The sequence below is a fragment of the Delphinapterus leucas genome, chromosome 1, assembly GCF_059928025.1.
Source record: "Delphinapterus leucas isolate spDelLeu-1000000601 "Yukka" chromosome 1, BTC_Dleu_Yukka2, whole genome shotgun sequence".
Classification (NCBI taxonomy): Eukaryota; Metazoa; Chordata; class Mammalia; order Artiodactyla; family Monodontidae; genus Delphinapterus; species Delphinapterus leucas.
In genome coordinates this window covers 69,470,928-69,595,779 of record NC_143129.1, presented here as the reverse complement: position 1 = coordinate 69,595,779, position 124,852 = coordinate 69,470,928, and the positions used below count along the sequence as shown (strand labels likewise).

Sequence of the window (124,852 nt, the reverse complement as noted above, 5' to 3'; positions counted from 1 at the left end):
ATTATTCAGAATCCTTTTCCTGCCCATATTTACAGGGACTTTCTCTTATAATAGTTTACAGATTGAATTCCATTTTAAGCCTTGAGAATGCACACATTCTTCACATATAGAATATAATTGTCTTGGGACTTCCCTGGTGGCACAGTGGTTAAGAATCCACCTGCCAATGCAGGAGACACGGGTTCGAGCCCTGGTCCGGGAAGATCCCACATGCCACGGAGCAACTAAGCCCGTGCGCCACAACTACTGAGCCTGTGCTCTAGAGCCCGTGAGCCACAACTACTGAGCCCGCGTGCCACAACTACTGAAGCCCGCGCTCCTAGAGCCGGTGCTCCGCAACAAGAGAAGCCACCACAATGATAAGATCATGCATTGCAACGAAGACCCAACGCAGCCAAAAATAAAATAAAGAAATTAAAAGAAATTAAAGACTCAAAGGTTAAAAAAAAAGTCATCTCTGTGATAAGCCATAATGGAAAATATGAAAAAGAACATATATTTGTATAACTGAATCACTTTGCTGTACAGCAGAAATTAACACATTTTAAATCAACTATACTTCAGTAAAGTAAGTTTGAAAAATAAAAATTAAAAAAAGCAATTTTGAAATTAAAAAACATCATCTTAGTAGACTTATGTTTATCCTCTTCCATATTCATTTGTGACAGGTGGACAATTTCCTGATTTAATAATTTAAAATTTTCTTCTAAGATTCACAAAGTCACGTTAATATGTACCATTCAGATGGTGAAACAGGAATGTGGGGAAGTTTTTTAAAAAGAGAGGGAAAAGAGACAGTGATAGTCACTTAAATGATACTCCCTGGGAACCCCAGCTTGCCTTACATGAAGACATTTTGCATAAAGAGTAACAAGTCCAGACAGGATTCCAGCTCAGCAGTCTTATATTGTAGACCCAATGGAGTCAGCCTACCGGATGCTCTAGTGGAAAGAGCATGGACCCTGGGGCCTAAGGCTCTTCCTGGTTCTGCCACTTGCTGTGATCTTGGACACATCACAACATTTCAGAACCTGATCTGTCACATAGAAAATCAGGACAATAAAAAGATATCCTATCTACCTTATAGGACTGCTGTGTTTGAAGATCAAATGCTTTCAATATACCAGGCATAATGTCAATTGCTTTATATAATCCATCCAAAACACTATGAGGGAAAAATCCATGTCGCTGATGTGACTAGAACCACTAATTTGTAGGTTAACCTAAAAAGTTAATTACAGAATCATGAAAAAATTTTTGTATGTACTTCAGACACTTCTAACTTATAACAAATATATACCTATTCACTTCTGATGTAGGGTCAAGGCTTTTTCCCTGAATATGAGCCTATATTTTTGAGTCTCGTTTTTCTTTTAATAAATTTATTTATTTTTGGCTGCTTTGGGTCTTCGTTGCTGCGCGCGGGCTTTCTCTAGTTGCGGCGAGCGGGGTCTACTCTTCGTTGTGGTGCGTGGGCTTCTCATTGCGGTGGCTTCTCTTGTTGCAGAGCATGGGCCCCAGGCATGCGGGCTTCAGTAGTTGTGGCTTGTGGACTCTAGAGCGCAGGCTCAGTAGTTGTGGCGCACGGACTTAGTTGCTCCGCGGCACATGGGGTCTTCCCAGACCAGGGCTCAAACCCGTGTCCCCTACGTTGGCAGGCGGATTCTTAACCACTGCGCCACCAGCGAAGTCCCTTTTTTCTTTTTTTGTATACACTAAACCCATAATGTATCACCTCTCGTTTGTTTGATTCATCATGACTGCCTCATTCATTGCAAAGAACTCTGTTTTCCATGCATAGTTTATAGCAATAAAACAACAGAATCAAACATTTGCAACTCAAAGATTTCAAAGACTGCAAGAATTTAAACAGTTTTAAAAATTTATTTATTTAATCTTATTTTTTGGCCATGCCGCGCAGCATGCGGGATCACAGTTCCACAACCAGGGATTGAACCCGCGTGCCCTGCAGTGCAAGCATGGAGTCTTAACCACTGGACCGCCAGGGAAGTCCCTAAACAGAACTTGTGATGATGAAAATTCCATGTTTTGTGGCAATGCTTTCCTAAAATAAAATGTTGTGGGTTTTTTTTGTGGTATGCGGCCTCTCACTGTTGTGGCCTCTCCCGTTGCGGAGCACAGGCTCCGGACGCACAGGCTCAGCGGCCATGGCTCACGGGCCCAGCCGCTCCGCGGTATGTGGGATCCTCCCGGACCAGGGCACTAACCCGCGTCCCCTGCATCAACAGGCGGACTCTCAACCACTGCGCCACCAGGGAAGCCCTAAAATAAAATGTTTTTAAGACGAAAATGTATCACCTCTGATTTCCAGTTTTGGTTTCTTTAAAGTGAAGTATGAACTAAAACACTAAGAATGAATATGAGTACTGAATCTTTCTAAACTTTTATTACTTTTTTCAGTCTCTGTTATTTTACCCATATGTAAGTCAAAGCAATTATTTTTAGCAATTTGCTTTTATTGAGTCATTCCAAACCATTCAAATTAGTTTTCATGGACACAATTCTCTTTTTTGCATTCATATTTCATTAATTTACACAGTACTTAGTGTACATAATTAACAAGTAAAGTTATACAATTCCCTGGTAAGAGCTAAAGTGCATACGTGCGGCTGAGAGTGTCCAGTGTGCTGTGGGCAGCAGGCAGCAGGCTTTTCAGAGGGAACTAAGAGAATCTAGCTGAAGACTCAGATGAGTGATGTTGGATATGACAGTTTTAACTGGAGTGTTCATCCCATTTTCCAGACGAGGCCATTGGGGCTTAGAAAGTTAAGAGATTTGCCCATTTTTAATAAATGACTCATATGAAAAGCTCAAACAGATACAGGGAAAAGAAACCTAACACGTAAAGGTCAGAGAAAACCTTTAGGAGGAGGAGATGCTTGAGTTGAGCTGGAAGGAAACATGAGAAAATCAGGCAAATAAGAGGAAGAATATTTCAGGCAGAGAAAACAAAGGTAATAAAATCTAAAAATGTGAAAAATGCAGAATTTAAAAAATAAATTTGCTTGACTAGAGCCTAGGATGTATGCGAGACAGGGATGGGAGAAGGGTAGATCCTAGGGGTGGGAGAGGCTGGAGATGCAGACTAGGATGATTTTCTATGCTAAATAGTTTACATTTACTTACAGGTTACTGGGAGCCGGTGGACAACTTTCCTTGGAGGAGCAACACAAGTAGATTTATATTTTAGAAAGATTATTGACTTTACAGGATGGATGATGAGCCAGGAGAGACCAGAGTAAAGGAGACTAACTGGGAGGCTACTTCAGGGAAATTAAGGGGACAGAGATGAGGACATGAATGAGAAACTCAAAAAAGAAACTATTCCAGATAATCTGAAATTTCTGTAATCTGACTGTATACCTGGAGTGGGATGTATTTTAAAGAACCTCCCCCGACTCTCCCCCCCAAAAAACTTCAATTATTTTTAGTAATTATATTGTTGGTAGTAATGTTGGTATTGATATTCTGGAACTTTTGGGTGGATATTGTGGGATTATGCTAAAGACTAAGTATATGATATTCCATCATTTCTGGCAATGAAAACTGGAATTCTTAGCATGAGAATTAAAAGAGACACAGGTTAAAGAAATTAAGGAAAAACTCTGTAGCTCGGAATTTAAGAGGGGCATAGAGTACTGGTATAAACACATGATGCATTTTACCTTACAACAACAACAAAACGTATTACCTATCTTAGTCCACAAAAAGGGCCTAGAAACCTACTAACCCAGTCTCAACGAGCATCTTTATGCTCTGACTGCAGTCTCCAAATACCATTCCCCAGTAAAAATAATCAGGCCTCCTTGAAGAAAGTGTTGCCTTCTGGTCAGGCAGGAAATATGAGGTGGCCCTGGAACATCTTGTCACATCACTTAGCAAGGATGCCACCAATGAAAACTAGGGTCATGTCAAACAGTCCCAGGAGCCAGCTTAAAGAGCCTCTCACTGGCCAAAAATAAGACAATTTGAGCATCCGCAAGAAAAATAACTTCAGTGAACTGAAATGAATCAAGTATGTTTAAACCTATGAACTGCTAATCACACACATTGTTCACCCCTGGAGCATTAGAGTGAACAGCTCATTATTTTGAAAACCAGATAATCACGCATTTAGTCTGCCTTTCCTATAAAATTTAACACTGGGTAACCAAACGGTATATGAAGGGATGCTTCTACCTATAGAGGTATTTTTACCTAATAAATGAAGAGATAGTAGAGTATCATAATTTTTCAATCCCTAATTATTAGTAATTAGTGATTAGTGATTAGCAAAAGCTAACATTACAAAAAGAGACAACCAACAGTGTGTAAAACAGGCATGCAATCAGCAAATTTCAAACTGAGGGAAACCCTACAGGGGAAACAATGCAGTTTCTTCAACAAATAAATTACAAGGGGGGAAATGAAAGAGAGATGGTGGGGAACTAAAATGTGAGTGGACTGCAAACCAGCCAACATCAGCGTCACCCTGGAATTTGTTAGAAGTGCAAGTTCTCAAGCTACACTGCAGTCTTATCAGAAACTCTGCAGTAGGGCCCAGCAGTCTGTGTTTTAAGGCTTCTAGGTGATTCTGATGTATTCTAGTTTGAGAACCACGATAATAGATTAGAAGAGATTTACAACGCTTGTCAACCAACTGATTCAAAAAAAACTGTAAAAAATTCTGACATCTATAGACAATTATCCTATCAAGGAATTGTCAATTTTTTAAAGTGTGAAAATGGTATTGAGACATATATAGAGATATAGATATTCTTTAAAGCCCTGAAACGTTTATGAGTAAAAGATACAATGCCTAGGATTTGCTTTAGAATAATATAAGAGGAATAGAAGCAAGAAGGGGTAGACGTAAGATTGGCCATTAATTAATTGCTGAAGATGAATAATCAGTATCTGGGTGTTCTTTATACATCTTTTTAACTTTCATTTATTTTTGAGGTTTTTCCCCATTCTAAAAAGCTTTAAAACTCAAAGCAAGAAGTAAATTCAAAGAAAATAAAAGACTGTAACTTAAGCAGAATTAATCCAAAAAAGGAGAAGGTATATGGTGCTTTTACTTGTATTGAAGGGCAGGACTGAAATACACAATGTAAGTTTAAGTTATGTTGAAAAAACCCTACTACACACTAGCCTGTGACAAAATGGTTTTGATTTGGATGTAAGGGAAAATTCTGGATGCTCATCAACACATTGATGTCATTTTAAATTACTAAACAAACTGAAGAGAAGAATTTACAAATGAGAGAAGAGGAACCACAATCTGGTCAAAGGCATATGAGTACACTCGTTTGCTTTCCAGGTTTCAAACTGGCTTAGATTTTGAAGTCTTATCTGTTAATAAATTTAGGTTTACCTGCATTTTAAAAAAGTTTACTACTAAGTATATTATGAGCACAACCTGAGTAGCCTAATGTAAATATTAATAATGCTTGATTTTTTTTTTTAACTAGGACGGGGACAATCTATCCTTTACATAAGCTAAGTAGCCAAATCACGTGTTTTGAGAGCTGTTCAGAGGCTTCTCTGGCTTGAAATGTCATCTCCACTAATTCAGTGATGGTCTGGATTTAGAGTCATCCAAATGACTAGTCTTGAAAATTTTTCAGGGCAAGTAAATTAAAAAGCTAACTGTGAGGCTATAGTAGCCCTTAGTATCTCCTTGCATTTACATTCTTGTGATGTGATAGCTCTGTTTCCTCTGCATACATCCTTGCTATTGTGTCCTTTTAGGAATAGGGTGAATAGATGTTCTCTCTCCTCCTTCCTTCTCCTTTTTCACTTCTCCCTCTTATTTACCCTCTTCCACTGAAATATACTTTATGAAAACCTCAACATCCATTAGAAATCTGATTAGAAAGCACCAACTTCAAAACCTAAGAGGGCTGATGGGAGGATGAACTATATATTTTCACTTTACAAGGTAACGGCAGAATTTTGAGTGTGGTTTCTTCTCTCTTTATGCTTTATTTTAGATATTCCATCATTTTCTCATCATTGTTATCGTGATCATCATTTCCTTCTTTATCACCCTTTTAATTTTTATTTTGCCTGGAACAGTTAATGACATGGAGAAAAGACCATTAGAAGTTATCACTATCCATTATCAGGCATCTTTTCTGATAAAGGTAACCTTGCAATAGAGATTTCTGTTCCATTTCATCTGCTTTCAATGAGCTCCTGCTGTGCTCCCTCCCACCCATGTGATGGCTTTGAGGAAACAAGAACAACAACCAAAAAAGACAAAGCCTCAACTTTAGAGCTCATATATTCTAGCTGAGGAGATAAGGGAAAGAGATGGGAAGAGACTCACCACATGCTATACTGGGATGTTATAATACAACATAGCATTTGAGAGCCTGGACTACATGGCTTTAAACTGCTTGGGTTCGAATCCTAACTCTGCCACTCACTAGCTAAGGGATGCTGAGCAAGTTAGTTAACCTCTCTTGCCTCAGTTTCTTCATCTGTTAAATGAGGGCAAGAACAGTAATTAATTTGTGGGGTTGTCTTGAGATAATCCTTAAACTAGATAATCCATAAAATATTTAAATTTATCCATATATTTTATCAATTTCTGTGTTGACCATCGTTTCTTAGATCCCACAACTTCCCCCTGGTATTCTTTCCCGTCCCTGAAATGTATCCTTTAATAATTCAACTATCTTGGATTTTGTAGCTCTGAAAATATTTTCCCCAGTTTTGCTCCCAAACTTCTGGTTTAGTTGTACATAAAATTCTAGGTTGATAATTATTTTCTCCAGCTTTCAAAATATTATCCCACTGTCTTCTGGACTTGATGCCATTGAAAAGTTTGCTGTTGGTTTAACAGTTGTTACTTTGCAAATAATGTACCTTTCTCACTGGTAGAATACATGCATCTAAGGACACTACTGATAAAAGTAAACATTTAGTACTAGAGTTACCACTCCACATAAGATTTCTAATTCCATGGATTCGGGGGGAAAGATCATGGTATAAACATCCCCTCATCCTTTACAAAGGAGCAGGGCAGGAACCAAAGGCCACTGTGACTACAAGGAAGCTCTGCAAGATTAACCACAAATAACTATAACCTTGCCTCGAGGGGAGGACTGAGTGCCTTCCCAAGAATCCAACAGATTGTACTAGAGTATGAAGGAAACTGCTGAGGACCCTCATTTTTATACTCCTGTGAGTTATTACCTTCCTTTCCTCTCATGTTTTAGAATTCCTATAACAGGGCAACTCTGTATTTTGAGCATATGAAGCAAGTATGATAAAATATTACATTTAAACATTGCTCCAGGGTAGGGCGGACGGGCGAGAAAAAACAAAAACAGCATTGCCCCTTCCTCGCCAATGTTTACCCTTATGTTCAGATTACTAAAAATATGTATCTAGAAATATGGCAAAACAAAACACGTCTCTCCTTGTAGATGAAATAGCTAAAATTTTGGCCTCTTTTATTGATCTCAGGTCATATATTTGGGTTGAAAAAAACACACAACAAATTGTTCCAAATAAGAGTTACATAAACTAAATTTTTCTTCCAGATCTCTAAATGCTCATAGAGAGCCAACTTCCATGGTACATGGCACACAGCACATACTTGAAAGTTGATCCCACAGAAATATTTGTGTAAGCAAAATAAGAATTTGTTTCTCATCACATAAACATCACCTGTGCTTATCTAATCAAAACACTTGTTTAAAAAAAATTAATCTGTGACCAAAAGCACTATCATGTTTGTTGAGTGCCATTCTCATTCGAATCACATCCAAAAAAACCTAGAAATAACTCAAAATTAGAAAGTGGCCCAAGTGCTAAGGCTGCCTATGGCTCTTGCTACAAAATAGTTGCCGGTCTTATTTGAGTGTCTAAAAAGAATGACAGGAATTATAGGGTTCTTCTTAAATTCAAGAGAACTTCCCAGAAGGAGGTGGAGGGCCAAGAAATCCACCTGCCTGCTTGGTGGCGGCTCGTGAAGGGGCAAGGCCAAGGATCTTCTGGATGTTCTGTGAAGGAAACAGAATAAAAATTGGGTTTTAATGAGATATAGAGAAAAGTATTTAACATAGATCTCATATAAAGAGAAACCTTACAAATAAAAAGTACTAATATGACCTAAAACAGGATGATTACTACTTATTTTTTAAAAGGCCTACAATGTTATAGAGATCACAGAACAGTAAAAGGCCTCTTCCCTCATAGGATCTTGGTCTACTAACCAAAGAAGCTGATTTTTTCAAGTGGAGAATCATAAAAAGAGGTAATCTTTTATTTCAACACAAGTACATTGTGTACAATGTACACAAAGTACATTCATTAGCTATTTCGTGTAGGAAGGCTTTTTCTCTGAGTATGGGGCTTATAGCTGGATTTAGTCATTATTGCACCGTCTGAAGCTGAAACTGAAATGTTCAGTATCAGCTGAAACTGAAATATTCGGTATCAATGTCTTCAAAGAAGTGAGAGAATTCAGAATTTTGCAAAGTAATCTAAGTTCAGAATCCTCCTAGGTTTCTACACAACCCCTCATCTTTTCAGCTGTCTCACTTAAATCTAATTCAGTAGTTTTTTTTTTTAGAAACTCAACTTTATGAAACTAGTTCTCATAGAAAAGACTATTTTATACTCAGATTTCATCGGTTAATATAACATTAAATTAAATAACATAAATGCAACAATGAGTAAAACTAGCATAAACAGTTTAGGGATAAACACAATTGGCTCTTGGAAGGCAATGACTCAACTGGTGGGAGCAGACAGGTGGAGGAGTTCTAAAGAGCACAGGAGTGGCCATTGTGATGTGGGGATAAGGTGGTTTGCTTTAAAGAGGGAGGGAAGGGGTTCATGAATGTGGACAGGGTAAATAAGGTCAGTTAAGATATTGTACAGTACCTGTAAGTGGGAAAACCTTAAAGATCGTCTAATTATTTTTGCTCAAGTCTTTCATTTTATATTTGAGAAATTCCAATTAAAACTTGGAAGAGTAGGATGGCCTGTCCAAAATTACAAAGTTAAATGAAGAACAGAGTTAGAATTAAAACCCATGTTTTTGGATTCTTAATCTAATGGGTTCTCTTACATAGTACCTCCTCTATTAAAGTTCTGTTCTTCAGAACAAACTCTAACCCAGGGTAGGCAGGTTAGCTTGTATGCATTCATTCATTCAACAGTTACTGAGTACCTAATGTGCATAAGGCACTATGAGAATATCTATATCTAGGCTCCTCTGAAGTATACACTCCCCAATACTTTATCATTAAGAATAATTGCTACTGAGAGGGCAGACAGCAGAAGCAAGAAGAACTACAGTTCTGCAGCCTGTGGAAGGAAAACCACATTCACAAAAAGATAGACAAAATGAAAAGGCAGAGGACTTTGTACCAGATGAAGGAACAAGATAAAACCCCAGAAAAACAACTAAATGAAGTGGAGATAGGCAACCTTCCAGAAAAAGAATTCAGAATAATGATAGTGAAGATGATCCAGGACCTCGGAAAAAGAATGGAGGCAACGATCGAGAAGATGCAAGAAATGTTTAACAAAGACCTAGAAGAATTAAAGACAAAAAAACAGAGATGAACAATAAATAACTGAAATGAAAAATACACTAGAAGGAATCAATAGCAGAATAACTGAGGCAGAAGAATGGATAAGTGACCTGGAAGACAGAATGGTGGAATTCACTGCCACAGAACAGAATAAAGAAAAAAGAATGGAAAGAAATGAAGACAGCCTAAGAGACCTCTGGGACAACATTAAATGCAACAACATTCGCATTATAGGGGTCCCAGAAGAAGAAGAGAGAGAGAAAGGACCCGAGAAAATATCTGAAGAGATATAGTTGAAAACTTCCCTAACATGGGAAAGGAAATAGCCACCCAAGTCCAGGAAGCGCAAAGAGCCCCAGGCAGGATAAACCCAAGGAGAAACACGCTGAGACACATAGTAATAATACTGACAAAAATTAAAGACAAAGAAAAATTACTGAAAGCAACAAGGGAAAAACAACAAATAACATACAAGGGAACTCCCATAAGGTTAACAGTTGATTTCTCAGCAGAAACTCTACAAGCCAGAAGGGAGTGGCATGATGTATTTAAAGTGATGAAAGGGAAGAACCTACAACCAAGATTACTCTACCCAGCAAGGATCTCATTCAGATTCTACGGAGAAATCAAAAGCTTTACAGGCAAGAAAAAGCTAAGAGAATTCAGCAACATGAAACAAGCCCTACAACAAATGTTAAAGGAACTTCTTTAGGTGGGAAACACAAGAGAGGAAAAGGACCTACAAAAACAAACCCATAACAATTAAGAAAATGGTAATAGGAACATACATATCAATAATTACCTTAAACGTGAATGGATTAAATGCTCCAACCAAAAGACACAGGCTCGCTGAATGGATACCAAAACAAGACCCATATATATGCTGTCTACAACAGACCCACTTCAGACCTAGGGACACATACAGACTGAAAGTGACGGAATGGAAAAAGATATTCCATGCAAATGGAAATCAAAATAAAGCTGGAGTAGCAATACTCATATCAGATAAAACAGACTTTAAAATAAAGAATGCTACAAGAGACAAGGAAGGACACAACATAATGATCAAGGGATCAATCCAAGAAGATATAACAATTATAAATATATATGCACCCAACATAGGAGCACCTCAATACATAAGGCAACTGCTAACAGCTCTAAAAGAGGAAATCGACAGTAACACAGTAATAGTGGGGGACTTTAACACCTCACTTCCACCAATGGACAGATCATCCAGACAGAAAATTAATAAGGAAACACAAGCTTTAAATGACACAATAGACCAGATAGATTTAATTAATATTTATAAGACATCCCATCCAGAAACAGCAGATTACACTTTCTTCTCAAGGGCACATGGAACAGTTCTTCTCCAGAAGAGATCACAAGTTGGGTCACAAATCAAGCCTCAGTAAATTTAAGAAAACTGAAATCACATGAAGCATCTTTTCTGACCACAGTACTATGAGACTAGAAATCAATTACAGGGAAAAAAACATAAAAAACACAAACACAGGGAGGCTAAACAATATGTTACTAAATAGCCAAGAGATCACTGAGGAAATCAAACAGGAAATCAAAAAACACCTAGAGACAAATGACAATGAAAACACAACGATCCAAAACCTATGGGATGCAGCAAAAGCAGTTCTAAGAGGGAAGTTTATAGCAATACAAGCCTTCCTCAAGAAACAAGAAAAATCTCAAACAATCTAACCTTACACCTAAAGGAACTAGAGAAAGAAGAACAAACAAAACCCAATGTTAGTAGAAGAAAAGAATTCATAAAGATGAGAGCAGAAATAAATGAAATAGAAACAAAGAAAACAATAGCAAAGATCAATAAAACTAAAAGATGGTTCTTTGAGAAGATAAACAAAATTGATAAACCTTTAGCCAGACTCATCAAGAAAAAGAGGGAGAGGACTCAAATCAATAAAATTAGAAATGAAAAAGGAGAAGTTACAACGGACACCGCAGAAATACAAAGCATCATGAGAGACTACTACAAGCAACTCTATGCCAATAAAATGGACAACCTGGAAGAAATGGAGAAATTCTTAGAAAGCTATAACCTTCCAAGACTGAACCAGGAAGAAATAGAAAATATGAACAGACCAATCACAAGTAATGAAACTGAAACTGTGATTAAAAATATTCCAACAAAGTCCAGGACCAGATGGCTTCACAGATGAATTCTATCAAACATTTAGAGAAGAGCTAACACCTATCCTTCTCAAACTCTTCCACAATATTGCAGAGGAAGGAACACTCCCAAACTCATTCTATGAGGCCACCATCACCCTGATACCAAAACCAGACAAAGATACTACAAAAAAAGAAAATTACAGACCAATATCACTGATGATAAATCCAATATCACTGATGATAATCCATGATGAAAAATCCTCAACAAAATACTAGCAAACAGAATCCAACAACACATTAAAAGGATCATACACCATGATGAAGTGGGATTTATCCCAGGGATGCAAGGATTCTTCAATATATGCAAATCAATCAGTGTGATACACATTAACAAACTGAAGAATAAAAACCATGTGATCATCTCAATAGATGCAGAAAAAGCTTTTGACAAAATTCAACACCCATTTATGATAAAAATTCTCCAGAAAGTGGGCATAGAGGGAAACTACCTCAACATAATAAAGGCCATATAGGACAAACCGAAGGATATACAATGGAGAAAGACAGTCTCTTCAATAAGTGGTGCTGGGAAACCTGGACAGCTACATGGAAAAGAATGAAATTAGAACACTCCCTAACACCATGCACAAAAATAAACTCAAAATTGATTAGAGACCTAAATGTAAGACTGGACACTATAAAACTCTCAGAGGAAAATATAGGAAGAACACTCTTTGACATAAATCACAGCAAGATCTTTTTTGATCCACCTCCTAGAGTAATGGAAATAAAAACAAAAATAAACAAATAGGACCTAATGAAACTTCAAAGCTTTTGCACAGCAAAGGAAACTACAAACAAGATGGAAAGACAACCCTCAGGATGGGAGAAAATATTTTCAAACAAAGCAACAGACAAAGAATTAATCTCCAAAATATATAAACAGCTCATGCAGCTCAATATTAAAAAAACAAAGAACCCAATCAAAAAATGGGCAAAAGACCTAAATAGACATTTCTCCAAAGAAGACATGCAGATGGCCAAGAAGCACATGAAAAGCTGCTCAACATCACTAATTATTAGAGCAATGCAAATCAAAACTACAATGAGGTATCACCTCACACCAGTTAGAACGGGCATCATCAGAAAATCTACAAACAACAAATGCTGGAGAGGGTGTGGAGAAAAGGGAACCCTCTTGCACTGTTGGTGGGAATGTAAATCGATATAGTCACTATGGCAAACAGTATGGAGGTTCCTTAAAAAACTGAAAGTAGAACTACCATAGGACCCAGCAATCCCACTACTGGGCATATACCCAGAGGAAACCATAATTCAAAAAGACACATGCACCCCAGAGTTCACTGCAGCACTATTTCCAATAGCCAGGTCATGGAAGCAACCTAAATGCCCATTGACAGACAAATGGATAAAGAAGATGTGGTGCATATACACAATGGAATATTACTCAGCCATAAAAAGGAATTAAATTGGGTCATTTGTAGAGACGTGGATGGATCTAGAGATTGTCATATAGAGTGAAGTAAGTCAGAAAGAGAAAAACAAATACCATATATTAACGCATATATGTGGAACCTAGAAAAATGGTACAGATGAACCAGTCTGCAGGGCAGAAATAGAGACAGAGATGTAGGGGACAAACGTATGGACACCAAGCGGGGAAAGCGGCAGGGGGTGGTGGTGGTGTGATGAATTGGGAGATTGGTATTGACATATATACACTAATATGTATAAAATAGATAATAAGAACCTGCTGTATTAAAAAATAAAATAAAATTCAAATATTCAAAAAAAAGAATAATTGTTACTGATATGTTTATATTTCTGAGATAACACTGTCAGAATATCACATAATATTTAAATATGAAGACACAACTTCAAGAACTCATTTAAATTATATTTGCCATAAAATACTTCATTCATTCATTCAATCACTCACAATATTATAGACCATGCTGTACTTTAAAAAGAAATCTAAAAACAGGTTATGAAGAAAAATCAATCATTAGTAGGTTACTTCCCCTTAGTAAAGCTGGAGAATGTCTGTATTTCTTTCATAATAAAAATAGCTCCTTCATGCCCCCCTCTAAAAATCCACTACACAAAGCAATAAGAAGACCAAATGATAGAATGTCACTAAATTTCCAACTTGTTTGATTTATTTATTTAAAAAAATTATTTATTTATTTATTGGCTGCATTGGGTCTTTGTTGCTGTGTGGGGCTTCCTTTAGTTGCGAAGAGCAGGGGTTAGTCTTCATTGCAGTGCGCGGGCTTCTCCGAGCGCAGGCTCAGTATTTGTGGCACACAGGTTTAGTTGCTCCGCAGCATGTGGGATTTCCCCAGACCAGGGCTTGAACCCGTGTCCCCTGCATCGGCAGGTGGATTCTTAACCACTGCGCCACCAGGGAAGTGCCTCCTTGAAAACTCTTAAGTCAGTGGTGAATCATATAATCACTAACATACCAGAACATGAAAAAAATAATAGATAAAAACCAGACTCACAAATACTTACGTGAATTAGTAATGTCATTAAATTGCCTTAGTTTAGGTTTAAAATTAAATCTTTGTTTAATCTGCCTCCACTCTGAATGATTAGTATAACAGAAATAATTTTAAATGTACTTCTATACCCTCATATTTGATAATGATTTCTTTAGAAGTGAAGTTGCAGGTGGGGAAAATTAACCTTTTTATTTCAAAAGAAACATAAGTTCCATGAGGGCAAGGACCATAATTATACATCAGTTTTTTTTTTTAATAACTGTATACTAAGCATCCAGCACAGAGCCTGATACACATATGTGTTCAATTTTGTTGAATGAATAAATGAACAGAGGACACTATCAATTATTAATGTGATAGTAAGTTCTCTTATAGATAGGGGAAAAAATATTGAAGCAGATAGATACCCTTAATTCAACCTAATATTATACCTCCATCATAATAAGGGGTCATGATATAGAAAGTTAGCAGTTTTCTTTTTTGTTTTTAGCAGTTGTTCTTAAGGTGACACTTTTTTTTAAACCAGTTAGCACACTCCTACCCTTGGGGTATTGTCACGAAGGGACTGGAGCTAGCTGATTTAATCACACTACCACTCTCAGTAAAGGAAGTGGATTCTGGTTAATACCGTAGAGATGTTATTAACTGATATATGTAAATATCATAATCTTTCACAAATATAAGGTGTTTAAAACAAATTCCAGAAACCTGGTGATAGAACTATCTACTCACTTCAGCAATTAAAACTGTTGACACTTTAAGGACATGAATAACAGAAATGTTTCTCATTCCCATAGATGCTATATTCTAATTTACTACAAGAAGACTTCCCCATTAAAACAAGCAAGGTCACCCCACCATTGCTGGAGGTAACGAATAAAATACATTTTGTTTTTACACATTCAGCATAAACATTAACCCTGAGTGAATGAAATTATGGTTTTCACTCACTGAAACAAAAGCATGAGAAATTACTTGTATTCTTTTAAAAATGGTCTCAAACTGGTGGCAAACTGAAGCCTTAAGATAACAGTACTGGGTAAAATGATGAGTAGCTGTGGAAAACAGTATGTTGATTCCTCAAAAAATTAAACATAGAATTGCAGTATGACCAGCAATTCTACTTCTGGGTATATATGCAAAAAGAAGGGAAAACAGGAATTCAGACATTTATACACCTGTGTCCACAGCAGCATTACTCACAACAGCCAAAAGGTAGAAGCAATCCAATTGTCCTTTGACAGATGAATAAACAAAATGTGGTATATACATACAACTGAATGTCTATTCACCCTTAAAAAGGAAAGAAATTCTGACACATGCTACAACATGGATGAACCTTTAAAACATGCCAGTTACAAAAGAACATAAGTATGATTCTACTTATATGAGGTCAAATTCACAAATATGAACAATCAAATTCACAGAGACAGAAAGTAGAATGGTTGTTGCCAGGGACTGAGGGGAGAGGGTAATGGAGATTTAGTGTTTAATGGGCAGAGATTTTCGGTTTGGGAATATGAAAAAGTTCTAGAGATGGATAGTGGTGATGGTCATATGACAACGTACAATGTACTTAATGTCACAGAACTGTACAGTTAAAAATGGTTAAAGCAGCATATTTTATGTTATGTCTATTTTACCACAATAAACAAGAAAGATTAAAAGCACTGGTATTACTGAATATAGGAAACCAGAAAGTAGCTTCTGGACATAAGAGAGCATTGCCTTGAGGATTCCTCTGGAAAATTGCTACCAGGGGCAGTCACACTGACAAGTTTAAACCTTGAGACTCTACAGGTATGACACATATATTTTGACCCACTCCTCCATATTCTTTTACTCTAGGGGTTCAGATCACAATGCTTAGCCCACTCTATGACACCTGTGCATTCCAGAACCCTAATTATCTACACAAGGTGTGAAGAAAGGAGGAGTGTCCCCAGCCAAACACTTGCACTGGGATCTGAACAGACTTTCAAATTTCAAAGAGGAATTTAGACAGGCACTCCAGAGAAAATATTAATAGTAGGCTGCTGACAGGGCTTCGTCCTATTCAAATACACACTAGATTCAAGAATGATCATTAACCTTACTGCATTCTTTTGACCCTCCGGCTCCTCAGTCTTTGAAAACAACGGATAGGCAACCTTTGATCTCAAATGAATCCATGTTTTCCCTAATAAAAATCACATAATAGTTGGCAAAGTACAAGAGCAAAGAATAAATAAGGTACACCAGTGTCAACTCCAAATGCATCGAACCATGACTTAATGAAGTCAAAATGTACTAGAAGAAAACAAGGATGAATTTCTTTATAACTTTAGTTAAAGACTAGTAAACCAAAAAAGGAAAAGAAAAACAAACAAAAAAACAACTAAAAACCTCCAGCAAACAAAATTTTGCATGGCAAAAACCATACTAAGTAAAACAAACACGAATGACAATTTGTAAAAATTATTAGTAACTTAGATCACAGAGAGGGCTAATCTCTCTAAGAGCTAAAAATTAAGAAAAAGACCAACAACCCAATAGCGAAATAGGCAAAAAGCATACACAGTGTCTCGCCTACCAAAGAAAGAAAAAAATACATGAATAGCTCTTAGACAAACAGAGATGCTCAATCCAAATAAGCAAATTAAAACTACAATGAGAGAGCAATTCTTATCTGTTAGATTGGTAAAAATCCCAAAGTTGACAATTCCTACTGGAGGTTGGGGGCAACATGAATTTTCCTACATTGTTTTAGGGAGTAAAAAGTGGTATAACCCCAATTTTCCAAGTTTATATTTGGGTGTAGTATCTACTGTTTGTTTCACACCTGCCTTTTAGGTGCACACTACACTTTAAGATATATATAGGAAATTCAGAAATCACTAGAAGCCTGCGCACCATAACGAACAGTAGCCCCCGCTCGGTGCAACTAGAGAAAGCCCATGCGCAGCAACAAAGACCCAACACAGCCAAAAAAAAATTTTTTTAATATATATATTTATTAATTAAAAAAAAAGAACGGCTTCATTGAGGGAATCATAATACAGTCTCTAATCTGAAAGCCTCATATTTTATGACGGATCATTTCACATGCATCTACAGAGTTAACTATTATGCAATGTAAGATCTTAAAAAACAAATAAAACAACAAAACAAAACATAGAAAGAGAAAGGGAATAAGAGAAAGGAATTTTAATTCAAAGAAAGAAGCATATATTCCATAGTAACACTTCAAATGCTAAAGTATTTCAGACTGGATATAAGTTCATAATCCTCCTGTTAGTATACATACTAACAACCAATGGGGAACAGAATAAGAAACTATTGGCAGCTAATAAAAATGATAAAAGTAGGTCATTTTAGTGATTTTTCAAAGATTTTTAATATCTCAGAATACCTATACTAGAGCTCTATATACTTTTCTCTTATTAATATCAGTGCATATACTCGGACAAGCGGAAATTAAAAGTATGAATATATATCTTCCTTGGCTGAAAACAAACACACTGAATTTTTGTGTTTTTTTTGCCGCTCCTTCTCTCCCCACCCATCACCTTTCACCTTTTCTTTGTATTCTCAGGAGTTAGCATGGCTGGTCTACTGTCCGTTTTTTAAAAATTAATTAATTAATTAATTAATGGCTGCATTAGGTCCTCATTGCTGCGCACGGGCTTTCTCTAGTTGCGGCTAGCGGGGGCTACTCTTCATTGTGGCACGCGGGCTTCTCACTGTGGTGGCTTCTCTTGTTGCGGAGCACGGGCTCTAGGTGCATGGGCTTCAGTAGTTGTGGCACGTGGGCTTCAGTAGTTGTGGCTTGCAGGCTGTAGAGCGCAGGCTCAGTAGTTGTGGCACATGGGCTTAGTTGCTCCGTGGCATGTGGGATCTTCCTGGACAAGGGCTCGAACCCATGTCCCCTGCATTGGCAGGCAGATTCCTAACCACTGCACCACCAGGGAAGCCCCTGACTGTTTTTATAAATAAAGTTTTGATGGAACACAGCCACATTCATTCATTTACATATTGTCTAGGATTGTTTTCATACTATAATGGCAGAGTTAAGTTGTTGTGACAGAGACTGTATGGTCTGAAAAGTAAATACAAAAACATTTATCATCTAGACCAGCAGTCCCCAACCTTTTTGGCACCAAGGACTGGTTTCATGGAATACAATTTTTTCCATGGACGGGCAGCGGGGAGATGGTTCAAGCACTAATGTGAGCGATGGGGAGCAGCAGATGAAGCTTCGCTCGCTTGCCCGCAGCTCACTTCCTGCTGCGCGGCCCAGTTCCTAACATGCCGTACCAGTCCGCAGCCCGGGGGCTGGGGACCCCTGATCTAGACCCTTACATGGTGGTCAGCAAACAGAAGAAGTTTGCTGACCACCATGGTAAATGACCATGGCATTCCTGATAAAATTAATTGCTACACATACACCTCACCAGACTTTCTGAAATAACTGAAAGGAGTTTAAAGACCAGCTTGAGCTGAACTTTCTCAATGATCATTCTTAACATTTATTTCACTAAAAAAAAACGTCTACAGTTCAGATGGTGATTTCTAGGTAACAATGTCCAGGTAGCAGTGCAAATGGTGCATCTAAAATAACTATTGTGAGGGAGTTCCCTGGTGGCTTAGTGGTTAGGATTCCGGGTTTTCACTGCCATGACCTGGGTTCAATCCTTGGTCAGAGAACTGAGATCCTGCAAAGCCGCGAGGCTGGCCCCAAAAAAACAAACCCCCAAACACAAAAAAACCACAAAACTGTCGTGAGCCATCAAAAATAAAGTAGTAACATCTGCATGTAATTAAAATAGAATTGTTCTTCGTTGCTTAAAGTAGCATGTATACATCATTTTTTTATTAATATTTTGACCCTAGCTATAATTTTAATATTTCATACTTAAATAATCAAATTTAAGAGCAATATTCTAGTTATCAATTACCTCTGTTAAACCAACAAAGAGATCCATGTTGTCGCTGTCTTGGCTTTCACCTCAGATAAGCCAAAATGCTAAAGCATGTCAAAAGATGTAGTATACACCTCGGCTACACAAGAATACAACTTCCTGGTGGACATACCCACTTAAGTCCCTCACAAACACCTCAAACAGCATGTTTTCTAACCAACCTACTTCTCTTTCTTCTATTCCCATCCTCCATTTGGTCACCAAAGCCATAATGTTGAAGTTACCTTAGTTTCTCCTTTCTCACATTAAATCAATCACTAAGTTCTGCTAGTTTACCTCTATATATTTTTCAACTTTGTCCTCTCCTTTTCAACCCTCCCATCACTGTAAGTTTAGAACACAGTGATTTTTTGCTAGACTACTGTGATAATCTTCTGAGATTTCTGCATCTGGTCATATATCTACCCTTCAGAATGCAGCAAGTGTCAGAAAATGATTACAGGAAGCCTGGAAACTTGGTTGCATTTAATATGCAACAGAAAAAGGTGGGAGACATCCAGATAGAAGGAAGAGCATTCACAAAAAGTGAGTCTGGGTAAGTGGAACATGGAAACTGTCAGGCAAGTCAGAATGGCCGGAGTGTTGGATGAGGTGAGAGATGAGGTAAGGAAAGTATTAAGTGGTAAGATCATGAAGATCTTTGTGAGCTTCAAACTATTATTCCATTTCCTATTGATTCCCACATGCCAGACAAATCAAAAAACCTGCTGCCACAGACAATATTCAGAGGAAGAAGAAGAAGAAAAATAACTCTGAATCATTTATGTAACAATCATTGAAAGAATCATGCTCATACTTATTGCATGTGCCAACCTCCCCACTACAATGCCTGCTGAGTGGCAGTATGTTCAAAAACTGAATAATGCCTTGAAATATGAAGAGTTCTGGAGCCAGAGACTTTAATTAACCTGTCTTACTTTTTAAAGTCCCATCTCAAAAGCCACTTCATTCTTTCAACCTTTCTGCCTGAATCGTCTGCCACTAATTGAATGTTATGTCTCTCTTCCAGGCTCTCACAACCTTATATGTAACTCTTAGCTCTCACTCTTTTTCACTATGAATGTCTGACCATCATGTTGCTTGAATGTAAATTCTACAAGCCAGACTTTATCTCAACTGTGACTAACTTCAAGTCACCAAATTATTTGTTTATTTGTGTTTCTGAAGTGCCAAAAGGCACTGGTGTATCATAAAGAAGAAATGATAGTGGGAAGACAAAAGCCACTCTTTACTTTTCTACCTTTAGATAGTTGCAATAAAGAAGAAACTTGAGAGCTCTAAAAATGGGATGTGGAAACCATGTTTGATTTTATGGCTACTTCCCATCCCTAAGGATCAGTAATCTAGACCTACATACATTTAAAACAGCTTTAGATGATACTCGAATTCTAAAACAAGCAACTGAAAGATCTCAGTAGCAACAGGTAGACACTTCCAGTATTACAGAAGTAGACACTAATTTAGGGTGTGACAGCAAGGAAGGATATACATATTAAAGAGTGGATGTTGTCACTTACCTGTCGAATTGACATGGTACAGAGAATATACAGGAAGATGAAGGAACAGTCTGTGGTATCGTCCCCCAGCAGATTTCGATGAGACAGTCCTTGGATGTAGGAAAGGGGGGTGAAAGGGAGCTTTGCAACCACTCTACCATCAAATCTAAAAAGGAAAAAACAAAGAACTGTTATTTTTGGAAGACTGACAAGCTTCTTAGTTCCAGAGAAGAATCTGGGACAGAAATAGAACTCTAAGTCCCTTGATCTCTAAAAAACAAAGAAAGGATGATATTCTAAAAAGAGACTTGAAGTATAAGGATGTAAGGAAGGGCGCCTAGATTTTTCCCATCAATCTTTTTCTAAACTAGTGATTCTTAATTTTTTCAGTATCAGGATCCTTTAACACTCTGAAAAATTATTGAGGACCCTAAAGAGGTTTTATTTAGAGGTTATATCTATCAATATTACTGTTTTATAAATTAAAACAGAAAATTTAAACCATTTATCAAATCATTTAAAAGGTAGCAATATTCAGTATGTTAACACAAGTATTTTTATGGAAAATATATGTTCCATACAGGAAAAGAATTTAGTGAGAAGAAAGGCTTTTTTCCCTCCAATCTCTTTAATGTTTTATTTAATAGAAAAATGTTGGATTCTCATAGCTGCTTCATTACTCAGGCTGTTGCAATATTACACACCCTATGAAGCCTCTGGAAAATTCCACTGTACCTTCATGAGAGAAAGAGAGTGAAGAAGGCAAATAACATCTTAGAATTACTACAACAATACTTTTTACCTCAAGGACCTCCTAAAAGTCTCAGAGACCTCCAGGGATCCCCAGACCACACTTTGAGAACCACTGTTCTAAACCATGACACCAATAAGATTTTAAGAACCCTCTTTTCCAAGACTCAAAGAGTCCCAGTATATACATATTAAACAGGATAAGCACTTCTGGAGAGAAATTCATGGAATATACATAGTGGTGAATGAAAAATGGCATACATAATACTCTGAGATAACTTTTAACATACTTCTAATGTTTGAAAGTAATTCCTTTTACTTTTTCTAAAATAGAAAAGAAATGTTTTGAAAAGAGAAAATCTTAGAAAAAAACTAGAAGAAAATAGGTATCAGTGTTTATTTTGAGATGCTGGGGATATAAACTTCTTTTATGCTTTTCTATGAATAAGCTGTACAGTCAGACAATATTGACAATTATAAATTAATGTGATTAAGGACTTCATACTTCATAATATTAGAAAAATATATGACAGCATCAGTTAATTTATCCAAATAAAGTCTTTAACTCCAGTTAAAATATCTAGAACATTCCCTCTTAGAAAAACATTTGGTATTTAGAAATTTCTATAGAGGGAGAGGGAAAAGAGAGGTAGCATTACCATCTTTTTCGCTGGGGAAAAAAATACCTAAATATCCATATTAACTATTGTGGTTATAAAGAGCTTCTTATACAGCTGAACTCCAAAGAATATAAATAGAATGAATTTGACATATTCTGTACATATGTATGATTGTCCACTTACTATTTCCAACTGCTTTCCTAGTATATAGTTTGCACAGGGTAAGGGCTCAATCATGAACTGTTGTTACTTGGATATGACGAAAATATTTAAAGATCTGCTTGAAGTAGTTATTCTTATCTACTAACCTCACAAAAGCAAAACAAAGTATTGTAATAACTTTTCCAGGAGGAGGTATTCCCATTCACTCACAGGAAGTATTATACACAGTTGTTCCAATATTTCCTGGTTATATGCTATATGCAGTATACTGTTCTACATACGCCACTCTACTCTCCATCTGTAGAGTTAAACTGTGAGGAGTAGGGCTGGAATAAATATAGCCCAAACTGTTTACCCCTCTTGTTGCTAACATACACACCCAACAAATTCATCTTATACAGTCATTTTATTCCTTGACATTTTTGACTTGAAATTGTAACCAAAAAGAAAATCTTTTACAACTAATAAATGAATTCAGCAAAGTTTCAGGATAGAAATCAACATACAAAAATCAGTTGCATTTCTATACACCAACAATGAACTATATGAAAAAAAGAATAAAACAATCCCATCTACATCAAAAACAATAAAATACTTAGGAATAAATTTAATCAAGGAGGTGAAAGATATATACACTGAAAACTATAAGACATTGATAAAGAAACTGAAGAAGACACAAATATATGGAAAGATATCCATGTTCATAGACTGGAAGAGTTAATATTGTTAAAATGTCCATACTATCCAAAGTCATCTACAGGGCTTCCCTGGTGGCACAATGGTTAAGAATCCACCTGCCAATGCAGGGGACACAGGTACAAGCCCTGGTCCGGGAAGATCCCACATGCCATGGAGCAACTAAGCCCGTGTGCCACAACTACTGAGCCTGCGCTCTAGAGCCAACAAGCCACAACTACTGAGCCTGCATGCCACAACTACTGAGGCCCGCATGCCTAGAGCCTGTGCTCCGCAACAAGAGAAGCCACCACAATGAGAAGCCTGTGCATCGCAATGAAGAGTAGCCCCCGCTCCTTGCAACTGGAGGAAGCCCGTGCGCAGGAACGAAGACCCAATGCAGCCAAAAATAAATAAATAAAATAAATAGATTTATTAAAAACAACAAAGTCATCTATAGACCCAACACAATCTCTAATCAAAACTCTACTTTTCACAAAAATAGAAACATCCATACTAAAACTCATATGGAACCACAAAAGATCTTGAATAGGCAAAGCAATCTTGAGAAAGCTGGAGGCATCAAACTTCCTGATTTCAAACTATGTTACAAAGCTATAGTAATCAAACTAATATATTACTGGCACAAAAATAGACATGCAGACCAACAGAATAGAATAGAGAGCCCAGAAATAAACCCAGTCAACTAATATCTGACAAGAGCCAGAAATGCTCATTGGGGAAAAGGATAGTCTCTCCAATAAATGGTGCTGGGTAAACTGGATATTCACATGCAGAAGAATTACACTGGACTCCTATCACAAAAATTAACTCAAAATGGATTAAGGACTTAAACATGATACCTGAAACTGTAAAACTTCTAGAAGAAAACATAGGGAAAAAAGCTCCTTGACATTGGTCTTGGCAATGATTTTTTTGGATATGACACCAAAAGCACAAGCAACAAAAATCAACAAATGGGACTACATCAAACTAAAAAGCTTCTGCACAGCAAAAGAAACAAAATGAAAAGGCAAACTATGAAATGGGAGAAAATATTTGCAGACTATATATCTGATACGGAGTTAATATCCAAAATATATAAAGAATTTGTACAACTCAATAGCAAAACAAAAAATGCCAAATAATCCAATTAAAAAGTGGGCAGAGGATCTGAACAGATATTTTTTCCAAACAAGGCATACAAATGGCCAAGAAGTACATGAAAAGGTGGTCAACATTATTAACCATCAGGGAAATACAAATCAAAACCACAATGAGATTTCACCTCATGCCTGTTAGAATGACTATTATCAAAAGGACAAGAGATAACAAATGCTGGCAAGGATGTGGAGAAAAGGGAACCCCTGGGCACTATTGCTGGGAATGTAAATTGGTACAGCTACTATGAAAAACAATATGGATGTTCTTCAAAAGATTAAAAGTAGAACTACCATATGATCCAGAAATCCCATTTCTAGCTATTTAGCCAAAGGAACTGAAATAAACTACTGTCTCAAAGAGATCTGTACTCCCATGTCATTGCAGTATTATTCATAATAACCAAGATACGGAAACAACCTAAGTGTCCACCAACAGATGAATGGATAAAGAAAATGTGATATATATACTGTATACAAGTCTGACAGAGAAAGACTGTATGACATCACTTATATGTGGAATCTAAAAAAGCTGAACTCATGGAAACAGAATTAGATTGGTGGTTGCCAGAGGATGGGGGTTGAGGGAAATGGGGAGATGCTGGTCAAAGGGTACAAACTTCCAGTTTTAAGATGAATAAGCTCTGGGCTTCTATTGTACAGCATAGTAATTACACTTAATACTGTATTATATGCTTGAAAGCTAAGAGAGTAAGTCTTAATTGTTCTCACTGCCACCACAACAGAATGATATTTATGTGAGATGAAGGATTTGCTAACTGACCTTACTGTGGTAATCATTTTGCAATATGTATGTGTATCAAATTATCACTCTGTACACCTTAAACGTGCACAATGTTCTATATTATATGTCATTATATATCTCAATAAAGCTGGAAAAAAGCTTTAAAAGAAAAAGGAGAGAGAAAACCTTTCATGTCCTATAAATGAGTTATTCATTTATGTGAAAATGAACATTTAGTACGAATGAGACCTTAAACCAGCCACAAATATGAAGGAAAAAACCCCTTCAAATTAATTTTTCCAGGAGATTAGAGGTTTTCCATAGGAATAGCTAAGAATAGACACCATTACTAGTGTGTAGCCTAATAATGAAAAGAGTTAGGGAGGGAAAGAAAAAGGTGCAAAGAGAGAGAGAGCTTATAATAGGTAGATTATTTCTTTAAGTGAACTTACTCTCTGCAGTTCCAGAGGGCAGCACCACTGCTCATGAACAGAACAAGCAGGCATATTTTGGTCCAGTAAAAGGAACCACTTTCAAACCCTAAATACTACTCAGTAAAACTATATTGTCTCAGAAAACATCAAGCTTCTCATCGTTGAAAATGATTACAAATAATGGAAAATTATCTGCTAGAGGTATTATTGGAGGGATTTCCGTATTGACACAGAAGTAATGTGTTAAAATGACTTTTAAGATCACTTCTAAGATTTAACGTTTCAGCTTTATGGAAATGATCCAGAAGAGAAGCCAAAGACAAATAAATAGCTGAATTTGGTGCCTCCTGTTGCTACTCTGGCAATCTGGAGCTCAAGTCCTTCCCATCTTAGTCTAACTTGAGCCTTTTTTCTTATCAACAATTGTAAGACTAAAATGGGTATTAGAGATAATGTATTCCATTCTATAATAAACAGATGATCAAGGTGAAACTAAGAGAAATTATGCAAAAAATGAATAGTGATTGTTCAATACAATCAAAATATGTACTAGACTCTGTAATAACTGACACCCACATTACTTTTGTTTAGAACTACTGAGGGATGGTGGGCTTTTTTTTCTATACTTTTTTTTCCCATTTAAATTTAAAATTCATACATAGAAAATATGATTAAATTTTGATTAAATTATTATTTGCTAATATTTTTAATGAAAAGAAAAAGAAAGGGGTGCATTCGGTTTCAATCCCAGCTATTGTCTGGACTGTCATGTCACATGAACAATGACGTTTTATCTGAGGATATGAAGATAGCATTGAATCTTATAGATTGGATATTCTGAACATCAGATCTGAAATGTCTGCTTTTCAATATATGTGAAATAAAATTTGGAATTTGCTCACCAAAAAAAAAAAAAAGTACTAGACTTTTAATCTCACATACCAGCTTATAAAAATAGAGATACATTCTTTAACTTCTAGGTGCTCACAGTCCTAGACATAAGAAATATATATATATATATATATATATTTAAATTTCTGGTCTGAGCACAAAGACCAGAAAAAAAACATGAATACCATTCGGCAACCATGCTCCTTGGTATCTATCCAAAGGTGTTAAAAACATGTTCACAAAAAAACCTGCACACAGATGTTTATGGAAGCATTATTCATAATTGCCAACTGATGAACCTGCAATGGCACCTCATTATCACCCAAAGTCCACAGTTTACATTAGGGTTCACTCTTGGGTTTTAATAAATGTTTAGCAACATGTATCACCATTAAGTATCACACAGAGTAGTTTTACACTAAAAAATCCTCTGTGCTCTGCTTATTCATCCCTCCCTCACACCTAATCCCTGGCAACCACTGACCTTTTTACTGTCTACAGAGCTTTGCCCTTTCTAGAATGTCATATAGTTGTAATCATATAGTACGCAGCCTTTTCAGGTTGATTTCTTTCACTTAGTAATATGCATTTAAGGTTTCTCCATGTCTTTGCATGGCCAATAGCCCATTTCTTTTTAGCAATGAGTAACACTCCACTGTCTGGATGTTCCGCAGTTTATCCGTTTACCAACTGAAGAACATCTTGGTTGCTTCCAAGTTTTGGCAATTATCAAGCTGCAATAAACATCTGTGTGCAGGTTTCTGTGTGGACATAAGTTTTCAACTCATTTGGTTTCACTTTCACCTTTTATTCTACATTATACTGTTTGAATTTTTTAGAAGTACTTGTGTATTACTAGTATAAGAAAACCTTTTTCTTTTTAAACTTTGGTTCTGATGCGCACTCCTGGTTAAGATCTACTACATAGGGCTTCCCTGGTGACGCAGTGGTTGAGAGTCCACCTGCCGATGCAGGGGACACGGGTTCGTGCCCCGGTCCGGGAAGATCCCACATGCCGCGGAGCGGCTGGGCCCGTGAGTCATGGCCGCTGAGCCTGCACATCCGGAGCCTGTGCTCCGCAACGGGAGAGGACACAACAGTGAGAGGCCTGCGTACAGCAAAAAAAAAAAAAAAAAAATATCTACTACATAAGCTTTGGGAAGCTACCTGATATATCATAAACTAGTCATTTCAAGTCATCAGGGAAAATATATTATTTGTTCCCTACCTGGTATTAACAATAGCTAAGTACTTGGTAAAGTTGGAAACTAACCACCAAAAAAAATTACAGATGAAACAAAATTTAAATATAAAAAATAAAAAGTAGAAAAAAATTTATATAATCTGGTATGAGAAAGGAACTATTTATATAACATAAAAGAGTAACAGATTTGACATAAAAATTAACATTGCCCATATATCTCAAAAAGAGAGCTTAATAGTCTCAATAAATAAAAAATTCTTATAAAAAGAAAATAAGGGAAAGAACATGAACTAGAAATTTAGAAATAAACATAAGTATATGAAAAGATGCTACATCTCACAAGAAATGCAAATTTTAAAAGAAATATTATTTTTTAGCTATTAGATTTGCAAATATTAAACAGATACATAATTCCCAGTGATGACAAATATATGAAGAAAGAACCACTCACAAGTACTGAGGGCAATAATCGAAAAATATAAATTAATAAAAACCTTTCTAGGGGAATTCCCTGGCAGTCCAGTGGTTAAGACTCCGCACTTCCACCGCACGGGGTCGCGGGTTCGATCCCTGGTCGGGGAAACTAAGATCCCGCATGCTGTGCGGCAAGGCCAAAAAAAAAAATTTCACCTAAGCAATACTTCTAGGATATGCCTGAGGAAAAAATAAGCATACACTGGTGTACATACTACCTGTGAAAATTCTGTGTGAAGATTAATAGAAGATTATATAAGTTAGGGTACATCCATTCAATAGAATACTGACAGACATTAAAAATGATTATGCAAGATGGGACTTCCCTGGTGGCACAGTGGTTAAGACTCTGCTCTCCCAATGCAGGGGGTCCGGGTTTGATCCCTGGTCAGGGAACTAGATCCCATATGCATGCTGCAACTAAGAGTTCACATGCCACAACCAAGGAGCCCACGAGCCACAACTAAGGAGCCCACGAGCCACAACTAAGACCTGGTGCCACCAAATAAATAAATAAATAATTTAAAAAATCCTAGCCTGCATGCAGCAATGAAGACCCAACGCAGCCAAAAAAATAAAAATAAAAATAAATTTTTTAAAAAAATTAAAAAAAAATCCTCTAAAAATGATTATGCAAGAGTTACACATACTGTATTTAAAAAACCATCACAGGTAACTACAGCAGGTTACAAAACAACCATTTTGGAGTATAAAAATTAATACATACAAATATCTAAATGTTTGTATACAGAGAGAAGTACAAATCTTGAAAGGACACGTACTCATTTGAGGAAGGCAGAGTGATCTTTACTTTATATTTTATACATTTATATATTATTGGAATTTTTCCAGTAAGAATTTATTACTTCAATGATTACAGAAAAAAATGTAATAAAAGGTTACACCTGAGGGGAAAAATATGGCATTGGGAGAAAAATATATTTGAATCAGATGCCCTTCCCATAGAGCAGCCGTTCATACCACAATATGTTCACAAATAACATTAAGAAAGGGAACCACATGAATATAAGGCAGCATTACCACTGGTAGAAATGGCCACCATTCTTTCTTCCTTTTCTTTTTTTTAAAATTCAGGTATACATAAGTTTTACAATATTAAATAAGTTCCCGGTGTACAACATAGTGGTTCGCGGTTTTTAAAGATTATACTCCATTTAGAGTTATTATAAAATATTGGCTATATTCCCCACAGTTCTTTCTTAATCAGCCTATTTCGTTAGAACCCACCTGTACATAAGACTAAGGAATAAAATCAAATGCTGAACTTCAAGCAAAGCAGTGATTCAAATTTATTGTAGGTATCACACAATAAAGCCAAGACCAGTAAGAATAGCTCTACATACACACACCACTAACCTATAAAAATATTATTTTAAAAATCAGAAGTATGAGAAAAATAAGATGTTAAGCATCAAATTTTTTAAATATAGATGAGTACTTAGCTAGCTCTATACTGTCCAGAATGTGACAAATTAAAGAATATTTGAGTATTTGAGTTGTATCAATGAAGTTTACTAGTTACCTACAAAATCTTTCAGTGTTTGGTTTGCCTGGTAATCCACGGTGATATATACCCAAGAAATGAGAGAAAGCATAGCAGTGAAAAAAGGATACTGAGTTTAGAGTTATAAGTTAGAAATTATGAGACTTCTAGAGACCTTGGGCAAGTTATTTAATCTTCCAAAGGTCCTTTTCAGCAATAAAGGTCTATGATTTTAGTAATCACTAGTTAAGTGGAAATTTTGTATTAAAATCATTTTGGACATTCCCTTTGGTGCCTCACCTAAGTAAAAATAACCACTCCCCTTTTCCCCCCCTACTATATTTCACACACATACACATCTATTGTAACATCCATCAATGTATTGATTTGTTTGTCTTTTCTTTCTATAAAATTTTGATATTACTGAGGGCAGGGAACACATCTTATTTGTTATATTCTGATACCTAGCTCAATGCCTGGCACAAAGTAGGCTCTTGACAGGTGAGAAGAGAAGAACAGACTGGAGGTGGGGCGGGGTGTGGGTACAAGGAGAGAGAGACAGACAGGTAGAAATGAAGCAGGGGAGGAAGAGTAGGAGAAAGGGAAGGAAAAGAGTGAGTGCGGAAAATGCGTGGGATAGTTCAGGAGAGCTCTGAAAGGTAAGAAATGACAGCTTGTCATCTCTGGATATTTTCCCAGGTTCTGTCAAAAGCAGTCCCACAATTACTCAGGCCTGCTATATGCTAGTTTAGACAACAGTAACCTACCTTATTATTAAACAAGATTATAGTTGTTAAGACTCTATTTTAAGAGTCAAAACATCTCTGTATGACTACCTTCATTTTGAAGAAGTTTGTTAGTAAGGAACTTAAAAACCCAGGAAACATATTGAATTCTTTTTAGAGGACCCATAAAACCTTAGTCTTTGCCTTACATATATCTTCAATATTAAGAGGGTGAAAAAGTTATCATATAATTGTATTCCATCAAAATTAAATTTCCCTTGATTTTGATAACTGGATTGAGGTTAAGTAAGAGAATGTCCATGTTCTTAGGAAATACGCACTTTAGTAGTTATGGGTAAAGGGGCATGAAGCCTACAACAAACTCTTGAATGATTCAGAAAAATATACAAATAATGTATGAATGAGTACATATATGATATGGAGAAACAGAGAAAAAAGGAAAGCAAATGAGGCAAAATGTTAACAACTGTGAATGTGGTTAATCAATGTACTATTCTTGTAACTTCTGTAAATTTGAAATATCAAAATATTACCAAAAAAGCTAATTGTTCACATACACACACATAGAGCAATATTTAGATAAAACCATATAAAAGGCTACTCACATAGAATTAAACATTCCCATTAGGGCAGTAAAACAAAAGCCAATTGCAAACATGGATTTCATTCGAACCTGGAAGGAAACCAACGAATTGTTATTTTACACTAGAGAAAAACCAACACTACAGCACACCCCAAAAGTTTTGGTTTACATCATTTTTAAAAGATGCTCCTTGGCAAAAAGCTGTTTATTGGCTAACCCACCCTCCACCTCCAAGGCCTCTTCTCCTTGCCAGCTTCTGATGAATATTATTGGGGTGGTCATATGACCCAACTCTGGCCAATGAGATGTAAGTACCAACCAGAACTTTTAAAAGGGACAAACTTGGCTAGCATCCCTTTAGGCCTTTTGCCCATACTTCTTGCCTGGAATGAAGAACATAATGCCTGACAGTAAAGCACCATCAAACAACCAAACAACCATAAGCTAAGGAAGGTTAATCTGAGTCCTTAGTGACATTACTGTGCTGCCACAGCAGCCCAGGACTACCAACCTCTGTACCTCTTGAGCAAGTGAAAAAAATTTTATATGTTTAAGCCATTATTAAGCATTTTGTTTCTTGCAGCTAACTTCTTTCTTAATTACATGTGCCATAAAAGTATAAACAAATAAAAGATCATAAAGATATAAGATTAACAGTTTATCAGCATTTTTTATCTATTCTTTCTGCAGTTTCCAAATTTGGTCTCATGAACATGTAATAATTGCAACAACAGAAAAGCTATTTTCAAAAAAAATGCACTTCTAAATTACGATCTTTCTTAATAAGAATTTCAAGAAACAGAAGATAAAATAATACAGCAAAGGTCTCTTGGTAAGCAAAAGACAACTGTTGCACAGTTTAGATGTCCTGTGTTGAATATACAGAAATTAAGTAGAAAAATAAGTCAAGCCATATAATTAGCCTACCTACACCTCAGAAAGACATGCTTGAACTCTACTCTTTATAAAAAATGAGTAAATGGCTAATAAAATCACTTTTCCTTACACTTTATGATATGCCTGACCCTCAGATCAAAAGGCCTCTTCAAGAATAAAGGCCACAATAAAGGCCATCTATGATGCTCCAACTCCTATTTGGGATTACCAGGTCACCATAAAGCCAAAGATTCAGCAATAACATGAGGAAGAAAAAGAAAATAAGCTACTTCATTTGAAAACGTAAGGCGGAAGCTAATAAAAACTGTGTGAAAGGGAAAAATTATGACTTCGAGAGAGCCTAAAAAAAAAGCTATTCATATTACTAACACGAAGCTTCAGTCCAGTAGCATACTTTCACTTCTATTTGGTCCAGAAAAAACCATGATATTATTTATAGCCTGCATTAACTATAAATTTCTGAAAAGGTAAGTGCTGTGTACTTGATGAAAATCAGGGTCTTTTGCTGAAAAACATGTGGTTTATCATGAAGTTACATTTAGGACTCTTACCATTGATAGATCCCTGTTATTATTCTTCAGTTTCTCTTCTTGCCGCTCTGCAAAGAATTAATGAACTGGTTAATATACAAAGCGCTGAGCGCAAAGCAGATGTTAAACTGTCACTGCCTGATGACTATAATAGCACTTCTGTCTCAGTATCACTTAATAAGATAAGCTGAATACATGGAATACTGTATACTTTGTACTAACAGAAAATTCAAATGCAGCAGGGCACCAAAATAGTTCAAATTAAATAAATAAAAATATTTAAAGTTTAATTTAAACTTTAAGTGTCTGGACTCTGTACATTAAGATATACGCTTACATTACATCAAAAGGAAGTATAACCATAATGACTGTACTTAGGTTTCAAGTATTAATTACCCATCTGTTATGATTTCCCCCCTCTTTCAGTTTCTCTAAGAGAGCATGGAGTCTAAAAATTAAGAGCCAATTAAAATGAATTTAAGATTCAGGTTCTTTCATATTACAGTCAAATCAATCTAAAAATAAGCATAGTTTCACAGTTAAGTCACTTGGAAAGCTAGGAAATTTGACATATATTTCAAGAAAACTGTTATATACACAGAACCTAAACTGCTAAAGAAGTCTCAGTTGTACATTAATGACCTTATTTACTGTATTCCATCAACGTAAGGGACTTTATTGTACTTATGAAGAAACTGAGGCCCAGCAAAGGAGAAGTGACTTCTCAGAGACCACAGAGGTATTTTATGCCAAAGCCAGGACGAGAATCCAAGTTTCCCAACTCCCAACCCAATGATCTCTATATATACTATGCTACTGCTTTCTTTGATTATGCATTTTTATCACCAGGATCAATTCATTCAACAAATACTTATTGATTACCTACTAAATGCCGAGCACTTTTCTGAGCACTAGGGATAAATGAATGAACAAAACACACACAAATCCTCACCCTCACAGGAAGATTATGAAATTAAAATATAATACCCTCTAAAATAAAAAATACAAAATTGGAATATATGAAACTGGTGTGAGGGCTGCAAGTTCAGGCAGTTAAAGGAAAGGAAGGAAGAACAGGCCTATAGGAACCGCAGACTGGAGCATAGTTTCCAAACAATGTACGGTGAGACGAATATATGCTTCCTTGTCCTAAATCGTTCCTATCCAGTTTGTTTTCCCTGGGAGGAAAGGATACAGGCAGGAGAAAGTGGGGATTATGAAGATATATGGAACAAAATGAACAAAATGGGGTGGAAATAAGTGTATCTCAGGGGCTAGAGCTCTTTTTCTACCTGAGCAGCCCTCTTAAAATGTAATAAGACTTTTTAAAATTGGGTGTTTGAAGATTGGGATGACTAGAAGGTAAACAGGCGTAAAACCAAGTAGAGGGGGTAAAGGACTACCACTGAAACATGAAAAGAAAGGTATAGAAAAGCATCTATACTAGAAACCTTGGCACATCCTTGACTCCCTACTCTATCTTCAATCAAACACCAAGTCCTATTAATTATACCTCATAAATACTTATGAAATCTACCTCTTCCCTTCCTCCTTACTATCACTTCCTTAGTTAGGATTTCTAACATCTCTTACCTATATTACTTTCAAGTCTCCTAACAGATCTGCCTCCAAACTTGTTCCCTTAAATCCATCTTCCACATAAATGCAGTCAGATCTACTTAAAAGGCAAAACTGAACAAAATCTTGATACTCCCCAGCTTAAAATCCTTCCATGGCTTTTCATCCCTACAAGGTCATGTTTCTTTTTTTTTGGCCACGCCACGCAGCATGTGGGATCTTAGTTCCCCCATGAGGGATCGGACGCACCCCCTGCAGTGGAAGCGTGGAGTCTTAACTACTGAACTGCCAGGGAAGTCCCAAGATCATGTTTCACTATCACCTGCAAGTCCTGCATCTGGTCCCTGCTTACTTCTGCAGCCACATTCCCAACCACTCCCATAAATTTTTATGTTCTTACAATACCAAACAACTTTAAGTTCCTGTATATATGATGTATATACTTGATTCAGTGTGTTTGTTCATAAAGTCTCTTCTACCTTGGGTGACCAAGTGTCCCAGTTTTCCCTGGACTGTTCCAGTTTTAGCTCTGAAAATCTCACATCTCAATAAACTCCTCGGACTAGACAAATTGGGATGGTTGGCTACCCTACTTCCACCTAGACTGTTTTATCCTACCCCATCAAACCCTTTCCTAGCTAGCCTGTACTCAGCTTTTAAGCCTCAGCTCTTGTGTCACCTCCTTCAACAATCTTGATTCCTTAAACAATACTATTCTAAAAAGCTTTCTACAATTATGAAAATATCCTACATCTGTGCTGTCAATACAGTAGTCACTAGCTACATGTAGCTACTGAGCAATGAAATGTGACCAGTATGATTGAGGAACTAAAATTTCAACTTCATTTATTAATAATTTTAATTAATTTAAAATCTGAACAGTCAAATGTAGCTACAGGCTGCTGTATTGGACAATGCAGTCTTAGACACCGGATTAGAAGTCCTTTCTTTATGCTTCCAGAATATTCCAAGCACATCTCTATCATTATACTCACCGAGTTTATACATTTTGTTATAATGATCTGTTTATGTACTTAACAATGCAACTAGATGGCAGGCTCCTGGAGGACGAGGACTTCTTCATCTTTGTATCCTCAGTAATTGGCAAGTGGTTAGTTGCTCAGTATTGTAGGATATGCTCTATATTGCTTAATGAATCAGCAATATAATAAAAGCTGATCTGAAGATACCCTACACCAAAAATCCCTTTTCTGGGACAGGAGTCTTTGATAAAGCTGGTAGGCTGAAGAGGCACTTAAAGCCTGAAAGGCTGAGAGGACACTAAAGTGACACAGTTTTTATGAAGTTCTATTACACTTTTTTCAATTATGTCCAAACAGAAGCTCTAACCATATGTAGTGTCAAGGTAGACTACGTATACATGGCTTAAGAAGAATACAGCAGTACAGGTTTATGATATCTCCCAACACTACTGTGCTTGGTTCCTGAAGATTTTTCAACTCAAATTGTTTTTAGGTGCCCACCATATACAAATAAAGTAGGTTTTGTTGGTTTCAAATAATTCAGAAATAAGTTAACATTCGTCTGGTTTTGGAGGGGATAAAAGAAACAGAGTCAAGTTTCTTATGACCTTGATGTGCTTAGTTGGTAGGAAATGCTAAGATGCCTCAAGAGGCGTAAACACTACAAGCACTATAACATTTTAAGTCCTAGACAATGAAAGAGTTTTCAGAAATCCAGAAATGCCCATGTGGGAAACAGCAAACCTGATCTAATAGAAATGTTACCAATAGGGAAGCAATTTCAGGTACTCCCCAAGTTACGAACGATAAACTTGTAAATATCTCCATAAAGCCACAGTTAGGTTTATATACCTCCCCTCTCCCCAGTATCCCCAATGCCTAATCTAAAGTTTTTCCATTTTCAGTTTTCTCCATTTCCAGCTCATTAATTGTATCTCAGATCCTCCTAATCTCTCTCTCTCTCTCTCAATACCCACGTTCTCTTTTACCCTCTTTATTTTCTTTCCGGTCTTAGAAAATTATTAAACTCCTTCTCTATCTCTCTTCCATTATGACTACCAAACCCTGACTCTAATAAAACTGCTAGGCAAAGATTTATTCTATTCATTCTCATTATTTTAAAATGTAAGATTCAAGTTTTACAAGGATATTCTGTTAGACACAATGAGAAATGAAACATTTAAGTCCTTAAAAGTACTTAAAACATCCTTTTAGAGTTTCTATCTCTCATACTGTAATCAAATATACTTTTCTTTAAGCCTCAATGATTTAAGTAAATTTTAAATGTTATTTCCTAACCAATTTTACTTTTAATTACCAGCAATACAAAAGAGGAACAAAAACAAAACCAACTATTGTCCCTAAAAATAAAGTTTTTACATTACATTATGGGTTAAATAAGCTTATGAAGACAGGTTTGTCAATATAACCACCATGTAATACATGGTTTTATAAGAATAATCCAACTGTATTGAAAATAATAAACTGTATTGAAAAAAGTATCTTTTTTTAAATAACCTGCTTTTCCCTTATCAAGAAACTTTGTTTCCTCAAGTGAATAATTTCTGGGAAAGTCACATTAGTAAGTAAAAATAAGTGCAAACAATTTATTTTGAAATGATGATTTATATTGTTTATTAGCAGCAATCAAATATTTGAGCATAATGCTTCATGTAATTATGAGAACAGTTTTGGCTGAGGTGATGCAATAAAAGCTAGCTAATTAACTCTTAACTTCTAGTACCCCAAGTAGTTAAGAGTATACTGAAATAAGTAAAAGTGTTTGACTGGTTCTCTATTGCTCTGTGTGTAACTTAGCCCTTAACTGTTGTCAGTTAACTAGCATAACTTCTCTCAAAAAGTTGTTTCTTGGCCCCAATAAGGTAGGGAAGTCACTGTCTCAGTCTAATGTTATTTTCATCTTGGTGGTGTGTTACTTAAAAGAAGTATAGCTAGGGCTTCCCTGGTGGCGCAGTGGTTGAGAGTCCGCCTGCCAATGCAGGGGACACGGGTTCGTGCCCCGGTCCGGGAAGATCCCACATGCCGAGGAGTGGCTGGGCCCGTGAGCCATGGCCGCTGAGCCTGCGCTCCGCAACGGGAGAGGCCACGACAGTGAGAGGCCCGCGTACCGCAAAAAAAAAAAAAAAAAAGTATAGCTAGTGAACCTCCTCCTAAGATTCACTCACCCTTAGTTTTCTCCTTTGAGAAAACTCAACATCTAGAAGCCCAAGGCTTCCAAGATGGTTGTACTTCCCAGCCCACCTTTCAACTGCTATGTGGACATAAGAAGGGAGAAAACTATGTCTAAAACCTTCTACACCTCCCCTGAAGATCTAGAATTTAAAGGTTCCAAGCCGAGTGCTGGAAATAAATATTCTATGTCATTCAGTGTTCACTTGTCCTGTGTGAACTATTCTTTATGGCATTCAGAACCTCAGGATTTAATACAGAGGAGAATCATACCTCAATTCCTCCATTTGAAAGGAATTCTAGACACCCTTTTACTACTGAACTTTTGGAATACACCCTCTATGAAATTTGAGGAAATTTCATGGAGAGAAAAAACCGGAAACATAAAGGAGATATATTTATATTCTAGGATGATTTATTATCCAAGATGACAGACAAAAGGAAACATTAAAATTCTAAAAGGGAATACTCCAATTAAAAAGAAGCTACATTTCTTGTAGCTATTGGAATCCACTAGTAGCAACGATGACATCCATTCTGACCAAAGAATGAACAAACCTCAAGCCAATCTATCACACATTTTTTTTGACAGCATTAGGCTTTGTACAATAAGTTAATATAATTTAACTAAGAAAGGAACACGTCACCATTTACCTTAGTCAATAACCAGGGACTTCCCTGGTGGCGCAGTGGTTAAGAATCGGGCGCCACAACTACTGAGCCTGCGCTCTAAAGCCCGCAAGCCACAACTACTGAGCCGATGTGCCACAACTACTGAAGCCTGCGTGCCTAGAGCCCGTGCTCCACAACAGGAGAAGCCACCGCAATGAGAAGCCCACGCACTGCAACAAAGAGTAGCCCCCGCTCACCACAACTAGAGAAAGCCCAGGCACAGCAACAAAGATCCAATGAGCCAAAAAAATTTTAAAAATAAAAAATAAATAACCAGTGACTTTTCTGTCAAAGAATATAAATCAATTAAAGTACTCACGGGGCAACTGGGTAGTCTGATGAAACCGACAGTTTGGGAGATGGGGAACATTTTCAAATAAGGAAGAGATGATCAAAATAGCAGATGCTTCTCTATAGATTAAAAGAGTTAGGTATGCCATGACATTTCTATATTCTGAGTTGTTTTGAATGGAAGACCAATTAATAACATGCCTTTAAAATTTCATGTAGATTGGGAGAAGCAAAATTTAAATGAAATGCCTGATACAGCCTTCTTTTATAGAAAATCCAAATAGCATAGATAAACATCTAGAATAAATATATTAATTCAGGGCCCCAAATAAATTTCAAAAATGTCCTCCCATATTTCCAAGTCACCAAGAAAGGAGATACACACCCCATTCAGCAAAGCTTCAGAATGCCTGCTCTCCCTTCTCTGGCCACCTTCTGGGGAATATCTCCCTCTCATCATAGTCTCTGTTGAGGTTCAACCTTATGAAGATTCCTAACATCCCCTGCCCTGCCACTACTGACCAAAAAGGAGGCCAATCCATAGGCTTACCCATGACCTACAGCATAAAAAGATGAGCTGAGCTAGCTGGATTCCTTCTTGCAGGAATTTAAACTAGAAAATATTGGGAAAGTAAATCATTTAACTGTGGGAGCAGAAACAGCAAAATAGTAATGTAGAACTGGCTCTTGAACTTTAGTTCGTCTAAAAATTATCTGGGCAGCTTGTTAAAAAAGCAGGCTCCTGTGTCCCATGTCGAGAAATGCTGATTCAGTAAAGCCTGGGAGTAAGACTCAGAACCCTTCATTTGTAACAAGTATCTCAAGCAATACTGATAGAGGTGGTCTAGAGAGCACATTATGAGTAATGCCGATATAGAAAGAACCAGAGGAGACAAGCCAAAGTTAGGCACAGGCAAAAATTAAATGCTACGGAAGCACTGCAGAGAAAGTGGGGAAGCTGAACAACAGAAGAGAGAGAAGTACTAAAAATTAATAGTGGAGCCCAATGTCTGGCTTTATCCCAGGGCTTGCTCTGCCTGCAGGAATTGCTTTAACACAGTTCCTGCCTTCCTGTAACCAATTAGTTCAGCTTTTCCTGAGTTCTGGATCACATATATCCTTAAATTCCTCATTACTTGAGGTAACTTGACTGCAGCCAAAAGATCTAAATAAAATTCATACATCAAAAGTAGTTTCTCTTTTATGAGAAGGAAACGTAAAATAACCAAGACATCTGCTCCTGACATTAAGAATGGGAAACATAAAATCTTCAGACACCTCAGTTTCAAATTAATGTCTCTATCCAAGACCATTATCTCTAAGAGCTTCACCTAGTGATATCAATGACATTTTGCTTCTCTAAAACACTGAATATTGCTGACCACACCCCTCTTACTAAAAACTCCCTTCTTTCAATGCAGCAATATCATTCTTTATAGTCTCCCCATTACTGTATATATATGTTTGCTTTTTTAAAAATAAATTTATTTATTTATTTTTGGCTGCATTGGGTTTTCGTTGCTGCTCACAGGCTTTCTCTAGTTGCGGCGAGCGGGGGCTACTCTTTGTTGCGGTGCACGGGCTTCTCATTGCGGTGGCTTCTCTTGTGGAGCAGGGGCTCTAGGCACGTGGGCTTCAGTAGTTGTGGCTCGCGGGCTCTAGAGCGCAGGCTCAGTAGTTGTGGCACATGGGCTTAGCTGCTCTGCAGCATGTGGGATCTTCCTGGATCAGGGCTTGTACCCGTGTCCCCTGCATTGGCAGGTGGATTCTTAACCTCTGTGCCACCAGGGAAGTCATGCATATATATTTTTTATTTTAAAGAAACCCAAGTGGGGAATCTGAGCAAAGGGAAAGTAAGGGTTGCATAATAACAAAACTGTAGATAGGGTCAGTATACAAAAATACATTTAACTGGTCTTATAAAGATTTATAAGATTATAAAAATTCATCTTGCTGGAGATGAATAGCAAATCTGACTCTATGCTTATTAGCAGCCAGTCTCAAAGTGGAGGGAAAAACCATCAGTTCAAGCACAGGGTCAATAAGATAAAAAATAAATCAATTATTTATGAGAATCACTGCTTGTCTTGACACTGAAAACTACTAGAAAGTTTCCATAATTTCTCGTCAAAGGGGTATCATGCAATGTTGTAGATAATGTTCTCAAAAATAGTCCATAGCAACTACAGTAAATTTTATCTGGCTGAGTTTTTCATGACATGTCTAATAGTGCAAATGTCAAGGAGAAATAGAGTAGAAGCAATTTTATAAAGTCCAAAACTATATACAAGTTTAGGTTTACAGATTTCTGATAGTCTGGTTTAATTTAGGAGTAAAATTTATAAATCTACAGAATGGATAGGATGTTGGTCCTTCAAGCAACTCCTAACAAATATTATGTCTTGTAACTCCTATTAGATTTTGACAAGCAACTCTTCATAAATATTATTTCTTTTACCTTCTGATGACATTTTGGTGAGCAAACAATTTAAGGTAGCATTCCATGGTAAAATAATTTTGAGTATAGATAGTTTGTGCTGTCAATTTTAAGGGTAGTGGGTAATGTGCCTTCCATTTTTATATCTTGCCTATCCTTTATAGCAAAGCTACTCCAAAGAATTACCCATGTTCAATGTCTTTACTTCCTCACCATGCATTATCTCCCTAATCTATACAATCTGGCTTCTATCCCTTATCATGCCACGGAAATTATTCTTGCTAAATCACTAATTATCTCTGTTTTGCCTCTTAGATATTTAATACCCAGCCTCTAACCCTTCCTGTCCTCTGAAACTCTCTCCTCAACTTCCGTGACACAACTCCTTTCCAACTTCTCTGGCAATACCTTTTCAAGCTCCACTTCTTCTACCCCTTAAATTTCTATGTCTCAAAACTCTCCATCCTTAGCTCTTTGCTTTTCTTACTTTATATGGTCTCCCTGTGTGATTTCATTTACCTTGTGGACTCAATTATAATTTATAATCATATGATTCTAAATTCTATTTGTAGCCTTTATCTCTCTGCCAGCTCCAAACCATACATCCAACAGTGTACCAAGTATTTCCGCCCTATTGTCACACAGACACTGCAAATCTAACATGTTCAAACCTGAAATCATCCTCTCCTCTTCCTCATCCCAATCTGCAATTTCTCTGATATTTCCTCTCCTAATCAGAAATCTGGGCTTTTCCCCAGACTCACTCATCTCTACATACCTTACATCTAAAAAGTCTGCAAGTCCTGGGACTTCCCTGGTGGCACAGTGGTTAAGAATCCGCCTGCCAATGCAGGGGACTTGGGTTCAATCCCTGGTCCGGGATGATCCCACATGCTATGGAGCAACTAGGCCCATGTGCCACAACTACTGAGCCTGTGCTCTAGAGCCCACGAGCCACAACTACTGAGCCTGCGTGCCACAACTACTGAAGCCCGTGCACCTAGAGCCTGTGCTCCGCAACGAAGAGAAGCCACCGCAATGAGAAGGCCACGCACCGCGATGAAGAGTAGCCCCTGCTCGCCGCAGCTAGAGAAAGCCTGTGTGCAGCAACGAAGACCCAATGCAGCCAAATAAATAAATAAAATTAAGAAAAAAAAAAAAGGCCTTCAAGTCCTGTTACATCTACTTCCTCTATATCCACTGAATCTGCACCATTCCCATTGTCAACGCCTAGGTTCAGGTTCTTGCCATTTGCATGCCTAGGATACTGAAAAAGCCTCATTAACTTCCCTGCCTCCAGAATGATCCCCTCTCTGATTTATCCTCCAAACTACTGCCAGAGTTGTCTTCCTTAAAATCTGATTTCAAATCTGTTTAAGTCCCTTAATGGTTACAGGAAGACTTCTGCATACATTAACCTCCTTACCTTAGTTTAGGCCCTACTTATTTCTCTAGCCTTGTCTGCTTGTACTTTACACATACCTTCTTTTTTAGTTGTTATACTAAACTATTTATAGTTCCAGGTATATACCTTGCTATTTGATCCCTCTATGCTTTTGTATATGCCTATCCTTCTACCGAGAATATACAAGGCTTAAAAATGCAGATTCTTGGGACTTCCCTGGTGGCGCAGTGGTTAAGAATCTGCCTGCCAATGCAGGGGACACGGGTTCGAGCCCTGGTCTGGGAAGATCCCAGATGCCGTGGAGCAACTAAGCCCATGTGCCACAACTACTGAGCCTGTGCTCCAGAGCCTGCAAGCCACTGAGCCCGCGTGCCTAGAGCCGTGCTCCACACAACAAGAGAAGCCACCACAGTGAGAAGCCCACACACTGCAAAGAAGGGTAGCCCCCGCTTGCTGCAACTACAGAAAGCCCACGCGCAGCAACGAAGACCCACAGCAGCCAAACATAAATAAATAAATAAATTTATTTTAAAAAACTGCAGACTCTTAAAGTTATGAATGACTAGGTTCAAACCCCTTCTCTACCATGACTTAATCCATCATACCACTGAATGACCAAGAGCAAGTTACTTAAACCTCAATTTTCTCATCTCTAAAATTGAGGTAACACTGTTCACTACCACATACCATTGTTAAGAGAATTAAAAAAATGTCAAGTGCTTACTTCAGGGTGTTGCAGATGGTAAGAACTCAACTGACCAGTATTTTATTTATTTATATTTTTACTTAGTTAACGCACACTAAAGCTTCAAGATTCAGCTTAAGCATTATCTCTTAAAGAAAACCTGATCCTCTAGATTGGTTTGGATATCCTTTCTTCTTTACTTTTATGACACTCAGAATATCTCTCTAAAAAGTAAGTATTACACTGCATTGATCTGTTTTTCCTCTTTAGACCTCTTAAAACAGCATTCCCAACCTTTCTGGCACCAGGGACCGGTCTCGTGGAAGACAATTTTTCCACAGACGAGGAGGGCGGGTGTGTGTGTGTGGGGATGGTTCAGGTGGTAGTGCATATGATGAAGAGTTATGGGGAGCGGCAGATGAACCTTCGCTCCCTCACCCACCCACCACTCACCTCTTGCTGTGTGGCCCCATAATGGTCCGTGGTCCAGGCGTTGGGGACCCCTGTCTTAAAAGACAGAATTTTTTCCTACTTTGTTTCTCCAATGCCCACCAGAGTGACTGACACATACAGAGCAGATGTACAGTAGCATCTTGCCATGGAACTAAATGAATAAGTCATTTAGAACATATCTGATACCCCTACACTAAACTGAAAAGCTTTAACCAGAACAGAACAATTGTATAGTCTAGCCTGGTAGAGTAATCTCCCAGGATTTAACAGCAGTGACCTAGGCATAGAGACATAGTTTCTGAGCCAAATACACAATTTCACAACCATTTTGTTCTGATTGTAGAATCAGGAAGCATCATAAAGTATAAATACAAATCACAGGCAGTCACTTATAAATTGTCTTTTTGGAATTGAACTACATTCTGTATTAAATTCTAAATTACACTGGAAAACCAAAAACATATAATTATTGTGCAGACTAGGTAAAATTACTCAGCAGAAAATTTCCTACATCTTGGTAGATCTCCATCACCAGTCAATTCTCAGTAAGGAAGTTATGGCAACAATAAATACAAGTAACTCAGACTTAACTGGAAATAATCATCTCAGATAAGAAAAACAATACCCTTTTACAAACTATGCCAAGAACCTTCAGCCAAGTTCAAAAGCCATGACTGTCAACACCATTTCACTAAACTGAAATTTCAAACCTAAGAGCAAAAACAAGAGAGAGAATCAAGTAAGATAACATATGCAAGTGCTTTGTAGACCATAAAACTATACAAACATAAGTTACCACTACTAAATACTTTATTACATTTTCATTATCTAAGAATTTATTTCTTCCAAGAAACTTCAATATTTTGTATACCAATAACTCATCTTACCTATTTTCTTTTTTTGTTGTCGACCAGCTGACTCCGTTATTGTTTCCTTCTTCTTTTCCACTGTAAACAACATAGTAACATAGTAAAAATTAATTATGCATTACACAAAAGAAACAAAGGATGTTTTATCACAGCTGAACCAATGAAAGAAGCTTACAAGAAAGTTACATGCTGCCTTTGATTATGGTCATGGTTAACTGGTATGCTCCCACACCTGCTGACAGTAAAAGGTAGACACAATATTCTAAAAATAAAACAGCAATATTGTAAGCATCATTAATTAAATACCCATAAAGGACTTTATAAACACAAAGTCATAATCAAAACTGAGATGATTTTCAGACCATTAGCTGTGGGTGATTGCCTTAGGTAGAGTCTAAGCACAATTTAAAAATTCTGCTCTCAGGTGATTAATTGTAGTACCATTCTCATATTCACCACAGAAGGTGGGCATTCATTCATTCAGTTATTGGCTGCCTAAGTTAACAGGCACCATTCTAGGTAAATAAAAAGATAAACATGATCCTTGCCCTCTAAAAAGCAATTTAGTGAGGGCACATAATCAAGTAACAATTATAGTACAGAAAAATGGCAACACATACACAGGGTAGGAAGATCAGGAGAGCCAAAAAAGCTGCGACTAATTTTTTTTTGAGGCTTTTCAATTAATATGACGATAGAGTAACAGTAAGCTTTTGAAGAAGAATAGTGTTAACGTATTTATATTTAATATTTACTATCTTTAATCACCTATGAATGGACTAGCAATAGATACACCAAAAATTACCTTTTCTCTATTTACATTATCTGTTTCTTATATTATCTTAGTATACTTCCTTTACTAGCAAATAGTACAGTACATGCATTATTTCTGAAAGCTGCATTAAAGAGAATTAGCAGGTAGGAATCTTTCCCTTAGTATATTAAGTATGCTGAATTCTAAAAGCAAAATTGGTGTTACTCCTTTATCAAAGAGATATAAAATTCAATTTAACTCCACTATTACAAATAAAATGGTAAAGTTCTGACTAAAATAAAATGGTAAAGTTCTGACTATAATAAAATGTGTGTGTGAGAACTGGGTGTCTAAGTGACAGGTACTGTTCTAGGTAGATAAAAAGATAAAACATGACATATATAGGGGGAAAAAAGAGGTTTTTTTTGTTTGTTTGTTTGGCCGCACCAGGCGGCATGTAGGATCATAGTTCCCTGACCAGGGATCTAACCCATGTGCCCTGCAGTGGAAGTTTGGAGTCTTAACCACTGGACCACCAGGGAAGTCCCAAGACAGAGATTTAGAATGAACTACTAGTATAAGATCATAAAAGGAAATTAAGTCAAATTCTACAAGATGTTACAGAAATAACATTTTAAAAGACAAAATGGACAGAAACATTGATGCTTTGTTCTTTATCATTATTATTAACCAAAGAAACAAGAAATATTTCTTTCCCACCTCAGAAGGACTATAACACAGCTACTTGGCATTTAGCCATGACTGCATAAAAAACAAGGGGAAAAAAAAAGTCAGAAGGCTAGAGAACAGAAACATAAGATAATACAATGAACATTAACCAGATCTTCTAGCACACTGGATTAAGACTAGATAAATCTTTTCTAGGGATAATATAAATTAACCTAATGGTTTTTTAACCTCATGAATTTGCGAAGAAACTCTTTTTGCTGATATTTATTCACCAGAACCTCACCCTATAACAACAAATGGAGATACTGGACTTCCCTGGTGGCGCAGTGGTTAAGAATCTGCCTGCCAATGCAGGGGACACGGGTTCGAGCCCTGGTCCGGGAAGATCCCACATGCCACAGGGCAACTAAGTCCGTGCGCCACAACTACCGAGACTGCGCTCTAGAGCCCGCGAGCCACAACTACTAAGCCCGCGTGCCACAACTACTGAAGCCCGCACGCCTAGAGCCCGTGCTCTGCAACAAGAGAAGCCACTGCAATGAGAAGCACGCGCATCGCAACTAAGAGTAGCCCCTGCTCGCAGCAACTAGAGAAAGCCCGCACACAGCAATGAAGACCCAAGGCAGCCAAAAATAAATAAATTAATTAATTTTAAAAAATAAAGGGAGATCCTCCTCTAAAAAAGAAAAAGAAAGAAAAGAAATGGAGATATCAGAGTTGACAAAAATAAAAGACGTCTACTATGAAACACATTTTTTGCCCATGACCTGGTATTGCTGCATTCTGAATTAGAGTTGTCAAACAGTTTATAAATTACTCTAAAAGCTTTATCCTGTTGCACTGTAAACTAAAGAAATACTTCATACTTTACAATAATTCGTACTTAATAAATGTTCTCAAATAATTTTGTTACAAGAATCCAATTACATATAGTACTTTAATCTTTCTCATTTACTGAAGTGTTCTTTCATTGGTCTACATTATTAAAGTGACACAACGAGAAAAGACTTACTGACGTTTAGAGCACACTCGTAAGTCTAGTGACCACCTAAATCAAACAGCTTGGTACCTTTATGAAAGCATCTTTTGTCAAAGGCCCCACCACAATAGGACAGCTTTGTAGGTAACACCAGTATTCTCCAAATAATGCCTCGGATCAGATCTGCTCAAGATACGAAATCTACACCTAAGTCTGATTCAAATATATTTATATTTCTTTGTATTCCTCAAAAACCCTACAAATTTTTTTTGAGGTTTTAATTATTTTTTTCATTTCATTTTATTCTTTTACATTTTGAGCCTGTGCTTCCCATCGCTTTATTACAGAACAAACAGTAGATGAAATAGCAAGGCTTCCTTTCAGTTTGGTTTATTACTATTGATTGGTTTGTTCACTGAAATGTGTGAAAATACACTTTAGTCACCTTAAATTCATTATTAGCTATCATATTACAGAACAAACAGTAGATGAAATAGCAAGGCTTCCTTTCAGTTTGGTTTATTACTATTGATTGGTTTGTTCACTGAAATGTGTGAAAATACACTTTAGTCACCTTAAATTCATTATTAGCTATCAAAGTCCAAAATGTACTGATTGATTCAAAATTGTTTCAATAGACAGAAAATTTCTACTTTTTCAACTGTGGCTGCCTACTTATTTATACTCATAAAGAATTTTTGTTTGCCTGAAGTTGTGAATAGATTAGATTTTTACATAAGTTTAAAATATCAGGTAGTAACTATTTTAATAGTCTACAAGTTGGTGATCATCCAATGAGAGTTGTCACTGGAAAACATTTTAAAGAACAGATACATGTGTATGTATAACTGAAACACTTTGCTGTACACCTGAAAGTAACATAATGTTGTTAATCAACTATACTCCAATACAAAATAGTTAAAAAAAATAAATAACCAAAGTAAAACACTCATTTATTTTAAAGAGTCAGTTTTAAAGATAAGCAATGGTCTTATGCTTGCCCCCACTCCCTATTTCCTTCATTTCAAAGAGCAACCACTTTTACCTCTTTTAGCTGATTATTTTGATATTTACCCCTATATCCTTTTTTCTTTTTTGGTAGCACCGGTGGCTTGTGGGATCTCAGTTCCCCGACCAGGGACTGAACCCAGGCCATGGCAGTGAAAGCACCAAATCCTAACCACTAGACCACCAAGGAACTCCCATAAAGTTTTTTTTTTCTTTTAACCCCTATATCTTGAAATAAGCTAGTTACATCATAAAATCCATTGTTATAGTTGTAATTTTGGTTAAATGTGAGTTCAACATTTACAAAATTATGATCATGAAAATACTGTTCACAGGTAATTTATGTAGCAAACTATTTAACTTCCTGCAAGTTTTTCCTAGATTTATGGCATTTTAAAATTTGTTTGGTTGTCTCCGTACTTATCACTAATTCAGCCCCAAATTCTTAGTTAGCTGTCTAAATCTTTCCCGTACAAAGTGAGATCATTAGGCATTATAAATTTTCCTGAAGAAGTTTCTCCTAGCACCCTCTTACAAGCTCAGCCTGGTGCACAGCTGACATTCCTAAGAATGTCAGATCTAAATCTGCCTTCATCATCGTCCAGGCAATTCCCTTCACCTGAGTCCTGTGTTGGCGCTCTTGTTTCCTAGAGTTCATATCTTCCTTTTTTTTTGGTTTACTCATTTCTCTTGGTATAGTGTATTTTCCAATAGTTGGCTGAGATAAAATTTTTTAAGGCCTTGCATATCGGATAATTTCCTCAAAGGATCCTTTATGTCTGATATGTTTTTATTTCTGTCATTTCCATGTGACACTTTTTTATAGTTTCCATCTCCTGAAAATCCCCATCTGTTCATGCATATTGTCTACATTTTCCACTAGATCCTTTAACATGTTAATCATAGTTATGTACAAGTTCTATGCCTGGGCCATCTCTCTCTTTTTTTCTTTGGTCACACTGCACAGCTTGTGGGATCTTAGCTCCCCAACCAGGGATTGAACCCGTGCCCCCTGCAGTGGAAGCGTGGAGTCCTAACCACTGGACCACCAGGGAATTCCCATGGGCCATCTATAAATTTGGTCCCTACAAACTTTTCTTGCCTGGATCCATACGAAATTTTGAACACAGAATGTCAGAAGGGATTATGTTTGCAATTAAGACGTTTGTTCAAAGAGGGAATTTACCTTATTTCTTCCTATTAAATATCCCATGCTAAATAATAGTTATCCATTTGATTACAAATATCTAGAAGATAGTATCTATGCCCGTTCATTGCGTACTGCACTCATCATGGTGACCTCTATAGCGAGCAAGCAATCATATGTGTCAACTGATCATATAAATGAAAATAATACATGCTTACTGAGTTCTTGTGTTTTTTTTTTTAATTGAAGTATAGTTGATTTACAATGTTGTGTGAATTTCTGGTGTACAGCAAAGTGATTCAGTTATACATATATACATAAGTTCGTTTGCAGATTCTTCTCCATTATAGTTTACTACAAGCTATTGAATATAGTTCCCTGTGCTATATAGTAGTACCTCGCTGTTTATGTATTTTATGTATAGTAGTTTGTATTTTCTAATCCCAAACTCCTAATTTATCCCTCCCCCGACCCTTCCCTTTTGATAATCATTAAATCTGTTTTCTATGTCTGTGCATGTTCACTGAGTTTTGATAGATTACCTGAAATAGAGGACTTAAGACCATAAGAAATGCCATGAGACATTCCAATCATCACCAACCTACCTCATACTTATCTTCAAAGCAAGCACATTAGTCAATTATATTAAAAAATACAACCAGGGAAGCTTTGCCTGGCAACTATTACTTTGAATTTAGGTGTCAGGTGAAGGAGGCTTAACTTCTATAATACAGATAACTAGAAACAAGGCAATTAGTTGTGGATACTAAGGAAGCCCAAAATCTACAGAGCAAATTCATATAAGTATTTAAGGTATGAGAATATTAATCCAAACAAATTCGAAACTAAAGGAGTTTTGTATTTCATAAGACTACTCCATGATACGTGTGATATGAAGAAATTTGTCTTTGGATGCCACTGCATGCTGGCTAACTAGTTTATGATCATAGCAGAACAATTCCTCACAAAGAATACATGTGATGTTATGTTATAGAGATCATTTATTCCTTAAGCTATTCAACATGCTTTTATCAAGTAGTGAATCTGTGCCAGGACCTGTGTTAAGTGCTAGAGACACAAGGGCCTTTGCCCTCATAGAAATTACAGTTCAGTTGGGGAGAGGACATTATTTGAATAATAATAATCATACATAGAAAAAATTGTAATTATGATAAGTTCTCTAAGGAGAAGTATCTGGATAAATTAAGGTCCATGATCCGAAGATTTGATCCTGCTGGGGAGACTAAATAAGGCTTTGAGATCTGAAGAATGACTAGGAGTTTATTAGACAAATGAGAAGGGAAAATTATTCCAGACAGTGGAAAAAGTAGACACAAAAGCCCAGCTCCATAGTAGGAAAAAGCAAGATTAGTTCAGAGGATGGCTAGAGAATAGAAAGGAGGGAAAAACATGATGCAGATGTGGTCGGAGAGGGAGAGAGGGAGGTACCGACCACGCTAGGCCTTGTAGGACACACCTTTGTCCTCAAAGCAATGGGAAGAAATTGAGTGTTTTAAGAAGGGCAAATAACACAATCAGATTTGTGTTTTGAAAAACTACTCCAGGTGTTACTGAACAGAATAAATTTGAGTGGCTGCAGGTGGAGCAATGAGGAGTCTATCACAGTAAATCAAATGAAATGTGATAGAAGTTTAGGCTAAGTGATGGTGGTGGAAATGAAGAGATGTGGAAAGACTGAAAACTCTTCAGGAGAACAACAGGATCAGGGGTTGAGAGTGGACTGCACATACAGGGTGATAGAAGGAAGTATTTGAATCAACAAATATTTATTAGACATTTCCCATGTGCCAGCCACTTTTCTAGGTGCATGGAATACATCAGTAAACAACAATGATAAAAAAAAAAAAAAGAACCCTGCCCTAGTGAAGCGTTCATTGTAGCAGATGAATGAAAACAAAACAAAACAGCAGGATAAGGAAGATGAGGAGTGGCAGTGGTACAGGAAGTAGGCTGACTGCAGTTTTAAATAGGGTGGTCAAGTTAAGACTCACTGAGGTGAGCTGTGAACAAAGATTTGAAGAAGATACAAGGGTTAGGTAAACAGATATCACAGAGAAGAACATTCTAGGTAGAGGGAACAGCCATTAAATAGGTCCCAGCACAAGAGTGAGGCTGATGTGTAATGAGGAACAGCAAACAGGTCAGTGAGGGTGGAGCAGAGTGAATGAGAGGGAAAGAAGATCAGAGCCGTAACAGGGGACCTCTGTAGGCCACTGTAAAAGCTTTGGCTTTTCCTCCGAATCAAAATGGGACACCATCACAGAGTTATGAGCAGAGAAGGGACATGATCTGATATACTTTTTTTTTTTTTTTTTTGCGGTATACAGGCCTCTCACTGTTGTGGCCTCTCCCCTTGCGGAGCACAGGCTCTGGACGCGCAGGCTCAGTGGCCATGGCTCACGGGCCCAGCCGCTCCGCGGCATGTGGGATCTTCCCAGACCGGGGCACGAACCCGTGTCCCCTGCATCGTCAGGCGGACTCTCAACCACTGCGCCACCAGGGAAGCCCCTGATATACTTTTAAAAAGATTATTCTGGCTGCTATCTTGGGAACAGATTACAGAGAAACAAGACCACTTGCTGGAGGCTATCACAATAACTCATGCAAAGGATGATGGTAGTTTGGACTATGGTAGTTAGCAGTGGAGGTGATGTAAAGTGGGCAGATTCTAGATATATCTGAAGGCAGCCCAACAGTACTGGATGTGGGCTGTGAGAGAAGAGTCAAAGATAACTACACAAGGATTATGTCCTTATATCCTACACAAGGACAGGATTACCACTGACCAAGACACTGTGACGGCTACTAATGTAGCAGGCTTGGAAGTGAGGAACAGTGTTCAATTTGGACAGGTTGGGTTTGAGATATACATTAGACATTCCAGTGGAATTAACAAGTTGATAGTTGGATATTTGAATCTTGCATTAGTAGAGAGGGCTAAGGATATAAATTTGGGGGTCACTGGCAAATAGAGCACATAAATGAGTTCATTAAGGGAGTATAGAGGAAAAAAAATTAATTTTGAGTCACTCCCAACAACAGGAGGTCAAGAAGAGGAACCAAAAAGGAAACTGCAAAAGAACGACCAATTGACAAGGTAAGTGCAAACCCAAGAGAGTGTGGTGTCCTGAAAGCCAAATGAAGAAAGTATAGTAAGGTTTCTGGCTTGCACCATTGGAAGCAAGGAAGTACCATTCACCGAATAGGGAAATACTGGAAAAGGATCACATGTGTGAAGGTAAAGATAATGAGTTTGGTTTTAAATATGTTGAGGTGCACTAACAACATTGAATAAATGAAGGAACAGTAAACCGTAACTTAAAAGGCCTGAATTTGGTTTTTAATTCTTTGTTTGCTCTGAGACATTAATACATCATTTAACCTTTCTGAGTCTCAATCTCCTTTTCTAGAAAAGGAGAATAATTTTACACAACTGACCACAAATTGTTACTATGTGGATATTAGAAATGGGATGTTGTAAAAAAGAAAACTTCAAACTCTTATGAAGACATACAGAAAAGTCATAGAATACAGAAAGTCACAAGAATTTTAAGATGTGAAAGTCAGAGTTAATCTTTATAAGGCAGAAAAGGAGACTGAAAACCAAATCAAGCTTGTAAGGAACCATTCACATTATACCTATAGCAGCCCCCTCAGCTGTATCCTGTGGAATTCCTGTTTTATTTCAAAAACAACAAACTCAACTTGTTCTTAAACTTTTCCTCAAATACTCCTTCAACCATCAGACCCAAATGAAAGTTGGCTTATCCCTGAAGACACCACTTACCTTGATACCAATCATTATGACCTGTTGTTCTCCAAACACACCTTACTAGCTAAAATTTCCCTTTTTGCACGTATGCTATTTCCTTTGTCTGGAACTCCTTCCTCATCTCATCCTCTGTCCAAATTCTAACTACGCATGAAGGACTGCAAGGCTATCTGCATCGCAAAGGCTTCCATGGCCCCTCACAACTGAATGGGGTCTCTTCTTTAGAACCACCACAGCACATAATAAGTACCTCTCTTGTCAGTCACTCCACTGAGGTTTGTATTACGTATTCTGCATAAAAGTCTTATATTTCGGGACTTCCCTGGTGGCACAGTGGTTAAGACTCCACCTGCCAATGCAGGGGACACAGGTTCAAGCCCTGGTCCGGGCAGATCCCACATGCCGCAGAGCAACTAAGCCCGTGTGCCACAACTACTGAGCCTGCGCTCTAGAGCCTGCAAGCCACAACTACTGAGCCTGCGTGCCACAGCTACTGAAGCCTGTGTGCCTAGAGCCCGTGCTCCACAACGAGAAGCCACCACAGTGAGAAGCCTACACACCGCAATGAAGAATAGTCCCCGCTCGCCGGAACTAGAGAAAGCCTGCACGCAGCAATGAAGACCCAATGCAGCCAAAAATAAAATAAATAAATTTATTAAAAAAAGTTTTCTTTAAAAAAAACAAAATCTTACATTTCTAAACAGACTTCAATTCTAGTCAGATTCACCTTTGTATTCCTATGAAGTTTTTACATCAGCTGATGCTCCTAAAATATGTACTGTGAACATGCACTCAGTGAGCCTGATGTATTGAAACTGTTTTTAAAGGATGTTGCCATACTCACTTTTTTTTTTTTTTTGCGGTACGCAGGTCTCACTGTCGTGGCCTCTCCCGTTGCGGAGCGCAGGCTCCGGAAGCGCAGGCTCCGGAAGCGCAGGACCAGCGGCCATGGATCACGGGCCCAGCCGCTCCGCGGCATGTGGGATCTTCCCAGACCGGGGCACGAACCCGTGTCCCCTGCATCGGCAGGCGGACTCCCAACCACTGCGCCACCAGGGAAGCCCCATACTCACATTTTTTACTCTGTTTTTCCACTTCTGCCTTCAGTCTCTTGTACTTGTCTGTCCTGTAAACCAGGACCCAGGTTATACCTGAAACATTAAAAGCAGCATGCTAATAGAGAAATGTTTGCAACGGTCAACGGCCTTTATTAGTGGTTACCGTTGGATAAGAATGGATTTCAATTTTTTGCTTTGTATTCACCAATAGTTAACTTTTTTCAAACGTTAAGACAACTGAATCTTCAACCAAAACTGTGACACGATACGAAGGTGTCTTCACAAACACGCAAGTGAAACCTCCCCTAGACCGAAGAAACCTCGGCAATCGATTCCACACTACCCCTCCCGCTCCTGGAGGTAAGATTCCCTGGAATGGAGATGAACCCCACTCCCACCCCCGCCAAGGCTCGCGACCTCTCCCTAGGCTCGAGGGACCCAGGGCCTAGGATCCTTCCCTCGGGGACTGATCAAACGTCAGAGAAGCAGCCGCTCTCACCCTCGGCGAGCAGAGCCGTACACACGGAGATAAACACGATGAGCAGCGTGTCTGCGAACATGGTGCTCATCTTGCGCTTCAGTCTCTGCACTCCCACCCGCCAGGGGGGAAGCGCTCGAAAGCCAGGGAAAGTGAAACGAAAACGATTTTTTTTTTCCTAGATTTCAGGACAGCCAAGTAACACACCGACAGTCTCAGCCTGGAAGCCTCACTTCCGCTTCCTGGGCGCAGCGCCGGAAGTGCTCCTCCTGGCGTGTCGCGCTACCGCGAGAATCCCGCGGAAACCGAGCTGCGTGTCTTTGGGGCTTATGGGCTGGTGCTCAGGCCGAATCTCGCGAGAGTTGGAACTGGAGCCGCTGAAACGGAATTACTGCGGCGGAACCTCGTCTGGTAGCGTTTTCTCGCGGTGGTGGTGGGGTGTGCTTTCTTCTCGCCCAAAATCCACTTGTTTTGACTCGTCTGCGTTTCTGTCTCAGTCCCACATCTAAGGTCGAGTAGGTAGTTTAGCCTAGGTTTGCGTAAAGTGGGGAGATTGACTTCCGCACACACGTACCGAATGCCTGTGTTTAGATGCCGGGCCACGGATTTGGGGCGCGAACGTCAATGAATCGTGGGCCGCTGGCTTCCAGGCACTCACATCCTAGTAAAAGAGAAAAACTTGTACATACGGTGTGATTGGGGTTTTAGTAGAGGTATGACCAGAATGCTGCGGTGACCCGGTTGAGGGGATGACCAGAGAAAGCTAGTAGAAGGAATTGAAGCAGTCGCTTAGAGAAGTCTGAGTGCTTTTGTAGAAAGCAAAGTCTTTCCAGGCAGAGACACGGTGCTTGAAAATACCCGGTGTGTAATAGAGCAGTGAGCGGTTTGTCTTGAGAAGGGGTCCTAAACCCAAATACCCATCATGGTCAGGTATAAAGTATTTTACACTGGGTGGGCGTAAGAAAATGGTGGGAGGTACTACGATGAGCAAGGGAGCACTAACTTTATCTGAAGGGAACAATTGCTACATCCAACCAATTTCCCTTGGAGAATGAGCACCCAGTTTCCAATACCTTCCCATTTTTCAAGAAAATCCAAAAATCCTGATTTTATATGAAATTTTACAAGTTCAGTCTATAAATGCTGGTAACTCATTAAATTTTAAAATGGGTAGAGAAATTGTCTCATTAGCTTGGTTTCAGCCTTTTCAGCTTTTCCAGACTGTGTCTGTGTGAGTGTGTAGGAAAATCTGGAAGCTGGCTGTACTGTTTCCCCTTGACCTGTACTCTCTATCGTTTTTTTCTCTTCTCGTAAACTCCAATGCATTTTATTTATAATTTTCCTATAACACTATATTTGGCCTTTATTAGTTATATGTGCCTTTCTTGTCTCCTCTTTACACTTAGTGGCAGAGACCCTGTTTCCTTTTAACAGATATTGAGCTTCTCTTCATGTGTCAGGCTCAGTGGTAGGCACTGTTAAGGTTGGAAAGAGTGATTAAGATACTACTACTGACTTCCCTGTAAGTTATACATTATAACAACATATACTAGAGGTGTCAACTGAAAAAAATTGCACAACCTGAAAGTTGGGAGTTATATTTTATTCCAAGTGGACTTTCTGAGGCCTTAAGCCCGGGAGGCAGCCTTTCAGCTCTGAGACACTGCTCCAAAGAGGTAAGGGAGGAGCAAGGATATATAGGAGTTTTTGCAACAAAAACCAGGTAGTTGGCAATCAAAAGATTACTGCTAATTGAAGAAAAACCAGACATCTCAAGTTAATGAATTTAGCTGTGTATGGGAAGATGCAAGAGTTTGGGCTTATTGATATCCTTCCTTTGATATGCACCTTAACTGTCTAGGGCCAGTATCCTGTTTTTTACTCCATCCTGAATCCCCTCAGGTTGCACCATTGGGGACAGCTGCAGTGGCTGACAGCTTGGTGACCAGCAGCCTGTTTGTTTTTCTCTATCCTGAGTTGCCTCAGGGCTGATGTAGTGGCTGATGTCTTGATGGCCACAATATCCTATGTTTGCTGATATGGCAGGTGACATTTTACATCCACAGAGGTACTCATAAAATGTTATGGGAGCACAGATGAGGGCAAGATTGGTTCTTTCTGGAGGAGTTGGAAAAACTTCATCCCACCTGAACTATTCAACTTCGATGGTTTTTAGTCAGCTTTGTATCACCCATGGTAAATGTTGAGGTGCAACAGAGCATGACCTTTGAAGTAAGGCTTGGTTTTCTTTTTCTGTTTTTTTTCTTTTTGGCCATGCCACGAGGTTTCTGGATTGAGCCCAGGGCCCCGACAGTGAGAACACTGAGTCCTAACCACTGGACCACCAGGGAATTCCCCAGACCTGGTTTTCAATTCTGGCTTTGCCACTTAGTTGACAGCAGTCCTTGAGCATATTGTTTAACATCTTTTTTTAAAAATAAATAAATAAATTTATTTATTTATTTATTTTGGGGTGTGTTGGGTCTTCGTTTCTGTGCGAGGGCTTTCTCTAGTTGCGGCGAGCGGGGGCTACTCTTCATCGCGATGTGCGGGCCTCTCACTGTCGCGGCCTCTCTTGTTGGGGAGCACAGGCTCCAGACGCACAGGCTCAGTAGTTGTGGCTCACGGGCCTAGTTGCTCTGCGGCATGTGGGATATTCCCAGACCGTGGCTCAAACTCGTGTCCCCTGCATTGGCAGGCAGATTCTCAACCACTGCGCCACCAGGGAAGCCTTGTTTAACATCTTTGAGCCTCAGTTTCCTTGTCTATAAAATAGTAATAGCATCAGCTACGTGAAACTGTTAGGAAGATTAAATTTGAAAGAGTAATATTATAAAGCATATAAAACTGTTTGTGGCACACATAGTTGATCAAATCCAACATGCTATTGATTAGAAGATGCACTATTATTTTATGTACTATTAAGAAAGAAAATAATTAAACCATGACACACCATTGATTGTAAGATGCATCCCATCCAGAGGTTTAAAATATGGGGGGAAAAGTCTTACAATCAGTGAAATACAGTAATAAAAAGCATTTCAATTATTCCTATGTTAATATTTACTACAGAACTGTCTGCTAGGATAACATTTCCTTCTCTAGGGCAACAATATCATGACCCTAATGCCCTTTGTTCAAGAACAGTGCTAGAGGCAATTCAGTGACGTCTTTACTACATGCTACCAGATTCCTTTATCATATCTCTAAAGTCTCATTGTACTAATTTTTAGATTTCAAAGTTTTCTCAATGAAGACCACTGTCCAAAAATTCACTGTCCTGCTCCAATTTCTATGACTACTATAAGGCTTTTGTACTGGGACTTCCTTTCACTATTCTCTAGGGTACGAGTCACTATTTCCTGGACCCACATCTTCCGCCTTAGTTTATACCTTTTTTATGTTGTGGTACAACCTCAAGTAACTTCCTGTGAAAGGTAAATTGGAGCTAAACGTCAGTGTTCTTACATTATTAGTAGTAATAATTAAGGATAATAATACCATTTTTTAAACAAATATTTAGTACTAGGCGAGGCATTGTAAAACATTATGAGAGAAATTAAATCTCTTCTCATAACTGACGTATTAAAGGATATGGTCTTTACGTTTGAATCGTAATCCTACTTCATGCAAGCTGTATTACTCTAGCAAGTTAATTTAATTTCTCTGAGCCTCATTTTTTTTTTTTAATCTATGAAGTAGAGGTAAAAATACCTACCTTCCAGAATTACTGTGAGGTTTGTATAGGGTTGAGAACAAAATTCTGGCGTCAGGCTACCTGTCTTCAAATCTTGGCTTCACCACTCAATTTAATGTGCAATTTCAGGCAAATTATTTCACTGCATTGTGCCTTGGTTTCCTTAAATGTAAAATGGCATAATAATAAGTCCAAAGTTGTTTTTTTTTAAATTATTTGAGCAAAATATTTAGAATGGTACCCGGCTCATAGAAAGGTCACAATAAGTGTTAACTGTTATTGTTACTGGTTCTTATTAAACCACCTAGCACATAATCCTTGAACTAGTTTTTTCTCATTCTATTCACTTTCCCTGTCATCTTGCTTTCTTCAGTAGCTTCAGTTACCATTTACCCACTGATAATTCATGAAATAATATCTGTAACTCAAGTTTCTTTTCTGATTCTCAGACCTAGTAACTTAACTGCCAACTGGGCATTTCCGTTTGGATATCCCAGACTGAACCTATCCAGTTCTTTCACTCAAACTCCAATTTTCCCTTCTTCCCTTATACTTAGCAATCCAAGTGTTCATAGATGGATGAATGGATAACCAAAATGTGCCCATATATATATATATATATATATATATATATATATATATAAAATTCAGTCTTAAAAGAAGGAAATTCTAACACATTCTGCAACATAGATGAGCCTTGAAGACATTACACTAAGTGAAATAAGCCAGTCACAAAAGTATGAATACTGTATGATTCCACTACGAGGTACTTAGAGTAGTGAAATCCATAGACACAGAAAGTAGAATGGTGGATGCTAAGGACTGGGGAGAGGAGAGAGGAGAGTTATTGTTTAATGGGCACAGAGTTTCAGTTTGGGAAGATGAAAAAGTTCAGGAGATGGATGTGGTGGGTGATTATTGCACAACAATATGAATGTACTTAATATCACTGAACTGTACCCTTAGACATAGTTAAAATGGTAGGCTTGATATTGTGCCTATGTTGCCATAACTTAAAAAAACTTTTTTAAGTTGGACCATATCTAGAGGATGTGGATCAGCAGAATCTTTTAGTCATTTCTAGTGGGAGTATAAATTGGTACAGCCTCCTTTGAAAGTTTGTCATTACCCTGTAAAGATAAACATTTGGAAACCCCTTGACCTACCATTTTGCTCCAGGTATATACCCAAAAGAAACTTGAACAAGTACCAGGACATACACAAGATTGTTCATATGAGCATTCTCTTTAATATCAAAATCTGAAGACAACCCAAATGCCCATCTACAAGTAGAAGAATAGATAAATAAATTAGAATATATTTATACAGTACTCCAAATGAATTTATTGCAGTTATATGCCATAATGTGCATTAATCCTAGCAATATAATATTGAGTGAAAAGAGTAAGTCTAAGAATTACATACAGCATGTGATAGACTTCTTATAAAGTTAATAACTTCTAAGCTGCCCCCCCAGAACTGTTTAGGAATATATATATATATATATATATATATATATACACCTGTGATATTAAAAAGAAAAGCAAGAGAATGATGATTTAGATAGTGTTACCTTGAGTGGGAAGAGGCTGGGTGATGCAATGGAGGGTCAAAGAGGTAAATGTCAATGTAAATTCATGTCCTAGTTTTCATGTTGGTGGTGACTTCATGGATATTTGTTTGTTTGTTTATTTATTGGCTGTGCGGCTTCTGGGATCTTAGTTCCCCAACCAGGGATTGAACATGGGCCCTCAACAGTGAAAGCTCGGAGTCCTAACCACTGGAACGCCAGGGAATTCCCCTGTTGTATTATTTTGAATGAAAGAATGAATGAATGCTTGAGAGCCTTGAATGAACCAGTGGTGAGAATGTGTCATGAGCCAAGAATAATAGTGAATCTAATTTTCTGCATCTGAGCTCAAAAATATTTTATCTTTTTACATTCAATTCGATATCTCTTTGATGCAAGTAAAGAAAAGGGGGGAAATAATCTTTTAAATTACTTGCTATCAAGAAAAAAATGATACTCTAGAAAAATGTGTCACATTTCTCTTGTGGCTTCAAGTATCCTCTTATTGACTGTCACTTTTGCCTGGGCATTTAAGCATCCCAAGTGTAGAAGATCAGTGATAGTGGAAAGACACCAGAAAATCTTGAGTTTGGATGGGAATTTTGCAAAATAAGCAGTGTTTCTTTTTAAGAAAATTAGTCTGCCATCTTTACATAGAATAGATTTATTTGGAAGGGAGATTGCAGTCAGGAAAACCAACTATCAGGCTATCATCATGATGCAGTTTTCAAGTGAGGAAGCCCTGAACTAAATAGTATCAGCAGAAATTGACAAGAGAAAATCCAATAGAGTTTTGAAGGATGAAATAGTAATTCTTAGAATTAAATAAAATGAGGTGAACAAGAATACTTCAGTAATTATAAGGTTTCTACCGGAGGCATTTCTAGGTGTATTGTGACCTAAAGCTTATACAATTCTTGGGCTCTTTTTACAAAGAACAATATGGAATTACAGGTCAAAATTAGGTACAAAAGTGAATACTTATTTATTTATTTAAAAGGGGCCAGCGCAAGTGAGGATCCCAAAAGCGTAAGTTTCTTTCATTAATTTCATGGTAAATCTGTCTCTGTATTTTGACAAACCTGACATAGAATGTCTGGGAAAAGTAGCCTTTTAAGAGCGGAAAATACAAAAAATATGGTTTTGACAATAAGCTTTATAATATTAAGAGTTAGAAGGGACCCTTGAAAATGCTTAAATACCTAAACAAGTCCACATTCCTTTTCTCACATGTGAGTCTGGGCCATCTTTAATAGAAGCCTAAAACCTGAGGTGACTTTTCCCATTAGAAATACACATTGTCATGCTTACTCAGTATTCCTATGGTAGATTCTTGGCCGATAATTCACTTGTACTCACTACTTAGACTATTACCCACCTTAATAATTCACTTTGCTGCCAAAAAGGCATTGATTTTATTCATGGAGAAACATAAATACCATAAACAATACTACTAAATGTTCATTTCTCTGACTCTGGGCCTTTTCAGGAGCTCCATCTCAAATTGACATATACACCAAGCACAGGGCCTGTTAGTAGATACTTAAAAATATTTGTCAAAGGGATGAAATGCATGTTCTACGTACAAAAGCATTCAACCAAAGCACAGGGAAATTTTAACTTTCCATTATTGTGGTACAGATCACTTATCCTTTCCCAAGCAGAGCGAAATTGTTCTGTGCAGGACAAATTAGACCTTTTTCACTCATTTCAATCTGATTCTTACGCATTTTTCTGTGGTCTGATTTCTGTGTTCTCTCTGAACCTCATGCAAATAATTCATTCCATAATGTTCTGAACATAGATGGCAGTTGGTTATTTCAGGTAAAACTTCCTAAGTGACTGTACCATAGTGATTTTACCTCTATCTGAGGTCTGATCTTCAACTTTGAAAGTTCAGAAACTTCATTATATGGATTTGTATGAAGGTGATCAGATTTCCATGAACCTAGGTTGAAGGAAAGTGACTATCCCTGTCATTTAGACTAATGCCACATTGTAGGTACTCAGTAAGTGTTTTCATTAATGATTAAGAGGCAGTAAAATGAAAGTTTGTTGGAAATAACAGATAATTTAGTACAGCTATATCATAAGACAGAAAACTGGAGAAATAGGTAAGACTTTGAATTGCAGGTGAAACACAGTCCAAACTTTTATTCAGAGGGCAGCGGAGCCTTTGAAGATTTTATAGCAAAAAAAAGTGACATGATCAAAGTGGTGCCTTAGGAAAAAGAATTTGGCAACACAGTTTAGAATGGATGGCAGATTAATTAGAAGACCATATTGACGTCCAGACGAACAGAAAAAAGAGCCAGAACTAGGGTGTCAGTGAAAAGAATGAATACTAGAGAAACCAGGAAAGTAATTCATCGGACTAATTTAGCATGGCTTAGAGAATAGAGAAAGGAGAAATGGCAAAAATTATTCTGGTGTTTCTAGTGTGGCTAATGGGGAAATGGATCCTTAACAGAAACTATGTTATACAAACGCAGCATAGTCTTGTATGCTCTTTGCAATCTTTTTATCTATCTTTTTTCCTAAACCTCTATCCTATTTGCCTTTTAGAATCTTTCCTACCTCTCTCACATCTTCCAGCACATTGGAGCTCATCTCATTTCAATAAGTTCACCTTTTTCTTCTCAGAAATTTAAGGTAATCTGTGGTAAATTTTCTCTCTGTGTTTCATTTGGGATGGTTTCTAGTGCTTTATCTTCAAATTCACTGAACAGTCTTCTGCAATATCTAGTATGCTGTCACTTCAGTGTGGTTTTCATCTAAGACAATATGGTTTTCATTTCTAGGAGTTCTATTTGTGATTTTTTAATATCTTCCATGTCTCTACTTAGCGTGTTCAGTCTTTTCTCTAGCTTCTTGACCATATGGAATGCAGATATAACACTGTTTTATACTGTTTTTAACTACCACCCTAGATCCAAGAATCTCAACTAACCCCAAACAGGGTAAGTGTAAAAAGAAAAGCACATCAAAGCACATTATAATCACATTGCTGAAAAGCGCTGATAAAGAGAAAAATGAAAAGCAATAAGAGGAACTAAAATACACATTATGTACTGAGAAACAAAGATTAAAATGACAACAGCTTTCTCATTAGAACCTAGGCAAGTCAGAAGATAGAACATTTTTAATACTCTGAAAGAAAAAAAAACCTGATTTTTCATGTAACAAAAATATTCATCAAAAATCAAGGTAAGATAAAGATATTTTCAGACAAATCTGAGAGAGGTGGTCTGTAACATATTGTACTACAGTAAAAGAAATGTTGAAGTTCTCCAAGCTGAAGGGAAATGATACAAGATAGAAAGTTGGATTTATACAAAGGAATAAAGATCCCAGAAATAATAAATATGGTAAATATAATGATTCTCATAAATAAACTATAATTTATTTAAAAGATATCTGTTTAAGCAAAAATAGTAATAGTGTATTGTGAGGTTAATAACGTGTAAAAGTGAAATGTATGACAAGAACAGCAACAAAGAATGGATGGGAGAAATGTTAAGTATACTTGTATGATTTTTACATTTTATCATGTATAATAGTATTTGAAGATAGAATATAAGTTAAAGATGCAATTGTAAACTCTAGATCAACCACTAAAAAACCAATACAAAAATACAGCTAATGGGACTTCCCTGGTGGTCCAGTGGGTAAGACTCCACACTCCCAATGCAGGGGGCCAGGGTTCAATCCCTGGTCAGGAAACTAGATCCTGTACGCATGCCGCAGCTAAAGAGTTCGCATGCCACAACTAAGAAGCCCACATGCTGCAACTAAAGATGCCATATGCCACAACAAACCTCCCGCATGCCGCAACTAAGACCCAGCGCAGCCAAAATAAATAAATAAACAACAACAACAACAACAAAATATATATATAGCTAATAAGCCAGAAGTAGAAATAAAATAAAATAAAATAATTCAAAAAAACCAGGAAAATATTAAAAAGGGGACAATGAACAGATCAGAAAAATAGAAAACAAATAGCAAAATGGTAAATTTAAACCTAACCATGTGGAAAATTACACTAAGTGTAAATAGTCTAAACACCAAAATGAAAAGGCAGAGATTTTTCATACTGGCTTTCTTTTTTTTTTCAAAATTACATTTTATTCTGCTCTTGATATGATAAAAATAATACATGCCTAACAAATGAACAAATAGGAAGAGGTCAAGCGATGTTACTTGACATCATTATGCCATTCTTCTGTTGATCATACTGACTTTTAAAAGGAACCAATTAAATGATACACACATATATATAATATATATATAGATAAGCAAGAATATAATATATTCTTAAATATTAAAACTCATAAGTTAAAAGAAATTTGAAAATATTACTCTTAAGAAAGCTGAACTATATTAATATGAGACAAAGTAAACTTTAGGACAAGTATATTACCAGGGGTAAATAGGACATTTCATAATAATAAAAAGATTAGTTCAACATAAAGACATAACAATCTTCAATGTATATGCACCTAATTCAGAGCTTCAAAATACAAGAAATAAAAGACTAACAAACCAGAAAAGAAAAATAGATAAATCCACAGTCATAGTTTGATACAAGTAGATAGAAAATCAGTAAGAATATGAAAGACTTGAAAACATTAGCAAAATAGTTTGAGATCTAAAATTAAAAACATGAAACCATACAAGCCCTAGAAGACACAGGGATAAATTTCTTTAGAACTGGGAGAGGGGAAATCTTTTCTTAACTAGTACCCAAAATCAGAAGAAATGATACTAAAGACTGATACATTTAAGTGTTTAAAGATTATAAATATTTTTTTGCATAGCAAAAAGGGCTACAAACATAGCAAAAGACAAATGAAAAACTGCAACTTGTACCACAGACAAAAGGCTGATTTACATTAAGAAACTGAGATCCATAACATGATAGGACAATGGACAAAATTCACAAATAGGCAGTTCACAAAAACGACAGAAAAATGTCTTTTAAACAAAAAGACAGTTGAGCTTACTCATAATAAGAAAGTCAGTTTAAAACAACACTGGGGGACTTCCCTGGTTGTCCAATAGCTAAGAATCCACCTTCCAGTGCAGGAGACATGGGTTTGATCCCTGGTCAGGGAACTAAGATCCCACATGCTGTGGGGCAACTAAGCCCACAACTACAGAGCCCATGCACTCTGTAGCCCGCATGCCGCAACTAAGGCCCGACTAAGCCAAAAATATAAATAAATAAATAAATGTAAATAAACAACACTGAGACACCATTTCTCAACTCTCAACTCTCTCACCTATCAGATATCCAAAAATTTGACAACACACTCCATTAGCATGGCTATGAATTATCAGACACTCTCATACATTGCTGATGGAAATGCAAAATTGTATAACTGCATGCAAAGGAATTTGGCATTATCTGATAAAATTATATATGCAAATCAATTTTTAGGAAACCATCTTGAAGAAACAATGTTAGAGGGAAAGAAAAAAAGCACAATTAAGTTCTCACCCAGAATATCCATTTTCATGGTATTGGCACTCTCACATATTGACTGTCATTTTTTTCCCCATTCAGGAACTGAATCACTATTTTTTCTCCCCCAGGCTTTTCTTACAGTAATTATGTTAAGTTCTGGAATCTATCAACTTTCTTGCTATTATGGCATCTTTACAGTTGGGTTGGAGGAGCAAGACTTCAGCCCAAGTTTGCTGTGTGTCCCCAAAGGGTCATTTTTGAAAGATGTTTTAATTTTTTAACAAAAATTCAGCTTTATTGAGGTATAATTGACAAATGAAATTGTAAGGTATTTGTAGTGATTTGATACACATATACATTGTGAATGATTCCCTCCATCTACATAGTTAACACATCAATTGCCTCATATATCTTTTGTGTGCATGTGTGTGGTGAGAACATTTAAATTCTGCTCTCATAGCAAATCTCAATTATACAATACAGCCTCATGTTAAAAAAAAAAAAAAAGTAACAGGCCCAAAATGGAGTCATTTGCCCCTCATGGCAGCAAACCAAGACTTCAACAAAAAGAACAAAGAGTGTGGCTTATCATCCCATTTATAAAAGAGTTAAGTTGCAACTCACTGAGATAGCTCACCATCTGTGCGCTCTGAGGGGAATTCAGAATGGGATGGGGGGGGGACTTCTCTGGTGGCACAGTGGTTAAGAATCCACCTGCCAATGCAGGGGACACAGTTTAAGCCCTGATCCAGGACGATCCCCCATGCCGCAGAGCAAGTGGGGCCATGGGCCACAACTACTGAGCCTGCACTCTAGAGCCTGCGAGCCATGACTACTGAGCCCGCACGCCTAGAGCCCATGCTCTGCAACGAGAGAAGCCATCACAATGAGAAGCCCATGCACCACAACTAGAGAAAGCCCGCATGCAGCAGTGAAAACTCAACACAGCCAAAATTAATTAATTAATTAATTTTAAAAAAAAAGAATGGGGTGGGATGGGTGGGGAACAGCATGATACATTCTGTGCTTTGGGCTCCTAGATAGCTATGATGCATATCTAAGGAAAAATTTCAATGACCCCAAATGCTTGAATCTTCCCATACGCAGAAAAGCATTACAATTACTAACTTGAGATATCTGTTCTTTGTGATTAGCAGTCATCTTTTACCAAGATACATGCTCGACTACATGTATTTCCCAGCCCCACAAATCATGTATATCCTGGCTCTTCCCCTACCTCTTCAGAGCAGCCCCTCAGAGCTCCTGAGAGGCTGTCTCCTGTGCTATAGTCCTCTTTAAGGTCCCTGAATAAAACTTAGCTCACAACTTTTACATTGAGTAGGGTTTTTTCGTTTGTTTTTTAAGATAAGGAGTTTTTAAATTTTTTAATTTATTTATATGTTTTTGTCTGTGTTGGGTCTTAGTTGCTGCACGCGGGCTTTCTGTAGTTGCAGCAAGCGGGGGCTACTCTTCGTTGCAGTGTGTGGGTTTCTCATTGAGGTGACTTGTCTTTGTTGCGTAGCATGGGCTCTAGGTGCACAGGCTTCAATAGTTGGTGTGTGCAGGCTTCAGTAGTTGTGGTATGTGGGCTCAGTAGTTGTGGCTCGTGGGCTCTAGATTGCAGGCTCAGTAGTTGTGGCACATGGGCTTAGTTGCTCCATGGCATGTGGGATCTTCCTGGACCAGGCATCGAACCTGTGTCCCCTGCATTGGCAGCGGATTCTTAACCACTGCACCACCAGGGAAGTCCCCTCATTGTGGTTTTGATTTGCATTTCCCTGATGATTAGTGATCCTGGGCACCTTTTCATGTACCTGTTGGCCTTTTGTATGTCTTTGGAAAAATATCTATTCAGTTCCTCTGCCCAGTTTTTAGTTGGAATGTTTGATTTTTTGCTGTTGAATTGTATGTGTTCTTTATATATTTTGTGTATTAATCCCTTATCAAATATATGATTTGCAAATATTTTCTCACATTCCATAGGTGGCCATTTCATTTTACTGCTGGTTTCCTTTGCTGTGCAGAAACTTTTAGTTTGATGTAGTCTCACTTGTTTATTTTTTGCTTTTGTTGCCTCTGCTTTTGATGACAAACCCCAAAACACCATCAACAAGACTGATGTCAAAGAACTTACTCCCTATGCTTTTTTCTGGGAGTTTTATGGTTTCTGGTCTTACATTCAAGTCTTTAATCCATTTTGAATTGATTTTTGTATATGATATCAGATAGAGGTCCAGTTTCATTCTTGTGGCTGTCAGTTTTCCCAACACCATTTATTGAAGAGACTATTTTTTCCCCATTGTATATTCTTGGCTCCTTTGTTAACTGACCAAATATGCATGGGTTTATTTCTGGGCTCTCTATTCTGTCCCATTGATCTATGTGTCTGTTTTTATGCCAATACTATACTGTTTAGATTACTATACCTTTGTAATATAGTTTAAAATCAGGACATGTGATACTACCAACTTTGTTCTTTCTCAAGATTGCTTTCACTATTTGGGGCCTTTGGTAGTTACATATGAATTTTAGAATTGTTTATTCTATTTCTATGAAAAATGCCATTGGAGTTCTGTAGGTATTGCATTGAATTTGAGATTTCTTTAGGTAGTATGAACATTTTAACAATATTAATTCTCCCAATCCATGAGCACAGAATAACTTCCCACTTACCTGTGTCTTCTTCCACTTTTTCATCAATATTTTATAGTTTTCAGTATACAATTTTTTTATTTCTTTGGTTAAATTTTTTCCTAGGTATTTTATTTCTTTTGATGCAGTTGTAAATGGTATTGTTTTCTTGTTTTCTCTTTTGGATAGCTCATTGTCAGTGTTTTTAAATACAACTAATTTTTGTATATTGATTTTGTATCCTGCAACTTTACTGAATTCATTTATTAGTTCTAACAGTTTTTTGAAAGAACCCTTGGGGGTTTCTATGTATAATATTATGTCATCTGCAAAAAAGACAATTTTACATCTTCCTTTTCAATTTGAATGCTTTGTATTTCTTTTTCTTGCCTAATTGCTCTGGTTAGGACTTCCAGTACTATGTTGAGGAAAAGTAGCAAGAGTAGGCATCCTTTTCTTGTTCCTGATCTTAGAGAAAAAGCTTTCAGCTTTCCACCATTGAGTATGATGTTACCTGGAGGCTTGTCCTAATGGCCTTTATTATGTTGAGGTACACTCCTTCTATACCACTTTGTTCAAAGTTTTTATCATGAATGTATGTTGAATTTTGTAAATGCTTTTTCTACATCTATTGACATGATCATATGATTTTTATCTTCATTTTGTTAGTGAGGGATATCAAATTGATTGATATGCAGATTGTGAACCATCCTTGCATTCCTGGAATAAATCCCACTCGATCATGGTACACAGTCCTTTCAATATATTGTTGAATTTGGTTTGCCAATATTTTGTTGAGGATTTTTGCATCTATGTTTATTAGGGATACTGATCTGTAATTTTTTTTTTTTCTCATGGCATCTTTGTCTGATTTTGATATCAGGTTAATGCTGGCCTCATTAAATGAATTTGGAAGTGTTCCTTCCTTTTCTATTTTTTGGAAGAGTCTGAGAAGGATTCGTATTAATTCTTTAAATGTTTGGTAGAATTCGCCAGTAAAGCCATCTGGTCTAATGTAGTTGGAATGCAATGTTTCCTTATTAACTTTCTGTCTGTATTACCTATCCGTTGTTGAAAGGGACTATTAAAGTCCCTTACTATTACTATGTTGCCATTTCTCCCTTCAGGTCTGTTAATATTTGCTTTATATATTTAGGTGCTCATATTTTGGTTGCATAAGTATTTACAAATGTTATATCCTGTTTTTGCATTGATCCCTTTATCACTGTATAATGACCTTCCTAGTTTCTTATTGCAGTCTTTGGCTTAAAGTCTGTTTTATCTGATTTAAGTATAGCTACTCCTGCTTTCTTTTGGTTTCCATTTACAAAGAATAACTTTTTCCATCTCTTCACTTTTAATCTGTGTGTTTCCTTAAATCTTCAGTGAGTCTCTTATAGGCAGCATATAGTTACTTAGGTCTTATTGTTTCTGTAATCTATTCAGACATCAGACACTCTGTGTCTTCCTTTTTTTTTTTTTTCTTTTTCTGCGCCATGTGGCATGTGAGATCTTAGTTCGCTGACGAGGGATTGAACCTGTGCCCCATGCAGTGGAATCGTGGAGTCTTTTTTATTTTATTTTATTTATTTTTTTATACAGCAGGTTCTTATTACTTACCTATTTTACACATATTAGTGTATATATGTCAATCCCAATCTCCTAATTCATTACACCACCCCCACCACCACTTTCCCCTCTTGGTGTCCATACGTTTGTTGTCTAGATCTGTCTCTCTATTTCTGCCCTGCAAACTGGTTTATCTGTACCATTTTTCTAGGTTCCACATACATGCATTAATATGCGATATTTGTTTTTCTCTTTCTGACTTACTTCACTCTGTATGACAGTCTCTAGATTCATCCACGTCTCTACAACTGACCCAATTCCGTTCCTTTTTATGGCTGAGTAATATTCCATTGTATATATGTACCACATCTTCTTTATCCATTCCTCTGTCGATGGGCATTTAGGTTGCTTCCATAACCTGGCTATTGTAAAGAGTGCTGCAATGAACATTGGGATGCATGTGTCTTTTTGAATTATGTTTTTCTCTGGGTATATGCCCAGTAGTGGGATTGCTGGGTCCTATGGTAATTCTACTTTTAGTTTTTTAAGGAGCCTCCATACTGTTCTCCATAGTGGCTATATTAATTTACATTCCCACCAACAGTGCAAGAGGGTTCCCTTTTCTCCACACCCTCTCCAGCATTTGTTGTTTGTAGATTTTCTGATGATGCCCATTCTAACTGGTGCGACGTGATACGTCATTGTAGTTTTGATTTGTATTGCTCTAATAATTAGTGATGTTGAGCAGCTTTTCACGTGCTTCTTGGCCATATATATGTCTTCTTTGGAGAAATGTCTATTTAGGTCTTCTGCCCATTTTTTGACTGGGTTCTTTGTTTTTTTAATATTGAGCTGCATGAGCTGTTTATATATTTTGGAGATTAATCCTTTGTCCGTTGATTTGTTAGCAAATATTTTCTCCCATTCTGACGGTTTTCTTTTTGTCTTGTTTGTAGTTTCCTTTGCTGTGCAAGAGCTTTTAAGTTTCATTAGGCCCCATTTGTTTACTTTTGTTTTTATTTCCATTACTCTGGGAGGTGGATCAAAAAAGATCTTGCTGTGATTTATGTCAAAGAGTGCTCTTCCTATGTTTTCCGCTAAGAGGTTTATAGTGTCTTGTATTACATTTAGGTCTCTAATCCATTTTGTTTTTATTTTTGTGTATGGTGTTAGGGGGTGCTCTAATTTCATTCTTTTCCATGTAACTGTCTGGGTTTCCCAGCACCACTTATTGAAGAGACTGTCTTTTCTCCATTGTATATCCTTGCCTCCTTTGTCACAGATTAGTTGACCGTAGTTGCATGGGTTTATCTCTGGACTTTCTATCCTGTTCCATTGATCTATATTTCTGTTTTTGTGCCAGTACCATATTGTCTTGATTACTGTAGCTTTGTAGTATACTATGAAGTCAGGGAGTCTGATTCCTCCAGCTCTGTTTTATTCCCTCAAGACTGCTTTGGCTATTCGGGGTCTTTTCTGTCTCCATACAAATTTTGAGATTTTTTGTTCTAGTTCTGTAAAAAATGCCACTGGTAATTTGATAGGGATTGCATTGAATCGGTAGATTGTTTTGGGTAGTATAGTCATTTTCACAATATTGATTCTTCCAATCCAAGAACGTGGTATATCTCTCCATCTGTTTGTTTCATCTTTGATTTCTTTCATTAGTGTCTTATAGTTTTCTGAGTGCAGGTCTTTTGTCTCCTTAGGTAGGTTTATTCCTAGGTATTTTATTCTTTTTGTTGCAATGGTGAATGGGATTGTTTCCTTAATTTCTATTTCTGATCTTTTGTTGTTAGTGTATAGGAATGCAAGATATTTCTATGCATTAATTCTGTATCCTGCAACTTTAACAAATTCATTGATTAGCTCTAGTAGTTTTCTGGTGGCATCGATAGGATTCTCTGTGTATAGTATGTCTTCTGCAAACAGTGACAGTTTTACTTCTTTTCCAATTATTATTCCTTTTATTTCTTTTTCTTCTCTGATTGCCACGTCTAGGACTTCCAAAACTATGTTGAATAATAGTGGGGAGAGTGGATATCCTTGTCTTGTTCCTGATCTTAGAGGAAATGCTTTCAGTTTTTCACCATTGAGAATGATGTTTGCTGTGGGTTTGTCATATATGGCCTTTATTATGTTGAGGTAGGTTCCCTCCTTGCCCACTTTCTGGAGAGCTTTTGTCATAAGTGGGTGTTGAATTTTGTCAAAAGCTTTTTCTGCATCTATTGAGATGATCACATGGTTTTTATTCTTCAGTTTGTTAATATGATGTATCACATTGATTGATTTGTGTATATTGAAAATCCTTGCATCACTGGGATAAATCCCACTTGTTCATGGTGTATGATCCCTTTAATGTGTTGTTGGATTCTGTTTGCTAGTATTTTGTTGAGGATTTTTGCATCTAATTTCATCAGTGATATTGGTCTGTAATTTTCTGTTTTTTAGTATCTTTGTCTGGTTTTGTTATCAGGGTGATGGTGGCCTCATAGAATGAGTTTGGAAGTGTTCCTTCCTCTGCAATTTTTTGGAATAGTTTGAGAAGGATGGGTGTTAACTCTTCTCTAAATATTTGATAGAATTCACCTCTGAAGCCATCTGTTCCTGGACTTTTATTTGTTGGAAGATTTTTAATCACAGTTTCAATTTCATTACTTGTGATTGGTCTGTTCATATTTTCTATTTCTTCCTGGTTCAGTCTTGGAAGGTTATACCTTTCTAAGAATTTCTCCATTTCTTCCAGGTTGTCCATTTTATTGGCATAGAGTTGCTTGTAGTAGTCTCTCATGATGCTTTGTTTTTCTGCAGTGTCCGTTGTAACTTCTCCTTTTTCATTTCTAATTTTATTGATTTGAGTCCTCTCCCTCTTTTTCTTGATGAGTCTGGCTAAAGGTTTATCAATTTTGTTTATCTTCTCAAAGAACCAGCTTTTAGTTTTATTGACCTTTGCTTTTGTTTTCTTTGTTTCTATTTCATTTATTTCTGCTCTGATCTTTATGATTTCTTTCCTTCTACTAACTTTAGATTTTGTTTGTTCTTCTTTCTCTAGTTCCTTTAGGTGTAAGGTTAGATTGTTTATTTGAGATTTTTCTTGTTTGTTGAGGTAGGCTTATATTGCTATAAACTTCCCTCTTAGAACTGCTTTGGCTGCATCCCATAGATTTTGGATCATCGTGTTTTCATTGTCATTTGCCTCTAGGTACTTTTTGATGTCTTCTTTGATTTCTTCAGTGATCTCTTGGTTATTTAGTGATGTACTGTTTAGCCTCCATGTGTTTGTGTTTTTTACGTTTTTTACCCTGTATTTGATTTCTAATCTCATAACGTTGTGGTCAGAAAAGATGCTTGATATGACTTTGGTTTTCTTAAATTTACCAAGGCTTGATTTGTGACCCGAGATGTGATCAGTCCTGGAGAATGTTCCATGTGCACTTGAGAAGAAAGTGTAATCTGCTGTTTTTGGGTGGAATGTCCTATAAATATCAATTAAATCTATCTGGTCTGTTGTGTTACTTAAAGCTTGTGTTTTCTTATTAATTTTCTGTCTGGATGATCTGTCCATTGGTGGAAGTGAGGTGTTAAAGTCCCCCACTATTATTGTGTTACTGTCAAATTCCTCTTTTATAGCTGTTAGCAGTTGCCTTATGTATTGAGGTGCTCCAGTGTTGGGTGCATATATATTTATAATTATATCTTCTTCTTGGATTGATCCCTTGCTCATTATGTAGTGTCCTTCCTTGTCTCTTGTAACATTCTTTATTTTAACGTCTATTTTATCTGAGTATTTCTACTCCAGCTTTCTTTTGATTTCCATTTGCATAGAATATCTTTTTCCATCCCCTCACTTTCAGTCTGTATGTGTCCCTACGTCTGTTGTGGGTCTCTTGTACACAGCATATATATGGGTCTTGTTTTTGTATCTGTTCAGCGAGCCTGTGTCTTTTGGTTGGAGCATTTAATCCATTCATGTTTAAGATAATTATCAATATGGATGTTCCTGTTACCATTTTCTTAATTGTTATGGGTTTGTTTTTGTAGGTCCTTTTCTTCTCTTGTGTTTCCCACCTAGAGAATTTCCTTTAGCATTTGTTGTAGAGCTGGTTTCATGGTGCTGAATTCTCTTAGCTTTTGCTTATCTGTAAAGCTTTTGATCTCTCCATCGAATCTGAATGAGATTCTTGCTGGGTATTGTAATCTTGGTTGTAGGTTCTTCCCTTTCATCACTTTAAATATATCGTGCCACTCTCTTCTGGCTTGTAGAGTTTCTGCTGAGAAATCAGCTGTTAACCTTATGGGAGTTCCCTTGTATGTTATTTGTCATTTTTCCCTGCTGCTTTCAATATAATTTTTCTTTGTTTTTAATTTCTGTCAGTATGATTACTATGTGTCTTGGCGTGTTTCTCCTTGGGTTTATCCTGTATGGGACTCTCTGCGCTTCCTGGGTTTGGGTGGCTATTTCCTTTCCCATGTTAGGGAAGTTTTTGACTGTAATCTCTTCAAATATTTTCTCTGGTTCTTTCTCTCTCTCTTCTCCTTCTGGGACCCGTATCATGCGAATGTTGTTGTGTTTAATGTTGTTCCAGAGGTCTTTTAGGCTGTCTTCATTTCTTTTCATTCTTTTTTCTTTATTCTGTTCTGTGGCAGTGAATTCCACCATTCTGTCTTCCAGGTCACATATCCATTCTTCTGCCTCAGTTATTCTGCTATTGATTCTTTCTAGTGTATTTTTCATTTCAGTTATTGTATTGTTCATGTCTGTTTGTTTGTTCTTTAATTCTTCTAGGTGTTTTTTTTTTAATTCTTCTAGGTCTTTGTTAAACATTTCTTGCGTCTTCTCAATCTTTGCCTCCATTCTTTTTCCAAGGTCCTGGATCATGTTCACTATCATTATCCTGAATTCTTTTTCTGGAAGGTTGCCTATCTCCACTTCATTTAGTTATTTTTCTGGGGTTTTATTTTGTTCCTTCATCTGGTACAATGTCCTCTGCCTTTTCATTTTGTCTATCTTTCTGTGCATGTGGTTTTCCTTCCACAGGCTGCAGAATTGTAGTGGAATCGCCAAGTCTTAACCACTGGACCACCAGGGAAGTCCCAAGACACTCTATGTCTTTTGATTAGATAATTTAATCCTTTACATTTTAAGTAATTATTGGTAGGTATGGACTTACTGTTGCCATTTTGTTAATTGTTTTCTGGCTGTTTTGTTATTTCTTGGTTCCTTTCTTCTCTTGTTCTCTTCCTTTTTGACTTGATGATTTTCTGTAGTGGTACACTTATTGGTACCACTGTGTTGTTCTTTTGTGTATCTACTCTAGGCTTTTGCCTTTGCTTACCATGATACATGAAACAGATATTTTACTTTTCCTTTCTTTTGCATTCAAATCATTTTCTTGTGAAATGCCACTACCCTTTTGGAGTTTGTCTTCCTCAATTATTAAATAGTATACTTCCATAACAATGTTATATTTATAATATTCTTCTGGCTTTGCTTGTGATTTGAGGAATTCTCCACTATTACTTTCCATGACTTCATGAAAGTCCTACATCTTCTGCAATAGATTTGCAGTTTCATTTTGCAAACAATTTGGAATGAATTTGCAAATAGGCTAATGGGAACAGAAAGATATTACATGAGGAGGGATATCTGATGACTAGTTTTATAAGTGATTGTTTTATTGGTAAATATATAGCAGGGCAACTTTTGCATCTTAGTGCAGTCTCTCAACTGGCGGAACTTCTAATCAAACCCTGACTAATAAAGACCCCCTGCAGGCATGTAATAGGGTTGTGGTAAGTCATATATGGGTTAATGCCCATGAAGTGCTTAACATTTGTTCCTGGCACAAGTAGAGTTGATTACTTAATCCTTTGTGCTGCCACTGTATAGCATAATATCACATCATATGGTATTAACAATTGCTAAATTGTTTATGTGAGTGTATTTCCTAATATGTGACTCCTAGAAGGTAGAAATGATTTCTAATTCCTCTTTATACTCCTAATAACCAATAAGTTCCCCATAATATCTGTTTAGCCTTCCTCAAAAGTAATTTCCTCTAGGCCCTGAAACTATTATGTTTTGTGCCTTTAATTAAAAAAATTTTTTTACGAGGCAGATACCTCTGTACTAATATAGAATAGTCTCCAAGATACAGTGATAAAAACAAAATGGAGAACAGTTTGCAGCATATGCTTTTTTTTTTTAATTGGAGAGAGAATACACATATACTTTTGTGTGTGTGTGTTAATTTGTTATGTGCATGGACTGCTTAAGGATACATAAGAAACCATTAGGAGTGATTGCCTTTGGGTGGTAACGTTGGGAATACACATGGTAAATATTTAGTTTTTACTCTATACTCTTTAGTATAGCTAATATTTTTTTACTTTGTGGATATATTACCATATATATATGTGTGTGTATATGTATTTACATATATATATATCAGGAAAAAGGATTTTTTTATCTTTACAAATATATTCAGGAAAAACGCATATGCTCTTTTTGGACAACTGCATCATTGGCAAAGTTCTGCTGCTTTTCATGTGCTTTCAAGGCAAGTCCAATCTACGTCTTGAAAACTGTTTCCTGCAATTCTGCCTTGCTTTCAAATCCTTTTGATTGCCTTACCTCAATATATTTTTGGACGATAGTTATCATTTATAACCCTGCAGGTTTGTGAATTGCAGTGCCCCTGAGCTCCATTTTTCAACTCGCTTTTTTGGGAGCTGGCCGCAAATCTGCAGGGTTGCTTCAGACTCTATTCTGGTTCCAGGGAGCAAGTTGAGCCTTTGGTTAATTCTTCTTCCTGATTGGAAATTAGAGTGACATATGCCTGTCCGAACACCTAGAGCTGGTCTCTCATCGGATCCCCTTCTTCCCGTTCATCCTCTGGACAAATTGCAAACTGTACAAAACAGGAGGTTAAAGGTGCTGATTCTCCAAGTGGGGAGATAGTTAGTACGATGGCTGGAATGGCGAACCCGAGCACCAGGAGATGAATAGATGAGGTGCGTCTTAGAAACCTTTCCTGATCACACGGTGTACCATCCTCTGGGTTTCCCATGCATGTTTTAGCTGTAGGAAGATTCCCCTGAATCTGGAGATTTGGGACCCATGGAATGGGTACCACGCAGTATTACTTTAAAGGGTCTGCATTTGCTCACCCAAACTCACCAATCCTCTCAGCCCCAAGAGTGTCCAGCCTATGTCTCATCCAGCTGTGGGTCTAGATGTGGTCAATCCAGGTTTCATCACAGCCCCTGAATGAATTTCATAAGAATTTTTCTCACTTTCACTGTCCTTGTTTTTGTTTTTGTTTGTAATTTATTTTTATAGTGGGGTTTAGCTGATTTTCAATGCTGTGTTCATGCCGCTTTACACCCACTTCATTTACTTACAGAGAGATATCAATATACACGTTTTAAGATTCTTACTACTCAGATATATTCTTCTCCGGTGAATAGGGTGTGTTGAGTCCAGTTCATTGAGCAATGAGTAGGTCTTTTTCTTTACATATTTGGTTTATCGAATGGTATCTGTGCTAATTTCAAACTCTTCTTTTATGCAGCACCTCACCTCACCTTTCCCCTTAAGCAGCCATAAGTGTGTTTTCTAAATGTGTGACTCTGTTCTGTTTTCTAATTCTGTTCATATATAGCAATTTTTAGATTCCCCCTCTAAGTGATATCTTATGTAAGTTTCTTTTTCTGTCTGACTTATTTCACTTAGAATCATTGTACCTAAATCCACTCCTTATGCTGCTACTGGCCTTATGACATTGATTTCATGGCTGAGTGATATTCCATTGTACGTAAGTACCACAACTTCTTTATCCATTTTTCTCTTTCCTGGGATATTTAAGGTGTACCCAAGTCGAGGTTCTTGTAAACAGAGCAGCACTAAACTTGGGGTGCCTGTGTCCTGTCGATTTTTGGTTTTCCCAAGATATATGCCCATGAGTGGAAGTGCCCTATGCTCTGTAGCTCTGTTTTTTAGATATTTCAGGAAACACCATACACTTCTGCAGAGTGGCCATTGGCAATTTATATCCCCCCCATCAGCGTAACAAGGCTCCCTTTTCTCCATGGCCTGTCCTGCATTTGTGGTTTTTACACTTTTCCAGGATGGCCCTTTTGACCAATGTGAAGTGAGACTTCTTTGTAGTGCTGATTTGCATTGCCTGCTTGTTTGGTTGGCCAAAAAGCGCGTCTGCGATTTTTCTGAATATATTTAGGAAAAACACATACACCCTTTTTGGCCAGCTGCATCACTGGCGAAGTTCTGCCACTTTTCATGTGCTTTGAAGGCGAGTCCAATCTACGTCTTGAAAACTGTTTCCTGCAATTATGCCTTGCTTTCAGATCCTTTTGGTTGCCTTACCTCAATATATTTTTGGACGATAGTTGTCCTTTATAACTCTGCAGGTTTGTGAATTGCAGTGCCCCTGAGCTCCATTTTTCAACTCGCTTTTTTGTGCACTGGCCACAAAACTACAGGATTGCTTCAGGCCTTATTCTGGTTCCGGTGGGGCAGGCTGAGCCTTTGGTTAATTCTTCTTCCTGATTGGAAATTAGAGTGACATGTGCTTGTCCAAACACCTAGAGCTAGTCTCTCATTGGTTCCCCCTCTTCCCATTCATCCTCCGGACAAATTGCAAACTGTACGAAACAGGAGTTTAAAGGTGCTGATTCTCCAAGTGGGGAGCTTGTTAGGAAAGAGGTTGGAGGGGTGAACCCGACTACCAGGATATGAGGAGATGACGTGTCTTTTCCAAACTCTTCCTGATCAAACGGTGTACCATCTTTTGGGTGTCACAGGCATGTTTTAGCTGTAGGAAGAATCACCTGCATGTAAGGAGAACACGGGAGATTTTTCCAAATCAGTGTCTCCCGGAAACACAAACTGGGAAATTTTTAAGCTACGGGTATGTGTATGTTCATTAAGGGCCTTGGGCAGTAGGCAGATTCCAAGCTTTAGATGATTGAAGTCTTCAGGGTCAGAAGCGCTCACCATCGACCTCCTTTAGGTTTCGTTTTATCTGTCGTTGATAGATGATGTAGATATAGATATCTATTGTTTTTCAGAATATTTCCCCTTATAGGTTATTACAAAATATTGAGTGTAGTTCCCTGGGCTATACAGTAGTTCCTTGTTGATGATCTGTTTTATACATAGCAGTGTGTATGTATTTATCCCAAACTCTTAATTTATCCCTCCTCCCACGTTTCCCCTTTGGTAATAATAAATTATAAGATTTTATACTTCTCAGAAATGGGGGAGCTGAAAGAGAGATATCATATTCAATGGAAAAGCATTCAAAACAAGATTGAAGCTTCAGCCAAGATTATTAGATGTATATCCTTGGAAAGAAATCACTTCATTTCTCTAATGTTGACCTGACAAATAAGACAAACCCCTCCACTGAACTTGCTTATAGTAAAGTTATGGAAACATCAAATGGAAGTGTTAGAAACATCTTATTTTACACGAGCCTTATACACTGCTCTATGTTAATAACAGTTTGGCTCACACATCTATTCATTGAAGTTACAATGTTCTCAATTTCTGTTACTGATCCTCCAGAGTGGGTCCCAACAAGGGTCCCCCTGCCCAGCGTCATTGGAGCCAACAGAACGAGACTGAGTTTGGTTCAGAAGCAAAGGAAAACTTTATATTTTGATCAGAGAATGGAGAGGTGAGAGCATGCGCTCCCCCGCGGGCTGTGGGCCGGGCTGCTGTGTAGGGACCCCGGCAGCGTCAGCGGGAGGGAGAGGGCGGAGCTCTCGAGGGGCGGGTTGGCTGGAGCTCAGGCTCTATGTCTTGGAGTCTGCACGGGGCCCCGCGAGCTGAGGTGTCGGCCCAGCCATTTTGCACTAGGAAATCGGCTCTGCAGTGCCAGGTGTGAGGCCTCTGCCTGCGGAACTTTAGGAGCAAGTGAAATTAGGCAAAGCACAAAGGAAAAAAAGGTTAGACTTTACTTTATTGCCCAGATTCTATTTTTATCTCCAGGAATTTTTCATGGGCTTTGCCGGTGACAAACCCCTCCTCTGCCTTTTGTCCCGTTCCTCATTCTTGGGGCACTGAGGGTGCAGACCCCTCTTCTGTAAATGCTTCGTGCTGAGCTGGGAGTCCTCATACCTGGCGGGGAGGGGCAGAACTTCTCCTCAGCAGCCTCCAGGTGAGGTTGATTGTCCCCAGGGCTCCTGCCTCACTGTTCGTCCGCCTGAGCACCAGCATTGGAAGTGTTATAAATTCTAACGACCTTTAAGGGTCCAGGAAAGAGATGCGCAGAGACGCTAGAGTGGCCGGTTTTACCCCGGCCCCACATTTGTTCGGCCACCTTAGGCTGATGGTTTCTGCCAGCCTAGATGCTCTGACCAGTAGTCTGCACTTTCTTCAGTTAGGCCACTGAATTAACTTAAAAACAGAACCAGGTGTCAGAGCCCTGCCTGGTCAACTCCCAGACAGTCCAAGGCCGGTGGTGATCCAGGACCATGACGGCCACTGAGTCAACGGACTTTTGAAGTAGCTAGGAGTCCAGCCAGTCTCATTGGCCGCTGTCACCGTGGTGTCTGGTGGCTTTCCTATGGTGACAGCGTGATATACGGTTCCCCCGCCAAGCTTATTAGCTCCCCTCTGGGTGCAGTAAGTCCTGCAAGCAGTAGTCTGCTCTTTTGGGGCACACTCTTGTTGTTTTCCGGAAGAGAAGCTCCAGGTCAAGTGATGCTCACACGAGTCGTCATGGGGGCCCGTTGCCCCCAGTTGTCTCTCTGGAGGTTGGAGCTTGAGGGCCTCCTCACTCGAGGTCAGTGTGCCCACGGAGCGACCCCTGCAACTTCAAGGCAAGGTGGGTGGTTAGGATCACCACGTGGGGTCCTTTTCCCTTAGCAGGCAGCTGACCTTGCGGGCTGCTGATTTACAGGTTTTTAGATACCACCAGTATCCTGGCTGGATGGGGCGGCAGGCCCAGCTCTTGGTTACCGTAGTTTCTCCTACCTGGAGGGCATTCTTGAGTTGTTCCATTTCAAGTGGTCCAAGTTTTTGCACTAATACTCCAAGGGCGATTCACCTTCTACCGGGAATGTAAAGGTCAAAGGGTTTAGCTAAATTTGGGAGGGCCAGGGCCAGGGCCTGAATTAACTGCTCATTGCATTCTTGAAAGGCCGCTTCTGGATTCTATTCAAAAGGATCATCATCTTTTCCTTTCAATGTTTCATATAGAGGCCCAGCTATTAGACTGCAGTTAGGGATCCAGATGCAGCAATCCCCGGCCTCCCCAGGAACCCTTAAGCTGTCTTCTTGTTTTAGGAAGGGTAAGGCTGCAAATGGTTTCTTCCCTTTCCTGGGATGCGCTTCATCGACCTTCTGTGAGAATGAAGCCCAGGCAGGTCACCTTAGTCTGTGATATTTGAGCCTTTTTCTTGGACACCTTCTATCCTTTATTGGCTGGGTAGTTCAGAGACCTCCTTAGTAGGGCTGGCGATCAGAATGTTGTCTGCATATTGAAGGAGGGTTCCCTTCTCCAGAGGTAGATCTTTTAGGTCTTTAGCTAAAGTTTCCCTGAAGATGGTGGGGGAATTTTTGAACCCTTGTAGTAGGACGGCCCAGCAGTATTCTTTTTGTTGTATGTTGAGTCCTGCCAGTCAAAAGCTAAAGTTTCTTGTGACTCTGGGACTAATGGAATACAGAAGAAGGCATCTTTTAAGTCTAATACAGAATAACAGGTGCAGGTGGAGAGTCAAATGACAAGCATTGTGTAGGAATTAGGAACTACTGGATATATATCCTCGGTGGCTTCACGGACTGTCCTGATGTCCTTTACCAGGTAACCAGCAGCCCACAGGGCTCTCATGGTCAGGCCCCTCCCAGGATATGGAGCTCAACTGGGCTGGCACCCAGCAGCCCAGGGGGCTCTCATGGGCAGGGCCCTTCCAGGATACGGAGCTCGCCTGAGCAGATACCCCAGCAGGGCTGGGAACACAGGAACCATGCACATAGCCTTCATTGCAGAGCACCCCCAGCTCACCTGTTGGTCAGAGCTGACCCAGAGCACCACAGAGCAGGGCTTGAACTAACAAAACAGCAGCTCCAACAGGTCTGTGACCCTGGGCTTCACTCTGTGTGGCCTCACTCCGCCTGGTCTTCCAGAGGCTTCCACTGCAGCTGGGGCACCAGGCCTATGTCTCCACCCACCACCCCTCCTCTGCTTGACTCCTGGCTTCTTCTCATTAGGAGAGGGTTTTCTTGAATTGTCTCCCACTCATGAACCAGATAAAATGATTAGAAAACAAGCCAGAGCTGCAGCCCCTTGTCTATCCTGACTCTCAGAACTTGTTCCTTCGACCTGGCCGGTGCAGCAAGGCCCATTTTCTGCAACTATGAGCCCTTGATGGGCGAGGATTGGCTGACCTGGGCAGCCTGACCCGGCGGGCCAGCCCTCCCCAGGTGTGCCTGGGTTGAGGTCAATATAAAGACCCCCTCTAGGCAGCCAGATCCCCTGCAGCTGTGCCTGACGCCATATTCTCTGTCCCATCAGCAGTCTCTGGGCTGGGCTGGTGGGAGGGAGTGAGGGGCCACGGATTTGTGGGTGGCCCAGTGTGAGTGGGGCTCTCCTGGACTTTCTGCAGGAGTTGCCAGTCTGCCACCTGCTAAAGAAGACGATGTGTGGAGCTCCCCTGGTGGCGCAGTGGTTGAGAGTCCGCCTGCCGATGCAGGGGACACGGGTTCGTGCCCCGGTACGGGAAGATCCCACATGCCACGGAGCGGCTGGGCCCGTGAGCCGTGGCCGCTAAGCCTGCGCGTCTGGAACCTGTGCTCCGCAACGGGAGATGCCACAACAGTGAGAGGTCCACGTACCAAAAAAAAAAAAAAAAAAGAAGACGGTGTGTTACCAATACCTGCCGTTGGAATTTCTCCCCGGGCAGAGGTGAGGAAGGAAAAAAGCAGTGGGGGCCAGGACAGGAGGGTTACCTCAGGCAGGGAAATGGAAAGCTTCCAGAAGAGCGCCCAGGGCCAGTACCATCCTGGCTGGCCTGCAGGCACCAACTTGGGCCTGCGTGCTGTCGCTGGTATGACTCCAAGCCCTTTCCTCTAGGCTTTAAAGTCTTTGCACACATTCAGGTGTTTTACCTGGGAAGGGTGGGAACAGTTTAGCAGCAGCAGGCCTGGGGCTCAGCTCACGTTTACTCAGAGACGCCTCCTCGCAGTCCCCCAGCTTTGCAATGAGGACGCTCCTTGCGGGGGTGCTGCTGGCTGCATGGGAGACGATTCCCCACCTCTGACCAACTTCAAAATTGTTTACCACTGGAGCAAGTGTCCTGATAGGGTTTTCGTCTTTATAACTGGTGGGTTATTTTTTTTTTCTTTTTTTGGTTCAAGGTAGGTTTTATTCCTTTTTTTGTATTTATAGATATAAGCATAGAAATAATTCATATAAATATGTCTATGGGAAGAGAAGAACTTTTTCTTTCTGTTTTATTTTTTTTTAATTTTCAATCTTATTTATTTTTTTATACAGCAGGTTCTTATTAGTTATCTATTTTATACGTATTAGTGTATATATGTCAATCCTAGTCTCCCTATTCATCCCACCCCCCCAGCCACTTTCCCCCCTTGGTGTCCATACGTTTATTCTCTACATCTGTGTCTCTATTTCTGCCCTGCAAACCAGTTCATCTATACCATTTTTCTAGGTTCCACATATATGTGTTAATATACGATATTTGATTTTCTCTTTCTGAATTACTTCACTCTGTATGACAGTCTTTAGATCCATACACCTGTCTACAAATGACCCAATTTTGCTCCTTTTTATGGCTGAGTAATACTCCATTGTATATATGTACCACATCTTCTTTATCCATTCGTCTGTCGATGGGCATTTAGGTTGCTTCCATGACCTGGCTAATGTGAATAGTGCTGCAATGAACATTGCGGTGAATATATCTTTTTGAATTATGGTGTTCTCTGGGTATATGCGGGATTGCTGGGTCATATGGTAATTCTATTTTTAGTTTTTAAGGAACCTCCATACTGTTCTTCATAGTGACTGTATCAATTTACATTCCCAACAACAGTGCAAGAGGGTTCCCTTTTCTACACACCCTCTCCAGCATTTACTGTTTGTAGATTTCCTTATGATGCCCATTCTAACTAGTGAGGTGATACCTCATTGTAGTTTTGATTTGCATTTCTCTAATAATTAGTGATGTTGAGCAGCTTTTCATGTGCTTCTTGGCCTCTGTATGTCTTCTTTGGAGAAATGTCTATTAAGGTCTTCTGCCCATTTTTGGATGGGGTTTTTGTTTTTTTAATGTTGAGCTGCATGAGCTGTTAATATATTTTGGAGATTGATTCATTTGCAAATATTTTTTCCCATTCTGAAGGTTGCCTTTTCATCTTGTTTATCTTTTCCTTTGCTGTGCAAAAGCTTTGAAATTTCATTAGGTCCCATTTGTTTATTTTTGTTTTTATTTCCATTACTCTAGGTGGTGGATCAAGAAAGATCTTGCTGTGATTTATGTTAAAGAGTGTTCTTCCTATGTTTTCCTCTAAGAGTTTTATAGTGTCCAGTCTTACATTTAGGTCTCTAATCAATTTTGAGTTTATTTTTGTGTGTGGTGTTAGGGAGTGTTCTAATTTCATTCTTTTCCATGTAGCTGTCCAGTTTTCCCAGCACCACTTATTGAAGAGACTGTCTTTTCTCTATTGTATATCCTTGCCTCTTTTGTCATAGATTAGCTGACCATAGGTGCATGGGTTTATCTCTGGGCTTCCTATCTTGTTCCATTGATCTATATTTCTGTTTTTGTGCCAGTACCATATTGTCTTGATTACTGTAGCTTTGTAGTATACAAAGTCAGGGAGTCTGATTCCTCCAGCTCTGCTTTTTTCCCCCAAAACTGCTTTGGTTATTTGGGGTCTTTTGTGTCTCCATACAAATTTTAAGATTTTTTGTTCTAGTTCTGTAAAAAAATGCCATTGTTAATTTGATAGGGATTACACTGAATCTATAGATTGCTTTGGGTAGTACAGTCATTTTCACAATATTTATTCTTCCAATCCAAGAACATGGTATATCTCTCCATCTGTTGGTATCATTTTTACTTTCTTTCATCAGTGTGTTATAGTTTTCTGCATACAGGTCTTTTGTCTCCATAGGTAGGTTATTCTAAGGTATTTTATTCTTTTTGTTGCAATGGTAAATGGGAGTGTTTCCTTAATTTCTCTTTCAGATTTTTCATCATTAGTGTATAGGAATGCAGTAGATTTCTGTGCATTAATTTTGTATCCTGCAACTTTACCAAATTCATTGGTTAGTTCTAATAGTTTTCTAGTAGCATCTTTAGGATTCTCTATGTATGGTATCATGTCATCTGCAAACAGTGACAGTTTTACTTCTTCTTTTCCAATTATTATTCCTTTTATTTCTTTTTCTTCTCTGATTGCCACGTCTAGGACTTCCAAAACTATGTTGAATAATAGTGGGGAGAGTGGACATCCTTGTCTTGTTTCTGATCTTAGAGGAAATGCTTTCAGTTTCTCACCATTGAGAATGATGTTTGCTGTGTGTTTGTCATATATGGCTTTTATTATGTTGAGGTAGGTTCCCTCTATGCCCACTTCCTGGAGAGTTTTTATCATAAATGGGTGTTGAATTTTGTCAAAAGCTTTTTCTGCATCTATTGAGATGATCATCTGGTTTTTCTTCTTCAATTTTTTAATATGGTGTATCACACTGAATGATTAGTGTATATTGAAGAATCCTTGCATACCTGGGATGAATCCTACTTGATCATGGTGTATGATCCTCTTAATGTGTTGTTGGATTCTATTTGCTGGTATTTTGTTGAGGATTTTTGCATCTATATTCATCAGTGATATTGGTCTGTAATTTTCTGTTTTTTTAGTATCTTTGTCTGGTTTTGGTATCAGGGTGATGGTGGCCTCATAGAATGAGTTTGGGAGTCTCCCTTCTTCTGCAATTTTTTGGAATAGTTGGAGAAAGATGGGTCTTAGCTCTTCTCTAAATGCTTGATAGAATTCACCTATGAAGCCATCTGGTCCAGGTCTTTTGTTTGTTGGAATATTTTTAATCACAGTTTCAATTTCATTACTTGTGATTGGTCTCTTCATATTTTCTATTTCTTCATGGTTCAGTCTTGGAAGGTTATACCTTTCTAGGAATTTGTTCATTTCTTCCAGGTTGTCCATCTGATTGGCATAGCTTGAAGTAGTCTCTTAGGATGCTTTGTATTTCTGCGGTGTCTGTTATAACTTCTCCTTTTTCATTTTTAACTTTATTGATTTGAGTCCTCTCCCTCTTTTTTCCTGATGAGTCTGGCTAATGGTTTATCAATTTTGTGTATCTTCTCAAAGAAGCAGCTTTTAGTTTTATTGACCTTTGCTATTGTTTTCTTTGTTTCTATTTCATTTATTTCTGCTCTGATTTTTATGATTTCTTTCCTTCTGCTAACTTTGGGTTCTTTTTTTTTTTGTTCTTTTTTTTCTAGTTCCCTTAGGTGTAAGGTTAGATTGTTTATTTGAGATTTTTATTGTTTCTTGAGGTAGGCTTATAGAGCTATAAATTTCCCTCTTAGAACTGCTTTGGCTGCATCCCATAGGTTTTGGATCATCGTGTTTTCATTGTCATTTGTCTCTAGGTAGTTTTTGATTTCCACTTTGGTTTCTTCAGTGATCTCTTGGTTATTTAGTAACATATTGTTTAGCCTCCATGTGTTCGTGTTTTTTACATTTTTTCCCCTGTAATTCATTCCTAATCTCATAGCATTGTGGTAAAAAAAGATGCTTGATATGATTTCAATTTTCTTAAATTTACTGAGGCTTGATTTGTTAGCCAAGATGTGATCTATCCTGGAGAATGTTCCATGCGCAAGCATTTGAGAAGAAATGTAATCTGCTGTTTTAGGATGGAATGTCCTATAACTATCAATTAACTCTATCTGGTCTGTTGTGTCTTTTAAAACTTCTGTTTCCTTATTTATTTTCACTTTGGATGATCTGTCCACTGGTGTAAGTGAGGTGTTAAATTCCCCCTCTATTATTGTGTTACTGTCGATTTCTTCTTTTATAGCTGTTAGCAGTTGCCTTATGTATTGAGGTGCTCCAGTGTTGGGTGCATATATATTTATTTATATTCGTTTATTTATTTATTTTATTTTATTTTTTAAATTTTTATTTATTTTTAAATTTATTTTATTTATTTTTATTCTTTATTCTTTTTTATTTATTTATATATTTATATTCTTGGATTGATCCCTTCACCATTATTTAGTGTCCTTCCTTGTCTCTTGTAACATTCTTTATTTTAAAGTCTATTTTATCTGATATGAGTATTGCTACACAGCTTTCTTTTGGTTTCCATTTGCATGGAATATCTTTTTCCACCCCCTCACTTTCAGTCTGTATGTGTCCCTACATCTGAAGTGGCTCTCTTGTAGACCACATATATATGGGTCTTGTTTTTGTATCCATTCAGCAAGCCTGTGTCTTTTGGTTGGAGCATGTAATCCATTCACGTTTAAGGTAATATCGATATGTATGTTCCTATTACCATTTTCTTAATTGTTATGGTTTGTTTTTTCAGGTCCTTTTCCTCTCTTGTGTTTCCCACTTAGAGAAGTTCTTTTAGCATTTGTTGTAGAGCTGGTTTGGTGGTGCTGAACTCTCTTAGCTTTTGCTTGTCTGTAAAGCTTTTGATTTCTCCGTCGGATCTGAATGAGATCCTTGCCAGGTAGAGTACTCTTGGTGTAGTTTCTTCCCTTTCATCACTTTAAATATATCATGCCACTCCCTTCTGGCTTGTAGAGTTTCTGCTGGGAAATCAGCTGTTCCCTTGTCTTTTATTTGTCATTTTTCCCTTGTTGCTTTCAGTAATTTTTCATTGTCTTTAAATTTTGTCCATTTGATTATTATGTGTCTCGGCATGTTTCTCCTTTGGCTTATCCTGCCTGGGACTCTCTGCACTTCCTGTAGTTTGGTGGCTGTTTCCTTTCCCATCTTAGGGAAGTTTTCAAAAATAATCTCTTCAAATATTTTCTCAGGTCCTTTCTCTTCTCTTTCTGGGAACTCTATAATGCGAATGTTGTTGCGTTTAATGTAGCCCCAGAGGTCTCTTAGGCTGTCTTCATTTCTTTTCATTCTATTTTCTTTTTTCTGTTCCATGGGAGCGAATTCCACCATTCTGTCTCCAGGTCACTTATCTGTTCTTCTGCCTCAGTTATTCTGCTATTGATTCCATCTAGTGTATTTTTCATTTCAGTTATTGTATTGTTCATGTCCGTTTGTTTGTTCTTTAATTCTTCTAGGCGTTTCTTTTTTAATTCTTCAAGGTATTTGTTAAACATTTCTTGCATCTTCTTAATTTTTGTCCTCATTCTTTTTCCAAGACCCTGGATCATTTTCACTATCATTTTTCTGAATTCTGAAAGGTTTCCCTCTTTTGAATTTTTTGGTCTATTTTCGACCCCAGGATTTTTTTTAAGGGCAGGTGTCGTTTACAGGCCTGCAAATATTGTTAATATTAAGTGACCATTAGCACTGGGTTTAAAGCTGCTATTGTGAGAAACGGCCACAAGGTGGCAGCCTTTCTCCATTCCCAAATCTGGTTACTAGGGCAGTAGACCTTTCCTGGAAGTTGTGTTTCTAGGTTGTAAATTAGAATGGAATGTGCCAGGGAAAACCTCCATAAGTTTATGTCTCAGTACTTCTTGTTCGTTGTTTTAATTTATTTTTACTAATCAGGGTAATTATTAGAATATTATTTGTACTAAGTGTACACAATCTGTTTCATTTGTACATTTTATATATATATATATATATATATATATATATATATATTCATGGACAGATCCTCTTCTCATGTAAATTAATACACAGTGATCTGTACCCCTGCGTTGGTATATGGTCGGTCTTTTTGTTATATGTATTTAATATGTATTGGTATAGGTTTGGTAACCCTAATCTTAATTTATCCATTACTCCCACCTTTCGTTTTAGATAACCAGAGTTTGTTTTCTGAGTCTGTGTCTTCTCTGTGGAAATAAGTTCATTTGTGTCAGTTGTTAGATAACACCTAGAAGTGATATCATAAGCTATTTGTCTTTTGCTTTCCGACTTACCTCATGTTCTGTGATTATCTCTAGGATCATCTATGGTGCTGCAAAGAACATTGTTTCATTGTTTTCCACAGCTAATATTCCATTGTGTACATAGACCACTTCTTCTTTGCCCATTCATCTGTTGATGGACATTTTGGTTGCTTCCATGTCTTGGCTTTTGTGAATATTGCTGCAGTGCACCTTTGCCAGCCTCTGTCTTCTTGACTCTGGTCTTCTTAGGTGAAAGGCCAGCGGTGGACCTGCTGGATTGAATGGTACCTCAATTTTTACTTTGAAACGCAGTTATTTTCTGTTCTCATTATTGGCTCTTACCACTTTACATCTCACCAGCAGCTAGAGTTCTCTAAAACCTCTTCAGCATTTATTGTTTGTAGACTTTTTGCTGGTGGTCATTCACCTGGTGTGTGTTGAAACCTTTTCGTAGATTAGATTTGCATGAGTCTAATAATTCCTGATGTTGACCTTTTATCCATTTTCCTTTTTATTTTTTTAATCAGTGTGTAAAACTTACCTCTCATACGATCTTCTTGAAAAATTTCCTCTCTTTTGAGTTTTTTTCACTACTCCCTACCTCAGAACATTTTTTTGAGGGCAGGTGTCCTTTACAGCCCTGAGTCCTTGTGAATATTAAGTGACCATTAGCTGTGGTTTAAAGCCGATCTTGTGGGAAACGGCCACAAGGTGGCAAAATTTCTACATTTACAACTCGGGAGTTGGGCAACAGAGTCTTCCTGGAAATCGTGTTAGCAGGCTGTGAATTAGAGTGGAATGTGCCAAGGCAAACCCCCGACAGCTTATATCTCCTTACTTCTTGTTTGTTTTTTCAATTTAATTTTTATTTTTTATCAGAGCAAATTTGATAAAAATGTTGTGTATGTTCTAGGTGTACAGAATCTGTTTCATTATATCTATGTATCTATCTATTCATCTTTGGATCCTTTCCCATGGATGTTATTACAGAGTGTTGAGTGGACCTCTCTTGATATTCCATATGTCTTTGGTGATTATATGTTTCATATGTATTAGTATAGGTCTGTCACCCCCATATCCTAATTTATCCATTCCTCCCCCCTCTCCATTTGGTTCAACATAATTTTGATTTGTTAATCCATGAGGGTCCTTTTCTTGGAAATAAGTTCATGGGTATCAATTTTTAGGTAACACCTATAAGTGATATCAAAGGATATCTTTCTTTCGGTTTCTTTCTTACTTCAAGTTGTATGATTATATCTAGGTCCTTCTGTGGTGGTGCAAACAGCACTGTTTCATGCTTTTCCATGGCTAATATTCCATTTTGTACATGGACCAGTTCTTCTTGCTTCATTCATCTGTTGATGGATATTCTGGTTGCCTCCAAGTCTTGGCTGTGGTAAATATTACTGCAGTGTAGGATTGCCAGCCTGTGTGTTTTGGATTCTGGTCTTCTCAGGTGATAGGCGCAGCAGTGGGCCTACCAGATCATATGGTAGCTCAATTTTTACCTAGAAACTCACATTCATTCTGTTCTAACTACTGGCAGTTACCAGTTTACAGCCCACCAGCAGCTAGAGGGCCCACAGTTCTCTAAAACCCCTTCATCATGTATTGTTTGTGGACTGTTTTGCTGATGATCATTCTGACTGTTGTGAGGTGAACGTTTTTACAGATTGGTTTTGCATGTCTTTATTAATTTCTGATGTTGAGCATTTTTCCATGCCCTTTTTTTGGTGAAAGAAAAAAAAAAGAAAGAAAAGACAAAATGTGTGTAAAATGTGCCTCTTGAAATGGTCTTTTTTAAAGCTTGCCCTCTTTTGAATTTTTTGGTCAATTTTCGACCCCAGAATTTTTTTTTGAGGAGAGGTGTCATTTACAGGTCTACAATTAAGTTGAATTTTAACTGACCATTAGCACTGGGTTTAAAACTGCTGTTGCAGGAAGGCCAAAGTGCTTCAGGATTTCTCCATTCTCATATCTGGTTACTAGGTCAACAGAGCCTTCCTGAAAGCTGTGTTCCAGGGTTGTAAGTTAGAATGGAATGAGCCAGGAAGGACCCCTATAATTGTATGACTCATTACTTCTTGTTCGTTTTTTTAATATAATTTTTTTTTTTTTTTTTTTTTTGGCCATATGCGGGCCTCTCACTGTTGTGGCCTCTCCCGTTGCAGAGCACAGGCTCCGGATGTGCAGGCTCAGTTGCCATGGTTCATGGGCCTAGCCGCTCTGCGGCATGTGGGATCTTCCCGGACCGAGACACGAACCCGTGTCTCCTGCATCGGCAGGTGGACGCTCAACCACTGCGCCACCAGGGAAGCCCTAATTTTTATTTTTACCACAGCAAATTTGATTATAATGTTTTATTTGTTCTAGGTATGCAAGATGTGTTTGTTTTACACCTATACATATATGTATTCATCTTGGGATCCATTTGCCATGTAGGTTATGACACAGTGTTGAGTAATCTTCTTTTGGAATTCCATAGGTCTTTGGAGATTATATATTTCACATGTGTTTGTACATCTCTGTTAACCCCGATATCCTAATGTATCCAATCTTCACAACTTTCCTATTGGTTAACCATAAGTTTGTTTAATAAATCTGATTGCCTTTCTCTGTGGAAATATCTTCATTGGTATCAATTTTTAAGTAACACCTATAATTGATATCATGGGATATGTGTCTTTCGCTTTCTTACTTCCAGTTGTGTGACTACCTCCAGAGTCATCTATGGTTCTGCAAACTGCATTGTTTCATTTTTTTTCCATGCCTAATATTCCATCTGTACACATACAAGTTCTTCTTTGTCCATTCGTCTCTTGATGGACTTTTTGGTTGTTTCCATGTCGTGACTATTGTAATACTGCTGCAGTGCAGTTTTGCCTGCCTGTGTCTTTCCATGTCTGTCTTCCTAGGTTACAGGCCAAAGAGTGGTCCTGCGGGATCATATGGTATCTCAATGTTTACCTTTTAAAGGCAGCTCCGTTCTGTTTTCATTAGCGGCACTTACCAGTTTACGAGCCACTTAAAGTTGAGGGTATGCATATCTTCACAACCTCTTCAGCAGTTATTGTTTGTATATTTTTGCTGCTGGTTATTCTGACCGGTGTGAGCTGATACCTTTTTCTGGCTGGATTTGCATATGTCTAATAATTCCTTATATTAAGCTTATAGCCATGTACGGTTTTTTTTGTTTGTTTTTTAAAGAGTACAGCTTACCTATTCAAATCGTTTCTTGAAGTATGTGCCATATTTTGAATTTTTTTGGCCATTACCTCTCTCAACACATTTTGTTGACAGGTGTCATTTATAGCCCTGCAGTACTTGTGAATATGAAGTGACCTTTAGCACAGGTTTTAAAGCTGCTGTTGCGGCAATCGGCCACAGGGCGGCAGCATTTCTACATTCCCCACCCTGGTTACTAAGGAAACAGTATTTTCCTGGAAGTAGTGTTCCTTGGTTGTAAATTAGAGTGGAATGTGCCCGGATAAAGCCCCAAAGCTTATGTCTCCTAACTTATGTTTGTTTTTTTATATTTAATTTATATTTTTTATCGGAGTAATATTCCATTGTGTACACGGACCACTTCTTCTTTGTGCTTTCACGTGTTGATGGACATTTTGGTTGTTCCAAGCCTTGGCTATGGTAAGTAGTGCTGCAGCGTAGGATTGTCAGCCTGTGTCTTTTTGACTGTGGTCTTCTCAGGTGGTAGGCCCAGTAGTTGGCCTCCCAGATCATATGGTAGCTCAATTTTTACCTTTAAACGCACCTCCTTTCTGTTCTCACTACTGGCTGTTACCATGGGACACCCCACTAGCAGCTAGAGGGTACACAGTTCCCTAAAACCCCTTGAGCACTTATTGTTTAGAGATATTTTGCTGATGATCATTCTGACTGTTGTCAGGTAAAAGTGTTTGTAGATTGTATTTGCATGTCTTTTTTAATTCTTGATGTTGAGCTTTTTCCATGGCCTCTTTTGTTAAACTAAAAAAAAAAGAAAGAAAAGAAAAAATGTGAGTTAAATATGCCTATTGAAATTGTCTTCTTGAAAGGTTTCCCTCTTTTGAATTTTTTCGTCGATATTCGAACAGAGGATTTTTTTTGAGGGCAGGTGTCATTTACAGAGCTGCAATTCTTGTGAATATTAAGTGACCCTTAGCATTGTGTTTAAAGCTGTTTTTGCAGGAGATGGTCACAAGGCTGTGTCATTTCTCCATTCCCAAATCTGGTTACTATGGCAAAAGAGCCCTCCTGGGTGTAATGTTCCAACTTGTAAATTAGAATGGAATGTTCCAGGAAAAAAACCCGTAAGTTTATGTCTCATTACTTCTTGTTGGTTTTCTTAATTTAATTTTTATTTGTTATCACAGCAAATTTGATTCCAATGTTTTGTTTGTTCTAGGTGTGTAAGATGTGGTTCTTTTACATGTAAACATATATCTATTCATCTTCGGATCCATTTCCCATGTGGGTTATGACATAATGTTGAGTACTCTTCTCTTGGTATTCCGTAGGCCTTTGGTGCTTATATATTTCACATGTGTTGGTATATCTCTGTTTACCGCAATATCCTAATTTATCCAATCCTCACACCTTTCCATTTGGTTAACCATACGTTTGTTGATCGAATCTTTGATTGCCTTTCTCTGTGAAAAATCTTCACTGGTATCAATTTTTAGGTAACACCATTAAGTGATACTATAGGATATGTGTCCTTCGCTTTCTGACTTCAGGTTGTGATTACCTCTAGACCCATCTATGGTGCTGCAAACAGCATTGTTTCATCTTTTTCCTTGGCTAGCATTCCATCTGTACATGTACCAGTTCTTCTTTTCCATTCATCTTTTGATGGACTTTTTGGTAGCTTCCATGTCTTGGCTATTGTAATACTGCTGCAGTGCAGTTTTGCCTGCTTGTGTCTTTCTAATTCTGTCTTCTTAGCTCATAGGCCCAGGAGTTTGCCTGCTGAATCCTATGGTAACTCAATGTGTACCTATTAAAGGCACCTCCATTCTGTTTTCATTAGTGGCTCTTAACCAGTTTAGTCCCACTTAGAGATGAGGGTACGCATTTCTCCACATCCCCTTCAGCATTTATTGTTTGCAGAATTCTTGATGATGGTCAGTCTGACCGGTGTGAGCTGATATGTTTTTGTAGACTGGATTTGCATGTCTTTAATAATTCCTAATGATGAGCATTTTTCCATGCCTTTTTTTGTTGTTGTTAAAAAAAAAAGTGCGAGGAAAATATACGTCTTGAAATTGTCTTCTTGAAACCTTGCCCTCTTTTGAATTTTTTGGTCGATTTTCGACCCCAGAACTTTTTTTGAGGGCGCGTGTCACTTAACAGGCTTGCAATTGTTGTTAATATTTAGTGACCATTAGCACTGGGTTGAAAGCTGCTGTTGTGGGAAACGGCCACACGGCGGCAGCGTTTCTCCATTCCCAAATCTAGGGAATGAGAAACGGGCTTCAGAGCTGCCTGGAAGTGCTATTCCTTGGTTGTAAATTAGAATGGAATGTGCCAGGGAAAAACCCCATAAGTTTATGTTTCAGTACATCTTCTTCCTTGTTATAAATTAATTTTTTTAATCAGAGTAATGATTAGAATATTATTTGTTCTAGGTGTATACAATGTGGTTCATTTGTACATTATATATATCTATTCATGTACAGATCCTCTTTCCACGCAAATTAATACGGAGTCTTCAGTAGACCTCCCTTGGTATATGGTCGGTCTTTTTGATATATGTATTTAATATGTATTGGAATACGGATGGCAACCCTAATCTTAATTTGTCCATTGCTCCCACCTTTCCTTTTAGATAACCATAGTTTGTTTTCTAAGTCTATGAGTGTCTTTCTCTGTGGAAATAAGTTCGTTTGTGTCAGTTGTTAGATAACACCTAGAAGCGATATCATAAGATATTTGTCTTTTGCTTTCCGACTTACCTCATGTGTTGTGATTATCTCCAGGCTCATCTGTGGTGCTTCAAAGAGCAGTGCTTCATTATTTTCCATGGCTAATATTCCATTGTGTACATGGACCACTTCTTCTTTGTCCATTCATCTGTTGATGGACATTTTGGTTGCTTCCATGTCTTGGCTTTTGTGAATATTGCTGCAGTGCACCTTTGCCAGCCTGTGTCTTCTCGACTCTGGTCAACTCAGGTGAAGGGCCCAGCGGTGGGCCTGCTGGATTGAATGGTACCTCAATTTTTACTTTGAAACGCAGTTATTTTCTGTTCTCATTATTGGCTCTTACCACTTTACATCTCACCAGCAGCCAGAGGGTACACAGTTCTCTAAAACCTCTTCAGCATTTATTGTTTGTAGACATTTTGCTGATGGTCATTCGACTGGTGTTTGTTGAAACCTTTTCGTAGATTAGATTTGCATGAGTCTAATAATTCCTGATGTTGACCTTTTATCCATTTTCTTTTTTTTTAATCAGTGTGTAAAACTTACCTCTCATACGATCTTGAAAATTTTGCTCTCTTTTGAGTTTTTTTCGCCATTCCCTACCTCAGAACATTTTTGGGGGGGCAGGTGGCCTTTACAGCCCTGAGTCCTTGTGAATATTAAATGACCATTAGCTGTGGTTTAAAGCCACTCTTGCGGGAAACGGCCACAAGGTGGCAAAATTTCTACATTTACAACTCAGGGAGTTGGGCAACAGAGCCTTCCTGGAAATCATGTTAGTAGGCTGTAAATTAGAGTGGAATGTGCCAAGGCAAACCCCCAACAGCTTATATCTCCTTACTTCTTGTTTGTTTTTTCAATTTAATTTTTATTTTTTATCAGAGCAAATTCGATAAAAATGTTGTGTATGTTCCAGGTGTACAGAATCTTGTTCATTATATCTATGTATTCATCTTTGGATCCTTTCCCATGGACGTTTTTACAGAGTGTTGAGTGGACCTCTCTTGATATTCCATACGTCTTTGGTGATTATATGTTTCATATGTATTAGTATAGGTCTGTCACCCCCATATCCTAATTTATCCATTCCTCCCCCCTCTCCATTTGGTTCAACATAATTTTGATTTGTTAATCCATGAGGGTCCTTTTCTTGGAAATAAGTTCATGGGTATCAATTTTTAGGTAACACCTATAAGTGATATCAAAGGATATCTTTCTTTCGGTTTCTTTCTTACTTCAAGTTGTATGATTATATCTAGGTCCTTCTGTGGTGGTGCAAACAGCACTGTTTCATGCTTTTCCATGGCTAATATTCCATTTTGTACATGGACCAGTTCTTCTTGCTTCATTATCTGTTGATGGATATTCTGGTTGCCTCCAAGTCTTGGCTGTGGTAAATATTACTGCAGTGTAGGATTGCCAGCCTGTGTGTTTTGGATTCTGGTCTTCTCAGGTGATAGGCGCAGCAGTGGGCCTACCAGATCATATGGTAGCTCAATTTTTACCTAGAAACTCACATTCATTCTGTTCTAACTACTGGCAGTTACCAGTTTACAGCCCACCAGCAGCTAGAGGGTCCACAGTTCTCTAAAACCCCTTCATCATGTATTGTTTGTGGACTGTTTTGCTGATGATCATTCTGACTGTTGTGAGGTGAACGTTTTTACAGATTGGTTTTGCATGTCTTTATTAATTTCTGATGTTGAGCATTTTTCCATGCCCTTTTTTTGGTGAAAGAAAAAAAAAAGAAAGAAAAGACAAAATGTGTGTAAAATGTGCCTCTTGAAATGGTCTTTTTTAAAGCTTGCCCTCTTTTGAATTTTTTGGTCAATTTTCGACCCCAGAATTTTTTTTTGAGGAGAGGTGTCATTTACAGGTCTACAATTAAGTTGAATTTTAACTGACCACTAGCACTGGGTTTAAAACTGCTGTTGCAGGAAGGCCAAAATGCTTCAGGATTTCTCCATTCTCAAATCTGGTTACTAGGTCAACAGAGCCTTCCTGGAAGCTGTGTTCCAAGGTTGTAAGTTAGAATGGAATGAGCCAGGAAGGACCCCTATAATTGTATGCCTCATTACTTCTTGTTCGTTTTTTTAATATAATTTTTATTTTTACCACAGCAAATTTGATTATAATGTTTTGTTTGTTCTAGGTGTGCAAGATGTGTTTGTTTTACACCTATACATATATGTATTCATCTTGGGATCCATTTGCCGTGTAGGTTATGACACAGTATTGAGTAGTCTTCTTTTGTAATTATGTAGGTCTTTGGTGATTATAAATTTCACATGTGTTTGTATATCTCCGTTAACCTCGATATCCTAATGTATCCAGTCTTCACACCTTTCAATTGGTTAACCATAAGTTTGTTTAATAAATCTGTGATTCCTGTTATCTGTGGAAATATCTACATTGGTATCAATTTTTAGGTAACACCTATAATTGATATCATAGGATACGTGTCTTTCACTTTCTGACTTACTTCCAGTTGTGAGACTACCTCCAGAGTCATTTATGGTTCTGCAAACTGCATTGTTTAATTTTTTTTCCGTGCCTAATATTCCATCTGTACACGTACCTGTTCTTCTTTGTCCATTCGTCTCTTGATGGACTTTTTGGTTGTTTCCATGTCGTGGCTATTGTAATACTGCTGCAGTGCAGTTTTGCCTGCCTGTGTCTTTCCATGTCTGTCTTCCTAGGTTACAGGCCAAGGAGTGGACCTGTGGGATCATATGGTATCTCAATGTTTACCTTTTAAAGGCAGCTCCATTCTGTTTTCATTAGCGGCACTTACCAGTTTACGAGCCACTTAAAGTTGAGGGTATGCATTTCTTCACAACCTCTTCAGCATTTGTTGTTTGTATTTTTTTGCTGATGGTCATTCTGACCGGTGTGAGCTGATACCTTTTTGTGGCTGGATTTGCATATGTCTAATAATTCCTTATATTAAGCTTATAGCCATGTAAATTTTTTGTTTTGTTTTTTAAAGAATGAGTACATCTTACCTGTTCAAATGGTTTCTTGAAGTATGTACCATGTTGAATTTTTTTGGCCATTACCTCCCTCAACACATTTTGTTGTCCCGTGTCATTTATAGCCCTGCAGTCGTTATGAATACGAAGTGTCCTTTAGCACAGGTTTTAAGGCTGCTGTTGTGGCAATCGGCCACAGGGCGGCAGCATTTCTACATTCCCCGCTCTGGTTACTAAGGAAACAGTTTCTTCCTGGAAGTAGTGTTCCTTGGTTGTAAATTAGAGTGGAATGTGCCCGGATAAAGCCCCAAAGCTTATGTCTCCTAACTTATGTTTGTTATTTACATTTAATTTATATTTTTTATCGGAGTAATATTCCGTTGTGTACATGGACCACTTCTTTGTGCTTTCATGTGTTGATGGACATTTTGGTTGTTCCAAGCCTTGGCTATGGTAAATAGTGCTGCAGTGTAGGATTGTCAGCCTGTGTCAGTAAAGATGTTAAATAACTAAATAAGACATTGCCAGAAAAAAACAAATCTGAGAAACAGTTTTTTCCCAGCTGAGTTGCCCTTTGGGAAATACTGAAGAGAATTCTGCAGGCTGAAATGAATTTAATTCAGACATTACCAACTAGCCATATAGAACAGGAAAGGGAAGCTTTATTTTATGTTAGTTTATGTCTTTATGTAGTAGTTATAACTGTAATTTGTCTACTTTTTTGAAGTAGAGTTGATTTATAATGTTGCATTAGTTTCTAGTATACAGCAAAGTGATTCAGTTATACATATATATATATATATTTTTCATATTCTTTTCCATTATAGTTTATTACAAGATATTGAATATAGTTTCCTGTGGTACACAGTATGACCTTGTTGTTTATCTATTTTATATGTAGTAGTTTGTATCTACTAATCTCAAACTCCTTATTTATCCCTCATCCCACCACTATTTTTTTTAACTTGAATATAACTAACTGATAACTTCATTCTGTCTTTGATTTGGATCATTAGACCTTCATTGTTATTTAATGACAGTATTATGGGACAAGAGGAAATGACTGCCAAGGGTATATCTCTAAATCAGCATTTGCTAATGAATGAATGAAAATAAAACACTGTCTTTTATTTTCTATCTTCTTTAATATCCTGGAGTATCACCTTTTATACTATAAGAGAGTGGTTATTTTTTCAGGCAGGTGGCATGAATATGTCAGTCCATTCTGGAGTAGGTAACAGAGAAAGAAGGGTGGGAACTATAGTGAAATGAAGAGTGAGGTCCCACCTAAAGCTATCCCCATGCCATTTGTCAAACAAAACATGCCTTCTGGGTGGAATTTGACTAAAAAGCAGGTTAATGTGCTCCTCGTATTCAATTCCTAGCCCTTTCATTAAATTACTCCTAATTGTTATAGTGGCCAAGACCTTGGAATTTACTACACTTCTGAGGCATTATTTTCACTTTAGTTCTAAGATTATTTTCTGCCTCATGTTGTTAATATATTATGGTATAGCTCCTCTAGTTTTTATTCTCACATTTTCTTCCTTATTTCTGTTCCTAACTTTTTTCTTCCTGTCTTTCCTACTTTCCTGCTGTATCCTTCATTCTCGCTCTTGGAATCAATGCAGTCAAGTCATGGTTGTCTAGAATGCAAGGTAGAGTTGGTTCTCTTTCAGTGTCACACTTCAGTGAAATGTCTAGAGTTCTCTTGTTTGCCTTTTAAGTACGTTCACCTGCAGTTCAACTTCGGCTATAATTTTTATTTTTCTACATGTTGGTATCAATTGAATTAGGCTAATAGCAGACTATTCTGACCACAGCATTACTAAATATGTGTAGCAGGTGTGTGCATTGGAGCCCAGAAAAGTAGAAAAGAGTAAAAACATAGAACGGTATGAATAAGGAACTATCACTTTGAGATTAGATATAACTAAAGTTTTCATTTATAATTTGTCTGCTAAAATTCATTTAGCTTCTCACGCAAAAATCATCAGATTCTTCTGAGTCTTCTATGACAACCAAACAAAAAAATCTAGTCATTTTTCAAAAGGAATTAACTGATCTTCTGGATGACCAGTACTAGGTGTGTATCTCATGTTAAAGATGATAGCTGTCTGGTCTTTTACCCTCACTTAGACCTGCTATTGAAACATTTTCATGCCTTCTGTACCACAGAATTATTGTTGTGTAATATAGGATGCCATAATCTGCCTGCTAGGGTGTTAGCAACAGCATAAGAGCAACCTCCTTGGTTTGTCTGTTTTCTGCTAGAGCATGTTGCATCATTACATTGTCAGCTAAGGATATTTCTTAACACATAGCCAAAAGCATATTTTTGCCCGTCTCATTGCATTATAAATTAAATGTGTTATTTAGTTGGGGAGGTGAATCTTGTACCACCTGTAGCAACAGGGTGATGGGAATTTTAGTCCCACCCAGAATATTAGTGGTACAGGATTTTTGTCTGTGACATTAAAATTCAGCATCTTTACTAAACCTGACAAGCTGTGGCCCAAAAGAGGCAGTGAATATTAAATATCTCAAAGAATAGTATTACTAGTGAGTATTTCCCACTAGTGAGTATTAAATATCTCAAAGAATAGTATTACTACAACCTTTCTGGTGCCCAGAAACTTTCTGTTTCTTTGCAACCACATAATTATGGCAACCAGTAAAATTTGATGCTGAGAAAGGTTGCTTGTTATGACTGGCTCTCTCATCTCCAGATCTCTCAGACTGATACGCGAAATGAGTTTTGTTTCAAAGAGTTAGTGTCGTTTTAGAACAGACGTTATCAGTCACTTTATTCAGAAGCTTCCTCTCTTTTATCCAGAGAAACCAGGGGAAAATTGTCAGAATGACAATGATTGTCTATATTTAACTTAGAAGAGAACATGTTTTCTGTAAATGTAAATAATGGTCAGAATAATCTGGGATGTATTAGATTACAATTTAGAAGATCTAGAGTCACTTTTTCATCATATCTTTCGTCTTGAAATCACTTTCATCATCTCTTTGAGAATTGTCAATGTGAAAAGGAATTATACTGATGAGGTACTGACATTGTAAGTTAGGCTGAGGAGGCCAATGAGCGAAGTCCTTAAGAATTTGGATTTGAATTTCAGCCCTGCCACTTAGAAGTTGTTGAAGTTTCTCTAAAACTATTTCCTCTTCCACCTAGGAATCATAATAGCCCCCCTCCCAGGGTTTTTTGTGAAACACAGGGAGAATGCACCAAAAATGATAAGCATAATGTCTGGCACGTAGTAAGCTCTCAATAAATGGCAGTTGCTATTATTGCTAGAAACATGTATAATAAACTCCATGTAGCCAATGATCAGTTATCCCTGCAAAAACGAAATGCAGAATGCTTGGGCTACTGAATTACACCAAATTATTTAACAACACTATATAGAAAATCAAACAACTTTTCTTCAATAATAAGTGTAATACGTCCTTCATTCTTAAATTTTTTTAAAAAAATGTCCTGTTGGCTAAAAGAATTTCACTGGTCCAGTTTTCTTGTCTCCTTTCATTTCCTCTTGCCATCCTTTAATCAAGATACTCATAAGCTCTGACAGTCCAATGTCAGCCGAGATGAGGTGAAAGAAAGACAAGGAAATAGCCTGAAGAGTCCATGAACTCAAAACTTGTCCCTGGATAATTAAGAAATGGAAATGAGCATATCTGAAGGATTTCGTTGTGGTTTTTTCTCGTTACACTGTTGGACAGAGTACAGATTTTTTCCCACTAGTGAGATTTTGCCATGGCTGAAGCTGATTTTTGCTATCATGATACCTGGAAACCTAATTCCTGGCTGGACTTTCTCTAAACACCCTTGTTAGCATCTCAAACTATTTCCTCTGGAAAGAATGTAAAGCAGATTCAGGTGTTGTATGTATTTACAGTTTGAAGGCCCAAACATTTTATTTCAATAGATTTTAAAGGAAAAAGAGAATTACAAACATGTTTTAAAGATCCATCCAAAAACCATTTATTTAGCGGAGACTGCTCCAGACTCTGTGCTGGGGTTGGCATTGAGAACACAGCCATAGTGTCAGACCTCAGGGAGCACAGAGGACAATCAAGTGACAGCCCATAAATGCACTATTGCACACAGAGAAACAGAGCTTATAAAATGGGGTATGCTCTGTGCTTCTTTCTAAATTAAAGGTAACATATTCAGAGGAGTAATTTTGAAAAAACTACATACACACACACACACACACACACACACACACACATACATATATGAAGACCTTCAGTACTTTAGATAATTCTATGAAAGTTAAGAACAAACAAGCCATTATATTCCATTCTTCTTTCTCAATTTTTTTTACAGAGAAACTCAGAGAAATATTTTTATTCTGCTGGTTTAGGAGAGGGTAATTGAATTTTAAGTACCTTTTTCTGCCAGCCTTAAAATCATATCTACCTATGAGAAAATGATTGTCCAATAATAAAAAAGAGAAAGAATGATAAAAGAAATTAGTCAAAACTTTAAGGAAATAAAGGTTTAGATTTTTTTTTTTTAAGTTTTTGGCCGCACCCCCACGGCATGTGGGATGTTAGTTCCCCGACCAGGGACCGAACCCGCACCTCCTGCATTGGAAGGCAAAGTCTTAACCACTGGACCACTGGGGAAGTCCCTAGATTTTTGTTTGATAAGCACCATGTTCCATCTTGATTAACTGACTTTTTATTTTCCCTTATAAAAAACTTCTCTGATTATTACATATGGCTTAATTGTCCTAAAATAATGTCATTATTGCAATCTTCCCATGAGGGATTGTAGTGTGTTTATCAGACACGGTAGGAAAGGAAAAGGAACTCCACTTATTTCTCAGCCTGGATTTCAGCTCACATTCAAGAATCCCTCTGCTTACCTGGCCACCTTCAACTTGTAAATCCACAGATTTTGATATGGCGATGAGCACTGTGGAGTTTTCAATTGTGTAAAGTGGGAACACAGCCCATTGACATCATGCCCAAGATGGTCAGTACATGGTAGCTATCAAACAAGGGTTCTTGAAGGAAGAGCTTTGTGTGGCCATCTCTGCGTGTCAGGAAATTCAAGTGTACATTGCAAAGTGATTGCAAGTGATCCTTTACATTGCAAAGGATCTCATTGGCATTTACGCAGGTCAACCAGGGCTGGTAGAGGCAGGATCAGGAGAAAGGTGTGTTTACCCTCGTTAACCCTAAAGGCAAAGGACTCAGACCTTGAGTCTTGAGAGAAGTAGAGATTCAAACTTATTAGTAAGATTAAGATAACCTAGTAAAGTGAACATCTAGATTTTTCCCAACTAATTGGGGTTATATGTGAGTGTATCTGAGGAAAAGTAAATTTTTATAATAATTATCCTTAGTTGTTCCACAGCACTCTCTTAGTCTTAGGATATACCATTCAATATTTCCCTAGGCAACTCTAAAGCTGTCCTCATTTTTGATATGTGTATATATACACACACTATAAATAAGTTATGTTATATATATAAAACATATTTAATTTGAAGTGTACAGTTTTTGACCGTAAAATAAAGAAGACAAACTAGACACGTCAGCTAATGAAACCTGCAATTAAGAAATTTTATGATGGGCCTAATCAAGTGAGTTCATATAGCCCATGTTTCAGAGCAAGAAATTAGTTTCCCTGTGTTTGAAACCTGGTCCTATGAATTAATAACTATACAACCTTGCCAACATGCCTGAATTCCTCTGAGCTTCAGTTCTTATCAGCTATAAAATCGGATAATAAATAATACTGGACTCATAGAGTTGCTTTGAGGGTTAAATAATGTAAAACATGAAAAGCACTTAGAACTCTACCTGTGAAAAAGCATTTCGTGAATGTTAGCTGTTATTATTTCAATGTGCTTACTTTATAAAGTGCTTCTCATGACATAATGGTATGTCAGTACAATTAAGAGTTTTGCAGTTGTACGTTTTGATAGAGCATAATTCCTGGTGCAGAGTTGGCATTCAATAATTTTGCTACATATGGGTGAAAAATGACTAAAGTATGCATGTGAAATATAACAATTATTAATATTTATAAATTAAGAAAATATGTTGACTAATACATCTTTTTGAAGACATTTCAATAGTTCAGGCTATTTTAATATATACTGACATATATAGAATTTTAGTAAAAATACGTGAGTTTGCATTTGACATTAATTTCCATCTTCAATCTTATTTTAAAATTTTGTGCATTCAATTTTTTAGAATTTGAAAAAAATAACAGTTTTACCACTGTTCACTGTATTATGAATCTTATCCCTAATATGTTTTTCCCATGATCTTACCACTTGGATAATTAAGTTCAAAACAGATAGAAACGTTAAAGCTCATACTACACAATGTGTTTTTTTCTTAGTATACCTACTACAGGAATAGCCATGAATTCTACAGTAGCAACCAAAGTTGGCTATTAACTTAAAAGTGGTCATATTCATTCTTCTTATGTCATTAATTTAAAGAATCAAAATCATAAAGTATAAAGGGACATAATTTGCTAAAATAGTTTTGAATTTTGTTATAAAATATTTTAAACTTACTGAAAATTATAGAAAATACTGTCACAAATACTTGTGTTCTTGCTATCCAATTTTACCAAATCGTAACATTTTGCTATATTGGCTTCAGATTTTTTTTTAAATATATATATATTACAGGTACCCCTGAAGTCCTCTGAAACCATTCCCCTGTCGTCCTGAGATAACCACAAAATAGAGTTTAACGTCTATAATTCCCAAGCTGTCTTATGATATTAATGTTTGTCATACATATATACAAGTAGACATAAATAATTTACAGTATTATTTCATGTAATTTTAACTTTATATCATGATAACTTACTATGGGTTTTCTTCTGCAAATTATTTGCTCAAGATTTTTTTTAAGATTTATCTATCTTGATAAATGAAGGTGTATTTCGTTTAATTTAACTGCTGCTTAAATTTCATTGAATAAATATATCATAATGTATTTATTTATTATATTATTAACACACTATTAGAAAAAATGTTGCAATGAATGTTCTTTAACAAATTCCTTTTGTACATGTGGGAGAATTTCTCTAAAGTAGAGGTGGAATTAAGTCAAAGTGGAATTTTCTGGGTACTTGAGTGCATAAACTTCACTAGACATAGACAAATTTACCTAAAAAGTATATGTACAAATGTATACTTTCTGTCCACAGTCTATGAAAGTTCCTGTGTCTTTGAATCATTGCCTATACATTTCCCCAGAATTATTTGCACTTTGTGCCGAATGACAAAATTGTCAAATCCTACTCTCTTATTTTGTACATTCAGATAGGTTCGTTGCAAATGAGAATAGTGCTGCTTCATTTCTTAAATTGGATTCAGTTCACAGTGGCTGAAATGTGAGGTCTTAGGAGACATGAGCTCAGTGGTTCTCAGTGGTTCTCAGTGGTTCTCAATCTTGAAAATACTTTAGATTTACCTAGATCATCTTTAAAATTCTGATGCTCAAGCCTCACCCCAGACCTGTTAAGTAAGACTCTCCTTGGGGGTGAAGGGCAGGGGGATGTGGGTGCCGTGCTAGTTGCCCCACCTACAACCCTTGGAACTCAGATCCCAGAGTGATCCTAATATGCAGTCAATGTTGGAAATTATTGCCCTTGTGTATGTCTGATAAGAAAGAGAATAAAGCCAGAGGGAGAAAAAAAGATACTTGGCAGTAGACCCAACTCTAAAAGTGAGTGGTGAACTGGAGTTTGATTCTTAATAGTTTTATCTAGAATGAATAAGTAAATTAGCATCTGGGGAACAATAGTAGGTATTCCAGAATTTGGCAATGCTTGAGACCAGGAATATAACAAGAGTTAGTCTGCCGACAGTTGAGAATAGAACTACAGGTCCAGGGTCAGGATGCAGTACCTTTAGGGTAAGGCAGTTTATGAAGTCCAGGCACGTGAATGGAACCCAAACAAGTAGATTTTTTATCTAGGCAGAAAATTTGGAAAAAGCCAGTGAGTGTTAGAGAAAAGCTTTGCCTATGTGGGCACCATTGGCTCATAGCAAATGGCAGTAATTCCAACCCTATTAGCTGGTTGATGCCAGTTATAAATGTTTGGTCAGACTTAATTAGAATAAGTTTTGAAAATAAGTTATGCTTAAACGTGTAAGGTATAAGCTTCTAACTGGTGATCAGAGGGCATGGAAGAGTCAAGGATAAACTGAAATGCCCCAAGTTATAATGAATGAGGAAAAGTTTTGATTTGGTTCATCATTTGTAACATAAGCTATTGACATAAACCAACAATTTGTATTTAATTAAGATTATTTCATAACTAGATTAAGTATTCTACTTTACCAAGAGTGTCAAAATCTACTATAAGTATAAGGTAACACGGGCTTCCCTGGTGGTGCAGTGGTTGAGAGTCCGCCTGCCGATGCAGGGGACGCGGGTTTGTGCCCCGGTCCGGGAGGATCCCACATGCCGCGAAGCGGCTGGGCCAGTGAGCCATGGCCGCTGAGCCTGCGCGTCCGGAGCCTGTGCTCCGCAACGGGAGAGGCCGCAACAGTGAAAGGCCTGCGTACCGCAAAAAAAAAAATAAATAAATAAGGTAACAAACGTTCATGGAATCTCAGCTATAGCAACAGCCATTTTTCATCCTTTCCTCAGTCAGTACAGTTATTTCAGTTTTCTATAGAAAAAAATGAATTGAAAGACCATTTGGCTTTGCTGACATGATCAATTGCAAAACTATTGGAAAGTTAAATATCAAATTATTTATAGGACATGAAGATATTGACGTTAATGTATAGTTCATGTAATTATCTCACACATTCAGGAGAGATTAAGATTTCTAAAATTGTATTCTAGTTAGAACACCTAAAAGCTTTTCTTTTAAAAAAAAATACCTTAGGGAAAGTAAAACTAAAGGCATCCAAGATATTTTTAAATTGTCATTGTGCATTCAACTTAAAATACCGTTTAAGACATGAGTATGATGAGACGATTACAAGGTGATTCAAAACAAAATACCTTTAAAAGTCTGCATGCCCTTCAGGTTGACTATGAAGTCATCGGTCAAGGTAAATAATCAGGGTAATTCTTTCTTTTTTTCCACTTCAGTGCTGAGTACAAGAGAAGGACTAAATATGTTCAGAAAAGTCTTAATCCTGAGTGGAATCAAACAGTAATTTATAAAAATATCTCCATGGAACAGGTATGCAATGATTATTTTCTATATGACAGATTCAGGCTAATATAAAAATAGTGATGACAGAGTTATTGAAAGATTGTGATTCATATCAATTTTTCCATACAAACAAAAAAAAATATAGCCAGTAAAAGGAACTGGGTGCAGTTCGAAGATACAGTGAAAGAAAATGTGCACATTTTGACAAAACAGCTAAAAAATAAACAAAATGAATAAGACTAGTGGGACATTTTCCACTGATTATTTCAAAATTAAATATTTCAATAGACTGGTCTCTATTTATCATATTTTGAGGGAAAATATTTTCCAACTAGCTGTATTTTGACTTTCATAAACAAAGAAAAAATAAGATTCATATGCACTGAAATGAATTACTCCTCCTGGCAACAATTTAGGGATCATCTCTTTTCTAAATTGAGGCTTCCTACGGATCTAGCATTGTGCAACTAAACTGTACGGAAGAAAGCATGAAGAAGACTAGTGTAAAGGATTATCATAACAAATAGATGACTCTAAGCAAAATTGCATCAATGTGTTTCTGAAAATCTTCATGTCATAACTTTGTATCAATAATAGAAAATAACTGATGGTTTATAAAGATGAATTCAGAGAGAAAAGAATACAAATAGAATAGGAAGAAGACATCCATGAAAACAATTTACAAATGAGTTGTCTTTCAAAATGAGCTTTCTAATTTATCCTTTGGGAGATTTCTAATTTGACTATGAAATTGAAGCTGGATATAAATTATAATCTGGGTTCTTGAATTTAAAATAAGTTAAATTTCACCTGCAGAAATAAGACAGTGCTACTAATGTGTTTTGGCAATTTACTGAAACAAAAAACTATAATCCAAATACTTTGAATAACCTAGAAATTTTTGCAACCTATGAATTTCATGTATTTAAAGAGTATATGTAGATTCTGCTTGGTACTTTTAATAACGGGCAGGGGTAGAATAACAGGAAATAAGTAAAAATCACCCTTTTTTTTTGCAAAATAGTGAGGTATCTTATGATCAAATACTTGGTTGGACCACAAAATGATTGACAGTTTACATAATATTGAATGTAAGTATACAGTTTTATATAAACTTAAAGTATTTTTACATAAGCAGAAAGAGTTCAAGGAATGAAAATATAAATGAGTCTATTATATGAGTATAATGAAAATTTATGATGAGAAATGAGGTTAATGACATTTTGATTTGAACTGTAGCTCAAGAAGAAAACACTGGAGGTGACAGTCTGGGATTATGATAGATTTTCTTCCAATGATTTTCTTGGTGAGGTGAGCCTATGGTTTCCTTTTTTTATTTGCTTCATTATAAACCATCAATTAAATCTTTATGGAAAGCATATTTCTTAAGTGTATAAGATAACTGTTTCTGGATAAAATTCTTTGGTGGATAGAATTTATTTACGAATGACTCTTTGAATAGATGAATAGCAACTGGAGAAATAATTTTCACTTTACCACTTGATGTACTTTATAATTAATTTGCAAGATGAAATATTAATTGTTTTGATTGAAAGTTATATAATCGTGCTGTGAATCCAAATGATTATGTAAAAGATTTGAGATAAATTTATTGTAATATAAAATGAGCTGGATTTTTTTCAAATGCATTTTCAGGTTATTTAATTGCTATTCCTCATTGCACATATGAATGACTTGATATGACATTTTACATTCTTATTTCTTTTAAGTGTCCCACAAAAAAATCTCAAAATATTTTAAGAAGCAAAACTAGAAGTAGGAGAAAACAGTAAAAACAATTTTTATAAATTCACAAGGAGTGTAACCTAATTATGAAATGTGTGGCAGGATGGTCAGATTCTGTGATATTTTTCATCTATCATATTCCAAAAATACATATTTTGTTTAGTGATCTTTGCTTAAAGCAGAAGTTATGAATTAATGTTAAAAAAATAAATCTCCAAAAATATATAACACCTAGAAAATACAATATCCTTTTGATAGAGACAATAGAAAACAGTTGAGTAGTCTAGGTGACATGAGGTCTTGTTTGGTTCCTACACTCTGTACCTCTTTCCCATCAAAACTAGATCATTTGAACTTCACCTGCAGGCTCCATGCGGTATAGCCACTTGGACTAATCTTGGTCTTAGGCAGGACTACTCTAGAGTATGGTTATATCTGATTTATTGTCCTATTTCAAAAAGCTGATTTATTGAAGTCCTTATAATTTATTGTTCTCATGAAGCTAAAGCATATATCCATTTTGTGGTTTGATTTTTTAATATCTGCTCAAATTTAAGATGCCAACTACTGTAAAATGCACCATTGTTTATGTACCACTAAGAAAGAAAACATGTTGCCAATTAAACCATGACACAGCGCTTTCTTATTGTAAACTGTTGGTAATATCTCTGTTTCAAATGTGAACTAAAGTATGTTTTAAAATAGAGGGAATAAGTTAGTAATTGAAAATTAGCCATTCTTTTTCATTTTTTCCCTCTTGTAACTAAAATCAAACAATCTAAAAAAAACACTAGCCCAGTTTAAGAATATAACATGTCCATTTAACAAAAGAAGACTTTATTTCATAAAGAGATTGACTTGTGACTCTACCTTTTTGCATCATCTCCAAATAATTTAATTAATAGTCAGATGTCATACAGTTCGATTTAACCAAACGTTTATACAGCGTCTGATATGCACAAGACATTCTCAGTATCATGGGTGAAGAAAAATGAGGAAGACCTCATCATCCTAAAGGTTATACTATATCCTTTGACTTATGTCCTTGAATAAATTTCAGATCACAGAAAAAAACAACAAATGAATTACAGCTTAATCCATACATTTTATTCACTTACTGCACTTTTTTTGAGGTATTGATTGATTTATCTAGCAAATCTCACCTCGATAACATGCCTAGGTGATATCCTCTCAAAGAACAAACTGAAAGCATTGATCATGGCAAGTCCCATTCCAGTCAAAGCAGCCAGCAGTCCCCAAAGCTGTCTGTCATCAAAAGTAGAAGCCATGGTATCTTCCCTGACCTATCCAAGGGTAGGAGATATTTCAAGTAGAAAAAAAACTTTTGTCTGTTTGTTCACTCAGTATCTTCTTGAATATGAGTGCCTGTATATTTAATATCTTTTGAAAAGTATTATATTGGGAAATATTTAATATAATATCATGCAAAGGTAATGGATATGGAATCAGGAGAAATGGGCTTTAGTCTCAGATCAGCTCATAATTAGGTTGATGCCTTTGTGATCTTCACCTCTCTGGTTCTCTGTTTTTCAACCTATAAAATGGAGGAGGTTGGGTTATATGAGCTATTGGGTCTTTTTCAGCTCTCAAAATCTAGGTTAATATGATTTTATAAAATACATTGGGGTATTTCATAAAGAAAACATAAAAATCCTCAACAGTTCATTGACTAGACATAATCATCATTACCATTTATGCATGTTTCTTCTGTTTAAATCCCTATTTTTTCATATGCATATTCTTACTCATAAATCATATATGTAATATATGGACAAAACAGGTTTGCATTCTGCTTTTTAATTATATAAAAAACATTTTCCTCATGTCATCAAAACAATTGGTATGCTGAAAATTACTTAAACCTTTCCTAAATGGTGCATTCAAACTAATTCTATGATTTTTTTTTAACTACTATTATTATTTTTAAGTTGCAGCATCGTACATTGGGTTTGGCAATATGCACAGCTTTCCCATTGGAATGAGCTTTTCCTTTGGGAGGTTCAATAACCAGTTATCCTACAACACAACAGTAATCTTCATCATAAAATGAGTTACTGCCTCTGTGAGGGAACCATGTAGTATGTTTCCAGGATATGCTGAGCTATTTATAAATATTAAATAAAAATTTTTATATTGGATCTGAGTATTCCTTCCTTTTTGCCAATTCTCAGGAAGTACAGCAAATTGAAAAGTGGTTCTTTACAATTTGGATTGGAAATGCAAGTGTTCTAGGAGATGAAAAACTGAGGTCACGTCCAGGAGGCCACTGAGTTGATACAATAAACCACTGACTACAATAAGTGCTATAGATTACTTATGAGTTGTATAGATCATTTCTGGATTCCACTTAGCCAGATCAACTCTGCACTAATTAACATTCTGGAAGATGATTGGTATAAAGACCTCTCTCTCTATGACTACCACAGTAAATGTGTGATCTTATATATACATTCTCTAAAATCACCTGAGATGATGATATAATAGTCTCCACTTCCATGTATCCCAGTGACTCACACACCTTCCTCCAGGAATTTTAGTTAAAACTCCTCCTGCGGCAGTGTCAGCCTATTGTTTCTTACCTGGTCCCTACTAGAATTAGCAGAGTTGCTTGGTGAAACTATAAGTTAATATATTCATTTATATGAGACTACTTAGAATGTATTCATTCCTCTTCTCAAAGCTCTCTTCTCAAGATTATCATCCTCTTGCCTTTTCTCCCAAAAATTGTCTCCCAAATGTTGAATCACACAGCTGTATGGTGAGCAGCTGAATAAACGCGCCAAAAAAGAAACAGAATTAACATAAATCTTAGGCGGTTTCAAATTATGTGAGACCCAGCTTGACAGGAGGAACGCTGGAGCAACTTTAACTCATGTTTTACCCTTTTGTAACCAGACATGCAGGTTCCCACCATTGAGAAATCCCATAGTAGTCCCGGTAGCTCGAAATCCTCATCCAAAGGCCATCTCCGCTCTCATGGACCATCTCGTGGTCAAAGCCAAACCAGCGTCACTCAGACCCACCTGGAAGATGCAGGGGCTGCTATAGCCGCTGCCAAAGCCGCCGTGCAACAACTCCGCCTTCAACCAAGTAAAAGACGCAAATAAATTCCTCAGCATGGCAGCTTAATGTTCATCTGTTGCCTTTCTTTCCTGCTGTCCTTCCCCATTTGCTTTGTTTTGTGCTTTCCCTGCTCCCTCTGTTCTCTGTCCCTTCGTGTAGGAACAGTATCGATACATAAATATGCTGTCTCTCATTTAGTTCTTTTTTGTTTTAATTTACATAGAACAAAATAAAACTGGCTGTTTCTCCTTTGTCTCCACCATCCATCCAACCTGGCTCATAGTATTTGGTAGCTGTGTCTGTGATGTGTGCAGGCAAAACTATGTTGTGTGTCCTTTTTGTGTGCACTTAAATATCCTTTAGAATACAGGAATTATAAGCACAAGTGGCTGCCAGTTTTCTGGGCATTACACCAAAAAAAGGCACACACATAAGCATTTTGAGCAGATTAGCAATGAGAGTCTCACCTCTGAAAAACACTAAAAAATTTTAGGCAGAAGAGTCATGTAACCAACAGTCAAGTTCTAGAACCTAGGGGAAATGGAAAAAACATTTTATGCTTAAATTTTTTAATAAATTATGCATGTGAAATAATGAAGCTTTCCGTGTGAGAAACTTTCTAGTCTTTTGGAAAAAAAATCTAAAGAAAATAATGTTTCTTATATTCTCAAAGAAGTATGTAGTATTAATATATGTCTAAGTATATTCAATGAGGCCATGTTACCTCATTAAGGAGCACAGTGGGGTCCATTCTGTTGGATCACACTTTGTATAAGATACAAGAGAATTTATAGGGTTATTCTTTTTTCTAACCATTGGAAATCCTTTGGAAGTCAAGATATCAATTAAAGCATAACAATTCACCCATCTTAACTGCTGTAATTTCAATTGATAGAATTATATAAGAACTTAGTGAGTACAGAGACTTTAAAAATGTAGGGTCACTGTTACTTCCAAGAGGCATCAGGCAAACAACGGAGATAGATGAATGTTCTCCCCATCTCTCAAAGTCATCATTTCCAAAGAAACAGCCAGTTTTAACCCCCTTTAATGCTGTGCATGTGGTGTCATTTTGGCATTTGAAAACACAACTTACTTCAATAGAGCAAAAGATCACTTCTGTTTGCATGAATAACATTCAAGCTGGTTCTATCTGAGGATACATACTCTGGGTTTCCATTTCACCCACACTACCACAGCAGCACATAAAAGCGGTCAGTCTAATCATGACGGAAAGCAGCACAGACACAGCATAGCAGGAGTCCTCCGCATTCAAAGAACTTAGTCTGATAATCTGCCTCCACCAGCTAATGGCAACCAAGACCAAACCAGCTAGCCCTCAGGAAGGTGATGTCTGATGGACCAGTCAAGCCAGGAGGTGAGCAGAAATGCACTATTCAAAACACACAGCAAGAACATCCCCCAAATTTAAAGCCCTCATCTTTTAATTTTTAAAGATTGTCTAATAAAGTATGTTTATCCACTTTTTAATGTGCTTTTGTGGGCATGGCATTTCAGGACTTCATCATCACTGTGTAAGTCCCAAGATCAGTCCCATAATGTATTGACTACAGTGATTTGTATTTTTCTATGCACTGGGCATCTTTTGACTTTTGTTGGGAAATAGATTAACAGTATTCATACTGCAGAATGGAACGCGTGCTTCTAACCTAATCTGTTCAAGCATGACTATAAATATATTGCACTGTGATAAAAGTTTAAACTGCTCACAATTCGAGTTAGCATACCAGTTGGAATGTAGATCAGTTTTTGTTGAATATTATTTCAAGTGTAACTTTAAAAAAAAATTCAATGGATTTTGGAAATTCTTAGAGAAAGTAAAGGAAAAAAATGTTAATGCACTCATTCACCTTTACATGGTGAAAGTGCTTTCTTGATCCTATGAACACACTTTTTCCACTCATGTTTCCGTAGTTGTCAAGTGTATCAGATGTGTTGGGCATGTGAATATCCAAGTGCCTGTGTAATAAAGTATATTTATTTCATTCATAAACCACTGGGTTCTGAGACATTGTTATATGATGCAGCTTAAAATGAGTGTGTCAGTTTTTGCTTTCTCATTTGATTCCTTGCAATAGAGAATTTAAGGTTACTGCTTCGTTGCTAGTGCGAGCTATAATGATAGAATATTGAGTTGCAGGACAAAGTTTCATGTCGGAAACATAAGATGTATGGGGAATTATTACCAAATAAATGTACCAGAGCTTACATAAACATGTCAATAAATAATGGGGCTGGGCTACTCTAGGCAATGCTTCCACTCTTCCTTTCTTGCACATCTGATCTACTTCACAATCTTCTCAGCTTTCTGGATAGAGGAAGACAAATCCAATGAGTCTTGCTCTGGACAGGCACCTAGACTTGATTCCGTGGCTTTTTTAGGAAGGAAATCTAGTTAATATCTGTCCCTATCTTGACACCAACAATTTGTGGAATTTTCCCCCAAGAAAGAATGCCACTCACTGCCAGTGACAGGGATTAAACCAGGGTGATTATAAACTTATCTTCATTGTAATTCAAATTTAAATTTAATTTTGATTCAAAAACATATATCAAAGAAAGGATTAAAAAAAACGATAGCAGTGTTTGCCCCCTTAAGTCCCTTCCAGCCCTAAAACACTTGATTCTATGATCCTGTACTTTCCACAAAACTAAAATTAAGACTTGTACTTTCCTATTGCATTTCTCTATATTCTCAGAAATTTCTTAAATTTAATATGCTTTTGTCCCAACTAATCAGATATTTAGGAGCAATTGAGGATGTATGTGGCAGTACAAAGGGCAAACCACTGTGATGTTCCTTGAATTAGCAGGCAATTAAGGAAACAGCTTAAATATTAAGATAATTGTGAATATGCATTTACTGAGCCCAGTTTATAGACTATCACCAAAGCAGTTTCCCTTTTCTAGTTAGCCTTACTAGTACTGTCCAAGAGTACTTAAAATTCCACCTCTCACCTTTTTTTCCATCAAATAAGTTCAGTTGATTTCTTACTTCATTTTCTTACTGCAAATATTTCGTAATTGTGAATGTTACAGTAGTCAAATGCTTATCTCATTTCACTCTATTTTTAGTGATCATGATTTAAGTATTCCTATGATACTTTGTCTGAGTTTTCCTAGGTGTGGGTCTTAAAATTTGCAGCAAAATGCATTTAACTCCCTTTCTTTGAATAATGCTCTAATGGATATTCTCATACATTTAGAATAGTTCTTCACATTGTGCAAAGTGTTTCATCACCCATTTTCTCATTTTGTCACACCTAGTGGATGAGGGATTCGTTGCAGGTATTTTCATTTCTGTTTTCTGAGTGAGCCATCAGAGAGTCGGGGTGTGCGGGTGGCGGCATGACTGATGAAGAACACATACCTGGAAATTGTCAGAATCGGCAATCTAACCCTTGTTTATGACTGCACCTAATAAGCCTTTGCTTTTGAAATACATTGGCTCCTGAAATACAAACTCTCCTGATTTCACTAAAAACAATTGTCATTTATTTATTTGCTATTTACACTCCAGTCCTTACAAATGATTAGAGGTTGCTAGAAATTATGGCAGAATACGATTTAGACTTGGTCTACCTACTTGATCCTCTTTTCTGAAGGCTGATAATTAAGCTGCCACAAACCAGGGAAGTAAAACCCTCCCACTGCACAAGCCAAGTGCAGCAGTAAGGAGGCTCTGTAGAGGAGGCTGTGTGTACATCTGCAGTCATTTCTATCAAGGGTGACGAAATTGTCCCTAAAGAGCTTTTCATATATATATGAAAAGCTTGTACTTTTCATATATATATATATATATATATATATATATATATATATATATTTTTTTTTTTTTTGGCGAGCTTTTCAGCAGATTTCTGCTTGAAGTAGAAGAAAATATGGGTCAGGTGAGAATAATGGAGTAAGCCAGGAGGAACTTTTTCTCTCCCTCCAGGGTTTAGTTGCATGCTAGGGAACCTGAAGGGAAGGATTTAGACAGTTTGTGCCAAATCATCCTGATACCTAAACAACTCTCTCTTTGTATTTAGAAATCCCTGGAAATGTTTTTTTCCAAGCCAGTTGGTTTGGTGGAATATAGGCCCGGCTGTTTTAGAAGGTAACGCCAACCAGGGAAAAGAGTTTCAAAATAGGTTGTTTTTTAAAACCATACCCAGACTAAAACAAATTGAAGTGTTTTTAAAACCTTGAAAATTAATTTAGTTGCCCTGGATATATTACATTTTATATATATATTAAGGGCATTTTAAAATTCCTGAGCTGTTTTTGTTTGATGCTGAGATTTTAGGTAAGCTTTAAGTTTAGAAACACTCATACAGGATGGATAGAAGTATCCCTCCGCCCTGAACAATAAGATGAGAACTTGGAGAGGTTAGTAAGAAGATGAATCATTGACTGAGTTGTGTGAGGAACTATGACTGAAGGCCCCTTGTTGTGGCCGAATTGTAGGAGAAGGTCCTGAAGCTACTTCCACAGACCGCTGCTGGAAACTCCACTTTCCGTAAGGCTCCTTTGCAGCACCTGTCAAAAGAGTTTCCTATCCATATTGCCATGGTGAACTCTGACTAAGCCATCTCTCTGTGAAAGCTGCTGTCTTGGGCAAGTGGTATGGGTGGCTGGGTTGGGAAACAGGGCGGGCACTGGGAGTGGAGAGAAGTGTTGGTTACAAAGGCAGTAGCTGATCAGTGGTCCATTCTGTTCTGACCCGAAGCAGATGGTCACTTTTGATCAGAAGGAATTTGGTGTTCTCTGTTTCTGGAAAGGAGAGGGTTCAAAAGGGAAAGAAATCAGAATGAGATCATTTGGAGGTGAAGTCTTCTGGAATGTGTGTAAGAGGTTAATAGAAACAGACTTAACATTCCTCGTTTCAATGTGTTTGTGCAAAGAAAAGAAAGGCAGCAGAGAAAAGCTTTCAAAAGGAAACTTTGGGTAGTTTAAAATAAAAAGAAAACAAACTGTAATGATGTGAACACAGCAAGTAGCCAGCAAAAATTTGAGAGAATCAAATTGGATTTCAGCTTTCAAAGTTTTCTGCCTATTTCTCTGGGGGCAAGGGCTGTATTTCTTGGTTGTCTGTGAAAATCAAAGTGTTCTTCTAAAGTTTTGGGTTTTTAAGCGTTTCCATATTTTCTTAGAAAGATTGGTTATGCATTTTAAAATCTTTCTATAGTCATTTAACATTCATTGCCAGAAATATCTGTGCTGCACATGCGGAGGCACAGACAGTAAATATATAGCTCTGAACATATGATACTGTCTCTTGTTTATGCACCTTCCTTCCCAAAGGTGAATTCACTGACATATCATCAATGGATACTTTTGTTCTTTTCTAGTAGTAGCCATGAGTGTGTCAAGCCATCCACGTAAAGAATTACTGGTTCATACTGAGGACTTCTATGTTCATTTCATCTGACATGAATAGCAGGACCAACTGGCCTATCTAAGTATCAAATTTGGCTTCAATATTGCTGTGCCTTTGTCACGTGATCTAACTATGGGCCTATATGATTGAGCGGGACTATTAATACATGATCCAAGAAGAGAAAGGCCTAATTTTTAACATGTCAAAGTCCCTTAAATGCTATTTATGACATGTCTTTAACAAAGTTAAACTTACTTTTTTGATTGCAAATTATTTTATTTTAGGTGTAAACAAATTTATTTTCAAAAAGTTAATTTACCAAATTACCAGCAGAGAGCAGGACCCAGAGCAAATGAGACAGACAAGTAAATGCTGATGGAGGAAAGAAATGAGAAGCATGGAGCATGAGAAGGCTGATGGGGACACAGTGCGGGACCACGGACAGAGGGCACAATCTGAGCTTGGGGCTGGGAACATTATCACCTGGGTAGGAAGGATCCTGGAACTGGGTGAAATGCCACCTGGGGAGAGGTGGAGTAATGCCAAAGGCTAGTAGGTAGCTACTTAACAACATTGCCTAATTCCAGATATCTATCCATGAATTACTTGATTTTTTTCCCACTTTTCATCCGAATGTACTACATTATGTAAAATCATGATATTTTACCCATTCTCTGTTGTGCAAGATAATCTTCGGGAGGGAGGGGGACATACGGGGATGGGATAGGATGAAAGGAATCTTTATGTATAATGAGTCAGAGTGTGAAAAATAGCCGTTTTTATTTTATTACTTTGTTGAGTCTGTAAATATATATTTTAATCATTGAGGTGACAAAAAAATCTTTTGGATTTCAAGTGAAAACATTTCAGCAATATTTTGATTGGGGTATTATGGTTTTCAGATGTATAAAGAGAAATAATGTAGATAGAACCATAGCTTTATACCTCAATGTGTTTTAAAATACTGAAAGATAAAATTAATTAAATGATCATTTGAACAGAAACTAATCAAAATATTAATATTACAAATCAAACAAGAACAGATGAGTTTTAAAGAAGAAAATGCTTGATGAAAATCAGGAGGTAGGAATTCCCTGGTGTTCCAGTGGTTATGACTCCACACTCTCACTGCCAAGGGCCCGGGTTCAGTCCCTGGTTGGGAAACTAAGATCCCACAAGCCTCAAAGTGCGGACAAAAAAAAAAAAAAAATTAAAACAAAAAGAAAAAGTCAGGAGGTAGGTCCCTATTTCTAAACATAAGAAAGACAATGGAATAAAATTTCTACTTCTACTTTATTTGTTCTTAAAAGAACACAGAAGCAAAATCTACTTTTCCTCATTAAGACATTTGAAACTAAAAACCACATTATTTTAAGTTCTATAGGTCACATTATTTTTTTTTCAGAGATCTTATAGCTTTTATTTTTATTTCAAAATTGTTTTTGAAGTATAGTTGATTTACAATGCTGTGTTAGTTTCTGCTATACAGCAAAGTGATTCAGTTATACATATAGGTCACATTGTATTTTTATCTGACTTTAGGTAAAATGAGGTCGGAGTCTAGAGAGAGAAAATGTAATTTTTATACTACACAATTCAAATTTCTTTCTATATGGATATATATATACTTTCTATATATACTTTTAGTTTGCTGTAAAGCATTCTCATCGCTACTGACGTTTTTAAAGTAAATAACTACTTTGGCTCCATCCAACTATTAATGTACAAGAAAATTGAAGAGACTTAATGTAGAGAAAAGCCGTTTGGGAAAGAATTTGCATTGTTTTATGCCTGCCAAATTTCATTATTTGCTCTAGATTTCTGTGTAATATAGTTTTTTGTGGGTTTTTTTAGGCAAAATTAGAACAGACAAGCAAATTTTTATGATACATATAATATTTAACTCAGACCTTATAATTCTAGAGTTGTGAAGTTCTGGATGAAACAAATTCTGATGAAGCTTAGAGAAATTAAAAGGGTGATGATAATAATAATAAATCTTTCCAAGCATTAGAACTTGATTTTTTTAGTGCAGAAAATAAAAAATAAAAGACAGCATAGAATGATTGTCATGTATATACTGGTTTAAGATGATTGTCAAAAAAAGCTGGTGCTAATTGTTTCTTTTTTTTTTTTTCATTTTCACAGTTCATAGCTCATTTTCATCACTGTAGATGTAGACCAGTTATTCTCAAAGTGTGTCCATTGATCCCTAGGTGTCCCAGAGACCTTTGTAGGACTCTACAAGGTCAAAAAATTCTTAAGACTCTTAAGATGTTATTTGCCTTTTTTACTCTCATTCCTTCCTTAGTGTGCAGTGGACTTTTCCTACATTTCCATGAGACGTCATGACATCATTGCTTTGATGACTAATGGAATATGTATTTGTTAACTGCTTATGTTAAATTTTTCTTAATTTTGAATATGATAAATATTGATAGATATAACTCACATAAAGTGAAGTTCTTTAAGAAATTCAACAATATTTAAGACTGGAAAAGGGGTCTTGAGACCAAAATATTTAAGAGCCACTGATTTATACCTGAGCACAATCGTAATTTTTCCAGTAGTCAATGATGTTGGATAATTAGAAATTTCTTATAAGATATAATTATCATATTTACCTCTAAATTTTCTATGCCTTTTATATCTTGTATTGCATTTTGGAACCCCTACTTTCTTTTCTTATTTAATGTTAATTTATAATTTAAGATTGAGAAATGATTTTTCATTTTATATTCTTATTTTAAATATTTTATTGGGCATGATTTAGATTAAGTTATGAGTATATGCCCATATTCATTATTTACATTTGCAGTTTGACTGGTAAGTTGTCTATCAACTTTAATCAAGTTGTTCCTAGCCTAAGGTAGAATGAGAGGGAGTATTATAAAGGTAGAACACATTTTATTTGTGTCCTTATTTTGGTAATAAAATTTATTGGAAAAACACTTATAAATTATTTGTTTCTTTAATCTTCTATTGTATTATCTATATTAGTGGTCCTATACATTGCAAATTCATTGTTGGCATAAATAACAATAGAAACACTGAAGATCATCCCTTTGATTCACATTTGAGGAAATGTTAAGTTTCTTACCTCTTACCTAATCCTTGATCCTTAATTTCAAACATATAATTTATTGTGGTTTTAAATAATTAAAGCTAAAAAGGGAATTCTGAAAATATGTATTTATCATTTATAGAAAATATTATCTGAATTACCCATATTAGTTGCTCATCATTTATTCACATTCATACACACATTTTTTTTTGTTTGTTTTGTTTTATTTTGTTTTGTTTTACACATTTTTTTTTAATGAATAGTATGTTTCAGAAACTCTTCAAAGTGTTAGTGGTTCTGCAGTGGACACAATAGACAAAAATCACTGTCCCCATAAATCTCCCATCCTAGTAATATTTATCAAATAACCTATTAAAGATATGTGGGAAAAATTTGAAGAATGACAAAAGCATGAGTTTTGTCTATCTTCAACTGAAATTGAAGTAGAACATTGCAATTAGTCATTGACTTAAGTTTATATGCACAGACACCATCATGTTTAGAAATATTTGAAAATAGAATTATTTTGTTATTTGTTCTGGTATGATACTCTCTCGTAATCTTTACAGTTCACTGGGATATAACCAAGTATAGGAGGAGAGAAAGTGTTTGAAAATGATCTATTTGGAGAAGGTAGGAATATTAATGAAATTAATTAGAGATGTTGGATTCCATGGGACTGGACATGTGTTTACCAAATAATTGTCCAAATTCCTCTTTACTTTATGGCCATTGACTACATTTGAATGATATGAAAAATAATACTCAGTGTTTGTTGTAGCATTAGCCATGTAAATCAGTATGCTATTATTAATTTGTATTTGTTTACACTGGAAATGTCTCCTTTGGGCAGGATTTTTATATAAATCAAATTATTTGGATTCCATTTAAAGATAACATCCTTGTTATCTTAGTAGTCATGATCTAGGTGATCAGTTTCAGGATTATGTAAGAACATTTTTCAAAACTATTTTTATAATTACTTTCACTCAAACAGGATCGCTTGTTTTGCAAGCAAACTGTGAGAGACAATATTTCAATTTCAAAGGAGAATGAAATAAATATTGAAAAATTGAGTTGTCCTTGAAAAATTGAGGTAGATCTTGAGTATTTTTTTCTTTCAAATATGATTCTCCTTACTATTAATCTTTTAAAGGTAAAGATCTTTATTGTGTTATTTAAAGGTAAAGATCTTAATTGTGTTAACATTTTTTTAGCACAAAACCAAAACTGGGTCCTTGATAAACTCTTTTGTTCATTCTATTTATTTGGACATAGCTGGAATTATAAACTAAACTTATTAAAGATAAAATGAATTTACTTTCTTTATGATGTCTTAATCAAAGTTTTATCCATTATTTACTGTGAAATTTTTGTCCCCACTTAAACTGTATTTATTTTAAGTGTCTTCTTCCAAAATAAGTTCTGAACCAAAAACCCCTTTAGAAAGGAAGACACACTTAAAAGGCAACATTATAGCATAAATGCAAGAACTATAGTACACTGAGCCATCACATATTGTATTTATGTAAGAAAAAAATCCTCTCTACCATGTTATTAAGCTAACTTTACTCTCATTTCAAATACGTGTTGTATTGAAGTTAATATATATGCTATTACTTTTGTTCCCTAAAGTGATCATTGATCCTATTATCTGTAAAGCTAGGGAGTGAATGGGAGACACCTGCAAAATGGTGATGCATTAGAGCAAAAAAGATTGAACTGATTATTAAAATGTCTTGAAAAAGTCAGTTGTAAGGCCAATGTGGATGGAGAGGGAAGAGTGTGAACATGATCGAAAGCTTTACCACCTTTCCCAGGACATAGAAAATAGAGACATTGCATCTTCATCTCCCTCTCTGAAAGAAGCTACTATGTGAATAATATGGAATATCTTGAGGGACATATTTTGATTTTTATAAGTTTGTTATAACTTTCTGATATATATAATTATTTTTTCTGAGTGACCAAGCCCAGTGTTAGTGTTAATTTCATCCTTAATGACCCTGGGAGAGAGGTAATATAATCACCAATAGTTTTTCATTTAAAAAATATTTCAATGACACCCTTCCTTTCACTGACCCCACCCAAGGGTTTACAAAGGACTGATATATTGTAGAAATCAGAGTTGTCTATTTTAAATACTTTTATTTGTGAAAACTTGTAATTTGGAGGTATGTGAACACTCCTACAAATAGTTGTATTGAAGCTACCTATGCCATTCTTCTAGTGTCTTCCTTTAAATTTTTCCAAATTGGATAATGAATATACTGAAGTAAATTCAGAAAAAAGTATATTAAATTTCTAAAGTCCTTGTAAGATGCAACACCCCTTCTTAATACCTCTGGATGATAGTAGAAAACCTAAAAATGTTATTGCACATAATTCAAGGGGAAACCTACCAACAGTGCTGGTAACAGTGAAAACTAAAAGTTGATATTTTTCAGGGCTACATCCAAATCCAATCAACAAATGAGATAAAACTGCAAAATCTCTTTAGTAAATATAACAAATAAACAATGGCAATAATATAAGGTAGATAGATAGATAAATAGGAAGAGTGAAAGGTAAAGGAGATAAAGTAGAAAAGGTCACTAAAGTTAATACCAACTAGATTAAAGTTAAACTAGCTAAAGAACCAAAAAAAAGCATGCTATAATTATATAATTTCTAAAATAAACAGGTAGTTATTTCAGTTCCATCATTATACTATCGGAATAAACAAAAGAATTATTGATTGATTTCTCTTAATTTCAAGCAGTTGATCCTAAAATCCTATATATTGTATCTATGAAGATAATACTAATACTACATCAACCAAGTAATTTGGGAAATTACAGGTTACCTACATAATAAATTACTCCTGAAATATTTGGAAATACCTTTGAGCTAGACCAAAGATATAAAACCAATGGAAGTGAGGCTTCATACATTCCAAGCACTGACTCCTAAAGTAGGCAACCTCTCTTAATTTGAGACAATTCAATATGATAGAAAAGTGGATGAGCGCTTTTTAGTTTTGATTTGTGACCTGGAACAAGTCACTTAAACTTTCCAGGGCTTAGTTCTTCTATAAGTAAGATGATGGTTCTGGAACAGGTTGTCTTTAGAGTCCTTACCAGCTTTTAATTTCCATGATTACGCAATTATAAAATCATCTACAGTTCTGATCCGAGACTTTGCGCATGGTGCTGCCATCGTGTGCTAGGTACAGTGATAGTTCTGTATTTTTTAAGTATGTATATATAGTAGAGGGGGAAAATCAACAGAGCAAACATTGAAAACAGATGTGCAGTCAAAGAGACACTACCAGGTTTAATTAAGGTTAGCCACAGAGGAGTAATAAAACAAAATGTTTTCTAACCACCTAGCAGCCGCAGAAAATGAAGAGGTCAAAGAATAATTTAAAACAGATTGAATTGCCTCACAGAAAATAAAATTCGTTTACCTGAAATGCCCCCTCAATAACTGAGTCACAAAATTATTCAACATGCTAGTATTTATTCTTCTAGCATATAGGGACCCTCTCTGTAGGAGTGGACTTCTTCCATCACATATTTATATGATACATTCTTTTCTCTACTTGGTACTTAATAGTACAAATAAAAATTCAAAAAGAAAGTAGGCCCCCCAAAATGTAACTCTTTAAGAAAATGGCTCCAAAAATGTTTTTCATTATTAAATAAATCTCAGTTCTAATGTAAAATAAATATTTTCATATGTAATACACAGGTGCATAATACATGATTTCTGAAATTCTGATTTCAAGATTTGGAAAAATAAAGCAGATAGAATATTTTTAAATTGTTAATTTTGAAATCATAAAATTATGGAAAGTCATATTTAGTTTTAATGTTTTAAAATAATATTTTCTACAAGAACATAGAAAGAGAGACATTACACTGAAATATAAACCAGAGCTCACCACCTGTCTGTATACCAAGAGGTGCAATCAGCCTAAGTACTAGTGTCTGTATTAGCACCATCTAGTGCTTCCCATGGAATGTTACCATACAAATTATTTTGTCACTTCAACTTAGAAATATATATATAATATTCATGGTCTGTTATGAATTTTTTTAATTCACAAGTCTATGCTCTCCCATGTTTCATGTATTATCATTAAATATTTCTTTCAGTCAAACCAGTTTTGAGGGAATTGGGATAACAGAACATCTGGTTGAGTGATCACATTTTTATATATAGTATGACAGATTAAAGTTAAATCTCTGATTTTAAAAGCTACCAAAAAAAACTAGGTTACCCAAAATTTCATTGACAAAGAACGTGGGGTTAAAAAAAACCTGTATTGTGGTGTCTTTGATGAGATTTTTTTGATTTGTATCAACAGAACTGGATTAAAAATGAAAAAAATCTACTAAATCACTCAGATGTTTTAAGTTGTTTGATTAAAGGAAAGAATTATTAATATGTTATCATTATTATAATTTTACTATCAATTTATTAAATATTGCTTAAGCATATTTAAGGATTAAGCTTTTAAGAAGGCTACCATGGAGCAAACATAGTAGGTTCTGTTTCCAATAGCCACATGAATGTATTAACTACAATTAAAGATAGAAAGTGACAATTGCCATAAAAGACAAAACTTATGTTCTATGAGAGTCTAGGTATAGAAGTTCACTTCTGATTGTAAAGATGAGGAAAATGTATGAAGCAGGTTCTATCTGAGCTGAGCCTTTCCGGATGAGTATAATTTAGATATGAGAAAGTGACAGGGTCACGGGAGGGTATAACAAAACTGGAAAGAAGAGGCTTGGCTAGAGCTCAGGAGAAAAAAAGCCAAACCATAGGGATTCAGAGTGAGTGGTCTGAATGGGCTTCAATGAAGGGTATACAAAGGAAAATTATGGGAGGTACATATGGAAAGGAACAGATGATAAAGGACTTCGAGAGGCAAACTAAAGAATTTGACTGGAGTCATGAGATGTCTTGAAATTGCATATGACCTGGCCTCCAATATTGAATCCTAAAAGTGCTTTTTAGTCATTAAGAAGTTTACAGTAATACAGATTTAGTTCAGTTTAATTGATTTGATGGTTTCTTATGTGGGGGCTGATTCAATTAAAAGAAATTAGCAAATAGACATGTTGTTTCAAGTAACTGAAAAAGAACTTTTAAAATATTTGGACTCTTAGCACCAGCTTATCAAAACCTCAGCATTTCTGTATTTTTAATCTCATTTTATGCTATGTATATATAGCCCTGTACAGGGAAGATCCACTCTGCATTTTAGTTTAAGTCATTTTCAGAAACGAACTAAATGTCAGGCTATCTCTATGCTTACATACCAGGTTAAGTATAAAAAATTCAATCATGCACCAGATGTTTTGAGATAATGCCAAATATCTAGACTCATTTGAATTATTCACCTACCACCCAAAATTTCTTTAGATTCAACATTACATGTAATTTTGTTTTGCAAAGATGTTAAGGTAGACTTAGACTTATTCTGAAATATGTATATGTTCCCTATATTTAGGTTTTTTTCTTGTAATATTTCTTATAAACTATTACTTGTCTGCCTTTAAAATAGTGACAACACTTGCACAGGTTTTCCAAATGAAATTTCTATTGACCTAGGCAGTATGACAAAACTGGCTTTCCTTAAATTTATTTCTATCCTTGTTCCTTTTCTTTTACTATATTGTTTTACGTTCTGTTCACATTTCTCAAATTTCCCAGAAGAGGAATAGAACTAGAAATTGCATCAGGTAATATCAAAGTTTGCAAAAGAAAAGATTGGATATTTTGATATGTAAATAAGAAACATCATTTCTATAATGTGGATATTTTGATATATTGTGAGATTGCTCTGGGATTTAAAAAGTTTTAAATTAGTAAAGATAAATTGATTTTAAAATTAATGTCTATTAATTAAGGTTTGTCTTT

The 124,852-nt window shown here is 37.0% G+C and overlaps 1 protein-coding gene and 1 long non-coding RNA gene across 8 annotated transcripts; one reads left to right on the top strand and one right to left on the bottom strand.

Moving 5' to 3' along the window:
* Positions 1-7,433: 7,433 nt before the first annotated feature.
* Positions 7,434-53,810, bottom strand: TMCO1 (transmembrane and coiled-coil domains 1). Of its 7 annotated transcripts, none has more exons than XM_089911779.1 (8): positions 53,557-53,780; positions 53,073-53,150; positions 43,647-43,706; positions 42,760-42,813; positions 32,087-32,133; positions 30,661-30,728; positions 20,712-20,856; positions 7,434-8,018 (listed from the first exon to the last, which is right to left on the bottom strand). In XM_089911779.1, exons 1-8 carry the CDS (start codon positions 53,624-53,626, stop codon positions 7,920-7,922), a joined length of 621 nt encoding a protein of 206 aa, XP_089767905.1. In that variant the 5' UTR covers positions 53,627-53,780; the 3' UTR covers positions 7,434-7,919. The 7 variants fall into 7 exon arrangements, with proteins under 7 accessions (XP_089767905.1, XP_022418972.1, XP_089767908.1 ...); XM_089911782.1 differs by having other exon boundaries at positions 7,965-18,943; positions 53,557-53,789; XM_022563264.2 differs by lacking the exon at positions 42,760-42,813 and having other exon boundaries at positions 53,557-53,777.
* Positions 53,811-53,879: 69 nt separating this feature from the next.
* LOC111171087 (uncharacterized) lies at positions 53,880-114,248 on the top strand. The gene is made up of 4 exons (XR_016393263.1): positions 53,880-53,946; positions 105,596-105,689; positions 106,902-106,973; positions 110,325-114,248. It is a non-coding gene; the product is annotated as an uncharacterized LOC111171087 (long non-coding RNA).
* The last annotated feature ends 10,604 nt before the right edge of the window (positions 114,249-124,852 follow it).

Coding starts and splice junctions, on each gene's coding strand:
- TMCO1 (XM_089911774.1), bottom strand. CDS start 53,626: ATGAGCACCATGTTCGCAGACACGCTGCTCATCGTGTTTATCTCCGTG. Junction 43,707..53,072: donor GGAAAAACAGAGTAAAAAAT/GTGAGTATGGGG, acceptor TGTTGTTTACAG/TGGAAAAGAAGAAGGAAACA. Junction 42,814..43,646: donor ACAACAAAAAAAGAAAATAG/GTAAGATGAGTT, acceptor CTGTCTTTTAAG/ACAGGGGTCCCCAACGCCTG.